Here is a 141765-nt window from a genome sequence, read left to right as displayed (position 1 = left end):
TACTTTTCAGTTTGTAAAGGATGTCAGTAGTCTGGGCTGTGAGCATGTAGCTGCAGGGTTTATAAAATAGGGGTGAAACAGTTGTAATATTATAAAATAGGGGCAAAACAGTTGTAATATCACCTTAGTGGATGAAAACAGAGGAGCTCTATAGAAAGGAAGTATGTCGGTAGCACACAATAATACACTCCCGACTATGATTTCTGCTTACAGTACATTACATGTATTTCGCAGACGCTCTTATCCAGAGCGACTTACACAACTTTTTACATAGCATAGCATCCATGTATACAGCTTGATACATACTGAAGCAATGCAGGTTAAGTACCTTGCTCAAGGGTACGGCAGTGTCCAACCCGCTTATCAAACCTGTGACCTTTAAGCTACAAGACCTTACCTATTATACTACACTGCCACCCACTGCCAGAAAGTATCCTCCAATCACCATCACTATTGTTCTATTTATTGTTAGCAACACGTTCTGTGATTGGTGGAGCTCTTCTCTATTTTCTAACATGAAGGTGAAGTCACAACTATTATATCCCTACTTCACGATCACTGGTTGATTGTCTCCTATCCAAACACGCCAGCGTCCAGGAGCCGGAGGGACTGCAGCAACTGTAGGAAGTCCTGCACCGTCCAGGGGGCTGCGATTACCACACCGTCCCCTGCTGCACTGCTGCTGAGAGGACTGGGAGAGACAGAGACCTCCATCACACACCCAACCCAGGGATGTGAACGGCTTCACAATTTTCCTGATTAAAATGAACCAACAAAAAAATTTGGAAAGCCCTCAATCCTGCCTGAAGAAGAGATTATGGCCTCGAAACGCGTTGTGGTGTCAGCACATACAGTGTACAGCAGTGCAGTTAGCCTTTCTTGCTCCTACGGCTATTTACTTGTTTCGTGCGGTTTAAGCCCAATAAATGTATTTCTTCAGCACTCAAGGGTTTTCCCAGTTTTTTTGTTGATTAGTTTTGATTGCCATTTAGGGAAATCTTGACTTTACTCCACTTCCTTATATAACTTTGATTAAACCAACAGCTGATTACAGGAAAGAGTGTTTGGCACTAAAACAAAATACTTGTGGGCCCAACCCATTTAGGGTTAGGGATTCAACCAATCACCTTATGCTCTTCAGTCAAAATACTGATTAGTTGAATTCGGTGTTGTAGTGCTGGGTAACAACAAAAGACTCCAGCCACACCAGCCCTTCTCAGATAAGATAGGAGACCCTTGACGTAGACCATTGGTTAAACTTACCTAATGCTTGAAGGGTCATTGAAGGTCACCAGAATGTCGGTAGAGAACTGTGGCAGGCGGAGAAGTCCCAGGTGGATATTTACTGTGTTTTTAGCCTGGGGGGGGGGGGGGGGGGGGTAAAATGGGAATACTGTAATAAAGCTGAGTAAACCATTCATTATTCAGACTGGCTAAAATGGTGTCCAGGAGACACAGGGGCAAAGAGAAGTACTTTTGGAAAGGAAGGATTGTGGTGAAAGGAATAAGATTTCAGGAAGTGGTGTCCTATCCAATAGGTTTGCCACAATAGGAGAATTAAATGAAGGAAATTTTGACCTCATTTGTCAAACTAAGGATACATTGTGCGGACTGAAAGGTAGCTGGGAAAACTAGTGACAAGGTAACTAGCTCGCTCCATCTTTTATTTGGTTACCTTTCTGTCCAAATGATTTATCCTTAGTTTGGCAAACATAAAAACTTTCCTCCTGGGAGGAGGAATATTTTAAAGGTGCAGTGCGTAGAATTGTGGCATCTAGCAGAATGGACTTGGCAGAAATGGAATATAATATTCATATGTATGTTTTAATTAGTGTATAATCCCATGAAAATAAAAATCGTTGTGTTTTTGTTAACTTAGAATGAGCTCTTTATATCTCCATAGGGAGTGGGTCCTCTTCCACAGAGGCCGCCATTGTTGTACCGCCATGTTTCTACAGTAGCCCAGAACGGACAAACGTCTCTAGAGAGGGCCTTTCGCGTTTTTTTTTTTCTTCACGTTTTTAATTTTGGTGGGTGACGCGAATGCACCGGTTGGAAGACAAAGAAGATGAAAGAAGAGACTGAGTGGTCATATATTGTCTTGGACAATCCGTTTGTGAAATATACGCGCATTTGTGATGCCTGGGTACCTTCCAAAATAGCTGTGCGTAATACCACACGTGTTGTTTACGGCTTTGTTGCCCTTTTAAGTACAGTCTGGCTTGATTGACAATCCATTTATTCAGTAGGTAAGTATAAGCTTTCTAACGATGTATAACATGTATAATTTTGCTTTTGGAATAGCATTTTATTGGTCAGCATAATCGAAAGTTTTATCATCATCACATTCACTTACGCATTCACTCTGGTAGCAGTAAAAGATGCTGCACCTAACGAAACACTGTCAACGATTTTTCATAATTTCTTGGAAAATACTATTATTATTGGGGACTTCTGGGCATAGCTAAGCCATATGTTTGCTAATAGACCTAGCTGACATTGTTTTCTGGTGTAAGACAGAAGCAGATAGAAATATATCATTGATTTACTGTCTCTGTCTCTATCTATTGAAAACAGATAAGATTTCATCATTGCTATGTAAGTATTACTACTCAAAATATTTCGGCTATATATGTTATTTTTGAAATTGAGTGTCTTTAAATAGGTTAGTGGTATTTTATAATGAGGATATGTCACACTGTAATGTAAGTGTTAGTTAGTACTGTAATAGTTTTTGTGACGCATCATGTCTTTCTATGATTTACCATGCAAAGCAGCTAATGTTAGCAATGAAACGCTACCACAATGCAGAACAATTAACATTCATAATCGCTATCTACTTGTAAGCTATGACCTATAGTTTTACAGACTAAATAACTAAATACAATTTCTAAATCTATCAAGGAACATCACTTGACACTTGGCTACTCAATGCTGTTGTAGACGATTACATAATTTTTGGAACTTACAGGCCACCGTAGCTTCTCCTACGTCGTTGGACAGGGAGGGGTGAGGGGAGGTGAGGGGGGGTATTCAGTTAGTTGCAATCTGCAACCTCACCGCTAGATGCCACTAAATCCTACACACTACATCTTTAATTCTTAAATTGTGGCAAACCTATTGGATAGGTCACCCCTTCCTGAAATCTATCCCATCTAGACACAGCCTGCTACGGGGCTGTACAGCGATGAGGTGAACAGGAAAATTAGATTGAAGTCTGTCCCCGCCTGATCAACTGTGATACAGCCACCCACATGATATCTGGATGGGCCAAGTGCAGACAGAGGAAGGTCTGCAAACTTGCAAACTGCTTGCGAACAGTCCACGCTGGGGGCTAGTACACACTGCGCTGTACAAACTCAAAACACTATGTCTTTTTGTTTGTCTCCGCTTCGTTTTGAGTATACTGGCACCTTTAGACAGACTGACCTCTTCGTTGAATTTGGATACGCGCTGTGTGCCGGTTAGGAGAAAAGCACAGCTGCACTCCTGCAGGGAAAGCTGAGATTTGCTGAGGGGCTCCACATGAACCACCTCTGAGGACCCTGGACTCGATGCCTCATTGCTGCCGGCCAAGTCTTCAAAGTGGTACCTGGGAGACAGAATGAGGGGTTGAACCACAAAACTTCCTCTGGGGTCTCTGGTGAGACCAACAAGTGAATACAGCAACAATATGTTTGTTATTAAATTCAATACTGTTTATAATCCCTTAACACCTTTCTTACCTTACAAATCTGGTTCATGAATTTTTTTTAGATTTTAGAAGTCTGGGTTTGGGCACATTTCATAAGCCAGGTCAAAATAAATCAGAATAAGGTGCTACCTTTTTGGTACAAGAAAGCCAAAAGAGAAATATTTCATAGCAGACAAATGGTAGATCTCCAATTAGCTTTTATAAATTTGTTTTATTTTACTCCTGCAAAGACACACCTATCCATCTCTGACTGTGACCTCAGCAGTACCACATACATACGCACACGCACCTCATATAAAGTACCATGATAATCTCTGTTGTTCCTATCCCATGTACCTGGCAGCTTCAATGTCCTGCACATGAGCCTGGTACTCCAGCAGATCCACCATGATGCTTTGATCTGTCTGCTTATGGACAAACACTTCCTGGTTGTCTGGGATCTCCCTCACCTCACTATTGCCTCACAGTGCAGTCAGAGAAACAGAGGAAAAGACAACTTTATTAAAATATGCACTTTTTGAATAAATTGCATATTCCGCCACATATTTTGATATCTCTGCTTTACAGTATTATCATCAAAGTTTCCATCCAAAGACCCTGTCTGAACATGTCCAATACCAAAATGTTTGTCAGAATATTTAATTTATTCTGAATATTTATGTTTACCATTGGGGATTTCAATCCCAGGACACACACACCACATAAAAGGAGACCTATACTAAATGTGGTGGGGACGGAAAATACAGAGATTGTAAAAATCACTCGTCAATATAACAGATTTTTTAATGTGATCTACTCCATAGTGAGGAGGACAAAGAGACAGCGTTTTGTACAAATTCAGTGCTTGCAATTTCGGCGCTTGAAAAAAAGAATCAATCACCTGATGTCGCTAGCACTGTGCGGAACGACAGCAGACAGTGCACCCCCGAATAGAGGTCGGGCTTCAGTTCCGTTATCGCTGATGCTCTGCATCTTGTGCGAACAGCAGGAATTACGACTTGCCCTGGCACAACATGGGAGAAATAAAACACTATATTAAATTATAAAAGCAATAAACGTTTTACTTTTAGTACTGCCGAGCCAGTCTTATTAATATGCCTATTAAGTTTTCCATATTACAGCACTGAGTGTCAACTTTAGGCCTCGGTGTGTCCTTATCATCAGCGCTCAGTCTCCACGCATGACTAGTGAGACCCTCGGAAATGGACACGTAGAAATTACATTAATTCTATTTAGCGCTTATTTTTGCGCCGTCATACCTATAGACATATATAGTCATACTGCGCAATATTCTCATAATGGTAGGGTGGTTATGACAGCAAGTTAGCCAGCCAATACAAATTTCTGAAGCGCATAGCAACATGGAGCCACTTGACTTCGTTTGCTAACTTGCGATGGCTAAAGCTAGCTAGCCAGCCCACGCAGTGGCATGCAATACTTTTTTTTCTTACACGTTTTTTATAAATAACGTATAAGAAAATATCCTTAGTGGCCGACGTCACTCACCTCTATCCTGTGACAATGTACACTTAAATCACGAATATTCACAAACTACCCGGCTATCTGAATTACTGTCACCTAGAAGAGCGCGCGTCCAACTTAATTCTTCTCTTAAGAATGAAACTAGGGGGTAGAGAATCGACTCACAAGGTTCGAATCAGTGTCAGTGTCGATGCAGGAATGCTTTCAATGTAGGGCTACGGTCCAGTACATTAATAGATGCAGGAATGATTTCAATGTAGGGCTACGGTCCAGTACATTAATAAATGCTCTCGTGCAGTTATTGACTTATATGTGCAATGGGGAGAACTACAACTGTGCTAGGCAGACGAGAATCTGCAAGCTCCCAACATGTAGCTTCCGACTTTAGTGCTGCAGTAACCGGAAGAATTCCGCCCCTAAAGGCTGGACCCAGTATGACTTCAGCACGATTTCCCCATGGGATTGAATCATAACTGGGCAGTTTTTGATGCCTAATATAAATATTTCCTCTCATATTCTGATACTCAGTCTGCAATCATAATTTTATTCGGATACCGTTTTAAATGTACTTTTTGGTATTTTCATTGCCAAGATAAAAAACATTCTTAATGTTCCATCTTTCAACACAAATGTCTGCTTAGCTGACATCACCTCTCAGTTTCACTGTGTGCATGATATAGGTGTTTGTGTACCAGAAAGTCTAAGTATGTGAGAAGCAAAAATACCTGCACCAGGAACTTGAAGCTATGTTCTGGCTTTGACTAATATTTTTATGGACATTTCCACAATGAAATTCCAGTGGATATAGAAATATACAAACGTTTTATGCCTATCAACCGTGTCAAAGAAATGTCAAATAACCTATGATGCTGATGTTGTTGATTACAGTGGTGAATACGGTAAAGAGAAACCTATTGTTGAAATGGTTCTTGTTAATGAAATAATTAAAAAAAATTTTTTTTTTTTTTTTTTTTTAATGGAGCACTTTTTAACAAGGAATACCCCATTGTGATCTACATTGTTTCACATATTAACAATATGCAGGGGTGCAAATAAAAGGTTAATCATACTTTTTAGTTAACTTTACACAGATACAAATTGAAGCCTGCTAAATGAAAATAAATAAATGCAAATCTGCATAAAATGCAAACAGGTATTCAACAACTATGTTTAACAGATTCTAATTTTTGAGTGGACACTAATCATAACTGCAGTGCTATGAACATTCCAGAATTGTACTGTGATGGTAATACTGAATTCTAAAATTCTTTTAATAATGTATTGGACTCTGTATTCAAAAGAGGTTAATCTCAATTCCAAGAAAGTGCTCTCTGACGCATGCTTTATGAATAGGGTTGAGCTGACCATGGTGCTAAAACAATCCCATGTTCATAGTGTCTTGAGGTAGTAGAGCTGATCTAGGATCAGTTCTGCATTCATAATCTGTTTGAGTTAGATCAGCACTCCAACTCTGAGACATATTTTGAATACCGGCAGTGATTTTGGATAAGTTTTGCCTTTTTATGACAATGACCCAGTGCGGATCAAAACATAGATGATGTTTCTTGTTGTGAATAATAAACCATTTATTTAGAAAGCAGCAATTGTGCTGTGATTCCCTTCTCAAGTATGATAGATAACAACATTATTATGTTTAACAATATTAAATTCCTGAGAAATGGGGACACTAATCTGACAAAGATTTCACCTGTTGTTGTCAATATTAAAAACATTCTGAACAGTCTTAGGTGATGATGGCAACTTCTGGTTATAATAATGATAATGATAATATTAATATGAAACACATTCATTAATTCAATACAGACCTATACAAACAAACAACAACTATATCTAAACATAGTGGGACAGCAAAACAGGATCAGAAAATGAAGAACTGAGACACCTCATAGGCCCATGCACGAAAGGTAGAAAGCAGGAACTGCAAGCTATATAGGGCACCAATAGACATGTTGTGCAGTGCCTGGTGATTATGAGATTGGTCACATGAACCGAGCTCTTTTTGTTCCAGTTGAGAAACACATTTATAGTGAATCACTCTCACAACAGTAAGCCTACTTCTGTTTGGATTACATTTTTTTTCAATTTTTCTTTTTTGACTGCTATGTGTAGATTGGGACAGCGATTGACTCGCATGCACAAGGCTACAAAACTGGAGATACCGTAAGTTGATCGCTGTAAGAGAGTTGCAAGCTTGGGTGCATAGTTTCTAACTTGGAGATACAAAAGTGACAATAGCATAATTAAACAATTGAACTAAGAGGGCAATGGATTAATCAGCTCACCAATGAAAATACCGAGTAAACACATAGGAATAAGTTAAACACTAAATGCACTGTCAACACTGAACTATGTTCATCTGACATTAAAACAGTTTTAGGTTGTAGATTTTCTCTTTCTAGTAAATTGTTTGAAGTAAAGTGTTATGAAGTTAAAGCTTCAGGTGTTATGCATGTACTATCTACAGGCATATGCAAATAATATTTCCAGGGGATAATTTGTATTTGTTACTGCATATTTTGTGTTTGTTACTATTATATTATTAGCATATCTGCAATAATATTGATTTCCACAGGAGATACACTTTTCTAGTGCTAAATATAGGGATTAACACTTACCTGTTCAAACCTAATTTAATGTGCTGTACAATTACAATTCCAAAACTAAAACTCTACACTGTGAGCTCCAAGTCAGACATGAAAGCAAAGGCAATTGCATGTTTGTCTGGTTTGATTGACATGACTGGTGCACAGAGTGAGCAGTAAACTGCCAGACTACATGTATTGTCCAAAAATAAAAATAAAAACCTCCCTGAAATAATTTCAAATTCACATTATCTTTAAAAAGTTCACCATTCACACACAAATGTTGTAATGATATTGATAAATAAAAGCAGAAAACTTCACTATAACATGCTCTTATGGCAGTGTGACACACTGAGAGACATGTAATGGGGCTTAGTGTAAATGAGAGTAAACTTTCTATAAAGCAAATGTGTAAGTCTAAACATCTGTACCACAGCCATGGATTTGTTACAGGTTTTACTCGTATATAACTGCCTATTGCAGTCACCTGATGTTTACTTTCATGTTGCCACTGTTGAAAGAGTGTATCACAAGGGGAAAGACAAAAACAGCCTTCATTGTGCAAAATTCAGTTGGGAACCGAGAGTGCTGTAATTTCCTGTCTCGTCTGAGAATACCAGGCAAGATCAGACTATTGTCTTTAATAAAAAATGTGAGAAATTTTTTAGAAAAAATGTACGCTCATTTAAATTTGTAACACACAATTAATTGTGAGCCAAATTTCATTGACTACGTTGACCATTAAAAAGAGCATGGCACTTCTAATGACAGCAGAACCAGGTGTGTCACAGCACAAGTTAAAAACGCGTGTGTTCCTCTTTGAAATTGAGGTCGAGAGCGATGCTGAGAGTTAACAAATGGCTGTGGTTATTTAATTATTCATATTTTGTTTGTCCTTACACTTTTTCATCTTTACAATGATAAATCTTCATGGTGGATATATAGTTCTTCTTTGTCTTTTGTACAGGTAGTGAAGCCCAGCTGTTTTACCGTACAATCTGATTTGAGGGCAGACAAATTGGGAATAGAATTAATTTTTAAAATCCCGTTAAATATGATGTCCACCGAACGCCTGTTTTCCCCCAAACCCCCAAAACCAAGAAAACCTCCACATCTCAAAAAATCGCACTGCCCCCTGCCAGTAGGGAGGGGTACTACTGCTGTCACATCAGGCAGCCAAGTGAAGAAGATTGTGGAACATTTAAACCAGCAGGACAGCATAGTGGTTAGCCCGAAGGCTGAAGAGAGAAGTCAACCCCTCAGGGAGCCAAAAACAACCCCTAACACCAAACACAGACCCCCACAGCTATCCCAGAAGAACAGTCTCTCACAGAGGGAGAGAGAACAGAAGGTCAAGCAGAAAGAAGATGGAAAAGGGCACAGCATCCCATCTATGAATAGGCAAGGGGGACGGTCAGGTAGCTCCATTAAATTTTCTTGCATCACTGTGTATATCTACATTATGTTTCTTATACTTGTGTGATTATTTCCCATGGTTCCTAAGAGGACATAATACTGAGGATGTTGGGCGTTGTTATATTTCACTTTCAGAATTAGTGATATAGAGAAGTGGAAATCTGACCTAGTCCATGCCCAGGAAAAGCATGCCAGTCGTCTATTTCACTTTTTCCTTTCAATTCCCAGGCCTGTCTCCCCATGTTCCCTTGCTTCACACACAAACATCCCTTCTGCATCTTTTCCTCCCTCTTTCTCTGGTCCCTTGCTACTTGCTGCTGCTTTCCACTACTTTCACTCTTCACCCCCCTTCTCTGTGCTGCCACAGTGTCAGGAGACAGTCTAGGTCAGAAAATCAGTTCGGAAAGAGGAAGTTTTAAGAAAAAGCAGAAAGCCTGAGTTATGTTTTCTAATGGTGGCAGACTAGCCATAGGGTCACTTCCACATGGCTAGTGGATTGTGGAAATTCAATGAGGAACAGAGAGAGGCTCAAGCACCACCAGAGTTCCAGTCATGAATAAAAGCATTTCCAGACCAGTAGTTTACAACTGGGCCGCTTGACTGATAATTCTATGGGGCCCTTGACAGAGGTTTAAAGTTTTAAAATCCTGAACTCGATTAAACATGAAAAACTAATTAACATCTGTAAAAAAATCCCTTTGTTCTTGGTCTCTCTTTTTCTGCAAGCTCCAGATGGCATGGAGGTGGAGGCAGAGGTGCAAACACAGAACAAAGATGAAACCGCTCAGGGCTCAGCAGCAACCCCTAGCCTGCTCTGTGAGAACAGCTGCACCTGCTTCTGCCACCAACAGCGACCCAGCATGCAGTTGGTGTGGGTCCCTAAGGAAGAGGAGGAGAAAGAGAAAGAAGAAAGAGACACAGGAAGTGAAGGAGGGAGGCAGAGAAAAATGGAGAGAGTACCCTTAAGTGGAGAGCACATGGAGCAGAGCAACCGGGTAGAGAGGATGAAGGTCCAGCAAGTTCCGGATGCGACCACGACGGATGATAAGTGTCAGTACTCCAAGGCATTCTCCCAGATAACCACCCTGTATCCCACTAAATTCTATCACCGGTCTCATTGGTCTACTCCCATCTCTGGCAAAAGCATATACGTCCAGCTGGGTCCCAAGGTTACACAGGACACTCCGCCTCCTGTCCCTCCGAGAACCCCCCACCAATCAGACAACCTGAATCAAGGCTCCTCCTCTACGTCTCCCACGGCCAAGTTGGACCCCCCCACTAAAGACAGCCTGTGTCACAGCCAGCTGCCGCCCCCGCCACCCAATCACCCCCAGCCCCAACACCACAGCGAGATCCTCAGTAGCCGCTGCAGTCCACAGTCAGGTAAGCACGGAGAAAGGTGCATTTTGTTATTCCCTATGTTTGTGCAATCATCAATTAATTCCATATACTTGTGCAATTCTAATTGCTTTCCCCATGCTTGTGGACACTCATTTCCTTTCCTGTGCTTATGCATAGCAAGTTCCTCTAGTGACCTTAATAGTCTTTGCTCATGTGGGTGTCAGAACAAAAAGCATTTTAAATAAAATAAATATATGTGCAGCTTATTTACAAGAACTTGATGGACATTTTATGTGCATCATTAACTCCGCTGTTATATTTACTCCAAAATATTACATATTACATTCCAGTTCATATTTCAGCTGTCTTCTTTCAACTTTCACTGCTATAAAGCTCTACAGTTCATTTAGTTAAAAAAAAAAATATGATTTTGGTTCACTGATTTCTCAGAACAACTTAGATTAGAGTACAGAATAGAGGGTGGGATCTGAAAATTTGCAGTTTTGGAGTATTGGAATGCAATATATTTAATGATAACTGTCCAAGAAGATAGTGATTATAATTAAAATGCAGTCATTCTGAATTTATTGGATGTGAGTGTATCATTACCAAACTCTTTTTCTCCAGAGAACGATGACAATGATTTGGATGGCTGGGAAAAAGTGGACCCAATCAGAGAAGAAGAGTAAGACTAGCTCTTTCTGTTGTCACTGTAAGGCACAAGGCACACACAAACACAAACATGCAGCACACACACAGAAGTACAAACAACATCCATCCCATTACAAACAAGTGGACACAACCAAAACAGACAAACAACCAGTGCAAGACACAGAAATAAGACCTATGCACACAGTTAAATATTGACACTTCCAAAAGTAAGACACATTGGCCCTACATTGTTTGACTTGAACAAAGCTGTCTCACTTTGAAATGCCGAACATTGTTCCTTTTTTTCTCTTTCCCAGGCCTCCCACATTGTTAGCTCAGAGTTTATCCACTGACTTGGAGTCTTGCCTCAATGATGGTAAAACTTGGTGTGATCATTCATTAGGAATCTAGTCATAGACAATTGTATCTGAATACATGAAAATTTTGTCTACAGATGCAGACTATGTGTCAATTACAGATGCATAGTTGACACATCCAGCACTTCTTCTTCCATCTCTTCACTCCTCCCACTTTCACTCCTATCTCAGAACCTCTGTATCAGGAGTACCGCGCCACTGTCATCAACAAGGAGATCCAACATCAGGCAAAATCTGCCAGCATCGGTAGCACAAGTTCGAGTGACCAGGAATGGGGGGCAGGGGACCTTGGAAACAGTTTGAAGCTCAAGAAGGGCCCCACACAGAGCATTCTGTGGCAGGAGCTGCCATCCGTGAGGAACAGCGGGGTTCTGCCGTCCCTCAGCCCGGCTGATCGCAAACGGCAGGAGGTAAGACCGTTATGTGAAAGAGAAGACCAGAGAAATAATAATATATTAAATTGCATTTATGTAGCGCATTTCTGTAATGCTTTACATTGAAGGCAGGAAATCACCTCACCCACCCAGGTGAGTGATGCACTGCAGCCTTTTTACAACAGAATGCCCACTCCATTTCAGATATGGTGGAGAGGTTTATTGGTGTTATTGAACCAATGAAAATCGTTTGGGTGGCAGGCTGAGGGAGAAGGTCTGTGAATTTTTCCAGGACACCAGTGATCTCCCTTATCTTTGCAAAAAGTGTCATGGGGGTATTGTTTAACATACTAATCAAAACATAGCAGCAGCTGCAGTGAAGTATTCTTGCCACTGCATTGGGGTTTTGGGGCTATATTAATTCTGAGGGAAGATTGCCCCATAATCCACTGACACAACTTCCTGCAGCAATTTAGTTTTCTCACATTTCCCATCCAAATAATAAGCCACCCCATACTTGCTTAGCTCCAGCCAATCAGCAGGAGCAGGGTACATGGAGACGTGGCTGAGAGGAGCAAGGGAAAGCTTCAGAACAATAATGCACTGTTGTGACGGTGTCTTAGGCCACACATTTGTGTTTGCTTTCTCTCTCTGACATCTCCCATCACCACCACCACCACCACCTCAGAGCATGTTTGAGGTGCTGACGTCAGAGGTGTCGTACCTACGCTCCCTCAGAGTGCTCACTGATCACTTCTTGGACTCACGTGACCTGGATGAGACACTCATCATTCGAGACAAGAAGACCCTCTTCTCCAACATCCTTAGCGTGCGTGAGGTCAGCGAGAGGTAAGAGACGGAGGAGAGTGAGGGAAGGGAGGAAGGGACAGAGGAGAGGAAGGGAGGAGGGCAAGGTGACCCAGGTAGGAAAGGTAGGCACAGGGCATTGCTGCCTTTACTGTTTCACCCGATTTCACTCACTTCAGTACGCAAAAATATACATGTGCACCAGTGGAAGAAAATATATTTGAAAAAGCAGCTGGAAATGCTCAGGTCAGTTCTGCGTTTCAGGTATGTCCTCTTCAGGCCTTCTGGACCACATATCTCACCGAACATTACTACATGACCAAAAAATGTGCACTATGCAAGGAGCGTGCTGTGAATAAAAAAATTTATGTACAAATGTACACAATTTAATCTTGAATCTTTATTGTGACCCTACTAAAACCAGAGTGCAGTTTCTGATTTTTCACAAACTGTTTCTCTGCTGCTGTCATTAACTGTAATAATTTTTCCTTCATCAAGAGAGAAGTGTGCCTTACAGTGAACATACATTCCTGGAGGAAGGGATGGAAATGGAAATAAGAAGTGAAAGGGAGAGTGTAGAGTGGTAGAGAGGAAATAAGCAGAAAGGGAGAAAATTGAAGGGAGACAGCGTGAAGTCAGTATTGCCAGTAACCTGTACCCGGCTCCTTCCCCTCTGTCCCACTCACAGGTTCCTGAAGGATCTGGAACAGCGTGTAAGCGAGGGCCCTGTGATCTCAGACATCTGTGACATCATCCACCACCATGCCCAGCACAGCTTCTCCCCTTACATCGAGTACATCCGCAACCAGGTCTATCAAGAGAAGACCTACAGCTCCCTCATGTGAGCACAATGGCTGAATAGTATAATGGAACAGGGCTGTATTGCAAAACAAACACCTGAATCAACTAATCAATTTACAGTCTTACATCAAGACTTGAGTGAGTAATTTACTCAAGTATTTTAATGCTGGTTGGAATAACTGCAAAAATATGGCCCTTCTTGGATGAGAGTGGAGACCTCTGGGTTGAAGGAATCACACCATTACATGCTATATTTTGTCTATTGTTTTTTTTTTTCAATGATGCCTGTAAAATCCTCAAGATGCAATGATTCATTGACATGACTGCGCTGTACCTCCGAATCCACTCCGCAGGCAGAAGAATGTGCAGTTTGTGACAGTGATTACTCGCCTGCAGGGGTCGCCAATGTGCCAGCGTCTGCCCTTCACCTCCTTCCTGCTGCTGCCCTTCCAGCGAATCACGCGCATAAAGATGCTCATCGAGGTGGGAGGGGCAAAGGGTTTTGATTAGGGAAAGGGACAAGGAAATCAAACGTGACTCTGGGCCATTACTGTGGCCCAAATAGCAAAAAATAAATTACACACCAGTAAAATATTTTAAACTTTTGATTGAGATCTTTAGCTTCATCCATGCATGTAAACAAGGTCCTCTAATGTGATGAATATTGTTACATGACATAGTGTGATAAGGTACCAACTGCATCATAATATCTTATTGTGATGATTTCAGATTTATCAAGATTCCTGTCAATTGATATGAGTCATTCTGGATGATGTTTGCTCATTAGCATTTACATTTAGGCACTTAACAGATGCTCTGGTCCGGAGTGTTTTATACAAGCACGTGCATATCGATTTAGGCAAGGAGCATAGCTGGTGTCACCAGTGTCTCAGCCAAAAGTATCCGTTAATACATAAACCTACAGCATAAAGTTACTATTAGTTACTAGTAGTTGCACATTTACTTTACTGTGCAACTACTGTGGCAGACTAAAGGGATTTTGCGAAAGTATCACTTTAAGCAGCAAAAAGATTGAGGGTATAGTGTTATATATAGCATAGGCTGGGATGGTAAACTGATAATAAATGCAGTTTAGTGCTTGATGCTTTCAATCTATGGTGGGACACAGAGTGGCTTCTGACAACAGTAGTGAGCATACAGTATAACATGAGCTCATAATGTAAGATGCAATCTCATTGTGTTACCAGAGCATCCTGAAGAAGACTCAGGAAGGGACCAAGGAAGAGCAGACTGCCTCCCAAGCGCTGGCCGCAGTATCTCAAGTGAGACCGTCTGCCTCACTGTTTCTGTGACTGCGGGGCTAAAGCACCAAATGAGACAGGCCACCTTGTTACCTCTGTGTCTTCTACACATGCAAATGTCCAGAGTTAATTCAACTTTAACAGTGTTCATTTGGCTAGTCCAGAGTGGGACCAAATGTTATCTGTTAGAGTTCAATTAACTCTGGACATTTTACTGTGTTGTACATACATAATTACACAAGTTAGTTTTAGCTTATGTAATTATGTACTGAAGGTCAGTGGTCTGAGTTGGCTTGAACGGTAGCCACCAATTTTAGCCTCAAATACATGAGACTGTGATTAATCAGAAGCAGTAACTGACCATGGGTTTATTAGCAAAGCATGTCCCTGGAATTTGAGCGTCATGTTGTCAACCTGGGCAGGCACATTTTACAAGGCTATGAGCCTGACAAGTGAGGCTACAAATACCTGAATACAGAATAAAAACCACCCTAAAAATCTCAAAGTGGAGTGCTCTCTGTTTGAGATCTGGTGTCCATACACATAATAAAAATGTCTGAAAAGAAACGTGAAAATTTGGTGTGGTAAGAAACATCCCTTGAGCTCATCAGAGCAATGTCCTTCCCAAAAGACATCAAAAGTAACTTGTCGGCATAGTTGGATGGCACATTAATACCATCATATCTGGGGGCTGTCTGAGTACCATTACGATACACTACCAAGAGATGTGACATGAAAATCTAGGGTTTCAGTGACTTCCAAACACCCCCACCCCCACCCTCCATCGCAGATCATCGAGGAGTGCAATGCTCAGGTGGGGAAGATGAAGCAGATGGAGGAGCTGCTACACATTGCTCAGATGCTGGAGTTCCACAAGCTCAAGGCAAGCACAGCTTCATCCTCCCTTGTAGACTATAGAAGTGATTTTTTTCATTATATTTATTATATTTTCAGAATGTCCATATATTTACACCAGCGGTGGGTGATTCTGGTCCTGGAGGGCTGGTGTTGTCTGTAGGTTTTTGTTTCCACAAATTACCCTGGCTAAATGAGCTAATTGGCTGTCGGTTGTCGCCAGTGGTTGTTCACTTGTATATTAGATCACAATAAAATGTTTCTTATAGGGACACAAGGACAGACTTTGGCTGTCACTCATGCACTTATCAAGAAATGTCAGATGGTGTAAATGCCAAGGCTAATTAAGCAATTAAAGGAAGAAGTTGTCACGAAAACCAGAAACAGATACCGCCTATCTCATTATTTTATTTTCTAATGTATAAACAAATGAAAATGAACAAAACCCCTCCTATCCCCAGGCCATACCCATTGTCTCTCAGAGGCGTTTCCTCGAGAAACGTGGCGAGCTACAGGAGATGACCAAAGGGGGTGCCCTGTTCAACCTCCGCCCCAAATTTACCCCCATCTACCTCTTCCTCTTCAACGATCTCCTCATCTTCACCTACAAAAAGAGGTTAGCCTGCCGTTATTTCGCTTGTGGTGTTTTGGACAATTATGAATTTGACAAGGAGTATGTTAGCAGTGGACTATGTTCCCTCATAGACAGAGATGACCCAAAAAACAATGTTGTTATGACCCCAAAGTGCTCTAGCAGGGATCAAGCTCATCACTTAAACTTTAAATGTGTGGACCAGAGATGCTTGTAGCCCTAAAGAACTGCATAGATTGTTTACACCAGTGGCCAGAACTGTTAATAGGCATTGGTGTTGAATGATTTCATAATGAAGGTTATATTTTGATCAGCAATGTTCATTTAATATTTCTCATTTCTAAAACCACTTTATGGAATTACTAATGCAGCTACCCGTTATGAAATAAGCTGACAGAACCTTCTCCCGCGCCAGTTCGGATCGTTACATCGTGACTGATCATGCCCACCGATCACTGGTCCACGTGCAGGCCATTAGTAAAGAAAAGCAGGGCTCGGGGTTCGATCGCTGCTTCTGTCTGATGCTGTTGGAGAACCACCAAGGCTGCACCTATGAGCGTCTGCTCAAGGCTCCCACAGAGTAAGAACAACCCTACAGTCTTAATAGCACCGTATGTAGAGACTGACATTCAGTGAGAGAACTGCCCTACAGTCTTCTCATGACTGTACACCGCACTTTATTCAGTCTCTCAGTTGTTTCTATTCCTGTGCATGCAGGTCTGATATGCACAGGTGGATGGCAGCATTTCATAATCTCACTGGCCCCGGGAGAGATGAGGATGAAGTAGTGTATGAAGACTGGGGTGAGTAAGGATCACAAACATCAATGTTGCATGTGTGGGAGTGGTGTTTATTGGCTTTGCCCATATGCATGTAACGCATATGCATGGGCAGCTCTATTGATGTGTAAGTGTAACATGCTTGTGAATGCTTATGTTATGTTAGTTTATAACATTCATGCATGCATATACATGTGTGCACTGTCCCAGACTGCCCACAGGTTCACTGTTTGGAGCAGTATGTGGCTCAGCAAACTGATGAACTTGACCTGGAACCGACTGACATCATCAACGTCTTGAGAAAGACCAATGAGGGTGAGCGGAGCAAGACAAAGGAAAAAAATCTTAATATGGTTATCACACTTCCCACCAATATCATCTGCATCTGCCCTCTTTTTCTTTATTCTGCCAATCACATCTCTATTTGCAACTACATTATTCTTCCAACTCCTTCCCCCCATACCACCACACAAACATGAACCACCCCCCTGACTCACTCACACTTCCTCTCTCTCTTTCAGGTTGGTACGAGGGAATCCGTCTCTCTGATGGAAAGAAAGGATGGTTCCCAGCTAGCAACGTGCAGGAGATCACCAATGAGCATGTGCGGAGACGCAACCTCCGTGAACAGTACCATATCATCCGGGTCGCAGCGCAGACGAGGCCTACACAGGCCCACAAGCCTGAACCGACCCCAGGAGCGCTGTTCTACGTGACAAATAGCGAGGTGGCGACGCAGAAGGGACAGTAACGCCCCCTGGTGGCTATGTTAAGCATGCACATCAAGGAACTTGCGGGCCTGAAAAATCATCCATTACGGTGTTCCTGGATTCCTGCGATGACAGCCAAATTAACATTCTCTCTAGCCGGGATGTAGAAGAATGTGACTATATCGCTACATGTAAAATTCAGTATTAACGGTATTAAGTATGAATGCGTGAATAGGTCCCCCCATCTGAAACAGTGCCGTTTGTAGTTATACTGATTTTATACCGAGTGATGTTGCTTGGTCTTTGACCATTATATGCAGTATGTCCTGAAAATCCACAGAAACTTCGGAGTTGTACACAGCTGAAAAGTTTTTGGCTCTGTTGTCGTGCTGCGGGGCCACAGTGATGTCGCATTGAGCTTATTACGGACAAACAGAGAAGGCACAAACATGCACATTTGTGAATTGAGGTAGGTTTATTATTCTCCGGAGGATCGCAGACGTCAGGCGGGGCGGAGCCAGGGCCCATGAGGGGCGGAGTCGGGACCTCCGCGTGTCACCATGGTCACCTCCGAGGACAGGAGGCCTTCTCTAACAGGCAGGACAAGGGGAGAGCTGTTATGTGCCAGCTCTGAGGCTTGTATTTGTGTCTAATAATCCCATTTTATTATTACTTTGTTGCATTACTCATACAATAAACATACCTTAACTATTCATCACTTTCAGTTGAGCATTATAACAATGCAGATAGAAATAATTTAAATCATTGTCATCATAATCATTTAGATATCCAATCACATTCAGTTGTGTTGTACTGATAATAATAATAATAATAATAATAATAATAATAATAATAATAAGCACATACTAGAAAATCTAAGAAAGTACCTTTTGCAGATCTGGCCTTCTGGTAGACCTTTCCTGGCCTTCTACCTTTAAGAAAGCAATGAAAAGATTAGACATACTGAAACCGTGTGGAGTAACAGCACCTTCCTTAAATTTGGACAGTGGAGCTAATGAAAGCACTGGCCACAGCCACGCCACCTCCTCTGCTAGCAGGGCGTCGCTGCGACCCCTCTCTGCGGGACCTGACGGTTCGTCTGTGGGATGAGGGGGCCACAGAGACAGCCGGCCTGAGATGGTAGACTGCCCGACTGCGTTCATCATTCACCGGGTAGCGGCAGCTAACGGGAAGCCTGAAAAAAGGGGACATTTTAGCAGTGAAGAAGAAAGTTAAATTGCAGTGTCGCAACAGCAAATGGTTCTGGTGCTTCTGTAATGGTGTGTGTATTTTCCTTGGCTTGGGTGCACTCAAACTCTTGGAAGTCAAGGTCAAAATCAATTATCAAAGCCAAACATCCTAATGAGTGACTTTACATTGGTGTTTTCATTGTTGTAGTTTAAGGAGTGTAGTGAACAGATAATTGTCGTTTCACAACATAATTCCCAAGGCTTTTTGAAAAACTCTGGCCAAAGCTGCTTTGTGGAAGGGATCCTTCTAATATCACAACCAAGAAAGCATTATCAGTCCCATCCCTACCTACAGTATCATTAATCATAAAAAAAAGAAGAAAAAGTTAATCAGTAGCATGAAGCTTGGATGAGTTTCACACCAAAAAGCCTTATTTTTTAATTGTAGGTGTGGGTGAAATGAAAAAGGTTGTAGCTCTCACCTGTAGTGAGGGTGGATGAGAGGGTTCCCTGTGGGGTACAGGGCTGGGCTGTATCTCACTTCGTTCACATACACCACGTGATTCCCTTCAAGCTGGGGTGCAGGGAGGACGGAAGGTTGAATGAACACATGGAAGAAAGGAGGAGTTGGATTCAAAGATCTGTGCTGTAGCTGAGTCAGCCATTCTTTTTTGCTCTTAATGACTGAATCAGCCCAATCATTTGCATGATCTGACTTTTCTAGCAAAGTCAGGAGGTACAGTTGAAATGTTTTACTGTGGTCTGAACCAACATTATGCATTCAACTCTTAATAAACTTAAGCAAGAACAATTGGTTGGAACAAATACCAGGGTACTCATGTGCCCCCCAAGACTGGGGCTGTGCACTCCAAAGTTATGGCCTTCAATTATGAATACAGCCCATCTTCTCAATTTCCAAAAGGCCCAGAGGGGCTTTGCTGACCCTGCTTAACACCAGCAAGTAGGAAATAGACAAAAGCTTCTAAATCTATATTCTACTTTCAAGCATAAATTCACTAACCCAGGGGTGGGGCACTATTCCTAGAAGGCTAATGTGCATGTAGGCTTTTATTTCCATCAATTACCCTGGCTCAATAAACTAATCATCTGTATACACCAATGCTGATGCACTAGACCAGGGGTGGCCAACCCAGGTCCTGGAGAGCCGCAGGGTCTTCTGGCTTTTGTTTCTACTCGCCACTTAATTGATCAATTAAAGCAGCTGATTACAGTTAACTCACCTCACCTGGTTTCATTTGTCTCAGTGGTTATTGTATTGCAGGTGAAAACAAAAACCAGCAGACCCTGCGGCTCCCCAGGACCGGGGTTGGCCACCCCAGTAACTAGACCATGGTAAAACATTCCTCCCGCCTGTTGTTCAAATTTCCTTCAGCTTAAAGGGGTCCACTCACGGTTCTGATGGTACCACAGGAGTCCAGAGGGAAGCTGAAGAGTACCCTGGTGTGGTCTGTCTCTCTGGGCCCACAGCTGGGGTCCAGCAAGGTGGTGTGTCTGGGTTCGACAGGCAGGGTGATGTGGGATGTGTCAACCACCAGAACCATCCACCTGTCTGGCAGGCACACTGTGGAGAGAGGATGGGGGTACAGCACTGAGCTAGATTACACCTGTGTACGGCTTTTGTTTGGTCAGTACCCCTTAATATCTTTACAGCCTAAAGAGACATACAGTTAAATAGATATTCAGACTAAGACAGAGACAGAGAGATCACATTAATAGCACAGCAATAGCAGTGATCACATGACACCTGCACTTATATGAATACATGGTAAGGTGGTGCAGTATGCAAACTAAGCACAAATGCATAAACATAACACATAAAAGAACAGTAAAACAAATACAAAGCAGTCATCTCTCTCAAGTCCCTAATAGCAGTGGGAAATGAAATGTCTACAGCTTTAGATCTGATATACTGACAGGATTTTTAATAATGTTTTTAATGTAATGCAACAATGTATATTACCCAGAAGCTCTCTGATGGGAAAGCAGCAGCGCTGGACAAAGGTGCTCTCCACGCTCCCCGTCTCCCTGTCCATGAGATTCACCTGCACACTGACTACCAGCCCACGCAGCGTAAGGTCCTGAGAGACAGAGAGAGAGAGAATGGGGAGAGAAAGAGGAATGAGCCTCCATATGGACTAGCTACAGCACTCGTCCAGAACTGTCATTAGACAAGTGGCTCCAAACAATAACATTAAAATATATACAGTATGTGCCCACACGCAAACAAGTTTAACCGAGCGCAAGTGTGCATGCGTCTATGAATAAACAGGGCTTACAAGATGCAAACTAAGAGAAGTCTAAAAATTTTCTTTGGAAAGACTGTCTGTTTGGTACGAGACAAAGTGGATGTCATATTCGTTATATACCATGGGTTCTTGTGCTCCATCACTTTAAAGGTCTGCTTGTCATTTCCCAATTCCAAGCAATTGGAGAGTGCAGCACTAATCATTGTTTATCACTGTGAAATGTTCCTAAGCTTGTAGCGTCGCCATTTGTAGCAGCGCTATGGCCCAACACTGATCTTAAGAACAGCCCCCCATTGCCAACAAATGACAACTCCAGAAGGCCAGTATAATAGCTGTCGATATGAGGAAAATATACTTTAGTTGGTCTGTTGGGACATGATTCTGCTCACCTCATAAACCATGCCTATGCTGTAGAGGGGCAGCTCTAGGCTGTAGTAATCTTTCCGGGTCTCCAGCACATAGCCGCCCTGTTCCACTAGCTCCCAGTCCAGCTTGTGACCTCCAAGGTACACTGCCCACTGGGAGTCCAGGTTCCCATGATGCACCAGGATCTGTACACCTCTGTTTGTGCAGTTACCCTCCAGCCTAGGAAAAACTGGCAAGTGCAGTGGGAGAGGGGTGGTGGAGGGGTACAGGACAAGAAAGGAGGATAGGCACAGAACCATAATTGCAGCCAGGCTCAAATTGTTCTCAATTGTCTTGTGTTTTTTTGGGGGAGCACTGCCCAGAGATAAGCAAATGTACACTATAAAGTGTCCTGTTAGAAAATACCGCTAAAATAAATGCGGCGTATAAACATGGCAAAAAAGATGGAGGTAAAGTTTTCTTTGCAGGTAGATATAAACCATACAGAAAAAGCCAGGAGCTCATATTACATGTAAAATACACATCACAAATACATGTGTATTACACACTGCCGTACTGCTTACCAACATCTTGCAGATCACACGCCACAGCAGCAGGGTGATTATAAATGTCTCCGTGTGGTGAGATGAGCAAAGTGAAGGTTACTGCGAGCATGTACCTTCGGTACCTCCCACCTACATACTGAATAACAGTGAGGAATGGCTCAGTAACTGGGCAGCCTGTTATGTAACCCCCTACACCAGGAGTGTCAAACTCCTGTCCTGAAGGGTTTAAATGCTGATTTTTGTGACATATTTTCAATTAGCAGCCAATATACACCTTGGGATCGAGTTGTACGGACAAACAGTGACCTAAATGAAGTGCCTATGTTCTGAAAACACACAAGAAACCAGCAGACATTGTGGCTCTCCAGGAGTTTGAGATCCCAGTCAAATACTGCAAGAGATGCTGAATTAAGTAAGGAGGGGGTCTAACCACAGAGAAAAGTATATCCTGGTGTGTTGCGAGTACTGGGATGTACTATGTGACAATTCATTGAAAAAAATCAAACATTCACAGTTGCTGAGCAGGAAATGTTTTCAAAAGCACATGTTTTAAGCACATGTTTTTAAAATTAAAATACCAAGGAAACATAGGTGTGTCTGCACGGTTGTGTCTTCACCTTTTTGGAGATGAGGGGGTGGGAGAACGGGGCCTCCAGTTGGTAGGCGTGGGTGCCGTTTGGGAAGGACATGAGGGAGACCTTGAGTCCCAACCGCTCGGCTTTTACCCAGGACACTGTCTCACCCCCCACAGTGATGTTATGCAAGGAAACATCAGGGGCAAACGCACCCAGGGTAACCGAAAATACCCTTTCTGATGGAACAGTGTCTGGGGAAGGGACATAAAATCCAGGTGTTTCTTATAAAACATACTACAGGCAAAATGAATCAATGAACATTCATTATTTAACCTTGCATCTGTTATAAACAAAAATACTCATCATCATAAAATGTATATTTAATAGACTCACTATTGAGCAGCATGGGGGTCCAGGGAATGGGCGGGGTCCACAGGGGCCTGAAGGAGCGATGTTGGGTCAGAACCCAGCGGCTGTCCTCCCACTGGTGCATATAGAGCAGGTCTATGGAGTAGGACTGGAAGTACTGTCCATCAACCACATGACTCTAGTGGGGGGGAAATGACAGCCAAATTAATTACCACTGTGCATTTAAAAGAGCCAGTGAAACATTTAGTTCTCATTTTTATGGATGCAAGTTAACATACAGTACCTTCAGTTACTATCGGCACTATGTGCTGACAGATCTATTTGAATGAAGATAACTGACATGCTCCTCTGAGCTTGTCCAGGGAAGTGGCATTAGGATTACTAGATTTTGGGAGTAGGGCCAGTATTTCAGATAACATCTCAGAGAAGGAGTGCTGATCTAGGATCAGCTTTGTCGTTTTGTTCATAACATATAAGGTCAGGCTATAGCCTGGGGAATACTTATCCAAGACCAGGACTCCTACTCTTAATGAATATGGGCCCTGATCTTTCAGAGGATGACCCAGTAGCTGCAGCACTGAGATGCAATAAACATTACCCTGTAAATATAAATAGCCTTTAACAAATGCCTGGTAATTCTATTGTTGTACCTTGACGTACCCCCCCTCAGCTCCGAATGGAATCCTGATCTCCACGATTCCGTCCCGTAGCCTGATCTCATAGCCTCTCCGCTGGATGACACAGTCACTCAGAAGGTGACCCTCTACCCCCACGCTTGCGCTCCAAGCGCTGTACCCAGCATGCACTAGAGGGGGCAGGATCTTTGGGAAAGTCCACAGAACATGCCCATCATCCATGACAGCTTGATCTTCAGAAACAGATAAACAGAAAAAAAATAAGACCGGGGAGGGTAGGCAAAATAATCTGAGGTTAATACCACAGCATGAGGTTGACAATCATTTGTCCTTATTTTACTAACACAGAAACCAAAATGTTTACTGAACATCAAGGTGGTGGGGAGGGGGGATGACTTGGGAAATTTTACAATTATTTTTGGTCTTTTGGTAAGGACTTGGCTTCAAGTCACACATTCTAAGTAGTTTGTGCCTTTTCTGTCTTTGTTCTCATTTAGTCGGTTCCACAAATAACTGCCTCCAATTTGTCTAAGCTTGTCAGATTCTTGAAATCAGCTACAGCATACGAAAAAAAAAACATACTTATAGGACAGGCCACTGAGATGTCCACCGTGTGAAGAGTCCAGAGATGGCTGTAGAATATGGTTGCACTGACAGCCTCCACCTCATCTCCCCTCTCCTGGGAATGGAGATATGGATTTTGAGGAGAGAGTGGATAAAGTTCAAAATTCTCCAAAGGAGGTGAACCAAGGTTTACACAGGGTAGACGAGACTGGATGCAGAGTTAGAGTATGAGCTGCTAGACATGGATGAGCATTAACTTTTAAACACACGGGTCTCACAGAAACACAGCACTCCAGTACGGGTGCTCATCTCATCTCTAGAGGCCTGCAGGATATGCTGGACCTTTCACCTCAAAAATCTTAGGTGAAATATTGTTGTCTCATTGGCTCAAACTAATCAAATCATAGTCATTAAGAGTATGATTGGTTGAAATGTACAGTATTGTACTAAATAGTAATGATTGCCATTCTCCTCTGAATGTTGTGTGTTTATGATATATACAATCCCTCTGCATCTGGCTGACATTCAGGATATAAAAAAATAAATCAGGATTTCATGATTAATCAGAGGGGAAAAACATGCATCCCCAAAGACTGGAACCCCCTGCTCTACAGTGACAGAGACACAGAGACAGTGAATCTCAGGTGGAGACTGGGGGCCGATTGTATCCTGACCTGCAGTGTGTAAGATAAGACAGAGGAGTAGGCACAGCGCAGCAGGATTCGGTTTTCGGTGGCACTGATGTGGTACCCTTGAAGGTTTGCCTCAGCCACTGTTAGCGCCTTCTCCCTAGAGGGGAGGTCCCCCTCCCCCTGGGCATGGCCTGGCATGCGGAACAGCACCCGCCCCTCCTTCAGCCCCTCCTCCTCTGACCCCTGGAGGAAGTGACATCAGTCCGCAAGAGCATGGGGTATGGATTGGGACAAGAGTGAAAAGGTTTTACTGTGGTCTGATGTTGCAGTGGATCTGCATTTGCGTATACAGCTGTTTATTAAATTAAGCCAGAATAATTTGTTTTAGGCTAGCAACAGGGGCATGTATATTGAATGATGTGTGCATAGGTTTACATGCAAATGTGAACAATCAGATGTTAGCAATAAGAACATTGTCCAACAATAGCTTGTCATTCGGTGGGGTGAGAGGACGGCACATACTGTAGAGGATGATGTCATCCCCTCCAGGCCCATTTGAGAATCAGGCAGTATCTGCTTCTCAACAGACACCTGCAAGACAAATTATGACACCAATACCCTGATTACTGATGTCAATAACAAGACAAAAAAAAAGTTAAACTCAGTTTAAACTCCTATTCAAATTCAAATACAGAATGTTTTTTTGGCGTTAAAAGTAATCTTGCTAAAGTATTAAAATATATTGGTAACAACCTACCAACTGCCCCCCCGCCCAACAGCCAAAAGGGTAAAGAGTAACCCTCTGTACCCCTTCTAACAAACACAAACATTCTAACCACATTGTGAACACGAAAAACAGAATTTAAACCAAACAAGACACCTGTGCTTCAGAATGCATGGGGACTGCAACTGATATAAATTTAAATGATTTATGATTGATTATGAATATGAATAAACGCATAACAGCAAGCATCTGTGGTACGAAGAAAATGTAAGGAAAAATTTATTATTAAATGCATATTAAAAGCAATGGGCCTGGAATCGATCAGAAAACAGGCTCATAAATGCTTACAGCATGGCCAAGTGTGACCTCACCTCCATGTAGTCCTCCTCACAGACAATCTCACGGGGGCTCCAGTGCTGCTGAAGGGGGCAGGTTAAAGCCAAAGGGTAGGAGGTCTCCTCGTCGTTGGCATTCTTGTTAACAAACCACACAAGCAGACGGAACTCCATGTCTTTCTGGAACCAGAGAGAAGAGCAACCCTCTTTCATCTGTACTTTTTGGGGGCAGTAGCCAATAGTTAAAATGAATAAAGCACCTCACACATTATAGCCAGGCTGGGGAACCCTGTACCTGGAGCACTGGATCTATTTCAGGTTTTATTTTCTGACAATTATCTTTGTTCAATTAGCCATTATACAGCACTATACAACTATGCTGAGTTTTGGAACCATTAAGTAAACCACAGTGAATTGGTGCATAAAGGGACACAAGAATAGGCTTCAGCTGTCATTCATGAGCAGCTCATCAGTAAATACAGCTCAAATGCCAGGACATGCAGTAGACTGGGTGAATTAAATGATCAAGAGCAGAAGTTGGCATGAAATCCACGAACTGATTTGGGCCTCCTTGCCCAACAGATATTTACAGAAGTGCCTGCAGGGGAAAAGAAAGTGTCTGCAGGGAAACATCAAATAAGCAGCACTATAAATATGACAGAATCATCGATTCCTACTCATGTTCTGACAACATCCCCACAGCATTGAGCACTCAAAGCTATTTAGATTTAAATTAGCGCGCATATCATAAAAGTGAAGTACGGAACCCTGCTCTTGGCGGGACCTCAGGGCTTCATAACAATGTTGTGCACTAATATGGAACAAAATGGCTGGTCATCCTAGAGCAACACTCACGTGAAGATCCACATAGCAGGCGAGGTATGACACTCGAAGCACCAGGTCTCCTTGCGAGTCCAACACCATGGAGTAACCGCACTCTGCGGCCTGCTGGCTGGTCAGGGAGTGCATGCCGCTACCATCTGAGGTGGAATGTGGATGGTAGAACATGCAAAAAATGCATTAGTTCAGGGGTGTCCAAACTCCAGTCCAGAGGTCTGCAGTGCCTGTTGGGTTTCAGAGTGTGTCAGCAAAAGGGATTAAGTGACTGATTGACTAAAACACATGTTGCCCACACGCATTGTTCTCAAGGCCTTAATTGGCTGCTGATTGAAACGAAACCACAAATACCTGCAGACACTTCTGTGTTAAATCATGAAGTACACAACTCCAGCCCTGAAGGGCTTGTGTGTATCCTGGCACAAATCAAGGTGCCCTGTTATGATAATTAAACCACACCCATCCCCTAAAGTAGTGAATGAGTATGCCTTGTCATGTGTCAACAGTTTTTACTGACCCCCTTAAAATGATTGAACATTTATAATGATTTCCCCCCAATTCAGGTCATTCTGTAGTATTCCAAAACACCAGATGTGCACTTCTGTAAGCGCACAAACACACACACAGTGTCTCACCTTCAATGTCAAATCGAAACACTTGTCCAAGAAAGCTGGATTTGACAGACAGTGAGAAATGGCGATCTTGGCACTCTGACCTGAACATCTCTTGCCAAAGGAAATAATTTAGAATTAACATTAACATTTACAATTGTTTAAAACTCAGAGTTCAATTGAACATAATTAGGGCCTGTATGTATAAAGTTTAAACAGGTGCTTTGTGTTTTACAGCTTGTACAGTTTTACCGCTCTCCCCCCACATGGCCATTGCCTGGGTTAACTTACCAGAGAAAACAGGGTCTGGTACAAAGGTAGATAAGACACACAGCAGGAGTATGCTGGGAGAAAGAATGAGTAATGAATTAAACAAAACAATAATAACTGTGCTTTATTTATTTCAGACCATTGATTGAAATTGATCTACAATGGCACAAATAATAATACAAAAGTAAAGAATTAAGATTTATCGATAAGATTTAAGTTTTAAGATTTGCAACAAAAAATAAATAAAGATATAAAATAAAACAAAGACAATTCTGAAAGACAGTAGGCCAGTTCGCCTATTTATTTAGAATTTCTACAGCAGTTGAGCAGCATTTCAGCCGCAGGGCATTTTTGAGCTTACAGTCAGAAAACATAATGCGACATTTAAACCAAATGTGACAACCAGTGTTTTATATAGATCATTTAATCATAACCATTAGCCTGAAGCTTTACGTTAGGTAGTATATTTTTGCGGTTTACTTACAAAAAAGCAAACTAAATAAATATGAATAAAATATTACAAAAATAAGATAAGTAACGACCAATTAGCGTTAATATTTCTGTTCTAAAGTTTTCTGAAAATATAATTAAAATATGAAATGAAAATGTAATTTGCACTAATAACTGTGCCTCAATTCTATCGATTACAATGAAAGCTAGGTAAGCCATGCGCTTAAAAAGTAGCTTACCTGATGAGCCTTTCGTGGACGTTTTCAGTGCATTGATACATAATTTCACTGTTGTCAAAGTATTTCGAAAAGTTTCTTAACTTTCTTGTTAATTTTCTTCTTTTTTGAAATTAAATTTCGAACATGTAAATTAAAACGTTCTGTCGTGGGCTTAATTTCGACTGAACAAAAACACCTGACACGCAGCCTAATTGATGGTAGTGATTGTGCACGTGGTCTTGATTTTTCTCTTTGCTGTATTCCGAAAAAACGTCTCAGAAACTTCTCTTCACCAAAAGATCGACTAAACGTAATGAACATATTTATTTAGCCTACTACCGTTGTCTCTGTACAAGTTTTTTGTTCAACACCTGCAGAAGCTCCAAAATGGACACGTTTCTGTAAATTCCGGTAATAACTAAAATTTTGGTCAAATTAAGTGGCCAGCTGGAAACCCTTTAGCATGCTGAAAAGTCTTGCGCGTAGTTACCTGTCATACTTTTTAGCTTATGATACATTTGTAATAGTTACAGCCTTCTCGAGATGGAAAGAAACCGAAACTATATGTGGTACTAGGACCTCCAGTGGAGGTAATGCCAAGCGATGTACTTCTGCCCTGTGGTCCAAAGAGGGCAGTGAAGGTTTCGATTGAAGCCATAATTACCAAATGCCAATATCTAAAATACATGCGCAGCGATAAGGCACGACTGTGGTTCCTTCAAATTTGAAGTTGCTAGATGGGTATAAGAACTCAATACACATGTTATCAACGATTACATTCACATTACTGCTTCAGTGTAGCCATATTGTATATACATATGTAATTGTGTCCACATTTACGTCAAATACAATCATTTTAAATTACTGCATGCAAATACAGCAACGCCAGAAATATTTAAGGTATCGTTTCGTATAGCTACTTCCGATCCTCTGTTCTGATATGATTCACGAGAATTCAACAAAAATTCATTCCTGAACCAGATTTAAACGAGAGCAAACGAGAGGAAAATAAGCCTATGCGCAAATACGCAACAGGCAAGACAAATTAGAGAGTAATGTGAAAGTCTGTGTTCTACACAGGCTAAAGCCATTTAACAACCGTGCGTGGCACTGCTCCTCGCCCTCTTCTGTGTATTTGTACATATTTAAGTGTCATTAATAGCGACAGAATTTTCCATTATGACAGTGCTGAGATTGTGCTTACATTGGAATGATATTTCCAGAGGTGGAAAATCCACGTTCAGATCTAAATGGATTTGCTAACTGACATAATTCTTTAGCCCGGAGGTAGAACTAATTGGTGATATCAGCTGGCGGAGTTGATGGGTGGAAAAAACCCAGTGAGCACAAGTCAGAATCTAGACGTCTAGAGGGGTTAAAATCTAGGCTGAGAGATGTTTTTACATATAAACGGGCCAGGCTAGCTCAGGTTTTACCCGGATATAGATTGGCTATGTCCTAGCAGGCTAGAAAACTTTCACTTTTCACAGGTCTAGCTTTTCACAGTTTTCTAGCCGACTAGGACATAGCCAGGCAATATATATAAATTGGCGCAAAACATGGTCCATTTATGTCAAAACATCTCTCTCCACCCCTCTAGAAGTCTATAGATTCCGTCTGTATTCAGGCTTGCGCTCACTGGGACATTGCCCTTCATACTTTCTGACTTCTGGTCTTTCCACCTTTGGATATTTATTTTTGAAGCCTGAGTGGCGTGTTATTCGCACCAGCTGTTAGAGCAGTTAAGCGCATTTATTTATTATTTTTTGTAGGGGGGTTGTAATTGTAATCCATTGTCCACATATTTCCTGCCCTCATTTATTTCACCGTTAAATGCAATATCATCACTTTAAATGGCGAGATGTGCCACTTAACATTTTTATAGATAATTAGTGCATGGTATCAGATTTATTTTTGGTGGACCTGCATGAGTTTTCATTTGAAGTCATGAGATTAGCTAAAAGTGTAATAGATTTAAGTCTCGTTAAATCTTGCTTTGCTCATGGTCTATGACAACGGAAAGGCACCTACTATGTATCAATGTGCGATAGATGTTTTTATTTTCTTCATTGTCATATGAGAAATACCTTGACACGTATTTAGTTATAGATCTTTGAATCACGTTAGCTAAACTTGCCTACAGAATACTCAAAATATTGTATGAAAAAAATCAATAGTGATTAAGACGTTGCGGGCTTTGGGATTAAGTTTTTATGCTCCACTGTGTTCTACTTAAAAACATTAGGGGGCTCAGCTGTCAAAGCTTCAGTGCGAAGTCTTTGATGGAACAGCGTACATTTTTTGTCTTTGCATTTGTTTTTGTTTTTTGTATTTTATTAATTTATTTACACACTTTAGCTCGCTTTTAATATGGAATATATTTAAAGGCCTGTAATACAAAATGAAGGATTTTTTGTTATAATTCAGTGAATTGGCAACATTTAGTGTGGAGTAAGTCACGCATAATTCTACGGTTGTTGATTACCCTATAGCCCCAATTGCTATCTGCTCAACAGGAAGTAATTTATGTTTCGTGCAGTTAATATTGAACTGTAACGACATATGAGCGAAGCTAAACCTTTACGAATGAATAATGATAAATCAACAAGCAATATCGATTATTTCATTACGGAAATAACCGATATTGTCAATGTGTTTCCGCGCTTGTAAGAGGATGTAACAAAATAAGGTTTGCGCATACTTCTTTTTTTCCCAAAATAAATTATCCGTAGCATTGACTTCTAAAGACGCTGTCTCGCTCCCGATCCTTAAATGAACTGGACTTGACAAGCGGATTTGTATTTTGAATGACCTTGAGGATGGATTCCGGATTTCCTTCCCGCTATTTCCACATCTTTAACAATCCCTTTAATGTATATGTGTATATATACGTGTGTGTGTGTGGTTTAACTTTGTTTTGTTAACCACCTTCTATAATTTTGGTTCACTTTAGGTCCATCGCCTTACAGCTGGGTGAAATGCTATTTACCTTGTGGAAACTTTGCAGCACCCCTTCTCCATGCTCCCTCGCTCTGTTACACGCACAGAAGCGCGCGCACACACACACGCGCACAGAACAGTATAATACCTTACAAAAGTTAAGCTACCCATGGGAAAATCCTGAGTAATAAAATCAGATTAGCCCCTCGATAACAATATAATTTCCCTATTTTAAAACTATGGCCTAATATGTTGGTATCAAAGGGGCCTGATCTTCTTTACAATCCGGAGGTAGGGTAGTCTAATCAGTGGTGCCCTCTTTGTCGCGTCGATCATAATGAAATTAATGAAACCTTCCATTTGAAAGCGTTCGACAGTAATTGAAGATGGAACTTGATTTGCCGCGAGAAGATCTCGCTGAACCAACGTCGGGGGACTGTAATGCGTAACAAGATAGTCCACTATTATTTTGTTACGGTGCGCAACGCTACGTTCACGTGTCCTGGGTGCTTACATTACACCTGTTCATGATGATACTTATCACCCGTCTTAACTGCAGCTTATCATCAGGCCTGTTTTGTAAAATGAATGTCATAGCCGTGCCTTACACCTCCGCTCACCCACAACGCTTTCGCTTGTCACATACCTAATGTTAAAGCCCGGTGGATAACCTGCGTAAACGATTGTAGTTGCTTAACTTTTCGTCATTTAAGCAATGTTTACTTTATCGATTGAAGCTGCTGCAGGTCACTCTGTTGGTGTTAACTGTTCTCAGTTGCCACTCTTGTCTGTGACACTCCTATGTGCCTGGATAGGTCTGTATCGACGAGTTTTTATCGATGTGTTCCTTTTTTTGTATCACTGACCTATTTTCTGAGTACAGACTGTGACTACTTCTACGTCTGAGCAATTTCCTATGGCTGTAAGAACAGGGGAGTGTTCATTGATTTGGAGGAAGGTTGTCAACAGTCCTATAATAGCCAAGGGATCCTGTATTTCAGCCAAACAATAGTTTGGGATGCCCGCGTGTCTTCTATATATAGCACATTTGTGAATGATCTATCAAGTATGCGGTTACCCTTTTTGGCTGAACTGAATGGGAATTACCAAGTACAGTGGATGCATGGATGAATGTCTCAAAGCCCATTCATTGTGAAAATGTAGATACACTGATGGCATAGAGCAGAGCTTCCCAGCCCTGTTCCTGGAGACCTACCCTCCGGTAGGTTCCTCACTCCAACCCTAACAAAGCACACCGTATTGAACAGCTAGAGATCTCACTGAGCTGCTAATTTGTGGAATCAGGTGGGCCAAATTATGGTTGAATAATTTGGGTGACAGGTCAGTAGATCTCTAAGAACGGGGATGGGTAGCCCCGGCATAGTAAAGACCTTCATGCTCGCATTAACACATTATATGTGTGCAGAAATGGCGATGTTTTCAGGATGGGGGATGCTCTTTTTATTTGAGCCCCTGCCCCAACAATGTCTGTGCATTGATGCATTAACACATGAAGTTAACAGATTAATTTTGACAGTCCTAGTATTTGTCATCTTAACCTTGTCAACCAGATTTGATAGTGTCATATGTAGCATGTTGCAGTATCAGGATGAAGGATATTCTCAACCGATGTGCAGTATCTGAGAAAAGGAACTGTTGCCTATGTTTCCTTTAAGATGTCTCACATTAAGCAGTTATGGTCAAGGTTCAAGGCTGCCATTGGATATGGAGTCATTGGCAACATAAAAATAAGCCAGACTTGCGTTCATGAGTCGAGCATGAAGGCTGGACGTTCTATATTTTATAATGAGATGAGCGAGGAAGAAAAGTAGTAGACTAGAAAGTTTGCCAAATTTTTTTTCTCATGGTAATTTTATTTGGTGCTCAACATTGTACGCACACATGAGGGAGGGAGAGAGAGGGAGAGCGAGGGAGAGAGAGGTGTAAAAGGAAGCTAGAACACGCCTCTTCTCACCACTGCCAGCAGAGCCAAATTCAACTCTAAGGGGCATCATTTGGACATTGCAGACTATGGCAATTGGCATACCCGGGGTCAAAAATACTCTCTTGAAAACAGCAGCAAAAATGTAATTTCAGTGGTTTTCACTGCTGTTGAACTCAGGGGAGGGTCATTTTTGACCCTGATGAAAACAGGAGGGTTAATCCGAGGTGTTCTTAAGTAGTTAATGTTAGCTAGTAGCATACTAACGTTGGTAATGTGGCAAACCTCAGCTAAATTCAGCAATATGTTATCTTCCACGATTTTTGTTGTGTTCCATTGATTGAAAATTGCAAGCACGTTTTTCTTTTGAGTGTGAAATATGATAATTCGCCCTACCCATCTCTCATCTCTCCCATTACATGACGTGCCTCCCAGCCAACACAAAATTTTCTCATAATGTTACTGGAATAACTGCTTTGTCAGTTTTGGTTATACATGCTCAAATGCCTGACTGACACTTCTGGGTGGGTGGGTGGGTGGGGTTTGGGCCGGTTTTATTGCCATGAAGATTATGGGTGTCATTAGCTTTGTGACTTTATCACTCTTCCTCGCTGTTACTTATTACCAGGTGGCACATGGAACGCTTGCTCTGTGGTGGTGACACCAGAGATAAAACAACTCATTTCAGTTGATGGAACACAAATAGTGTAAAGTTGCATATTTGCACAAACACATTTCACAGAGTTGCCCTCTGTGTGCATATCTGAAGTCTCGTGTGTGCACACTCTGATCAGTCATTATAATGACAGTTAGAATGAATTGCATGTAGTATTGCCATCCATTTTGACCAGTTCTAATACTGTTGTGATAAGAGAGCCCCACACCTACATTCTTTCTGGTTGTTTTTAGAACAGCCATTAAAGTGATTAAATTATTACTTTACTGATACCCACATCCATATCACTGGTATCAATGTTCTAGCACTAATATTACACAATGTATTCACAATACATATCCCTGTGTATTACTTTATGGACACCATCTTTATTGTTCTGGTATTACAAGCCAGTTTTATTTTAGCAGTCCATCCATTGCTCTTTGCTTGGCCTCACAGATTTACAACATTTGGATTTCATTACAAAAATTGCATTCCAAAAATGTTTTTTCTATTCTAGTAACTTAAAATATGTATAGGATTTTATTTTCTTTAGCTTATTGCATGTTATATGTGGCCTACACAGTTTTAAAAAAGAGATCTTAAACCAACTATAAAAATGTCAGTTTAGCTGTAACATTTTATTTTAGTCTAAAAGGGATGAAATGTACCCTTTTCAGAGTTTTACATTGGATTGCTGTGAAGCTGAATACACATGGCACTGTGTTGACATTCATTTGTTACGACCCTTGTGGAAAACAATTATCTTTTCTAAACCCAAGAAGTACAAACAGCCATTACTCTCTTGCACAAATTATATTGTTTCTTGGTAAATGGTCTTTATTGGGGTCCAAATTCCACCCAGACCACATTTGCTTCTGGTTTGCATGTGTTTTGTCTGTGTCTCTGTCACCATGTGCTTGTGCCTCAGTCTCCTTTTCATGCTGTGTGTGTGTGTGTGTGTGTGTGGGTGTGTGTGCGTGTGGGTGTGTGTGCGTGTGTGTGTGTGTGTGTGTCCAGGAGCTCGAGCCCTAACTGTAGTACTGATTGATTGGACCCTGATACAGAGACTCCATCGAAACTCTTGCACACAAAAACGCTTTGGCTATTCAAGGTTGCGTAAACCTTATATTTGATTAATAACTCACTGGCTTTTCGTGCTCAGTTTATACACACACATGCACGCACACACACACCAACAAATACAAAACAATGCATATAAATTTATAGAACAGCTGTAAGTTTACAAATAATTTATAAATTTACTTGCCAAGTTCAATAATCCTTTTGGCATTATGTCACAAGATCACAGGGGGACATCACTACATTTGCGTAGAGTGTTGGTCAGTGTTTGTCATCTGAGGATTACAATTTGAGGAACTGACATGTCCAGCAGTATTATACCATGTTTGATTTGGGCAGTCCAGAAATCTGTGATAACATTGAAGAGCTCTTCTCTACATAGACCTTCTGCTCAGGTTGAATTGTGTTCCAGATACACACAGGTTGACAATTGCCCCTCGACTGCGAAAATAGGGCCCTTAATGTTTTCTGAGCTAATAACCTACTGACTCAGTAAAGATGAGCATAAAAATATGTGAAATTAGCAGAGAGCACATGCAAAAATAAAGTACACATTTAGTTTTTTATTAGCCATTCATATAGCGGATGTAGTTTCCCAGCACATTTTGCTAAAACCTTTCTGAAGGAGTGCTTTATGATCTGCCCCTGCATTCAGCTGTATGTATTTTTTTTAATTGGTAAAACTTTTAATGGAGTATCTGTTGGATAAAAACAGACACACTTACAATTTCATTGTTTTTTTAAATTTTTTTATTTTACTAATAATGGTCATTCCCTGCATCACATGCTCCACTGAAACAACCACAGTAAGAGTGATTGATGACCTGGGGAAAGGAAGCAAGCCTGGACATTAGCTAGTCTTATTACAGATTAGATTCACCCCTGACTTAAGTGCACCACTGTTTGAATAAGGAGTTTATTCACCTCTTTATCAGTGGCTAATTAATAGACTCTTAACACTCACAGGAAAAGATCACCACCCAGAGAAGCTCCTGCTTACTTGGTGATAACAGGCAAGGCAAGATGGCTACTGTGCAATTTTGCCAGACCATCAGACCTGTTACCTGTTACCTTTTTCAGCATTCATCTCGAAGAATAATTTTTCCTTTGGTTGTTTAGCAGTGGTTGTGTTTTGGGAAACAGTGAATAAAATGCAATTTGTTGATGCTGCTCTTGCTGTTTGAGGAATTCAGAAATACCTTTGCAGAAAATTAAAAAAGTGAACTGCACCAGAAATGAATAGATTTCCTAAGAACTGCATGTGCTCTAAGAATAACATTAAACACTAACAAGACTGAGGTGCGCACCATTGGACACAGCCTAGCTTCTCAGCTAAGAGCTGTAAAACCAAGGCTCTGGTAAGCCGACAGCCATAAACCAAACCTTTACAAGGGGGAGGAAACCGTCTGACATTTTCCTGTTACTGCAACAGCGGGAAGGGGGGGGGGAGGGGGGGGGGGGGGGTTTGTAAGATTGTCCCCTGGTGAGAATTCTATGCGTCCCATGAACCCTGTCCATCTTGTGTCATGTTTCATGCATGGGCCAATGATGGATGTATCTGTGGCCTAACACTAATGAGAAAAGAAATGAGGGAGGCCTGCTGTGTTGAACTTTGACTCCCCTTGACATTTTTCCTGATTTATGTTTATAGTTTAGGAGATAAAGGTGGGTAAAACAACATTTATGAAAAACAACTCTACAGGCAATTCTGACCAGATCTTTTCTATCGAGCTTCATGCTTGTTTAAGGGGCTGGGGTTACACTTGCAAGCTGTGATCACCTTAGCTGGCCTGACAGTTATTTTCATCCCCTAGCCTCTCACAATATTTCATGCTGAGAAATTCAAATGAAGGCTTCCAAAGTTTTCCTTTTCCCCCATAATTAATCATTTCAAAATCACTCACAAACATAAGAATATGCATAATCATGAAGAAGGATGCATGATCATGAGAACGAGCCGCAGAGCCCAGCTAAGCCTGTCATTTACTTACTCAATAGATCAGTTTCAAACATTTACAAATGCTATAAGCTTTACTAATTTTACTAATTTGCTTAGCTGTCTGTCTTATCCCATATGCCCTATAATGTTTACTGTTTTAAATAATACGGTGGTGAAAATTTCATGCCAACTTCTGCTGTTGATTATTTCAATAGCTAAATCCATCATTTCATCTGACCTTTTTTTGATAATTTCACAGGCTACAGCTGCAGACTGAACATGTATCCTTGGTGAAAAATGTTTTACTATGGTACAATATAGAAGTGAACCAGCATTGGTACTTACACCTGCTTAGAGAAATCCAAAATAATTGATTGGAAGAAAAAGCAGGATACGCTCCGACCCTCCAGGATTGGAGTTGTGTTCCTCTGTTGTACTGGACTTCCCGTTGAACAACTGAAGCGAGCACCTCAAGGGTACAGTGACAGGGCTCTAGCCCACAGAACCACGGTCCAGTACATCAAACTCTACACCCATTTCGAGACTTAGTTCTGGGGACCCACTGTGTATGCTGATTTTCATTCTAAGCCCAGCTGCAACCCCTGAATTATAATGACGTGCTAATTGTTTTTAATTAGAACCCTAAACGGTGTATGAAGAATTTACCCTCTTAAGACCACATTGTGAATAAATGTCCTATATTCACATCCCAGAGCTTGTAATCAGTCAGATCAGCTTAATCTTTCAGTGCTACATAGAAAAAGGCAGAATTGTATTGCTGTGGAGGCCAGTGTCTGATGTATGTGCCTTTCTGCCCTGAGCCTTGTCATGCAATGTGAGCCCTGTTAATTTTATGGGACAGATGCCAGCTTGGAGACAGGAATGGTCTGTCTCTCTCTTTTTCCAGCCTATTCAGGGACGGCCTTCTTGTGTGTCTACATTTCCTAATTTAAAGTGGGAGGGGTTCCCCACACAGTTTCCTAGTGTCCTGCTGTTTGATGGACGATCCCACCTCCCCCCAATAAGCTCCCAAAGGGACCCAAACACATACAGCCATTCCTGCTTTCTGCACACGCACCCCAGCCAATGATCAGTCTCTCAGACCTCCGTAAACATCCCCAACATCCGAAAACATTAGTCCTATGGGGGAGGGGGTAAGTGGGGAAGTAGCCCGAATGATACGAGAAGAGAAAATGAAACCTGCAAAAGCACGAAGATGGTCGCCCGGGAAACTTGTGGCACTTCACAAGCTTGTGCTAAAAACATCCGCTTGTGTTCAGCCCTGTGACGGAAAGTAATGCGTTTCTGCCAAGTTTGACATCAGCCTTGGCTTTGGCTCAATGGGCAGGATTTACTGGCAGCCATAATGTCACCACAAGTCCATCTCTGTCCATCTCTGACACAACAGAAATACACTGGAGGAACTACCATGCAGACCTTCGGCTTTATGAAAAACTAACTTACAGCTATTTACATTACAAAGACATGGAAACACATGTTTCAGTCATCTTCTATTCAGATTCTTTCATACCTACATGTGTATTCTTAGTTAAAAAAACCAAGTTTATGATTTTTGAAAGCTCATTAGCAAGTTTAGAAAGGTAAATATTATAGGCCTACTTAGCCTTATATCACCCACTGCTGTATGTCAGTGAACACTAAAATTTGTTATGTTTAGGTTTTACTATGGTACATTTTTATTGCTTTTTCAGATTAATGCATGTCCCTTGTAGCCTACTAATGCTAATATTCCAAAATAAGAATTTTGACAATAGATGCCTCATCAATTCAATCTTACATTAATTAAATAAATAAAATCTTTTGGATATTGTAAATCCATTGTTCCATTGTTTTATCCATTACTAAGCATAAGATTTGGCAAGACCACCATGTGACAAATGGGAGAGCTACAGTAGTCCTACTGAAGGTAAAGTCTAAGTAGGATATGGTTACTATTGTATCCTTATTTTAATCCAACAGCAGACCACAACTAAACTGAATTGTAATGTAATGTGGCATTAATATTTTTTGTTATTTTTGTTTCATAAACATTTTGTGGGTTTAAATTCAACAATGTCAGAACTTACATTAAAAAAATGTCAAATTGCTGATTTTAATAGCTCAGATTTGAGGCATTTTGGATATACTACTGATCCTTGGTCTTAGTGAAGCAAACTAAGAAAATGTTTTTTTTTTCTTTTTAAAAATAATTAAATCATCACTCACTTTGAATTCTGAGGGTACTTTGGGTGAGTCACAGAAATATATAGAGCACTGAAACGTATTAATAGACTCTTGCTTAAAATAATTAACAGTGAAGTCAAGTTCAGGGCAGACCTTAAAGAAATCGCTTAGTCAAATAAAAATGGGGTCAGCGCGGGCACCCTTCAAATGAAATCCCACTTAGCTAAAGGACTGGCTGTCAAACAAAATTTAGACAAAAAGGGCCGTCAGGAGAAATGATCAATGTCCACCTTGCCTTCTTATTAACTGTTCTTGGCGAGGCACTGAAGTGTTTGCATAAATATATTAATTAACTTAACTTGTATCAACTTGTATTAGGCACTTGGACACGCCAGTAACCTTGTTGAACCCATTTAAGAATTTTCTCTGATATTATGTTTTTACATTCTATCCATTTCACAAAAAATTACAGAAGACATAGAGTTATATTTTCAAAACATAAAAAATCACTTTACAAATGATGCCTAATACTAAACACTATGATAATACCTACAGTTAATACTAGAAATAGTTTATTATATGTTTTCATATTTAAAATAGCAGGATTGTATCACAGCAAAATGTTCAGTGTTAAATCAAATCCAACAGTACATTTCACTCTGTTAGAGTACATGATGGATATTGAATTCATGTTAACTTCTAGAACGCAATAAACACTGAACATCTTGGATCTGTGAAGAGATGAAAAAGATTAATTCAGTAACACGCACCCCAGTCAGGTCATAGGAAATGACCACAATGTCTCAGAGGAGAATATGATTCAGATATGATAGACAGAAAGTGTACCATCAAATCCTAACCAAGGTCCTTTCTGTGTAAAGTTTACCTGTTCTCTCTGTCCATGTGGGTTTCCACCGGGTACTCTGGTTTCCTCGCACACACAGTCCAAAGACATGCAGTAGGTATGAATGTGTGCGTGAATGGTGTATGGGCCCTGCAATGGGGGTCTGTTGTCACCCACTGCATGCTGGGATAGTCTCCAGCATATACCACTACACCCCCCACCCCCACCCTCCCGGTCAGAAATAAGAAGTTTTGAGAATGGATGGATGGAAAATAGTGTACCATGGGTACAAAGTTGGGTAAGATGGACCAATGGACAATATTGTGAATAACAGAGGATTCTAAACTGGAATTGCCCCTAGGAATACCAAGGGATATAATTTCTGTCATGTTTGCTGGTGAGGCTCACAGAAATGGAATGAGTATAATATATACATATATAACAGAAATATAATTAGTACCAATTAGGAGCAGCACAGGTATTCTCTGCATGCTTCAAAACAGAGACTGAAGCTCTCGATACAACTGCGGCACCCTTGAAAAACAACCTTATCAAACCAGAGACAAAAAACATAATTTTCAGATGCCCCTGCATTGCTTTATGCCCTCAATGAGGCCATAAAGAGAGATTTGGACGAACTTGTCACTCCCTGATAGAGCTGAGCTAACAAGGATATCTATAATATGCCCTGACATCCATACCAATATGATAACAGAAATACTATGGGGTGGGGGCTGGGGGCTGGGGAATGGGTGATGGGGGCAGGGGAGGTAGAGCCAAAATCTCTTAGTTGCAGCCTAAAATATTAACCTCAATGCAAGCACAGAGCTGGCACTAGTAACATCCTTACCATCACAGGACTGATGGCTGCTACTGCTTTGCCTGAGCATGGTTGAGCCAGTGTCAGGTCAGATCAGATCACAAGAACGAATGCACACATTAATAAATAACACAGAACAGACATTTCAGGGAGCTTCTGCCAGGTTGAAACCATTCCAATGACCAGTGAATAAACTTCACACTGCTGACTCAATGGGGCCCTTAGACAGAAAATGTGGCCAATAGGCAAGTCCTCAACCATATTGGGACCAAAGAACTCAAAAAGAAAATCCTTAATAAAATTAGAGATGCAGATGCATTTTTCTTGTAGTAATATATGCAGAAAAAAGAGCACTGATAAACCCTTAATGGATTTATGATTAACTTCATCAAGGCCGTGTTTGACATTCTGTTCAATTCAAATCAAAATTCACACTTATTGAGTCATACAAGTTGACTAACTGAGCTAAAAGTTAGTTGAAAGGACTGTGGGTGAAAAACGAACGAGTCCCCCTTCTTTCTTGAGATGGGGTTTACTGTATTATGTGAATAAAGCATTTCAAAAGGAAAGATGGATTGATACACACATTCCTGGCAAAGCAAACAGCTTATGTTCGCAAAGGGCAGTTGTTTGAAAAATCTTTTGTCTCCCCTGAGACTTGTTAATGGCTAACCATTGTAAATATTAAGATTTCTTGCCATCAATTGATCACCTGTACTGAGTTCCTGGTGAAGTGAACATTTAGATGTTTGTTCTTCATTCTTTTCATTGGACGTATTCACTTGTGACACTTCACAAGGCACTATAGTAAATCAGAGACCCCCAAGCTACCATGTAATCAATTTCCTGATTTTTTAAGGAAGAACGACTGGCAGACAGCTTAGAAAACATTTTCAGTGGAGGATTAGGCGGGGTGTCGGGGCTAAAGTATCTCATTGAACTGTTTGTACCTCTTTTTCATCATAGAAAGTATGAGTACCTGATAAATTGAACAAAGGCCCCTCTAGCACCACAACCTTATCTCTAAAATTTCCTAACTGAGTATAAGTGAGTGGCAATTCTCACTATAAACACTTTTTAATGAGTCCTGACATGGTGTGAATTTAAATGGGTACATTTTAGGCATATTTTGATGACTTCTGTTTAATAAAGGCTATGCATCATGTAATTTTTGGTTTAGAATTTTTATCAGTTGTGTGTTTTATTATCTTAAGATGTTCAATTTGTATATTCAGTAATGTTCTCAATATTTCTTGAATCTGAAAAAAACCTCCTTTTGTTCATTAATTTACATGTATCATAGCATATTAATTAATACACAAATATAGTCTTTATTTATTGAACCTGTCTACACCATTAATGATTTTCCCCTTGGCAAACATTCAGACAAGCTTAAAATAACAAAAGAAGTATATAATTTTACAACATAAGAACTGAAAAAGCCTTTGCCCTTAGGCCTCTTTTTTCTTTTACCTTATATGTGAGGGCAAATTGTTTAACGTGTGAAGAGGCATCACTTTGGGCGGGAATAGCTTGTAGATAATAGCTGAGGCCTACTAAGGATACTACTATGGTTCATAGACTTCCATTTTGAATGCATGAAGTAAAAAAAAAAAAAAACCAGTAAGTCATGTCATTATACCAAATGTGTAGTCCAGAGTGCAATATAAAGACAGAACAGGTTCTATTTCATGCGGGATTGATGTCTGATTCCATGTCGAGGTCAGTACCCCATTCTCAAATACTTCAGTCAATTCCTTTTGCAGTCAATACATTTTGAGTGGTCCAAAAAAAGAGAGAATGAATAGAAGATGAATGCCATTGCAGAAGTGGTTGCTCTTTTTCTGGGGTTTGTGAGCTGGGTGATGGTTTGGATATCATTGCAAGATCAGTACTGGAAGGAATCTACCACGGATGGCAGCGTCATTACAACTTCCACCATCTATGAGAACCTCTGGATGTCTTGTGCCAGCGATTCCACGGGCATCTACAACTGCCGAGACTTCCCATCCCTGTTTGCTCTGTCTGGTAGGTCACTGTGTTATTTTAATGGCGTTAATAGTAATCTTAGTCGTGATAATACCAATGAATCATATTTATGTACATTATTATGATTATTTTTATTATTGTTATAATTATTTCATTTAATATTGCAGAATATGTTATTATTTTCATTATCGTGAAAAATAAAATTTCAAGTAATATTAAATGATTTGTCGTTTTGGTATAATTATTATTATTAGTAGTAGGAGTAGTAGTAGCTGTAGAAGTATTAGACACTAAATATATCTAAATATGTAAGGTTTGCTAAGTCTAATCACCTGATCATTTTTTAAATTTTAGATGTTTTTTCAGTACAAAATCCAACATGTACACACACTTTTTGTTGTAAAAAGATGTACAACCAGATTTATTGTTTTTATTCACTTTGTATTATACTAAAAGTACTGTTGCATATTATTTGATCAGTACATGCACTTGTAATGCAAAGCATGAATGCAATCAAAAATGTAACCATACTTTTATGGAGCCAATTTCACCTGACACCTCAGGACTCAGGTGATACCAGTAGTTTTATTATACATTTTGGCAATGTTACTTATGCATAAATTAACCTGAATAATGATGTTCTGAAATTGTTTGTGTAGGTTCAGAGATTGCTACCCAAATTATATTTCAGCTTGGTGATTTTGTGTATTATTATTATTATTATTATTATTATTATTATTATTATTGTCGTTGTTGTTGCTGTTGTTGTTGTTATTGTTTCTAATAAAATAAAAAAGTTATCATCATAATGACCGCATACGTATGCTATTCAGTTCAGTAGTTCAGTTTAGATGGCATGATGAGGTCACCAGAAAACGTGACTTCGCATTCTGTCAATTTTGTTAGTATACTATGATTAATAAATTATGGTCCCTTCAAAAGGAAATGTGCACAATGCACTATAATGCACAAGTGCAAATACAGTATGGGAATGTATAAGCTTTCAAGGACAACCCTGTGTTTGGTGGTCTGAACATTGGACTTTTGTGACGTTCTGTCCTTTGATAAACACCTGTTCAGTTTCGACCAAATGTACTGTGGAATAAGAGCAATTGAAAGAAAACGGGAGGGGTGAGGGGTGGGGTAAAGAGGAGAATTAATCATTGATTGCTAACTCCCAAACTAGCATCACATAGGGAATTGTGTGCAACAGTTCCACACAGGATTTTAAACTGTGACCGAACTCGAGCTCAGAAGGAGAGCGCGTGAACACCAACCGGGAGGAGATCGGAGAAAGTTGAGGCTGGCCAGCGAAGGGTATTTACTAGTGGGTTCTAAAAAAAAAAGGGGGGGGGGGGCAAAGACAAACTATTGTTTAATAGAGTAGCCTGTATTTTAACTACCCAAAATAAATAAAGCACATTTAGGAAAGAAAGAAAAAATATGAATTCCATTGTAGAAGTTGTAGCTTTTCTACTTGGTTTTTTGGGCTGGGTTATGGTCGGCGTCGCTTTACCGAATCGTTACTGGAAGGTATCCACAGTGGATGGCAATGTTATTACTACTTCAACCATCTACGAGAATTTGTGGATGTCCTGCGCTACCGATTCAACGGGTGTCCATAATTGCCGTGATTTTCCATCACTGCTTGCACTGTCTGGTACGTGTAGCTACATTCACTAAGACTTATGATATCATTTTCATATTTCGTATTTTTTTCCTCTCTTGTTAAGTTGAATGGGGGTTCCAGTTGGTATAGGCTACATGCTGTAGGCTAATATTGCTTTTTTATTGGATTCATATGACGCTTCTGCTCGTTTACTGCCATTTGTACCACGTAGGTATTCGAGAAATAAAGCCTTGTAAAAGACAGATTACCCCTGTAGTTAAGATGTGTAAGCTATTACAGTCTACCCTCGTGTCTCTGCGTACTATTGTAACATGGTTTTCAATGAAATTCACCAGAAACTGTGTGTGTGCGTGCGTGCGTGCGTGATTCTACCTATCTATCTGTCTATCTCCACGGTAACCAGAGCACTGTTCCTGGAGATCTACCATCCTGTAGGTTTTCATTTCAACCTGAATTTGGCACACTTGACACTACTAATTAGCAGCTCAACAACATCTCTAGCTGTTGAATGAGCTGTGCTTTGTTTGTTAGGGTTGTAAATAAAACTTTCAGGACGGTAGATATCCAGCAACATAGTTGGTTGCCACTGATCTATATGTATGTCCGTGTGTGCCTGTTTTATATGTAATGACTTGTCTGATAATATCTTCATTCTCACACAGGGTATATTCAGGCGTCTCGCGCTCTGATGATTGCTGCTGTAGTGGTAGGGAGTTTCGGGATCGTCGCGACTCTTGTGGGGATGCAGTGCTCTAAAGCTGGAGGAGAAAATTACGTTTTGAAAGGCAGAATTGCAGGAATGGGAGGCGTATGCTTCCTTCTCCAAGGTAACAGCACACCCTTGGTTAGAAAAAGTGTTGCAGAAGCTATCATTTAGATGAAGCTTCTTAAAGTTTCATAACTTTTTCCTTCTCTATCAATGCCTCAGGTCTGTGCACTATGATTTCTGTATCTTGGTACGCATTCAACATCACCCAGGAGTTCTTTGATCCATTCTATCCAGGGACGAAGTAAGTTGAGCCGAACTTCCTTGGAGTCAGCAGGGTTTAACTATTTTTAGATGTAGCAGTGCTGCCCCCTGCAGTATGTGAAGCTTGACCAATTTTCCTTGACCAAAGTGACCGTTTTCTCTGGATGTTAGACATTATTTATGCATTAATAATGATATTATTTATACAGGAGATATATTGTGTTTGGAATGTTTGGAATGTTTTTCTTTTATGTGCCTTTCACATTGCTATACCAAGATACATGTATATTGTTTATAGTACAAGTTCAAATGTTCAGTGCTCATTTAGCGTTCAAGAGGGGTCAAATGTAATCAAATATAAAATAATATGGCTTTTTTCAGACTGAAACTTTGTGTGTGTGGTGTATATCTGTACTATAGCTAGTGCATGTAATAAAGGCTGGCCACATTGGCCTGGCTGACCAAACAGGTCGATGTTGAACTTTGCATAAAATTGGCTATCAGCTGGTATATTATAGCATTTTTTTCACAAGCCAACCTTTTAATGGTCATATGCATATCCTCTGGAGGCATAATATTACTACGCAAGCTGCTTTGGTGTTACAAAAATGGTATTTTTCTGTTTTAAACCACAAACCTGTAATTTCCACAATACCAGCCATTCTAAAAACTGGCAGGTTGTCAGAAACTTAGGTAAATATCTAAAACATAATTAATTGGAAACAAAAAACTGTCTTTGTCCACACAGGCCATATTTAGAACTGAAATCTAGACAGTATGTCACAACCACTTCTTTCACAACACTGTCAAGTTCTGTCTAATGAAGCAAAGCTATTTTTTTTTTAAAAACCAGGCCATTTTAATCTTTTTTCACTAGGGAAAGAAATCCCACTAAAATATCAGGTGATCAGTCCTCCTGTCCCATAATTGCATTGGTACAGGCCTTGGAACATCCATATTAGTCAAACTCCAGTGTGTAATGATTACAGGCCTTTCATTAGATTCCTGTATGGGCACATTTTAAATGTTCTCTGTGTTTTGTGGCAGGTATGAGATTGGGGAAGGCCTGTATATCGGCTGGTGCTCAGCCACTCTGGCCATCTGTGGGGGATGCTGTCTGGTGTGTGCCTGCAAAATGGAAACGACAGAGAAAGTGTAAGACCAGCGCCACACCTGCCTTCCTTTGTATGTGATGTCACTGTGTGCTGTATGCAGTTCTCTTTCTTCTTCTTGCTTTTGCCCACTTTTGCTCTCTCTCTCCTCTCCCTCTTTTCTCAGTCAGTCAGTAACATTCTGTAAATGTGGTATTTGTGTGTATGTCATCCATCTTATGTGGAAAATACTGATATTGAACCAGACCCCTTTCATGTGTTCTCTTTCTCCCTTTTCCTCCCAGGCCTTACCCGTACCAGCCCTCCAGGGGCACAGTGTATTCAGGAGTTGCCCCATCACAAGTTCCCCCCAGCCAATATGGCAGGAACGCTTACGTCTAACGGAAGAGGTAGTACTTTGAACTTAAAGGGTCAAACCAAACTCCTCATCAGCAGAACAAAAGCAGACTGATCTGCAAACACCAAAGAGCTGCCATGTCACTGGATAGCTCAGAATCCTTTATGAGAATACTTCCGTCCCACATGAAATTGTCACACTTTCATGTAACCTCATAGTTATCATAAGCGATTGAAACAAGTAACAAGCCTTTAACACGTCCAGTGTAGTATCCTTCCAATGTCTAGCTCCAAAATATAGTGTATCAACGGCTTAAGTAGGCTAGTTGTTGTTTTTTTTTTTTTTAATTCACATAACATTTAGATGAAAACAAAATCCCTCATAAAAAAAGAAATCTTGTAAATATAAAAGAGGACCTCAATGCTCTTTTAGCCAGAATTCCTAGTTTTAGAACAAGACAATGATGCTTGAAGGTCTTGGTTTTTATATGGGTTGTAATGCATCAGCAACAGTGCGGTTAGATGTGTATGGAGATTAACAGTACAGTACAGGTGGCTGCAGCCCTTGAATGAAAGTTTATTAATTGGAGGCTTCTTGGAATATTCCTTTGAAATAGAGAGGCCTTCTGCACTATCCAGGTAACTAACATTCTCAAAATACTGCCGAAACAGCAGCTTCCCACAGCGACAACATTGTGACATCACAATGTCTTAGCCAAGAAGGATTCTCCATAATGGTTAACAATACAGCTCTTGTTCAAGGAGAGATTCAGGGATGTTTAAAAAATGTCTGTTAGATTTTTGTTTTAAATTTGATGTTCAAACTTACGTTTATACATTATGCTACCCTCAATATGTTATGAAGTAAGGAACCATATTTTGATTTTGAAATAGCCTGAAGAATTAATTTGACTTCTACATGAAATTTTTATTGCACATAATTTTCTGTCATACTGAACAAAATCTTGTTTTTAATATATGTATGTCAGTGTAATTTGTTCAATGTACACAGTTTTTAAGTATCTAGGCAATGAATAGATTAAGGTCAAAACACTCACTCAAACTGTAAAGATTTTTAAATATTTGAAATAGATATTTGTATTTTTCTTTTTATACATGTTTATATGGATCTGAAATAAATATATTTGACTGACTACATTTCATGTGATTATATGAACACCCTAATGTGCATTAAAACAGGTTGCTGTCGATTTTAGCTTACATTAAAGCAAGTCTGGACTACATTACTGTACATTATTTAGTTGTTTTTCAGACCCTCCAGTCCTTAATAAGTTTGGTACATTTTAACAGGATTGTATCTGAAAAGAGAGTAAGCCGGCTAGTTTATTTGGCAACATGATTAAACACATCAAATAATAAAATAATATCTGTTTTCAAATGAAAAATCTCAAATGAGAAAGTGGATTGACAGTGCGTTGGGATTATAAATCAGGAAATAAAATGAAAATAAAATGTGGCATTTTCTAAAAAGCTAAATACAAAAATTAAGATGTGATGTAGTTGCAATGAAGTAGATCTTTGTTGGATCTGACAACCAATGTTTACAGAAATGAATGTAATGAACTATGAAATTTCATGGTTCTGAAGGATATTTAGCTCAATAAAGTTAAACATAAATGGGTAACGCTTTACAACATGAGTACACAAGCTTAAATAATGCTGAACTAATGCATGACTCATCATGATTTAATGCATGAATTGATGCATGGTGTATCATGAGCTCTCCTGGCTCAATGTTAATATATGACTTATTAGTTCATGGGAGTACTAAACACTTAATGGATCATCAATTTATGAGAGGTAACTCAGTTAAAAAATATATTAATTAACATGTCATTAAATTATCTGTAAACCAAGTAAGTGGCCTTCTCAGACCAATGCATTTGATCAGCCTTTCCTAAAGCAAAACAGTTCTGGATTCTTTTTTTGGGCACAAAGTATGGAGCTAGCTGCATGAGACTGGTTGGGGAAAAAAACTTAATAGTTCATTCTATCAATCAACCAAACTTTATTTATATAGCACCTTTCATACAAGAAATGCAGTTCAAAGAGCTTTCCAAAGAAATGTATTAATCATTAATCATTTAAATCATTTTTATGAGTTTAAAAACCTCAGTGAAATCCCCCCTTAACCTCCTGTGTTGTGATTGCTTTGCATCGTCAGCTGTGTGGGGATACTCACCACAGGGGGGCTGAGTCACGGCTTCTGAGGGGGGAGGAGCTGAAGGGGGGGGGGGGGGGGGGGGGCGAAGAAGGGGGGTTGCTGAAGAAAGGGGGTGGGGGGGAGCAAAATAAGGAGGGGGGGAGAGCAGAAGAAGCGGGGGAGGGACTGAAGAAGCTGCCGTCAGAAACACTCAGCACCCACCATGGCTCCATCTCCGTGCTGGAGTCACAGAGTAGCCATGGAACTATAGGCCTGTACCACAGGAGGGATTCTCTGATCTGGCCCTTGAGGCTCATACTAATTCCCATTTTCTTTCTTACCCTCTAATTTGAGACTGATGTAGACCATGGACACCAGGCAAGTGGAGTTTCTGGCCAATTGGTGAAATTAATCCATCAAATAAATATCAGGTAGAAAAGTAAACCAGCAGTTTTGTCTATCCTTGGCCCCTGTTGCACAAATCACGGTCTTCGTGGGCCAAGAACTGCTGATTTTCTACCCTCCTTTTATGTGGGAGTCAGGAGTGAAGACAGTCTGACCAATCAATAGCACTAATTGTTCAAATAATTACATAGGAATAGATTAGAAAACCAGAGCCAGATTTGTGTATCTATGCTGTAGACCAAGTGTCTCCATCTCTGGTCCTAGAGAGCCACAGTGTCTGCTGGTTTACATTGTTACACAGTGCTTAAGTGATCGGCTAAAGCAGATAATTACTGTTAGCCTATTTAACCTCATCTCTTGGGTCTCAACAGGTTGCAGATCTTAAGATGAAAACAAAACCAACAGACCCTGTGGCGCTGCAGGACTATTCATTGCAGACCCTGCTGTAGCATCTCAAACTGCAGTCCTGGAGTGCTGCAATGTATGCATTGTGTTGACTCTTTAGTCAGCCAGTGACTTACGTTAAAAAAGACACAAAAACCCGCTGATGCTGAGGCCCTCCTGGACTGCATATCCCTGCTATAGACAGTGATGCAGACTAGTGTTTAGTGCGCTGGACTTTGGAAATGAAGGCTGTGGAGATGGGTACAGGGTAGGATGCAGGCAGTGTAGCAATCAGTTCAGCTCCTTACTTCTATAGCCCCAGGGAACAAAACAGAGCCCAGCTGTGTAATGCGGTACAGAAAAGACTGAGAAAATAAGCCTTAAGTAAATCATTTTTTTTTTAAATTCGGTGGAGAGGAAGACCTGATGCAGTGAGATATACAGTTACCTGACCCGGGGAGATAAACAGATTTTGCACTGTACTCCACAATTTTTTTGATTTTTTTGATTTGCAATCAAGCAATTTGTGTGGTTAAAGTGCACATTGTCAGTATTTATTAAAGAGTATTTTATGCATTTTGGTTTCACCATGTAGAAATTACAGCAGTTTTTATACATTTGGAATGTCTATTCCTTAATTTCCCTTTTACAATTTTTTTCCCTCCCTATTTGGAGTGCCGATTTGTATGTGTGTCCTCTAAGCCAATGGCTAATTACATGCTGTACAGTGGGGTTGCTGGCCACAGTTGTTGGTGCAGACAGAAGTTAGGTTCAGCCCATGAAGTGGATCACTGCATTGGGACCTACTCTTTAAATCAAATATACTACTGACAGTGCCTGCATCCCTTCAAGAAGATATTCCTAAAACAAGAACAAATGCTCCTTTCTAGAAAGTTCTTTAAAATGACATCTCTGTGCACGAAAGTGAACCAGAGAATTTCTAGGTTTGAAACTTTCCTAACAATGTTAATGAACAAAGAACATCCATTGGACAGGCTTTTTGAACTAATGTATTTACATTCAACAGAATTCCTTCAGTTCAACAAAACAACAACCCAAAAAAGAGGAATTCAAAAGTGAGTCTTTGGAGCCAGTGTGTTAGCAATCATATACTGCAGTATTCCATCATGTTTGTAAACAAAGGCCTGTGCTTTTGTAAATGTGAAAAATAATCAATTTTGAAATGGGAACCAAACAAGAAATATTCTTAATTTACTATCATCTGCAGCTTGTGTTAATGCTTTTTTCCAGTGGTAAAAATCAACAACATAATCAGACCCAAAAAAAAACCTGGTTCATATTATCTGCATAATCAGCTGATTTAGTTGTTCAATTTAGTGTTGAGTAACTAGGAATACCAGCAGAACTTGACCAGGACCAGAGTTACAGACTTCTGCATTCATGAATGATGAAAAGGTGGTGGTAACCTTGCCGAAAGCAACAGTAGAGGGTGCTCTTGCACAACACACTGATAAATTATTGTTCTTCCCATGAAAACATGCAACAGAAACAATAGAATTTGAGAGAGAGCTAGGAACTGCCTGCAAAAAAATGTATACCTTATGCTTTCATAAATAAAATATTAAATATTTGGATATCTAATCATAAAATGCTTAATCTGAAAATGTTACACTATTACAGGCTATAAGCTGCATCACTAGAATAATTGCTGAAGGATAAAATACCTTTGCAGTTTGACATCTGTGTTGCAATAACAACAGTCCAAGTAATCTCTTTTGGTCTTGTGTTATTTTTATTCTCCATATTTTCCTATGCCTTTCTGTGGTTAATAGTGGTACACCATGTGTTGCAGCACATAGAAAGTGGTACCCATTCTATCACCAAGATCAAAATTAGACCATGCCATTGGCAGTGTATTCAAGAGTCTTGCAAGACAATGCATAGTTGACAATGATTGTATAATATTTGTTGAAAAATACAGAGTGAATGTGCATGTAGTTGAGTGTTAATTACTTCTTTTTTCTAGTTACTGTAGGTGCATTCCATCCCAATTGGCTTGCTTATAATCTACTTGTGGATGATCACCTACAAGAGCCAAGGGTCATATAATCCTTCTGAAATTATATATCAGTTACTAGCAAAGTGGCCACATTGCTGGACAATCCACCTACTGTCTCGGTCAAGGAATAGGCTATGGCATTTGTTCCAATCACAAACTGGGAAATATGTTTTGAAACTTTGAGATGAAATTATTATTGAAGATTATGTTTTTCTCGATGCCAGTGCCAATTATTTTAATCGTTAATAGGCAGATACTTTAAAATACGATAGTTTGATTTTTGCATTCTACTTATTTACTTGTTCATAGCCGTCGTGTACACTCTAATCACCTTGATACTTTTCACTTGGGGAGGCTGCATTAAAAATTGACTCCAAAATGTCGTTTATATGGAGGAGGCATCCGAGTGGTTTCTCGAGGTTTTTCTAAGGAAAATGTTTTTCCTACTTTTTAAATCCAGAAATCCCTTTAACATTCCTCTGCTTTACCAATGACATCAAAAGTTATATTTATTTTAAATGTTGGATTTTTACAGTTCGTAATCCCTAGGTAGATAAAACAGCATAAACGTTTCTTTTTTAATCCTCGTTATTAAAAAGTTAATTTATGCGCGTCAGTAGACTGTCTGATCATGGCGGGTTTATATTCCGCCTCTGACCAACCCGCTGTCTCCGACGCACAATCTCTCCACTCCCTGCTCCTAAATAATTTTACACTGCGGTGGGGGCCTTTAAGAATACAGTATTAAGGCAGCCATATTTGTTAGATTTACATTTGACTCTGTCTGCAGTGCGGAGCGACGAGTTATTATGAGAACTTTTAAAAGAAAGACAATGTAACCAGGCGTGCCTGGCGTAAACAAATTGAATGAAGAAAATAAACGTGAAACAATGAAATACACACCGAGATATGCGTCACTTTGCTTGAAACAATGCGATTTTGGAAGGGAGGAGAAAGAGAAGAGCGATAGAAAGGAGGAGGGGGGGGGCGTTCTGAAATAATATAGTCAGCCATTTTTTATGTAAGGGATTTTTCTTATGGGGGGGTTGTTAAAAAATAAATATAAGGGCGGCCATCTTTATTCCTCTCCCTTGTAGTGTAAAATATGCCAGACCGCCCCCCACATTTTGTGTGTCGATTTGAATATTAAATTTTTTTTTTTAATTCTAGAAAGACACTTTATGTTTCTGAGCAAGAAGCGGGTGACAGGATTATAATGTGCTCTCCTCTTCGCTTGTGTGAGGAAGACGAGCGCATGGCGGTTAATTCCGAGGGAGGAGATTTCGACGAAGACGACGAGGACAACGGAGACATAGACGAGAACGCAAGCGACATAAACTCGCCGGCGGCACCTAGAGAAACTACACTAGCCACACCAGGTACAGTAAGGTCTCTGGCTAGACACGGGCTGCGCATGCAAAATAGTAACGTAACCCACAGACGCATGCAAAATTAAAAACAGCATCGGAAGCTTATTTTAAAGTGATATAAATTAGTGTGTTACGATGGACATCAGATATCAGTAGATTTTCTGTCACCTAGTGTTTTAAAAGTTAAAAGACAACTTAAAGCCAAACTTGACCTCGCCCCACATTTTAAGCGGGCTTTACTCGAAATACCATCCCCCTGTGCCTTAATCCAAAATTAACAGCGCCGATGCACGATTTCTATAGTTTGCACTTCGTGTGCAACAGCCCAGGTTTTAAACCAACGTTAGCGTATTCTGTCCCTAAATATTGTTTTCGACTCGTCCATACTTTACATTAACCGCACAGGAAGAGCGCGAGAGCGAGAGTGACAGTAGATCTGATCGGAATGTAGGCTACGTGAAACAGAAGTGGGGCTGTGACCCCACCTTGACCCAGACCACCACTGTCGCAGCACCAGCACAGTGACGGTTCAGGACTGAATGCAAAAGTTTACCGCTGCTCGGTCTTCCCACACTTAAGTCTATACGATGAGGAATAGTGTAAAATCAAAATTTCAATGCAGATCGCTGGTCTGTGTCAAAGAAAGAAAAGTTGTAAATATATTTTTCTAACTACGATAAATTGGCCAATCCTTTAGATTTAATAGTTTCATTATGCAGCAATGTTACATTTGACATCCATAAATATTTATCGCAGATTATGGCATGCATATGCTGAAATGGCTAAAATGGCAGAATCAAATAGCCTAATCTAATTACTGGGAAACAAAAATGGTCAGTTTTTGGTTTATCCTAATGTAATTGCTACTTGGTTACTTGATTTCATATGCTATACGATTGATCCGCTATACGATTCATAAACACATAAACCTAGCCTAAGGCGAATGAAATTGTTTTCAATTGTCTTGAAAAGAACGGAGGCTGGCATTTACTTAATCACATGATCAGCGATTTATAGCACATTCAGACAAGTCAACAAGGGTTTCGACCTGTCCCCCGATAACCCACATGCGAAAGTTGTGGTCAGTCTGCCGGTCGGACCGCAGGTGTGGGAACAGCGGGTGGGAGACGCAAAGGTTCACCGCTCTCCCTTGCGCGCGGCCTCAATCACCGAGCCCAGAGTGCGTGTTGCTGCCGCCTCTGGCTGTGCTTCGCGGCTTAACGGAGGAAGGCAGGCACCTTCAACGGCGGCCAGTGCGTGTGTAGTTTACCAACACTTGTAATAAAATTAAAAAATCATATTTTTTGGCGTCTGTGTGTCTACAAATGTGTACTCGGGGGAAAAATGGGTGTTCGTGAATCTGTGTGCGTGCGTGTAGCTATGCAGCTGCCTGCGGGAAAATAAAAGAGGATAACAATAGCAGTAAAACAGAATGTCAAAGCTTCATTGGGCTAGAAAAATGAAGAGAATCTCACGTTTTGCGATTTGTTTAGAAACTGCAGGGTATTCTGTAATAGCGCTATTAACAGGTTTGCCCGCCAAAAACGAAATAAAAAAAATAGGTTAGCCAGAACGTGTATAAGTGTACTTAGTCATCTGTCTCCAGTGGTCTTCGTATTTTGCCACTGAAAAGAGGCATAAATGCAATGTTGTTCGTTTGTCTGGCAACAACCATTTTGTATGGTTATTGCCAGTATGTATACTCGGTCTCGGGGAACCAGTACTAGTTTTCCTTTCACCTATAATTGCAATCTCTGAATTTTAACGAGCGGTTAATTGTTCTTGTTCTTAATAATTGTACTGTCCAAAGACTAAGGACCACAATGGGAATACGTCTTGTGACATTATTGTGTTATCCCAATGATTAATATGCTGTATATACCTTGTGATATATTGTATTTTGATTTACAAATAAATGAAATCAATAAGTAAACCCCGTTAGCCACATTATGCCAGAAATAGCTATACAACTATGAAGAATAAATGCCCCTTATTCACATCCCATTTGGTTAATCAGATCCACTAATGGGTGCTATATGGAAGATGATTACAATAGAAAGAGGACATATATTATATTGATTCAATTGTAGAATGACAGTTAAAATTCTGTGGGGTCTTAATTGCTGGTCTGGCAACCTGACTACTGAAACTAGACGATTTGTGGAAAATGGCAGAGAGCAAATGATGAGGTATCCCTAAATTGTGTTAAAATACACAAGGGAAAAAAGCACATACAGTACTGTGTTTTCAATCACCCTAACCGATCAACAGATTGGCTGTAACAAAAGCCTGCATACATGTTGAGGTTCCAGGATGGGGTTTAAAAATCTGTGATCTTGTCCACCAAATTTCTGCACCCCTGCTCTCAGCCTTGGTCTTGGGGGACCTGTGTGGCTTAAATTAAGAATTTTAACAAGATGTTAAATTTTCTTAACTGTGCTTTTCATGTTTTGAGGGATTATTTATCCTCTTAAGCCACATTATGTCAAAAATAGATATCTAGGTCATAACGAATAAAAGTCTCATCTCCAAACTGCTATTTTGCAAGCAATTACATAAAGAGTGGTAAAAACATTTTTAACTGACCAAATTAAAGCCTGAGGTGAATCAATATGATTCTAATTGGTGGAGAATTAGACATGCAGCCTCTAAAACTAACCATTTGGGAGATGAAGAATTCAAAGACAAAGAAAATAATATCGAGCCAAACCTGCTTTGTAGCTTCAAGGAAAAAATTATGAAGAAGCTAAACACTTGTGTTCAACGACCTTAATTGAGAAAGAGATTGGTTGGAATAAAAACCAGCAAACACAGGAGACCCCAGAGCTGAGAACCACTGCTCTAGAGCAATGGTACAGACTCTGTCTTGGGGACTCCGTGTCCATTCCAACCACAATCGCAACCCCAGAATTTTAACAAGATGTAATTTTTTCTCAATTAGGTGCCTTTCATGTTTTTCAAAGGGATTATTTGCCATTTTAACCCACATTATATCAGAAATAGCTGTACATTCCGTGAAGAATAAAATTCCCATGTTCATATAATGCTTATTGTGCTACATTGCAAACAATTACATAAAGCAGGTATACTTATGGTTCAAATGAAAGACTGAGGTAAATCAATAGACTCCTAATTTGGTTGTTAAACTCATGTGTTTCTTACGTAAATCTTGTTCAGCTTATTAACTATGGTGCAGGTTTGGCATGTCATCTTGTTATAATTTGCTTTGTCTTTCAATAATTCATTGTCTTCCAGAGGGTTAGTTTTGGTGGTCAGGTGAGCCTATTGATTCACTTCAGTCTTTAATTTGATCAGTTAAGAATAATTTACCTCTTTTTTATGTAATGTAGCACAATAAGCACAATGTAAACAAGGCAATTTTATTTTTCGTGGCATGCATAGCTATTTCTGACATAATGTAGCCTAAGAGGGTATATATAGCTAAACATGAAAAGCACCTAATTAAGAAAAATTAAATTGCTTGTTAAAATTTAGCTTGTTAAAATTCTGGGATTGAAATTGCAGTTGAAATGAAAACCAGCATACACAGGGGGGCCCCAGGACTGAGTTTGGGAACCACTGCTCAACAGAGTACTGTAGGTTATGAGTCTTAACCAATGAGGCTAGTGGGCAAATGAAACAATTCTTTGAGTCAGCCTGGCATCCCACATAAAAATATTGCAACACTTCACAAAATTTGTACAAATGTACAAATAGTGGTCATTTTCAGATATTACAATGTGTCTTTCTTAAATACACTGTAGTAAAATATATTTATCATTATGTTTTCAAAAAAGTCACATATTTCCTATATAATGCAGTGTATTCCATTTCCATAAAGGACTTGTTTGTAAATAATAGAATGCAATTTTCAGAATTTGTTGTGTTTGAAAAGGTTATGTGTGCAATATGTGTCTGAGGGAGTTCTGTCAGTTAGACAGGATGTGACGTAGCTCCCTCCTCTGCTCCCCACCTCCTCTGTTTCAGATGAAGCTGATGAAGGGGGAGAGCCCTCGGACAGGGATGGAGGGACAAAAAAGAAGAAGCGCGGCCCTAAGAAAAAGAAGGAGACAAAAGAGAAAGATGGGAAGCCGGCAAAAGGTCGCAAAAGAAAAAAGATTGTGAGTCGCACAATTTTGACCACTGGTTTCAGTCACTAGCTATTCATGTTGTTATCGTATTATCTTTCTAATATTAAGGACATTTAGACTAATTTCTTCATTGCTTGTTTAGATCACTTGGCTTTCTCCTAACTTCTGTACATCCTGTCCTTCCATATCTTTCTCTCTGTCTCTCCTCCCAATCATTCTTTCTCACTCTCCCTACCTTACTCTTTATCTCCCTCCCTCTCTCCTCCTCTCTCTCACTCACAGGACAGTGATGTAGACAGAGACTCTGAGCGGGATTATGGAGAGAACTCAGACAGTGGGGCAAGCGGCTTCACAGCTGATGGGAAAAAGAAAAGAAAAAAACACAAAGAAAAAAAGGAGAAGAAAGTCAGGCATAAGAAAACTGAGGACGGTGACAGCAACCAGGAGGATGTGGTCAAGGTGAGGGAGGCCCAGAATCAGGAGAGCAGGCAAAGTTTTCAATTAATTGTTTTTCGCAACTGTTTGAAAAACAGTTGTAGGGTTCAATTATAATAATTGATTTATATTTAGATCATGTTTATTCAACCAAAGGCATAATTGGAAAGATTTTTAGATAGCTATTCATATTAGTTAATGGTGGTCCCTTTTATTTCACTGCTTGTTTATTTTTGCTGGTGCTTGTTTAATTAAGGTGTAAGACCACAAATATGTGATTAGAATGCTCTTAACTGAACGTTGTAATGCTGATGTAACAATTACTACGGGCAATTGAAAGCAATGGAGTTCTAGAACAGTGACTTAAAATTTTGAAAAAAAAAACATTCCAAAAACCTACTCCTGAAAGGGCTTGAAAGGCTCTTTCCCTGATTGTCTGACCCTTTCCAGCCAGTGGAACAGAAGTCATCAGGGCAGCTAGCACGAGACTGGGGATTGGAGGATGTGGATCACACATTCACAGAGGAGGATTATCACACACTAACCAACTACAAAGCCTTCAGTCAGTTCATGAGGTAGGGGCTCAACCTTAAGAAAATGGATGACACTGCAATATTCTGTAAATATGCTGTCTTTTTCATAAGTATAGTGGAAATGCTTTTACAGTAGTGTAATATATTACAACAAATTAAAGTGGCAATACTTTGTATATTTGGCAATATATTATGAAATTTGCAGTATATTCAATAATATATTTGGTATAATGTATTTATTTCAAATGTATTCCATTTCCACAAGCCCAGTGACCTAACCACGACATTACATTGTTTCCATGCAATTATAAAAAATTGGGGTATAATCTGTGTCTGCTCTCCTTCTTCCCTACACACAGGCCCATGATAGCTAAGAAAAACCCCAAGATCCCCATGTCGAAGATGATGACCATCCTTGGGGCCAAATGGCGAGAGTTCAGTTCCAACAACCCCTTCAAGGGTTCTGCTGCTGCCGTGGCAGCCGTTGCTGCAGCAGCAGCGGCCGCCGTTGCTGAACAAGTTTCGGCAGCAACTGCCTTCCCTGAGCCACCACCCCAACCCCCTCCGGTCCGCAAGGCCAAGACCAAAGAGGGCAAAGGTCAGCACAGGGAGAGACGTGGCACCAGTTCACTTAAGTCAATGCATTTGGAAAATGGAATTAAATATTTTGTCAGTTTTACAACGTGCCTGAAGTGTTTTCTCATGAATCTTGCACATCTTTGTTTGTGTTTATCGAACCCCCCCCCCCCCCCCCCCGTCCCCCCGTCCCCCCCACACACACACACACACACAGGCCCAGGGTATAAGAAACGCAGTAAAAGCCCACGCGTAATGGAGAAGAAGAAGGCCAAGGTCAAGAAGATGGCCCCTCTGCGCATCAAACTGGGAGTGCTGGGTGGCAAGAGGAAGAGAAGCAGCTCTGTAAGAAAGCATGCGCCTCAATGTGCGTGTGTGTGTGTGTGTGTGCATCTGCATATGTGTGTGTGTGTGCGCATGTGTGCGCATCTGCTTTGTGTGTGTGTGCATGTGCGTATGTGAGCATGTGCATCTGTGTGTGTGTGTGTGTGTGTCCATTTGTGTGTGTATTTGCATTTGTGTGTGTGTGAGAGAGAGAAAGCGAGAGAGAGGGATTGCGTGTGAGAAGGACATAGGCCCCCATTTTCACTGCAAGATGCGACTTGTTAACTCAATTTCAGTAATTTCATGACTAACACACATCATGTGCAGCGTTGTACGAAAGCTTGAGTCTGTTTGAAGTGGCTAATGTCTGTCTCTTACTCAGAGTGAGGAAGTGGATGGTGAAGACTCAGAACAGGAAGACTCCAGTGTTCTCAGCTCCCCTGTTCGCCCGGACAGCGGTGGCCGGCCCACCAAGAACAAAAGAGGCCGACCAGCCAAGAAGAAGAAGAAGAAGAAGAAGAAAGGTACAGTGAGTTCCCTTGTATTTAATATGTTTATTAAAGAGTCACATAGTTATAGTTTATTAGTTCCGAACAACTAAATGAACAACTACCCATCCAACTATCCATTTATTTTCTAAACCGCTTATTCCTGGTCAAGGTTGCAGGGGTGGGCTGAAGCCTATCCCTGCATGCATTGGGCGAGAGGCAGGAATACATCCTGGACAGGTTGCCAATTTATGGCAGGACAACACACCATTCACTCACACATTCATAGCAAAGGGGAATTTAGAGTCTCCAATTAGCCAGCTGCATGTCTTTGGACTGTGGGAGGAAACTTGAGTACCTGGCAGAAGCCCACACGGGCATGGGGAGAACAACAAACACCATGAGCAACCATTGCTACTATTATATAAAAAGTATATTTCTTACTATTATATGAATAATATTTGTATGTATTAAAAAATGTACTTAAAAAAGTTGGCAATGTATCGGTTATGTCATGTAACTAAGTATATTTATGTGTCCATTTCAATCTCTCTCTCTCTCTCTCGCTCTCTCTCTCTCCCCCCCCCTTCTATCTCTCTATAGGTGCAGTTGTGGGAGAGGAGGGTGATGGCTATGAGACTGATCATCAGGACTATTGTGAGGTCTGCCAGCAGGGTGGCGAGATCATCCTGTGTGACACGTGCCCCCGTGCCTACCACCTGGTGTGCCTGGAGCCTGAGCTGGAGAAGGCCCCGGAGGGCAAGTGGAGTTGCCCCCACTGTGTGAGTAACTGCCCCAAACCACCCCCAAGTGCATCACAAACCTCCCAAACTGCCTCTGCACCTACTTCAGCTCCCTGCTATGCCTGCACCTACCCCCACTGTGTGAGTAACTTACTGCCCCATGTGCCCCCTGAACTTGCCCTCACTGTGAATCTATGCTGCAATTCTAGTTGCTATCGGGTTAGCTCACGGTCCTATAACCCTGAAGAACCACAGGATCTGTTGGTTTCTATTTTCACAGCAATGGCACAGCAACCATTTCAGACCCAAGTAACCGTGTGAGGCAAGTTAAGTACTGTATGTGATCGCCTGACTCAACTGATCAATTTAGTGGCCTTAAGTACTCCTGGAACAGTTTAGGGTACTTGTTTTTGTAAACAGAACTATGGAGTTACACTACTGTTCTACGTTATCAATGATTGAAGATCCTGAATTATTATTTCATAGATGTTTAAGTTTGTCATTAGTTCAGTCATAGTATGAATAAAGAATCAGTGGTACTGAATGGAATCCTTTGTGTTTCCGCTTTGAGCGAATTCTCTAGCTGTGTATAGGGTGCTCTCTTTTGTGTGATGCATTATTGATATGCATACAGTATATGTAAGTGTATATTGATACTGAAATCAATATGTAACCACCTCCACCTCCACCCCCCAGGAGAAGGAGGGCATCCAGTGGGAGGCAAAGGATGAGGACTTTGAGGAGTTTGAGGAAGAGGCTGAGGAAGTGGGGGCTGGGGCAGGTGCTGGTGCTGGTGCTGCTGCTGCTGCTGGGGAGGAAGAGGAGGACGATCACATGGAGTTCTGCAGAGTGTGCAAGGATGGAGGGGAGCTGCTGTGCTGTGACTCCTGCACCTCGTCCTATCACATCCACTGCCTCAACCCTCCCCTGCCGGAGATACCCAATGGAGAGTGGCTCTGCCCACGCTGTCTGGTGAGTGACATCTGTTCTGGGCCAATCAGGATTGAGCATGGGTGGGGCAGCAGTAGGGAGTTTTTTCAGTCAGCTAATGAGTATGTGGAACTCATAGGGTGTTAACATTATAGGTATGTCATAGGAAGGACTTGCATATGCAAATGGATCCTGTTGCATTCAAGCATACATAGACTTGGCAAGATGATGTGTTGTCCAAAAGAGTATTTGTAGATGCTTAGGTCAAAGTTGATAAAACTGTAGGCTACTGTTAATCACATTAATCTGTTTAAAGCTTCATTCTGTGGTATTGTGCGAGTTGCACTCCATAGTATAACTTTGTTAGACTGGTAACACAGTATGTGCACTGCACTAGTTACTGTGGACATGCAGTTGTGCTGACTTAATTCTGCATGTGTATATACATTACACTTATTTTTAATAAGGGGGGATACAGAAAATGTGCTTGTTCATTAAACAGACATTATCTGACCATAACTTTCTCTTGTATCCCCCCTCTGTCAGTGCCCCGCAATCAATGGCAGGGTTCAGAGGATCCTCCACTGGCGCTGGGGTGAACCCCCTCCCCCGGTGCCCGTGCCCCCAGCCCCTGACGCCGACCCCCAACAGCCCCCTCCCCCTCCGATGAAGGGGCGCGCAGAGAGGGAATTTTTCGTCAAGTTGACAGGACAGTCCTACTGGCACTGCACTTGGGTCACTGAGCTCCAGGTGAAAGAGGAAGGTCGCTCTGTCTCTCTCTCTCTCTTTCTGTCTTATTCTCACTCTTTGACTCTCTGTCACTCTCTCTATTTGGCTCTGCCTCACTATCTCTCAATGTCTTTATCAAAAAAAAAAAGGAACTTTAGTGTGCTTGATTGGCAATATTTGCCAAAAACATTTGAAAAACTCATGAAACACAATTTATACTTCTGTTATCAAAGACTTACCTTATGTATGTGCACACATAGATGCATACATACATGCGTACATATATACCTACATAGATGCGTACATACATACATACTTGGGGTCTGCAGAGACAACACTGTCTATGTCTGTATCTGTTCAACCACCAAAATGATCTGTACCTGTATTTGGATAGAAAACTGAAAGTGGGTGTAGCTTAAACTGGAAGTTGTGTAAATGAGATAAATTACCAGTTTTCTAGCCTAATGTAGGCTACATTGGCATTATAGCTTTTGTGTTTCAAAACACCATAGTCATGATTTAACACCCACATACTGTAGCATTAATCATTAAATAATTTATTTCTAATTTGTTTGTGAATTTGTATTTTATAAACAACACCCACCTAGGTGTTTTAAATACCATTATATGCTACTACATTTGATAATATTCTCTGTCTATTATCTGAGCAACACTAGTTCTAGCTCAAGCCCCCACCGACACTGCAGAAAACAGTACAAACTGTAGACTTAGTCAATGTCATAAAGAATAGGTTAGAAAGAACTCCGTGCACCTAACATACAGACATAGAACAAAATGTATTTATTTATTTATTTATTTATTTAGGATCCCCATTAGCAATACACAGTGTGCAGCTAATCTTCCTGGGGTCCGAACATAAAATACATACAATAACACATACAGTATGTGTTTATCAATGGAAAATGTGATTCTTTTCTGTATGCAGCACATTATCCAAGCATGTTCACATAGGGTATTTGGGTTTAGATACACACCTAATACGTTCACACTTACATGCTCCTCTCTTTACCATGTGTCCTACCTCTTCATCTTCCACTCCTCTCTTCCTTTACCCAGCTGGAGATCTACCACTCGGTCATGTTCCGGAACTATCAGCGAAAGACAGACATGGACGACCCCCCCACCCTGGAGTACAACTCAGGGGGGGAGGAGGAAGGGGGGAAGTGTGAAAAGAGACGGGCCAAAGACCCACAGTACGCCGCCATGGAGGAGAAGTTCTATCGCTATGGCATCAAGCCTGAGTGGATGATGGTGCACCGTATCATTAACCACAGGTGTGTGTGTGTGTGTGTGTGCGGGTGTGCGTGCCTGCATGCGTGTGTGTGTGCGTGCGTGCCTGCGTGTGTGTGTGTGTGTGTGCATGCGTGCCTGCATGCGTGTGTGTGTGTGCATGCGTGTGTGGATGTGTTATTTGACAGCATGTATTGTTATGAAATTAACATAAATTAGGATTAGGTTCAGGCTAAACTAAAATAAAATATTTGGCGGGTGGGGGATTGTTACATTGATGCTTATGTTTTAGCTGTAGCTTGACTGAACCATATTCCACTATGTTTTCTTTTGTACCTTTTTTGTATCATATGTGTATGTGTGTGTGTGCGTGCGTGCGTGCGTGTGTGCTTTGGGCAGTGTGGATAAGAAGGGGAATTGCCTGTATCTGGTGAAGTGGAGAGACCTGACCTATGACCAGTGCACCTGGGAACAGGAGGACCTGGATATTCCTGGCTTTGCCATTCACAAGGCCAATTACTGGAAACACAGGTACCACCGTATGCTGGAATCCCCCCATGCAAAGGGGAATACTCAGGCATGTGTGTGTCTGTAGAAATAACCCAGCGTGTGTGTGTGTGTGTTTAGAAATATGCCTGTATGTTGTGTGGATAGCTGCACTCCTGTGTGTGTGTGTGTGTGTATGTATGTGTATCTGTGTAAATAGCCATGTGTGTGTATTTCTAAGGGAGGAGGTGCTGAAGGAGGACCCAGACAAACCTAAGAGGATGAGGAGCGAAAGGAAGGAGGAGGAGGATGAGGATGATGATGAGTCATCAGGCACTCCTGTCACTGATGTGAGTCCACTACTCCTTAGCCAATATGCTGGCCCATTTTACGTCAGAAAAGAAATCCCATTTTAGTACGGAAAGGAAAGATGAGTATTAAACAGAAATGAGTCACACTTTCCAATGTAAAAAGAAAAGTCAAATTGAAATACATGTTTCACTCTTACTGCCTTTGGGTCCATTTGAATTCAGCTTGTTCCAAAGCGGCCTGACAGTGACTTCAGTTTACTCTAATGGCCCGCACAGTCCCCAGATCTCAATCCATCAGAGGACCTTTGGGATGAGGTGGAACTGGGGTTCGCAGCATGAATTTGTGGCCTAAAAATCTGCAGGAACTGTGTCATGCTATGGAGTCAGTATGGACCAAAATCCTTAAGGAATGTTTCATGCACCTTGTTGAATCCATGCCGCAAATAATTCAGGAGGACCGGGGTTCCCCGGTGTCCTGGCTAAAATCCCAGATCTGGCTCTCGCAAAAACATGCCGCCTTATCATCCCCTGATTTAATTGGCTAAAAAATGTTCTCTCCCTCCAGTGGAGCTGCTTAGTGGCCAATAATAGAGGATTGTGGTTGTACTGGGCAGCTCCCAGGTGTGAATGTGTATGAGTGCGAAGCAGGGCGTTCCTGCAAAAGAGCATCTGTGCTCAGTGAACCTACCCTGGGTAAATAAAGGTTAAATAAATAAAATAAAATATGAAATCACATCACTCTACACCCATCTATGGCGTACAGAGGGCAACTGTAGATCGGCCCCTGCCTTCACAGCGCTCTCCCTGACTGTCCCTCCTCTTCCTCCCCCAGCCGACGGTGAAGTATGAGGAGCAGCCCGACTTTGTGACGGTGACGGGAGGCACCCTGCACCTGTACCAGCTGGAGGGGCTGAACTGGCTGCGCTTCTCCTGGGCACAGGGCACCGACACCATCCTGGCCGATGAGATGGGCCTGGGCAAGACCATACAGACCATCACCTTCCTTTACTCCCTCTTCAAGGAGGTATGAGATGCACCATATGTACATTTACCGCACTGAGCATGCTCAGAGAAAGCCCCTAAATGGGTGGAACACTAACCCTCTTTGTGATCATTTCTGATAGTCTTTCAGTCTTAGTATGTTTTTGATTGGTCCAGACAATTATTTCAAGTGTACATTTGAGCTCTAAGAATTTGGCCGGCCTATCTGTGATGCACTGGTATCCACCACCTCCAAAATCCCAGGGTCACACCAAGGGCCCTTTTCTGGTGAGCGCCCCACTCTCCACCATCATAAACTGGGAGAGGGAGTTTGAGATGTGGGCCCCCAACTTCTACGTTGTGACCTACACTGGGGACAAGGAGAGCAGGTCCATCATCCGTGAACACGAGCTGACCTGCAACGACTTGTCCGCCAAGGGAGGGAAGAAGGCCTTCAAATTGCGGGTGAGGACCAAGGACCAAAATAAGCTTCTCCTCTCTTTCATGTATAACTCTTGACAGTTAGAGTTAGGGATAGGCAATAATACTCTAAAATGTATCTTACAAAATAAATCCATTATAAATGTATATCAGCAAAGTCTATTGTTGCATTTCCTAAGTATACCATTAAGTGTGCCATATAAATGCCACTATAGTAGGTGTAAATCATTGAAGTATATTGTTGCATTTCGTAAGGTGATACAAAATACAGTTTAACGTCTTTCCCATTTTGTGACATATTAGTACAATATAGTTGTGTATATATTACTGAGGAATTTGGGCAGATGTCCTGCAGAATTATTTTAGAACTGCAGCTCAATACATTAAGCTGGAAGCAATTTTTATTCATTTTTATGATTTACGTCTAGAGTTTAAGTATTCATTTCTGGTTAAAATAGTCAGTGTTGGGATATGTACTGAAGGCTTTACACGTTGTTATCCATATTATCTTTTTCATATTTCTTGTTTCAGTTTATATAAAATGATGTGTTCTGTCCGGATCAGCAGTCAGTATGTTTTATAGGAAAGGGGATGACTGAGTGACCCTACGATCCAGATACAAATATCATACAGGCCATTTCCTATGGGCCTTGTGCAAGAAAACATTACAAAAGGGAGGATGAGAACAACCTTTACTTTCTTATCGAATGAGGTGGTCATCCTTGAAACTGGCGTACACATCTTTGCACAGTCCCTCTCCAGAGGCTATAAAGGCTCGCAGTAAATAATGGTTTTTTAGTACAGTGTTGACTCTGTCAGTAGGTGTGCTCTTTCTGCAGAAGTTAAGTTACTTATAATTGGATCTAGTGTGCACTGTTCTCCTGACTGGATTGCATCTTTATTACAAGACAAGTGTGGCTTTTCCCTTCTCCACCCAACAGTACTATATTTGCACACCTGCAGAGTGTTAATGACTAAATATATTTTCGTCCAACTAGTTTACTGATTTCCCACTGCGACACTCCCCTTTTCTGGCCAGCAGGAGGCGCCCATTAAATTCCATGTGCTCCTGACCTCTTATGAGCTGGTGACCATAGATCAGACCGCGCTGAAGTCCATCGACTGGGCGTGCCTGGTGGTGGACGAAGCCCACCGCCTCAAGAACAATCAGTCTAAGGTACTTTTGGAATTGTGTGTGTGTCTGCATGTGAGTGTGTGTGTATTTGTGTGTTTCAGATAAAAACAGTATAATTTCTCCCTGTCCCTCTCTGTCCCTCTCTGTATTATCAGTTCTTCAGGAAGCTGAATGACTATAAGATTGATCACAAGCTGCTATTGACCGGCACTCCCCTTCAGAACAACCTGGAGGAGCTTTTCCACCTGCTCAACTTCCTCACGCCTAACCGCTTCAAGTAATGACCGTTTCTCTCACACACGTGCATACACATGCATGCACGCACACACACACACACACACACACAAACACACACACACACATGCACGCACGCACACACACACACACGCACATTTTTCAGTATCTAAAAAGAATGTGTTTAGCCTTTCCTTAATCTGCTTTTTTTCATCCTATCCTTCATCCTGTTTTTGCTCAACACCCCCCCCCCACCCCCCATTGGTACACTCCTTCACTCTTCCCGTCTCCTACCACCCCCTTCAGCAACCTAGAGGGGTTTCTGGAGGAGTTTGCAGACATCTCCAAGGAGGACCAGATCAAGAAGCTGCACGACATGCTGGGGCCGCACATGCTCAGGAGACTGAAGGCCGACGTCTTCAAGACCATGCCAGCCAAGACCGAGCTCATTGTGCGCGTGGAACTCAGTCCCATGCAAAAGTAAGGGGAGGGGGAGGAGCCACGCTCTATGCAGAAGTGAGTGGGAGGGGCTTAGGACCATCCACCTGTAAACCTGTACTCACAATGAGAACTCCTTTGTCTGAACAGGAAATACTACAAGTTCATCCTGACGCGTAACTTCGAAGCCCTGAACTCCAAGGGTGGGGGGAACCAGGTGTCCCTCTTGAACATCATGATGGATCTGAAGAAGTGCTGCAACCACCCCTACCTGTTTCCTGCAGCTGCCATGGTAACGATCCATATTTCGCTGCATCTACCATAGCAGCCACCTCTGTTTCCTGTATCTGCCATAGCAGTGCTCCAAACCTGTTTCTAGTAGCTGGCATATGATTGGGTCATATTGGGATGGTAATGTCCTCTAGCTGTTGCAGTAATAACACATCTCTGTTTCCTGTAGCTCCCAAGATAAATACCTTCATCTATTGCATGTACCTGGTCTAATACTGATGTATGTATCTTTCCTGTATCTGGCACTGTAGTGGTCCATACCTGTTCCTGTACCTGCCATAGTATTGTCCCATATTTGCTAGCATTTGCTCTAGTGGGCGAAACAGCCCTATCTTTGCCTGGTCCCTATGGTTACAGTGTTGTGGGAGGACAGTAGGACAAATGGGAGAAAGTGAAGAAAATAGCGTAATGATGACAGATGTGGAAGGGAGGAATTGTAATAACATTTGGATGGAAACCCAGTCTCCAGAAGGTTGTGTAAGAAATTATTTCCTTTACATAACAAACAATGAAAGTTATATAATAGGAAATTACAGTGGAATATCAGGTTATCTGCTTGTCTCTTTATAACAGTTTAGAGTATTTTCCTGTTAACTAGGAGAAATATATGTTTGACTGCCACCTCCTTCCATTGATGTGGTCAATTATCAACTGTATTTGTCCGTGAGAACGAAAGAAAAAAACAGAGAGAAACAGATAGCAGAAGAAAGAATGGGCTAAGAAAGTAAATAATGAGAGGGTGACGGAAGGGTGGAAATGGTTGGATGAAAAAACCTACTAACAATATACGAATTGTGTGTGTGTGTGGGTGTGTGTGTGTGTGTGCATATGTGCGTACATGTGTGTGTGTGTGTGTGTGTGTATGTGTGTGTACGCGTGCGAGCATGTGTGTGTGTGTGTGTGTGCATATGTGCGTACATGTGTGTGTGTGTACGCGTGCGAGCGTGTGTGTGTGTGTGTGTGCATATGTGCGTGCATATGTGCTTGTGTGTGTGTGTGTGTGCGTGTGTATGTGTGTGTGTGTGTCCACATGTGAATGACATCGTCTTTACTCCCTGTGTTTTATGGGGGTGTAGGAGTCTCCAAAGACAGTGAGCGGGGCGTATGAGGGATCCGCTCTCATCAAGGCTTCAGGGAAACTGCTGCTGATGCAGAAGATGCTGAGGAAGCTGAAGGAACAGGGCCACCGTGTGCTCATCTTCTCCCAGGTAACCTCCAAATCCCCAAGAAATGCTCTGTCACTAGCTATGTTCCAGAGGTGAGAAAAACCCATTTTAGTTCAGCAGTTCAGCATTCGACTTTAAAAATGTCAAAATGAATTTGCAGTTTAATCTTTCTCAGCTTGCAGCAGTGTATTTTCATCAGAATCCATGATGAGAAAGTCCAAAGAATGAACAAAGTTTTCAACTCTTGTAGTGCTGCCTGTGTTCATCCACATTTTTGTGAGAAACTTGTAAGTAATTTTAACAGGTTCGTCACAGGACAGTGAATTTTCGGCAGCTTGAAATAGTAGTGCTCTGCATGTTTTTGTCTTTATTTGACATGTTCACCTTAAAAAATACAGAAATGATCTGATCAAGAAAAATGCATAACAGCTAATACACTGAAGCCCTTGAGAAATGACCCGGTCTATGTGTTGCTGATTTACTGTTAGCCTTAAGAGTCTAAAAGATTTGTAAAATCCATTGCCTTTGAATTCTGTCTTGTTGTCAACATGTAAATGAAAATTAAGAGGACCATGTCTAGTCAGGTAAAATAATTGGTAAAAATTCTGCTATGTCATTAAGAAAAAACTGAGTTCTCTTTAGGAGGGCGATAGATTGTTGCTAGGAGCACATTCAGATGGTTATCGAGGCAAGGTATTCAAGAGATTTAAAAAAACTAAACAATTATCTGCATATATAGTGGCTACTCCACCTCCTCTTTTGCCTTGTTTTGCATTATGATGAAAAATATGATTTTATGGGGAGCCCTCAACAGTACTGCCTCTTGATAACCTAAGCAGGTCCCTGTTTAACGTAAGAAATTAAGTTTGTGCTCAGTACAAATATCATTTACACGGTTTTATGTGTAAGCGGTCTGACATTTAAAATTGCCATGCTGCATAAGCCAGGCATACGATATAGATGATTTGAAATGAACTTTATTAGTATCATAGTCATGCTACATTGTCAGCCCACAAAGAATTATGTTTTCTATTTATTTAAATGACGAAATAAAGAGATAGAATTTTTATTTTATAACACCAATGATTTTACCAAATCATTGCCATAGAGCATAGAAGCAATAACTGTGACTCACCCATAATTCTCTTTACCATTCCATTTCACTTCCTTTAGATGACGAAGATGCTGGACTTGCTGGAGGACTTCCTGGACTATGAAGGCTACAAGTATGAGCGCATCGATGGTGGCATCACTGGGGCCCTGAGACAGGAGGCCATTGACCGGTTCAATGGTGAGGGACTCAATCTCACCGCCTCTGCTGTTGTCTGAGTCTTTCTCTTTGCTCAGCCACCATTCTTACATTAGGCCTTTATAACATTACATTGCGTTCATTTAGCAGATGCTCTTACCCAGAGCGACTCACAATGAAAGAGACCATAAGTGTATCCTCCGGAGTTATGTGGGTAATCATTTTCAGACATGGCCATTTACATTCTCGCACCAGTGAGCGTAAGTGGAACATCAACAAAGCAAAAAATTCTGGTTATCATACAGTGTGTCAACTTATAACCACACTACAAATCATCGATTGATGTAGCTAACAACACATAAAACATGCTATTGCAATCCTAAATTCATTCTGTTCACCTAGTCTTGCCTTTCTTGCTACCTATGTTTGCTACATGTGTTTCTTCATATGTTCTGTCTTAATTTTTTTGATTGTGTGCTATATTTGTGATATATGCAGTGGACTTCACAGCACTGTGTGACCTTAGGATTTCTCTCTCTCTCTCTCTCTCTCTTTCTCTCTCACACATACACAGCTCCTGGGGCGCAGCAGTTCTGCTTCCTGTTGTCCACCAGGGCAGGGGGTCTTGGCATCAATCTGGCCACCGCAGACACCGTCGTCATCTTTGACTCAGACTGGAACCCCCACAATGACATACAGGTACTTACACTGACCACTGGTCTAACAGCTTCATTACCAAGGAAACCATTTGCACACTGTACTTCCCCAAACCAATATTAACCGCACTGAAGTGGTTTATTTTCATATGTTGCTAGTTTCAGTTGCAAATAGAACGACTTGGCTGTACATTATACTGTTTTTTTCCAGTACAGGTTATAGTCACATAATCAACACCCTCTTAACCAATCAGAATTGAGTATTTAACAAAACAATAGTGAAATAAATTTGACTCTCACCCCCCTCCTTCCCAGGCCTTTAGTCGTGCCCATCGCATTGGCCAGGCCAAAAAGGTGATGATCTACCGCTTTGTGACCCGGGCTTCGGTGGAAGAACGGATCACACAGGTGGCCAAGCATAAGATGATGCTGACCCATCTGGTGGTGCGGCCCGGACTGGGCTCTAAGGCTGGGTCCATGTCCAAGCAGGAGCTGGATGACATCCTCAAGTTTGGCACTGAAGAACTTTTCAAGGATGAGATTGAGGGTGAGGAAACGGCAAAAGTTGGATAGAGGAGGGGGGATAGAGAGATAGAGAGTGAAATGGGTTTTGGAAGTGAAGGAGAGAAGGGTTTATAGGGGTAGACAGAGTTGGCAGTTTATTTGGGGATATTTGAGACTAATATTTGGCTTTTGTACTACACCTCATTCTGTCCCACTGTCTTCCTCCCTCTGCCCTATCCCCTCCCCCCTTCCCCCTACACACTGCCTGCTTCTCGCTGGGCTCCTCCCCTAATCCCTCCTTTGGCTCCTCCCCCTGTCTCCCTGCGTCCAGCTGGGGACAACAAGGATGAGGACAGCAGTGTGATACACTACGACAGCGTTGCCATCGAGAGGCTACTGGACCGAAATCAGGACGCCACCGACGACACTGACGTGCAGAACATGAACGAATACTTGAGCTCCTTCAAGGTGGCCCAGTACATGGTGCGGGAGGAGGACAAGGTATGTGTGTGTGTGTATACATATGGGTGTGACAGCGCTGACCACTGTGTATGTGTATGTGTGTGTCAGTACTGACCTATGCCTGCTTATCTGTGTCATTCTTGTATTCGCTCCCTCTGTATCAAAGCTGTGACTGTGTCTGTGTTGACCTGCCTTTCTCTGCACGTATATCCGTCAGTACTGACCCATGACCCCTGTCTCTCTCTGCCCTGGGGTCTGTAGATGGAAGACATTGAGAGGGAGATCATTAAGCAGGAGGAGAACGTGGACCCAGATTACTGGGAGAAGCTGCTGAGGCACCACTACGAGCAGCAGCAGGAGGACCTGGCCAGGAACCTGGGCAAGGGCAAGAGGGTCCGCAAACAGGTCAACTACAATGACGCGGCGCAGGAGGACCAAGGTACACACCCCTGAGGGAGGGACGGGAAAGGAGAGGAGAGGAGAGACACTGTGCTGTGTTATGTGACTGCCTCCCACCCTTACATAAATTAAACATACTGCAATATATAGAAATTTTGATTACGATATTGTGACATTTATAATATGTGAGTAAATATATGTTATTGGTGCTTTCTGATATTGTCCTGTATTCTTTAAAAAACATTGAAACATACAGTACAGTTGCCTCCAAAGTCATTCACACTCTTAATAAAGATAAGCAAAAACAGCTTACTTTTATTATTTCACCAATTAGTTCTACTTCCTGGTTGAAGAATTGTGCTAATTAGCAAATCCAGGCGATTGGAACAAAATACAGGAGAGGACTTTTACTTTCAACAAGAGAACAAGACAAGAATGACGTAAAATAGCATAGATGCATTTTATACACATGGGAATAGACACAGACCATTAACTGACTCTGGGAATGCCTTGGAAGATCAGAGGTTCACATTTCTGGTCAAGGAAACTTGAGAATGGTCAGTGTGTGATATGTGCTGTTTCAGCCAGCAGGGGGAGGTGTGGCTCAGCATAGCCTATTGACTGTGCACCACTGTATGTGCTGTTTCAGACTGGCATGCTGGTGTTTCAGATAACCAATCAGAGTATTCTGTGGGCTCAGAAGAGGAAGATGAGGACTTTGATGACAGAACAGAGGGTAAGAAGGCCCAGTTTGTATGGCACCTTAAATGAACTGAAGTGAATTACTCCTATGCATGTCTTTGTGATAATTAACACTGACTGTATATTATGTATACATGTAATAATGTTTTGTAAATACCCAAGGCTTATTTGAGCTTCTGGTTTATTTTGATATTTTGTTTGTTTAGTTAATTTATCAATGTAGTTGATTTTTGATTTTATATATTTTAATATATATTTAAAAATATGAATTTCACAAAACACAAATTGGAGTTGAAAGGATGAGGAAGCCTTCTTGTTGTGATGAATCTGCTGGCTAACTCAATCTCTGTCCCCTTTTACAGGCCGTAGACAGTCTCGGCGTCAACTTAGAAATGACAGGGACAAGCCACTGCCCCCCCTGCTGGCCAGAGTTGGGGGAAACATTGAGGTAAGGCTCCTTGGCAGTGTGGTACCAAGAATAAGCTCACATACCTAAAAAGGACCACCAAAAGGTTTTGGGAAAATGCAGTGTTCAAAAATTGCAAAACAGAATTGTAAAATTAATATGCTGGTAAACATATTTTGTGTAAGATCCAAGGCATTAGAGAGGGGAAAATTTACAAGCCTTTATTCTGTGGCCAAGAACACCCAGAACTTCCTCAGAACCAGCTGCTGATGACCAGTGCATTGCAGCAAGAATTCCTTAGTCATGGTCACCCACTGGAAATTGTTTTGTCCGACACTTTTTTTAATGTTGCAATTTGCAAGTCACTCATTACCGAAGAGCATCAGTAGTGGATCATTACCTCTGAGAGTTCTAAGTGCATTTCTCCTCTCAAAGAGCCTACAATTTTGGTTACTAATTTGGTCAGTTCTTTATTTATTATAATCTGGAATGAGCACTATTTCAAATACATGTATTTGAAATATGTGTTTGCATGTACTGCATATGTAATACAAGTTGATTGCCTTTTGTTTTGTATGGTTTACACGTCTGCGTCAATGACAAAGAAAATTACACCGCCACCATTTTGATTGTAGTATATAGATACATTTGTGTGGAAGGTATTTTGTTTTTTACACAGAAACACCAAAAACATATAAAATTGTTCACAACAACATAATATAGTTCTATCTCTGCATTTCAGCGGTTTTGTGTAATATGTACTATAGATGTTTTAGAAATTCCTTGTTTGATGTGATATGAAAACTAATCAAATTTCCCCATGTATAGTAAAGGTATACTAGTTTTGTTGCAAACATTTTAGTGTATTTTTCCTATCTCTGCTTATTCCCTCTCTCTCCCTCCACCTTTTCTCTCTCTCTCTCTCTGTCTCTTCCTCTCCCTCTCTCCCTTCCCCCTCATTCTCTCTCTCTCTCTCTCTTTCTCTCCCAGGTGCTGGGTTTTAACACTCGCCAGCGGAAGGCATTCCTAAACGCTGTGATGCGATGGGGGATGCCAGCTCAAGATGGCTTCTCTTGTCAGTGGCTCGTTCGGGACCTCCGGGGCAAGAGCGAGAAGGAGTTCAAGTGAGAGCGGATGGGAAGAGTCAAAAAGTCATCAGCCAGGAGTTTTAGAATGTTTGCAGAGGGAATTTTGTTCAGTGTGATCTAAAGAGTATTAAAATGGTGACTTTGGTCTCCAAGATTCAGCTTGTCAAATATTGAGTCCAGAGTACAAGACTGATCTGCTTAGCCATTCCATAACTTGTTATGGAAAGAGTAATATAATCTGTTAATCATTGTTTTGATGTGGGCTGTAGTTTTTACTCAGTAACATTCTCAGATTGAGACTCGCCTGTCTTGTGATGTCTGCTGTCCCCTTTTTCTCCCAATTTGGAATTTCAAATCACATTGATCAGTACTCATCATTGCAACCTCCACTGTCGATTTTAGGCAGTGCAGATAAGCATGTGCTTTCCTCTGAGGCATGTGATGTCAGCTCACACCACAGTTCACAAGTGGGGTTTGCACAGTTAGAAGACATCTCTTCACTTATTTTCCTCCCTCTGTCTCCTCTCATCCGTCCGCCCCACCCGCACCAGGGCCTACGTCTCCCTGTTCATGCGGCATCTGTGTGAGCCGGTGGGGGAGGGCTCGGAGACGTTTGCCGACGGCGTGCCGAGGGAGGGCCTTTGCCGCCAGCCTGTCCTCACCAGGATCGGAGTCATGTCCCTGGTCAAGAAGAAGGTCAGATACACTATGGGGGATGTAATGGGGGGGAGCGTAGCACAGAAAAAATACACACACAAACACACTCACACTGGTCCAGAAGGTCTGGAATAAGGGACTGAAATATTGGAATTATTTATGAATGTTCTAGAGCAGGGATTCTGAACTCAAATCCTGGAGGTATTCGGGGTGGAAGGGACAGAATTGATGAACTCGGGGATAAAGCTTTTCAGCTTTAAGCTTTCAGTCTCTCTCACTCTTGTGGTATGCTGTTTTTGGTCTCAGATGCCTTCTGTGAAAAGAAGTATTAGCTGAATCTGTCTTGGTACTGGGCTAAAACACAAACCCTGTTGAAAGAATCCACACAGCTCTTTTGCACCTTGTTTGTTGTGGAGCTGAGCCTGCAGATACTGTGGCCCTCCCAGGCTGTAGTTTGAGAGCTCTTTGCTGTAGCTGTGGCATGGCAGTGATGCTGTGCTGGGGTTCTGTGCAGGTGCAGGAGTTTGAGCACATCAATGGGAAATGGAGCCTTCCTGAACTGAAACCGCTGGTCAGCATGGAGTCCTCTCGAGGGTCCTCCCCCGGCCTCAAAACCACCACCTCCACCCCCGAACCCAGCGCCAACACGACCCCCTGCACCTCTACACCAGGTAACACACACACACACAAACACCTCTACACCAGGTAACACACACACACACCTCTACACCAGGTAACACACACACACACAAACACCTCTACACCAGGTAACACACACACACACCTCTACACCAGGTAACACACACATGCACCTCTACACCAGGTAACACACACACGCACCTCTACACCAGGTAACACACACACACACACACACACATCCTGCACCTCTAAACCATGTAACACACACACACACCTCTACCCCAGGTAACACACACACGCACCTCTACACCAGGTAACACACACACACCTCTACACCAGGTAACACACACACACACACACACACACACACACACACACACACACATCCTGCACCTCTACACCATGTAACACACACACACACACCTCTACTCCAGGTAACACACACACAGCCACATGCACACACACTCACACATCCTGCAACTCTATACCAAGTAACATACTGTCATACACATATGAAATGATATGATGACACTTCATTGTCTGATTGCTCAGAAAAGCATAGCACTACAAAATACTTTAAATATTAAACATATGCACACATATCCAGCACAGCTACTGCAGGTAAACATATACAGATTGATCGGGCTCTGAGATAGATCAGAATCTGACCTGTTTGGCCTCCTCCAGCTACCCCCTCCCCACCTGACAAATCGGAGAAAAACGGAAAGGAGCCCGTAAAGGAGGGAGAGAGCCAGCCAGAGCGAGAGGCTGAGAAGGAGAAGGAGGAGAGCGAGAAGGACAGCAGTGAAAGCAAAGATCCCGTGGAGGTACAAGATCAGTGACATCAGCCTAACATTGCCATAAAGCTGGAATGGTGGCTATGGACATGAATCTTTATCTATAATAATAATATTAAACTACCACTTTTATTACTTCTACAAATACGATTAATCTATTATTATTAATACATTTGTAATAATAATATAGCACGAGTTAAATTAATTAGAAGTTCCTAAATTTCAGCCTTGCACTTTGTATCGCCTGTGCCTCTGCTCTAATTCTTAGTACTTAACCCCAAACTCCAGTCCCTGGAAACTAACATGTCTGTCACAACTCTCCATAAAGCCTCCGATCACCATGAAGGACGCAACACAAGCTTCGTCCCCCGGCCAAAAACCTGACACAGAGGAAGGGGCTGCGGTGACAGAGGAGGAGGGGAAGGATACTCCCCCAGCCCCCCCACAGGAGGAGAGGAAGGCAGAGGAGAACAAAGAGAAAGGGGGACCCGCTGACGCCGAGAAGCCGGTCTCCGATACAGCGCCCCCTGCTGTAGAAGAAGAGAATCAAGGTACTGCTGCGGATAGCTGTCAGTTTAGTGCCTTCTGTTGTTCATACGACCATAAGAGCTACTCCTGTATTCCTCCGGGAAAGCGTGACTGGGATTTTCACAGTACTTTCAAGTGGTATCTGACCACTGATTTGTATTTGTGGTTGGAGACCACGTCTCCTGGTAGGAGAAACAGGAAAAGTATTTCAGCCCTTTTTAGATAATTTGTCATTCAAAGCTAAAAAATAAATCAAGGAGTTTTCTGTTTCCATGGCTCACAGGGCATTATGGAAGATAAATATTTAATCCTGACATACCTATCCGTAATGCATTTAATCCTTGTACGAAGATTATTACTTATAGGATCCAATTAGCAAGTCTGAGGGGGAGATTCTAATTCTATCCTCAACCCTCATATAAAATTCAGGTCAGTCCCATGCAAATTCAAAGTTGGGCCAAAGAAAGTCCAAAAGAAACGATACACACTGCATCCCGTTGAGTGCTCAGTAGTGCAGGGATGGCTCATCCCTTATTCTGTTTCATTGAATTTCTATGGTACCTACCTGTGCTGTGTCAGTCATTGCAGCTTGGATGTAGAAACAGAACATTTGGGCATTTAGCTGAGACTCTTATCTGTGTTACAAGCTCACTTTTTACAACTTCCACCGGAGGAATTCAGAAAAATCACAATTGGTAAAACCTTTAAGTTAAAAAAATAGTCAGGTGAACCTATGATGCTTTGACTGTTACTGCAGAGGTGGAAAAGGTGGAAGAGGAGGAGGAAAAGACAACAGATGAAAATGGCGACGAGTCAGCCGGAGTCTCAGAAACAACAGGTGGAAAAAACAAGGAGGATAGCCTGCCCTCTGATGTCAAGAAAGGTGAGCGACCATCCCCTTCTCTCCCTCCTCACTGGCCATTCATCATCTGTCATGTGTTTCTCATTCAGCCTGTAGACACTGTTGCATTATGGGTACAAGAGTTTTCATTATTATTCTGATATAAAGAGGTTGAATCTTATGTTATATGAAAATAAATTTGAGCCCATAGTGCAAGGGTCTGCAACCATGGTCCTGGAGAGCCGCAGGGTCTGCTAATTTTCAGCATTCTCAGCACTTATTTTATGAATTAAAGGAGCTGATTGTATGGCAGACTCACCCGACCTGTTTTCTTGGCCCTCAACTGGTTGCTGATTTTTAGGTGAATACCAAAACAAGTTGGCCATGTAGGTTTCCAGGACCACAGTTGCAGTTTCCTATCATAGTACTATGTAAGGTTGTAATGCTAAAAGAATTAGGAAAACTACTTAAAATGTGCCAAACACAGCTGTAGATGTATGGGGCTTGGCTTGCCAAGTTGGCCCATCCAAATGTCTACTTTTACAGAGGAAGTGAAAGGTGAAAAGGATGCTGGGAAGGATGTCAAAGGGACAAAGGAGGAAATTCCCAGAGGGACCAATGGGAAGACAGAACGGCCACGCTTCATGTTCAACATCGCTGATGGCGGCTTCACTGGTAACTTTGCAGCAGCCATAAACGATAACAGTCTGGCGCAGCGTGTGGTTTGAGATTTTATTTTTCAATGTTCATTTTCCTGTTATTGACTTCTCGGTATCCGCATTGCCCACAGAGCTGCATGCACTTTGGCAGAATGAGGAACGGGCAGCTATATCCTCGGGGAAGGTGAACGAGATCTGGCACCGAAGACATGACTATTGGCTCCTGGCAGGCATCGTGCTGTATCCTTATTAAATGGCACTACAGACAGCTTCTACTCTAAAGCTAACATCATTAGCTTACTTAGCTTAGCCTATCTTAGCTTTACTAATTCGCATGATAGCTGTACACACAGTAAAATTTTAGTGTTAACTCAGCTCACATGTACACATGTATCAGAGTTCATTTAACATATTAACAACACTGTAGACAGCCTATGAACGTGCTGGCGGGTCATCAAATATGTACAGTTTTCAAAAATATGCATTGCGCACAATACTGTCTGGGCCAATTGAAAACACACCAAAACTGATATAATATTTTTAAAAAACACTTTTGAGGGAAAGTGAACTATCCCTTGAATATAAACATTATCTGTTAGGGACCAGTATAACTGAACACTGATAAAATGCCCTATGTATCGCGCATGTGTTTACATCCACAGCTAATTTCCCACACAAGATCAGAGGAAAGTTATTCAAGTATTTTTACCTGTGGTCTTTGTCCCTCCTGATGTCCCCCAGCTGTGCCCCCCCCACCCCCTTCCCCTTACTGGCCCCCATGTTGGTGGTTTTTGCCCTTGAGTCCCCATAGTCATGGATACGCACGTTGGCAGGACATACAAAACGACGTGCAGTTTGCCATTGTCAATGAGCCATTCAAGACGCAAGCAAACAAGGGCAACTTCCTGGAGATGAAGAACAAGTTCCTGGCTCGCCGTTTCAAGGTGAAATGAGACTCAAGAGTAAACCTATGTCACAAGATTGAGAATGTAGTGCTTTAAGTCGTGAATGGGCTTAGCTATGATTAGCTACCAAGCTAAAATTACATGTAAGGTAGTTGTAATTACCAGCAATTGGTGGTATAAAACAGTATCAACGGAGTGGTAAATGTAATTCTCTCTCTCCAGCTGTTGGAGCAGGCGTTGGTGATCGAGGAGCAGCTTCGCCGGGCAGCGTACCTGAACATGACCCAGGACCCCACCCACCCCGCCATGGCCCTGAACGCGCGATTCGCCGAGGTGGAGTGCCTGGCGGAGTCACACCAACACCTGAGCAAGGAGTCACTGGCCGGGAACAAGCCTGCCAACGCTGTCCTACACAAGGGTGAGAGAACAAAGGAGAGAGAGAGAGACGAGGGAAAATGTTTTTTTAAACATGGTTGCAGCACAAAAGAATGTTATGACATTGGGCTTGATTTCTATATAAATTCTGTAGCTTGATTTCTTCGAACTGCGTGATCTGTGGATAGAGCCCTGTAACTCTCAGCTCAGCGTTTTAAGTGTGGTGCGATTGGGTGTTGTTGTAATTGCAGTGTTGAACCAGCTGGAGGAGCTGCTGAGCGACATGAAGGCAGATGTGACACGGCTACCTGCCACACTGTCCCGCATCCCACCCATCGCTGCCCGCCTTCAGATGTCTGAAAGGAGCATCCTTAGCAGGCTGGCCAACAAGGGGAACGAGGCCCACATACCGCCGGTACTTATATATACGTACACACACATACACATACACACACACGCGCACACCCACACAACCACAGTAAATACACTCAAACACACACGTCCACACAGGCGTGCACACATGCAGTTCCAAACACACACACACACATTCACACACACCAAAACGCACAGTAAATTCTCTCAAATGCACACACTCACACGGACGCACACACATACAATTCCAAACACACACACATGCAGAAACCAGTAAACACACCCAAGCACACCCACACACTCTCACCCCCATTGTATGCACACATATGCTCATACTGTACACACACACACCTGGTAAATACTGCATGCTGCATATCAGTTTCATACTGAATTATCCTGATATCACAGGCTGAAATTGTATTTGACTGTTGTACTTACCCCCATCTCTCTCTCTGTGCAGCCTATCCCCCTGGGACCATATGCAACACCACATAATTTTGGGGCACCCTTTACCCCTGCCCCACCGGGAGCCATGTCTCTGGGGGGAACAAACTACAGCCACATGCCCCCTGGGTCATTCATATCAGGTCAGTGTGCTGAATCTCACATATGAGAATCACACTTGCTGACATGTGAGGTCAATTTTCAGATCTTAATCATGTGGAGGACAGTGTTCAGATATGAATTACATACAAGACCGGTGTGCAGAACTGCGTCTTGTGACATCAGCGCTCAGCTATGTTGACTTTGAAGCTGATTGTCCCTTTAGTAAAAAATATTTTTGGGTCAATGTGAAAGTGAGCATTGCCAAGGAACCCTGAAACTGTGGCAGCTGGTTATGTTGTAAGTTGCTCCTGATAAGAGCATCTGAATGAATGGAATGTAATGGGGTCTGTACAGTAGGATCAGGAATGACTTCAGAGGGAAAAGAAAACAGTTGTGCAGAGAAATGCAGTGGCTCAAGACCTGAAAGACTGTGCATGTGCAAGAAAATAAGAGCAAGGTGGGGGTGATACTTCCCTGGTAGTTGATATTTACTGATATTCAGTCCCTTGTACCAATACCCAGGCTAGAGGGGTTTATATCAAACTGAAGTAAGGAGTTAGCTGGTTTTCTCATTAATCCTGCTTTGAGAGATACCCCTCATTCTATATGTGGTGATGTATTTAGATAATATCATAAATAGAACTTTACCATTGTATTTTAGTCAGATTGTGAATATTCAGCATCTTTGGAACTTTAGGAATGGAACACTGCTCAAATTATGGCAAAATGTCTGTGGAACATAATTGTTTGGGGACTGGGCTCATAATTAATAAGATGTGTTTCAATCCCCAGCTGGGATGTTGCAGTTATACCGTTGAGCGAGGTACTTAACCTAAATCCAGCTGCATTTGTTTTGAATAGAGGAATGTAATTTGTTCAGGTCGCTCTGGATAAGAGAATCTGCTACTTGCCAGATTGTGATGGATATGGTTATGTGTGTGGTGGGAAAGACACACATTTTTCACACATGCTGTGAGCATTTACTTATTTCACTTTTGACCCACCACATATTATTTGTACAATTGTCATGATTGAATTGATCATGTTAGGAATTTCTATCCCACTGATGCTCCTTTAGTTCATCACATTGTTGTGCATATGTATTCAAATGGGAGTTAACTGTACTTATTTTTAGTTGTTTGCATATTTGGAAGTATTATTGCTGTTGTGTGGCTATGGTTGTGATTATACAGAAACTTCTCTAGTTAAGCTTCAGGCAGTGCATAAATAATGTGTGGATATAATGCTGCCTACAGCTGTTCTATGCATACCAATTACATTGGTGGAATTTTACCATAAGAGAAAAATGTTTTTTCATTGAGGGTATGGATTTGAAACTGAAGAAATGGCTGTGAATCCCTTAATTCAACCAGAGGGATATATGCAGAAAAACAGTCTACTTGTTTGAAATGGGCTCTGAAAAAGGCTTTGCTTTCAGAGAAGGGAAGGGTATTTCTGTGCCCTGCTTCAGGTATTAGAATGCCACTCTGTTGTGCATGCACTGACTGGCGAGATTTGGAAAAAAAAAATACAGAGTTGGAACTAAGCAGCAAGCTGTTTAATACTATGCTGTGAAATTATGATGTAAATCAACTTGGGGTCCAACAGAAATCACACATGTTCCTATTAGATTTAAAAGTACTGTGTTATAATTCATTTTTCAGTGAATATTTTACTGTGCGCTACTGTATACTGATTTATCAAAGGGAACAAGTCACACATTGGTACCACATTTGTACAGCATGTGTGGTCCCTATTGATTGAACACAGAAACAAGAAAATAATATTTTCACTTCTCAGTTCAATGAGAAACACCAAAATAGTTTTTTTTTCTGAAAGCCTGATCTCAGTTTTTGATCTTTCATGATTGTTGATGACATGTTTATTTGTGAGATGCTAAATATTTCCTATGGCAGGCTCTCAGAGAACATGGTTTGCAGTAAAATGCTAAAGTTAGTAAAGAGAGTTTTACACTATGTATCTAGAATAATATATGTCATGTTATGTTTGGGGGAAAAGTGAGCTATTGATATATAAATACTGTAAAATCTGCTCATGTTTTTCAAAAACTTTAAAAGTAATGTTTTTAGTTTTTGAAGGAGAATGCAACCATTTAAGTACAGTTATGTGTGTATGTGGCACAAACTGGTGCCTGATAAATGGACTGTGTGTATGTTTGTGTGTTTCCGTGTGCACATATGCATATGTGAGGGATGTGTGTATAAGAAGATCCCCTGTTTAACCAGTCCCTGTGGATTTTGGTTGGGAGGTAGTATGGAAATGTGGTTAAATGGCAAGTAGGCGAGGGGGGGGGGGGGTTGAGTTCGGGGGTTGATCCAGGGGTTGCATCCTGGGTTGTAACAGAGCATTTTTTGCCAGTCATGGAATTATAACGTCAATTCAGAGACTGCTCCCCTCCAGACTCCCAGGAGTGTTTTGCAACTAAAACGATCACTACTCTCAATCTAACACTGTCCTTTGACTGGTCAGTTTTCTTTCCCTAACATTGACCTTGTCTGAAATAATGACCATTTTTTCCTCACTGAAGTGATGCTCTCATTATATTTCTCCCTATTTACAGTTTTAGGGAGTTACAGTTTTTCTATATCTTGGCAAGTTTTTGTTCTTCTTTTTTTGGGGAAAAATACCTTTTGTCGCGAATTTTACCTTTAATCTTGGCAGTTTTCCTGCGGCTCTTGTGAGGAAACGATGCCACATATCTCGATCGCTTTTTTTGGGGGAACATTTTTCTTTTTCTCGTTTTTTTGGTCCTCCGTTCCCTTTTCCCAGTCTCTACAGTGTGCCGCTTGTCTGCCCCCCACAGAGGCTGGCACCTTCCTGAAGACCAAGGAGCACGACGTCCTGCAGCGCCAACGTGTGGTGGACCTGTGGAAGGACGGCAGGTCGGAAGGGGCCATCGGGCTGGAGCTGAGGATGCCCAAGTCTACGGTGCACAGCATCATCGTCAAGTACCGCCTCAGCAACACCGTGGAAAACCTGCCCCGCAACGGGAGACCCAAGAAACCCTAAGATATGGAGATGGAGACAAAGAGAGGGGGAGAGAGAGAGGAAGGGAGGGAAGAGAGGGCTGGTGTGAGAGAGCACAGGAGTAGGGAGTCCCAGAAACCTCTTTTACATGGATAGTGAGAGGGAGGGAGGGCCGATGTGAAAGGGAAAAAGGGGAAAAAAGAACTGGGAGAGAAAGAGGTGATAGAGGAAGAGACAGAAGGAGAGTAAGAGCCCTCTGGATGGACGTATTTGGTCTCTTCACTGATCCACATCTTCACCCAAATGCAGCTCTGCTCTTCTTCACCGAGGACCACCCCATTCCCCTCCTCTTTCTCCCCCCTATCTCAAATAACACCCACAGAGTGAAAGAACGGGACAGTGGGACATAAATATCTTTTTCTCTTTTTTGCTCAAGAATGATAAAAACAAAAATGGTTTGCAATCACTCAGATGGAGAACACCTAAGGCATGAAGACAGCAGGATGATCTTGCTGGATCTCCAAGCACCTGAAATGTGCCCGTCCTTTACCAAAGCTTTACATCCTCAGAATTTCCTCAAACAAACACAAACAACAGAAACTCTTCCTGACTTCAGGACCATGCTAAGGAATCTCTGGATGACCCAGTTACACGGAAGCTCAGGAATCAGGGATTTAACATTTAAGACTGACCCTGCTGACCCTTTCATCACATCTTTTCCCCTTGTTGGAAATGCTTATTCATACCTGTCCCTGGAAGGATCAAAAAGCTCTCATAGTCTGGAGAGGCATGCTGGGAGTCGGGAGCTTTGAGTCGGGAGAAGACTTGTGATATCTAGAAGGAAAGGATTAAGAGGAAACAGATTTTCTCCTGCTTCTGCAAAAGAGCCAATCAAACTGTTTGATAAAAAACAAAAACATCTCTGTCCCTGGGCCACTTAGGTGGGTCTGCGGGGGGCAGGAGGGTTGTCTGGGGTGGAAAGGATGACTCCGTCTGTCAGACCTCACTTTCCTTGTTAGATTACAGCCAGACACTCGGGAACATGATGAGAGAGTTTATGCCGAAGGAATGAAAGTTCAGATAAAAAAGTCATCAGCCAAAATGGATGTTTTCAAGAGCAGTTTTGTTCAGTGCAGCCAATGGCTGCTGTGCTCTCTGAGATTCAACATGTCAAATCTTGAGTCTGGAGTTTAAAGATGAAATGGATCCTCTCAACCAACTCATAACTCATGGTTATGGGAACAGTCATTTAATTTGTTAATGGTTGTTTTAATGTGGACTGTGTAGTTTTTACTTAGTAACATTCTAAAATATTTTTAGAATTGAAAACTCAGCATTCTTGTCTCAGCCACTGTTGCAATCTTGATCTGAACCAGGCTTAACACCCACACACTCACACGTGCGCATGCACACACACACACACACACACTCACACTCACGTGCGCACACACGCACTCACGCACACACACACACACACACTCACACTCACGTGCGCACACACGCACTCACGCACACACACACAAACACACGTGCATGCACACACACACACATGCACACACACTCACACACACACAAACAGAGGGAACATTGGTCAGATCATACAAGTACAATAACTCCCATTAGTGCTTCCCTACAGGAAGTTGTGTCTTACACTGTGTCTGCGCAGTGTGTATGTGTATTTATGTAAACTGTAGTATGTCATTCACTATTTTATACAATATGCAACATTTTCACAAGCAAGAAGTAGAATTCCTGCGCTAAACCTTTATGGAAAACCCTTTGAAAAGAGATATATACACACAGTATATGTTTTACCAAAGAAACTGTGGCAAAACTCTGTTCACATTGCCCTCGATATACCTGGTGGTATGCACACTTTTCTGTAGGACTCTGTTACATCAAGCCAAGTTACCCAAATGCTGTAGCCATCAGGGTATAACCAGTCAATGTCATATGACTGTAATCTTGTTTATTTTCCTAGTGTTTGAAGCAAGCATGAGACAATGGGGTTTATCCTAATATGATTCTACATTTTGAAGTCTGAACATTCGTTGGGTATCCTTGCCAATCGGAACGTGTTAGAGACACATGAGCTATGAGTGATGTGTATATAGGGGTTGGTGGGAACCATGTGTATGTATGTTTATTAAAGTGCTGTGACTCTTCAGTTAATGCATATGAATGCATATAACAGTTTTTATAAATGCTATATAACTCCCATCCATAGTAAAGTATTACTAAAATGTTGTCGCTGGGAAGTAAATAGCAGAAGAACAAACAACAGTACTGTATTTAGAAGTATGACAAGGAAGAATTTGTGGATCGGATTAAAACCTTCTTGTGAAACAACAGCATTAGACATTGTGAAGCTTATTCTCAAATGGAATCATCTGTTCTAGTAACTTGGTGAGACTGAAGTATGTCTTGGAATTTGTGGTAGCTACATACAGAAAATGAAAAGGAGCAACCCTGAGCCTGAACCCTGAACCCTGAACAGTCATACTGTTCTGGAACTGTTCATTTAGTATGTTTTTAATCTACTACTACTACTCAGAGTATCAGGACCTATTGAGCATGGGTGGGGAGATGTCCATCATGAATTATGCTGATGTATGAATCTGTCTTGACAGGCTGATACACTGTATGACCAAAAGTATTTTGACACCCCTTGGTCTTGGGCTGATTTCATGGTTTGGGCTAGGCCCCTTAATTCCAGTGAAGGAAAATCTTAATGCAGTGAAATTCTAGGCGATTCTGTGCTTCCAAATTTGTGGCAATAGTTTGGGGAAGGCCCTTCCCTTTTTCTGCATGACAATGCCCCTGGGCACCCAGTGAGGTCCAAATAGAGATGGTTTTGTCAAGATCGGTGTGGAGGAACTTGTCTGGCCAACTGCGAGCCAGGCCTAATTGCCTGATCAGTGCCCGACCTCAGTAATGCTCTTCTGGCTGAATGGAAGTCAATCCCTGCAGCAATGCACCAACATCTAGTATAAAGCCTTCTCAGAAGAGTGGAGGTTGTTATAGCAGCAAAGGGTGGACCAACTCCATATTAATTCCCATAATTTTTGGATGAGATTTTGGATGTCAGGTGTCCACTTACTTTTGACGATGTTGTCCAGTTCCAACCAGTTTCCCCTTGCCTACTTGATGTAATGGAGCCTTAGTGTATGAGGACCACTTGTGCTGCTTAGGGCTGTTGGAATTTATCACTTGTTTTCCTGGTGTTTCACTAAGACTCATCAAGATGTATTTAAAATGGCCCCATTATTTATGTGGTCAAATTTGTGTTTGCTAGGACTATGAAAGACAAGTTAAAGTGTTTTGTAGGGTGGAAACAAGCTGGATTTGGAGGATTGTCGATCACTCTACTGCAGAAGTCTGCAACCCTAGTCCTGGAGATCATCAGGATCTTCTGTTTTTCTGTTGTTACTCAGTTGGTGAATTCAATTATAGCAACTGATTGCACAGTTAACTTACCTCACTTGGTTTCTTGGGTCTGAACAAGTTGCTGATTTTAATGTGAAAACAAAAACTGGCTGACCCTGCCACTCTCCAGGACAAGGGTTGCAGAGTCAGACTATTGCACATCTCAGAATCTGCCAGTCAAAGTAGTGGATTGGTATCTCTGTAATCACGACTGACAAACTCATGTTCAGGGTACAAGAATTCAGCACAAACCCTTGGTTGCCCCTTTTGTTGGAACGTCCCTGAATTTGAATTGTGTGAAAAGGGCGGCCCTCTTGTGACACCCATTCCTTGTCTACCTTGCTATCATACAGTATCTATAAATCTGAATTTGTGTGTTGATTTTCACATATTATCAGATCTATTGAATTTAGGATCATATCCATGCATACATAAATGAGGCCCCTTGTGAATGACTAGATGTCATAGTTTATTATGGTACAATGTACTGTTTTGTTGTTAGAATATTGCTTGTCATTTGAAATAGACCAAAGGCTCAATCATTTCTGATGAGTTTCTGTATTCCAACAAAAGCCAAAAGTATATTAGACACCAAGCAATAATAACTAAATGATGATACTAGTCAAATGCCTGTAATGTTAAAACAAAAATATCAGAATCAATAACAATGTGTAATCTGTGACTTTGAACCAGTCTCTTGGTTTTCAATTCATACTGTATCTGTCCACAAAAGCTGCTGCAGTTTTTATGTCATCTTGGTGTCACATACCTCAGTGTCTATAATGCTGATATGACCTGATACACAATCATGCACTGCCATTTAGATTTTAACATGTATTCTATTGTGACCCACAAGTCCATCTCAACTCCAGTTGGCACAGCCATTTGATTTGGCTGATGTTGGAGCACCTGTATGTGTGTTGTGCACCCATCTGTGAACACTGCCCCAGTCTCTGTACTATATGAGTCTCCGTGTCCTCCCCAACAGCATTCAAAAAACTTAACAGTTTATTTTTTACATTATTATTTTTTCCTATATGTTATTATTAATGTATAATGTAAGCTTGCACATTAAAGGAAGTATCACGGCTGTTCCACAGCACACATCATTGGTATCATTCCTGCTGTCTTTATTCTTGGGAGTTGCTTTTGTTGATGTTGTTATGAGGTAAAAACAACAATTACAATGAGCACCATAATTCATTGGACAGCGATACATTTTTTGTTATTTTGGTTCTGTACTCTAGCACTTTGAGTTTTAAAGGATACAATGACAATGAAGTTGAAGTGCAGACTGTCAGCTTTCATTTGAGGGTATTTTCATCCATATCGGACGAACCGTTTAGAAATGATAGCACCTTTTGTACATGGTCCCCCCATTTTAAGGTACTACAAGTATTTGTTGAATTGGCTTCACAGATGTGTTTCGTTAGGCAGGTGTATTCATTTGTGTCGTTAGTGAATGCAGAAGAGAGCTGTTGATGTCTAGTCTTGATTCTAGACTTTGCAATTGCCTTTGGAGATTGTTATTGGGGTGTGACAACATGAGGAAGACAGCAGTGTCGATGCAAATTAAGCTGGCTGTCATAAGGCTCAGAAATGAAAATCAATTAATCAGGAGCATTGCAAAAACCCTGGGCATGCCCAAGTCAACAGTTTGGTTCATCATTAACAAGAAAAAAACAACTGGTGAACTCAATTATGTCAAAAGACCCGGTAGACCGAGGAAGACCACTGTAGTGGATGACCGGAGAATACTCTCTATGGTGAAGAAAACCCCCCTGACAACAACCCAACAGATCAAAAACACTCTCCTAAATGCAGGTGTAGATGTGTCAAAGTCTACCATACGTAGAAGTCTACACCAGCAGGACTACAGAGGGTACACTACAAGATGCAAACCACTGATAAGCCTGAAGAACAGAAAGGCGAGATTACAGTTAGCTAAAAAGCACCTAAAAGAGCCCCAAGAGTTTTGGAACAAAGTCTTGTGGACAGATGAGACAAAGATTAATATGTACCAGAGTGATGGAAAGAGTGTGGAGAAAAAAAGGAAATGCCCATGATCCAAAGCATACCACCTCATCCGTGAAACATGGTGGAGGGGGTGTTATGACTTGGGTCTGTATGGCTGCCAGTGGAACGGGCTCACTTGTCTTCATCGATGATGTGGCTGCAGACGGAAGTAGAACAATGAATTCTGAAGTCTACAGAAATATTTTATCTGCTCAGATAAAACCAAATGCCTCCAAACTCATTGGACGGCACTTCATCATGCAACAAGACAATGACCCAAAAAATACTTATAGATCAACGAAGGGCCAAAAAGTGGAAAATCCTTGACTGGCCGAGTCAATCACCGGATCTGAATCCAATTGAACATGCATTTTACATGCTGAAAAGGAGACTGAAGGCGAAAAGTCCCCGAAACAAGCAGGAACTGAAGATGGCTGCAGTACAGGCCTGGCAGAGCATCACCAGGGGAGATACCCAGTGTCTGGTGATGTCTATGCATTGCAGACTTCAAGCAGTCATTGCATGCAAAGGATATGCTACCACATATTAAAAATGATTACTTTATTCTACATTATGTTAAACTGTCCAATATTTTTTGATGCCCGAAAATGGGGGGACTATGTACAAAATGTTCTATAATTTCTAAACGGTTCAACCGATATGTATGAAAATACCCTCAAATTAAAGCTGACAGTCTGCACTTCAACTCCATTGTCATTGTATCCTTTCAAACTCAAAGTGCTAGAGTACAGAACCAAAATAACAAAAAATGTATCACTGTCCAATGAATTATGGTGCTCACTGTAGTTTGGATTTGATCGCATTCCAATATTGAGATTTAGTCTGCCATTCTGCGTGTTATTCTGTCTCTCTTATTGTGTCACTCTCTCTTGCAGTGCTGAATGGTACCCCCATGGGGATGAAGAAGGAGAGGGAGGGAGAATTTCTGCTGGAAAGGAGGGAGCAGCGGAGTGGGGAGGTGATCTGCATCGATGACTGAGTCCAGTTCCCTGACACAAACCCTCGTTCACACACGCAAAGACGCACACACACAAACACACACGCACACACACACAACCTGCCGCCACCGTCGTTGTCACGTGATGCACTCCTGACGTGCAGTACAGGAAGAAAGCCTCTTCACTGAGGTACTGTAGATCTTGGCAGCAGCAGGAAGGCCTCAGCTTTAAACAAAACCCGGGTCTCCCTGGAGCAGCCCAGCCCTGGTACTCAAATCAAGCAGAGATCTCAGTGTAGGCTCCACACAAACAAGAGGATCGATCACTGTCCTTGCATAAACAAAGCTAGCAGCCTAGTTGGTTTGCTTCACCACTCACAACATTTGGGGGAAGATGCACCAGTCAGAAACACCCCCATATACACAGTAATATGTTAAAAAATGGTTTACATAAATAATGTCAGCATGCATTGATGTAGTCCTTCAAAACTTGGTTTCATTCTTAATTCTGACATGAAGTCTTTCACTGTTTCATAGTTAATCCTAAATACAATCTTGCAACCAATGGTACACTCTGGTACTCCCACCCCCTCCCCACCAGACCTTAACTGGATTGGAAGTAAAATCTCTTATATTTAGGTTTATAGGAGTTCTCTATTTAATGGTACATGTAAAAAAAAATATTTAAAAAAACAGAACCATTCCTGGACTTGCCTATACCTGTAAAATATTTTGTATCGTTAACTGTTTCCCTAAACAGCTACAAAAAACTCAGTAAATGTACATTTCCTGGATCACAAACGCACACATTCACCTTTTGAGTACACTGCTTCAATATTGCACGGGTAGTGTACCTTATTCCCACTCCTGGCACCCCTAAAATTCCACAACAGATGTTTCATCAGCTGGTGCAAGCCAGGAAACTAGCCCTCCCAAAACAAATACAATTTGGGATTGTATCCTTTTAAGACTGATTTTTTCTAGCGTGCTGCTTGCTTTTGAGAAACACATTAGGACATGTTTCTGTTCAGATTCTCTGCATGCTGGAAGTAAAGAGCAACTTTTGTGAAAAAACAATAAATACGATACATATTTGCATTCTGTAGGAACTGGCCATTAATGATCACTGCCTTTTTCCATATCCTAAGACCCGACAATTAATTTTGGAGTCTGTGGTCTTAATATCAAGAACCACATATTCTACTATGCTGAAATTGCATAGGGACATTCAATAAAAATAAAATAAAAATATGAAAATATTTTCACTGCAACATGTTTTTGCCATCCAATACTCTTGTATTATGTCAGAAAAGAAAAATACTTCAACTGTTTTCTGCTGGGTCTCAGGGGGATATGTGATTAGGCAAGGAGTGTTATGGGTGGGTGGAGTGGATCCAGAACCTTGTTTTCCAGATTCTGGGTACACGTGCATCTGTGCAACATTTCAAGGCTTGACTGTTCTTCCCTCAGACGCAAGTCATTGCAGACAAGCACAACCCACTTTACACTAGTGCTACTCAAAAAATAGTAAAAGGGGGGTGATCAAAATTCTCCAGCAAATTTGCCCTTTAAATGAGCTATGATTGCTATTAAGGTTGGGATAGCCGTTGAGGTTTTCTGTCCCCCTGCTGAGAGGACTTCAAATGCCTTCTCCTATTTCTGAGGCTGCTCAACGATACCATCTTGTGGCAGTGGGGAGATTACCTGCCTACACTGGCCTGTTGGCGCTGGTTATTTTTCAACAGCAGGCTGCACCGTAGCCAGCCGTGGAAACAAGGTATCGCTTTATAGAGGACACACCCACATGGTCAACACTGAAGACACCTTCCTCTCATCCCTCCTCGCTGCAGTTCTCTTCTGAAGCATGTACAATAAATCGCTTGTGAGCTTCGCTGGGGAAATATGTTGTGTATACACCTGTGCATCCTTCATTAAGTACTGGTGTTTTTTTGTTTTTTTTTTTGTCCTGAGGCTCCCTAAAGATTCATCCTTAGTTCCTGTAAAGATTTCATGTTTGGTTTAAGGTTTGTGACAGAGTTGCTCTGGTCTGATTTATGATGTGCGTACTGGTACCTCCAAGTCATTTCAGTCAAGTGGAATCATTTTTTACTGTAGGCCAGTATATGTGCACAATAGTCTAGAACAGGGGTCTGCATCTGTGATTCTGGTCTGAAGGTTTTTGTTTTTACTCAGCACTCAATGAATGCAACTGATTTTAGTTAACTCACCTCATTTGGTTTCATGGGTCTGAATTGGTTTCTGATTTTAAAAGTGAAGACAAGAAAACCAGCAGAGCCTGTGCCCCTCCAGAATTAGGGTTGAAGACCCTGGACTAGAAAATACATGGATGTATGAAAATTAGGGCTGTCAAAGCTTACGTGTTTATTTAAAATGTTCTATCTTTTCATGCAATCAATACCCCTTAATTCAGATTCAAACCAAGCATGCATTTTGTGTATGTTGTCAGTGTTTCCACAGGAAGATATCTACAGAGTTTCTGTGGGACATTTTAGAGGCATTTATAAAGTGAATTGCTTTGCATTTCCTTATAATACTTTTGAGCTTCTTTGCAAAAATGTTGAGTTCCCTTGATGCATGCACGTTTAACTATAGTAGAGCATCATGCCAATGCTCAACACCTGACATGGGTACAATTTCAACAAAAGGCAGCTGAAATAGATGCTTTGGTCAAGGGGACTTTCTCAAAGGAAAGAGTATTCCAGCTTGGAGGAACTAACCCTACCCTGGTGACATTTTAATGGTATATTATTAACAGTAAAAATAGCTTTTATTCTGCACAACTTATATGGCTTGATGTTTGCCCCTTATTATTACATACCATATGCCGCAAATATTAAACAAGAAAGTGGGAAATTATTCCACTATTTCTTTATTCCTAAAATGTAGCATACATCAAGAAAGATGATATTCCCCAATTCCATTAATTATTTTTCAACTTTTCTTTGTTATATTTATTCAATGAATTGCATAAAAATGAGGACAAACAAACTTTAAAATTCTTTGCATGTTCACCTGTTCTAAAAATAACTCCCACGTCCAGTCTGGAGGTTACTTCCCTTGAACTACACTTCTTTTTGTTTTATTTGTCATATTTAAATTGAATGCTCACTAATATGGGTTTAACTTGAGGAAATCTTTTTAATAAAATCAAATACATTTAATCACAGCAAACTGCCATTAACTGGTCAATTGTTTTTCATTGTTTGACAGCCCTAATGAAAATACAGTGACACACAAGAGGAACAGTGCACACTAGCTGGAGGCAGCGAATTGGTTTGATTCAAAATGTTTTTCATTTGGAGGTTCAACCCCTGTGGCAGGCACTGTGCTTGTCATTAAAAACTGTGGTATCCTGGTTCTGGGCAGTTCAAAAAAACTCTGCAGTTTTACTTCAAATGCTGCTTTAGAACACTCTGACATTTGCTTTAAGACACTGTTGGTTTTTTGAAAAATCCTCTATTGTTCTTTACCCTCCAACCGTCCGTTTTCTAAAAAGCTCATTCCACCACACTGCTTCTTCACCCCCTGGACCTTCTCTTTAATGTCATCAGCGTAGATTATTAATCATTTAAGATTTCTATGACATTCTTTGCTTATTTAAGCCTGGTTTACTGTGCTTTCTTGTGTTTTCTATATTTTTATTACAACGATTGCACTTATTGCTGACGCTGTTGACTTTGTCCTTGTTAGTTAAAAAAGAAATTTCGGCCAAAACATAATAGTTAAACAATAGTAATATAATTGGCATGGATTTATTACTATTACTCCAAGTAAATTAACAATTCACTTTAATACATTTTCTCTTTGGGGCTTGTGAGTCAATATCTTGGAGAGTTAGATGGTATTTTCCCCATTGCTACCAAACAGTGATCAACTGTACACTCCATGCTAGAAGCATCTACTGCAAATTTATTTTTAGATTAAATCTGTTTCTGTGTTGGGGCATGTACATTTATCCATTGGAAAGATTGTGACAATAATGTAATTAAGGGTGAATGAGTATAAATGTCAGTTTGATTTTAAACCCGATGCCAGTATTTCATAGTGGAATGTACTAAATCCTTGATTCCCTATGAGAATTATACTCAACCAAGATGGTATTGATGAATAAGGACTTAACTTCCATTTTGCTCACAAAGCATGTAAAAGCTATCATTTCAAGTTAACTGTCTGAAATAATTTGGCAGCACTTTCCATGTTTTACGAACCCCACACTAGATTACTTTGTCAAATGAAGCACTTTTTAAAAAATGTTCTCAATTGTGTCCTCTTCCCTCTTCATTTTTTATTTCTTGATATCAGTCACTGTGAGCGTTGTGGTGTAGAACAATCAAGTGGCAGTGAAACGTCTATAATGAGTCTCTTTTTCTGTTTGTAATAAAATCAAGATAAATGAACAAATCGCTGTGATGGCTGTGTTGTCTGTACACAGATGACAATAAGAAAGTGTATTTCCCATTGTTTTTTAAGAATTAAAGCAAGCATTGTATTGTGCAGTGTAGGTGTCAATTCCATTTGATTCCAGCCAATTCAGGAAATTAACTAAAACGAAGTACATTAATGAAAAATACTCAAAGCATAATAATAGCCATTTTTCAACTCATAAATGGAATTGCAATTCCTTTCCTAAATGATTCCATTGAAATGTTGACTGCTACAATGCAGTGCACTGGCAGTTGATTTCAAAAGTAAAGCACAATTTTGGCACTGTAGGCAATGACAAAAACGCAAAGACAATTTTCATTGCAGTCAGTTGGCAATTTGACCACTAGGTGCCACTTGTGATATCACAGACCTTTCAGACCTTTACAGGTCAGGGTAAACATTTTCTATTTGAAAGTCCACATTGACAAACTTTATGGTACATACAATTCAGTTCTGAAACCCAGAAGTGTTTCAGTGGCAATGAGTAGGGAGTGGGGCTTGTTACCATAAGGTTGCATGTTTGACTCCTAGCTGGGACTTCATTGTTGTACTTAACCTGAATTGCTTCAGTATACATACAGCTGTGTAAACGGACACTATATAAAAGATGGGGAAAATGGTAGTTTTGTAAGCCACACCTGATAAGAGTGTTGGCAAATTGCCAGTAATATAATGTACTTACACCGAGTAAGTGACCTGCAGTGTTGTTTTTGTCAAAGAAAATGACAAATTATTGTCAACGACCTGTTTTTTGATGACGAAGATGACGTGACAAAAATGCCTTTATAGGACGACAACGGTGACTAATTCATTTCGCATTTAAAATGACGAAAATATGACGAGATGGAAATAAAATAAAACGAAAACGACCAAGACAGAATGAGCGTTTCGCCTAGAAATACAATAGGCTATATTAGAAGAACTGTGTTGATACCATCTATGTTTGATACATTTCACCGATGAAACTCCTGCCGGCTGCCCTAACTCTAGGGGGGCGTGGCAAATTGTTTGATTTGTGTTGATCCAATAATAAGCATGCATTATAAGGTGCAGAAAACCAACTAGTCAATGCTGGTGGCAAAAACAACACTAGTGGCCTGACACTGAAGAGTGAGTTTTCTTGCTTGTGTGCTCAGCCGATTCAAATTAGAGTGGCTAACTTCAAATCAAACAAACAATTAACCTGCAGGTGGTACAAGGTCTTGTAGATATCCATTTGACCTCTGCAGAACGTGTTTGCCATGGTTGGTCTCTACAAATAGTGATATGAAAACTATACACCACCTTTAAATTCAGTGCATGTAGATATTAAGACATAACCCTCATTTAGACATCACTAACCATGTGTGACAAATAACACACAAATCTAATGCCGAAGTAAAATCTTTTATCAAAGCTAAGAGAGTATTACTTTTTCACATTACTGTAGATCAGGGCTGCCCAACCGGTTCCTGGAGATATATCGTCTAGCAAGTTTTCACTCCAACCAAACCACAGTCATTGAGCTGCTGATTAGTATAATCAGGTGTGCCTAATTATGGTTGAAACGAAAACCTACAGGATGGCAAATCTCCAGGAACAGAGATAATATGCTGTAGATAATATGAACACTTAAAAGTATAAACTGAATCACTGAGCCTTTTGTGATGAAAGGAATCGAGGTGGGCACAGGGGGGCTTAAAAGTTAATTTCTGGGTGCTTCTTTCGCCAGTTTGTCAAGCGCTTCCCCATCAAAGCGGAGGAAGTGCCAGCCCTCAGTGGCGGTCAAGTCCTGGGCCCCCTTGGTGAAGTAGAAGTCCAGGGACGGAGTGTTCCAGTCCAGCGCTGACAGCTGCAGCCGCACGCACTGCTGTTCCTTAGCCGCCTGAACAAACACATGAGCTCCGTTATACGGCACATATTTCCTCCTAGAATCCTGATAAGGCTGAGGTACAAGGTACAGCGTAGCAGTGCAGTGTAATGGTTGAGAAACTGGGCCAGCAACTCAGATGTTGTTGGTTTCATTCCCAGGTGGGACTACTTTTGACCGTTGCACTTAACCCAAATTGCTTCAGTAAAATATACAGCCACACAATATATGGATCGTATGCAAACATTAAGCCGTTCAGTGCTCAGGGGGGGTTTTCACGAAACAGGATTACCGTTAGCTGGATAACTGCGCTGATAAAAAGAGCTGCTTCGGCTTATAATCTCAGTCCATGTTCCAGATGTTGGAAGGTTCCTGGTTATCATAACCATTACCTAACCATTACACTACGTTGCCACCCCACATACATTCTGATTCTACACAGGCCATGCAGTAAACCAAGTGTCAAACAGGTCCTCAAGGCTCACAGGGTCAACTGCAGTGTGTTTAGTGGGAGTTTAAACTTCAGGTTTAAACCTGTAGACCACAGAATTGCATTACAACTGGAACAGCTATCCAAATTTGTGATAAGGATTAGCTGTATCAGTTATAATGGAGTTATGTGGCTTAGAGATTTGAACCTGAGGTTTAAACTCCAGCAAGGCACATTGCAACCAACCTACAGTGTCAGCAGGTGTTTATGGTTTCCTTTCCATTTGCAGCCAGTTTAGGCCTTGGAAACATGGTGTGTGTTATTGCCTTAAAAAAAACTACTTACACTTCTAGTCAAAAAAATGGGCCAAGCATATGCAGTAGATACTACAAGCATTGTTTCTCCTGATTAATTTTCCTGTTGAACTCAATGGAAAAAAATATTCAGGAGAAACAATGCTTGTAGTATCTACTGCAATCTGGCAGCAGCACGGTGGTTTGAGGCTCATTTGATACCTTGGACCCTTGATGACTTAAAGCCATTTAGCCAACAAATGTGTTCCATACTGTATCAGCATAATTTACAGCTGAATCTAGTCCCACCCCCCAATTCACATAGAGATCCATTCAAATGCAAAGAGTTTTTGTATCGCTTGTAGGACAACCTGAAAATAAGATATCCAGACTCTGATGATGTTGATAGGTCACAGACATCAGGAAATCATGGCATGCAAATGATATGCAACCATATACAAAACATGACTCTTGTCTGACGTGTTAATTTGTCTACTGTATAAGTGAATTTCCCTGTTTCTAGCTTTTCCCCAAACAGTTCACTGCAGCAAAAGTAAACGAGCAAATGGTGGCACAGGAGGTCTCAGGAGTACATTTGTTTAATTCTTGCTAATTTTCTGACCAATGATTTGTTGTTAAGACTATTAAAAGCTTAATTTTTTGCCATTTTTTTTGCCCAGGAATGTACATGCCGAAAAAGCCCCCCCCCCAGAATTTAAATACATATGGGGTCTTTAGTAGTTTTCAGAGCATAGTAACATTCTTGAAGTTCTGACAACACAACAAACAAGCTGGTTAAATGTACAGAATCACAACATATTGTACCAAAAGCTTGACAAAGATAGTTAATGGTATGCTCATTAAAGATGGGAAATTGGTTCAAAATATGGAATTTATGAGTAAATCAGCCAATACTCATGAAAACCTGGATTTATATACATTTTCTTTACATTTTTAATGTACAGCAGGCTACTTGCAAGGTGTGTGCTACAGAGCCAATCATATGTCTTATGATGATATACATGTATGTGCATATGCGTGCGTGGTATCACCCCAGCAGATGTACAAATATGTATACGTACAGAGTACAATCATTTTTTCAAAATAGCTCTCTAGATGCGCATTTATTTATTCATTCACTGTGTTGTCTGCTATTAAAAAAAGAACTATTTGTGCTACATCGTATGCTACTTTTTATTCATTTCTGACTATATGAGACAACATATTTTTATTTATTTGAAAAACAGTCGATACCCCTGCAGTAAACAGTAAAACGGCAAAAGAGATACACACCACAGCCACGTTGCTTAGTAGCGCCTTTCCAATACCTTTCCCTGCAGACACAGAAGAGAGATGAACGTGAGCTTCCAAAAGTACTCGAAATTACCTGTGCGCTCCAAGACACACCTTTACTTCATAAGTAATCTGAGCAGTGGGCACATGAAGACACAAGCATTCTTTCATCCTTTTAAAGCATCAACACATGCACGCACACACTTACCTCTGAATTCTGGCATGACATAAATGTCCTCCAAATACACTGATCGTCCTTTCCATGTGCTGTACGTGTAAAAGTATAAGGCATATCCCACCGTTGTATGTCCTGAACAAAAACAAAAGCATTACTTGATCATTGCGTTACTGCAATCCCAGGGATCTCTTTCAGAATCTAAATGGCAATTTCACTGACAGGCTTTACTTTACATACTGCCTTTAAATGATTTTCAGAAGTAAAGGACGTGCTCTGTGCACAAAAAATACATCTTCCAATTTTTAAAATAATTTAGTGGCCTTCCAGAGAAATTGAGAACCACTGTAAATGTCTTGTTGTACATCAATAATTAAATACTTTCTTTGTTAGAATATAACTTTAAAAAAATACAATTTAAAAAAACCTTCTTTGCTCTTGTGTTCCTCAGAAACCTCTGCAACAAAGCAGTGAAAGAAGGGGACTGCTGAAAACCCATCTTGCTCCAGCTCTGAAAGGAGACAAATGGAGTCATGGAATCATTAGATGGTTCTATTCCCTGATACTCCACCCAGGGAACTCAATAATCCAAGCCAAATCAGTCATTAGGTTTCATATCAATCAATCATTCAACATTTCCCTTCAAAACAGTTCACCTTCTTCATATTGTACCTTTATGTGAAATTTTCACCTGGTCTGGCATTTTCTCATATACAGCCAACTCCTGTGACAATAAATAATGCAAGTTTAGAAATCCTTCAAATAAATCTAAAGCAGCATAAATCAACTACACCATACCTGTTAATAAATTCTTGGTTCAATATAGAACTCTTATTTATACAGAATTCATTTTAAAATAATTTGTAAAGTATTATTAATTATTTATATTTATGATAGTTTGTCCTTTCAATACGAATGCAATAGTACACACTTCTCTGCTTCTCTGAAACCCTACTGAAACGAGTTACTCGCATAACGCATTCATTTCTCTAGTAGCCTACTTGCAACTCGCATTGTAGCCAGGGAGAAATTGTGGATGGTCGTAATGATACCTAAAAGTCAAAGAAATAGACTACAGGGTTGCAAACTGTTGTCAACTGAGTTGTGAGATTTCCCATTTGATGAAACGGCCTCGTTATTTATTTAATTTTAACCTTTATTTAATAAAAGAAAAACATTGAACCTTTTGCAACATTTCAAATTTATTGATGGGAAAATTGTAAGGATTTCAGTGAATCCACAAAAATACTCAAAGAAAATCGTGCAGATAGAACAGAGATACGACTTCGATATTTGGGAAATCAGGTTTGCTGTTTTAAAAAAAAATCTTTTGAGTAGAGTTGTGATGTAACCTAAATGCACCCAGAAAACCTCAACTGCGTGCAACCCAAGAGACCCGGTGTCGATACGAAAAATAACTAATTCGGTTCAATTAACCTTATTCGTTTATCACAATATGAAATTCCGCATGGTAAAAAAAAAAAAAGTAGTCACATTGAACAGAATACCTAAATGGTCAATGCAAGAAGACGCAACTAAACGTTTAGTCTAATGTTTCTTCTTTTCGTTTGTACATAGGCTACGTTGAGAGAAAGCATTTTCGCCTTTTCAATTCTGTGTGGCTCGCTCACCATAATCATTCTAGACACAGCTTTGCAATCTTCTGGTTTGGCAGCACGAACTGCAAAATCCATCTTCAAATTCCAGCTTATCACAGCAGGAAGCACTAGAGTTTACAAGCTAGCGATTTTAACCGATAAGTAGCACCGAGGGCACACTAGCAGTACAGCCTTTTTTCCCTTTTTTGCAGCAGCTAGCACTCGAACTACTTCACACCTGCCGCAACCATCCTTCTTCTTTGGTTTTTATTGGCGGTATGTAAACTTAAATTAGTGCATTACCGCCACCTACTGTAGGCCTATGCATTACTATCTGGTTTAGTTCTATATATAAATAATATATAAAACAACAGCCCAACCCTCCCATATCTGACTCGCGATTCTTTATTTCCCTATATCCCTGACGTCTGACTCCCTCCAAATCCTTTCGCTAAAATTCCCTGTATTTCGTCCCCCTTCACATCCGTTATTCCCAAAACCTCCACCACCATTTTGATCCTCTCTGATTTCGTTTCTATTTCACTAGCACAATTGATCACCATCGCTATAAATGCTAAGAACCTTCTTCTATCCATATGCATCATTTCTCCGTTACATCTCACTTGATCTTTTCCTTCTGTTGCAGTTCTATTCTGTTCCTTCCTCACAGCTCCCGTCTCTGCCCTCACTCTCTTCGTTGCTTCTGCATGTTATTTTATTCTGCACTCTTGTTCTTTCCACCTCGCTTTCCATCTTCCTTCTTTTGCACTGCTTTGCTCCCGCCTCATGATTTCCCACACAGTGAAAACATATTGCCTGGTCTTTAGACATTGTGCAATCCTCATCCGAACATCCATCTTTCCCACACCTTCTACAAACTGCTGCCACGTGTCCATAATCCTGACACCAGTAACACCTCAGTGGAACCCTTTCATATGCCCTCACCCTGTAACTAGCATAGTCTAAATAAATCCTCAACGGTAGTTCGCCTTCAAATTCTAACAATATTGAGCCACTTTCCTGTTCTTTACCCTACCGATAACTTTTCATTCGCCTCGCCCCGAATACTCCCCCCACCTCCAAGAAACAGTCAGCATCTACTGATACCGGGACCCCACTGATCACCCCTTTCCGCAGCGCTCTTTTCCTCATTAAAAAAGACAACTTTTGTCGAACCAAATATTTTAGATTTAAGCGCTTTATCCCTCAATCTTTTTGACGGGCACTCAATTATTATAATTCCCCCCCTGGTTACCCTCACTGCCCAAACTTTCCCAACCTCCTTCTTCACTAATCTCCTTATTTCATGGACGTCATTAAAAACGCCATTTGCTTCCCATCCAGACCCGGGCTTAACATCCACCTTCATCCCTACTTTAACCTTATTTTCATTTTCTATTCCTTTTTTATTTCCACCTTATACCACTTCACATTCCATTTCGACCTCCAACAAGGAGCGACCGAGTCGCCTGCAACTCTTAAAAATGACCGTTCTAGCAAACTTCTACAGCAAGTACAGAAACTCTCGTCTGCGCGACTTCCTAGCGCGCCACTTCGCCATAACTATCCTCATGCCTGAGCCATTATTAATAGCGGTTCTGTAACCCGGAAGTTCCTCGCCAGATTTCAAATGCTTTTTCCCCCACTGACTCTATTTTTTCCCAATTCCCGTAGTGTTTTCGACCTATTTTTTTTACAGTATATGTTTTCGACTTATGCCGAAAATAAGGTCAGTGGTTAATGTAAACCTAAGAAAGATTCTCGTTTTGTTCCACGATATAAATTATTATCTAAACTGTTCATTCTGAAGTTATTCTGTTCTGTAAATTGCTGTTTTAAAACCGTAAGCTCCGTGAAACTGCCCGGTTGGAGTTTTTCAAAATAAAAGTTAGGTAAATAAAATAATTTCTGAAATGCTCCACTCTGTGCAGCTCCAGGCTCTCTGCAAACACGCCGTATGTAGTGTTGTCGTTTTTCTTCTTGTTACTAATACAGTTGGATATAATTTCATACAGTATACTCATAATTACAAGATTATACTGCCATTGCTGCTGGCGTTTAAGTGTGTCCCTCCCAGGCACGCATTGCTATACACAGTCAGTTCACATTTACATACCTGATTACTGCAAAGACTAAAAATAGTTACCAAATGAAAGGGGGGTAACAATTTCTGTACAGTTACATAAAATGTGCTGTGGAAATGGTATATGGTAACACAGTGTTAGAATATGGGTGTCTGTATGCAGCCATACAAATGACAAATAAAACCTAAGTATTAAAGGTTATTGTAGCTATCTAAGAAAGGTCACCCACCGCAATGGCTGGTAAGAGTGATGCAGTTACACACCACTACCAAAATCTATCTGTATTTGGCTGGTAATGTTAAGCCCTGGGCAGGAGGCAGGAATACACCCTGGACAGGTCGTCAACCCATTGCAGGGCACACACACCATTCACTAACACACTAATGCCTATGGGCATTTTAGAGTCTCCAATTAGCCTATCCTGGAGGAAACCCACTGGAATACGGGGAGAACATGCAAATTCCACGCAGAAAGATTAACCCAAGATGTTCTTGCGGTGAGGTGACAGGGCTACCCACTGCACCATGCCGCCCTGGGAAAGGATGTATAGAACTCATAGTCTGAAATGTCATCTTAATCCCTGGGGGTTTGAACAAGTGTTGCGCGATTGTCCCATGGCGATCTCAAGGTTGTGGGACAACTGTCTTTGCAGCTGCCTTTACAGCCTTCTGATCTTTATGACTCCACCAGAGTGCAGGCAATTGAATGATCAAAGTCCAGGGACTGTCAAGGTTGAACCTTACACATGTATACCATGAACACACCGATTAAAACATATATTAAATAAAATATATTTAGATTTAACTATACATGATAAAAAAGGACAAACAGATCATGCCCCCCCCCCCCCCCCACCCACCCCCCCCCCCCCCCTTCCCAACACACATTTTCTCCAACCAGCCTATTCAGTGCCCACCCCCAGACCTCGAGCTGCAGAGAATCAGTTCTATGTGTGGGAAATTAATGTTAAGTGCCAAAACACTAAATAAAAATAAATAAATAAATAGGTCTAGGATATGATTACGTTCACATACTTAAATAATGGATTTTGCGTCTGCTTTCTGTAAGGAAGCTCTTGGTGGTTAGGAGTTTGTCAACAATATGGGGTGTCTGGTCAGGACACGGAGGCAGGAAATTCTTTTGGGGGTTTATTATAAATGGAATGCAAATACACAGGCACAGGCAATCTCTGTTCTCCTCTTAGGTTTAAACCAGGTGGGTGTGCATGTGTGTATGTGTGGTTCTAAATAAGGAAAAGAAATACAGTTAGCCTACTTCAGTTCTATACCCATCATCAGCTGTACATTAAAAGGAAATAAACGGTGCTAATCACGTAGCCTACTAAATACAACGGAATATTCTACCATATGTAGATGCACTGTCGCGAGGAATGACACTCTAATGTACCTAGCATAAATCGCCAATATGTGGTAAATATTAAGGAATACTGCTACTAAAACTTAAACATTCTGCTATACAAATTACTATCAGACAATGGATTAACTAATAATCTAAACTAAATATCCTTGACGATAGAGAAAGATGTACTTACTGCCGTTTATTGACGCACACAAAGGAAACTTAACTCGCTAGAAAATGACCGTTAAACTGATTAACTTTGCACAAAATTTAACCGCGGCAAGCGCCAGCTGTAAACAAAAGGGCGTTGCCTAGCAACAGGTTCGGTCTTCACTGTCCATACTCTGAGCCTTTTGCACAGCCGCCCCCTGATTCGCTGTGCGAATCAGCTCCTTGAAGGCTCAGTGTCCGCTGGGGACATTGTCGGAGTATCCTCTGGGATAGCTGGTAGCTCAATGAGTTTGGCCACCGGTCTTGTGTAGGTCCTGTCGTCCACTTGAACCTCAGCAGTTCTCACCTTCCCGTCTGCGCTCATGATAGTCTTCTTGACCCTTCCCACGGGCCACAGTGCTCGAGGTAACCGCTGATCGATCACCATCACCACTGTGCCAATGGTAAGATTTCTCGTCTCTTTCACCCATTTCTGCCTTGATTGCAAGGAGGGTAAGTAATGCTGCAGGAAGTGGGTCCAGAACTGGTCCGCAAGTACTTGACTGTGCCGCCATCTCCTCCGACTGAGGATCTCGGACTCCGGATAAACCACTTGAGGGAGCGAGGAGTCGGGCCGCCCCATGAGGAGGTAGTTGGGGGTTACTGGGTCCACGTCGGCTATGTCCGTCGAAACATAACCTAGCGGCTTGGAATTTAAAATTCCCTCTACCTCAATGAGGACCGTCCGCAAAACTTCTTCGGTCACCGTCTGTGCTCCCATGGTCACATATAGCGCGGCCTTGATGGACCTGACTTCCCGCTCCCAAGTCCCACCGAAGTGTGGCGCATTTGGAGGGTTGAACTGGAAGCGGATCTGGCGCTTAGCCAGCTGGGTCTTTAACTCTTCACTCATAACCTGGAAACTTACTCGAAGCTCGGACTCCCCTCCCCGGAAGTTGGTTCCCTGGTCGGAGAGAAGCTCAAAGGGGGTTCCTCGTCGAGCCACGAACCTTCTGAGCGACATGAGGAATGAGTCAGTGTCCATGTTATGCAGCACATCCAGGTGGACACATCTCGTTGTCATGCACTTAAACAGAATTCCCCATCTCTTTTCCGTAACCCGACCTCGCTTAATCTGGAATGGTCCAAAGCAATCCACTCCCGTTGAATAGAATGGGGGCTTCATGAGGCGGAGACGGCAGGGGGGCAAATCTGCCATCTTTGGTATGATTGGCTTCGCTCTCCATTTCTGGCACTCCGGGCAGGATCTCTGATGGCGACGCACGGCTTCGCGGCCCCGAAGGATCCAAAACTTGCGTCGGAGTTCCGCAAAGACTCTCTCGGCTCCGGAATGGAGCAGCTTGTCATCATACTGCCGTATGATGAGCCTGGTGACAGGGTGTTTCGGTTCTAGCACGATTGGGTGCACAACGTCGTCTTCCAGGCTGGAAGAACGGCGTAACCTACCGCCTACACGGACGAGGCCCTTGGAGATGTCGTACTCTGCGGCAAGTGTTATGAGCCGACTGCTGGATGGAACAGCTTTCCCTGTCTGTAGGCACTTGATCTCTTCTGGAAAGCTATCACTTTGCGCTCTCTGTAGGATTCGGAGTTCGGCTTCTGCGTAGTCATCAGCACTGAGGGTGCTTGGCTGGGAGTCCGCTCCGTGCAGTGACCTACTAGTCGCCTCAAGGAGGTCTTCGAAGGTGGAATATTCATCGACAGGCGGAATCTCTGGAGCGGAGATAGTCGATGTGAGGCCACAGAATGAAGACTTCTTCATCTCTGTCTCGTCTGGAACCTCCTCGAAAGACGGCGGGGTTGGCCAGCTGTCATGTGGCTGCTGAAGGAAGGCTGGACCATGACTGAACTGGTTCGGCTTGGCGAGGTCAGACAGAGTCATCCCTCTGGTGATGGTATCTGCGGGATTATTCTGCGTGTCCACATACCTCCATGACCGGTGGTCGGTCAGTTCCTGGATCTCAGATACACGGGTCCCCACAAACACCTTATATCTGCAGGACTCAGACTGTATCCAGGTTAGCACAGTGGTGGAGTCAGACCACAGCACCGTCTCTCTTAACTGAAGGGTGAGCTCTCTCTGGATCACCTGGGCGAGCTGAGCTCCAGTCAGGGCAGCACAAAGTTCCAAACGGGGCATCGACTGCTGTTTCTTTGGTGCCACTCGCGAGCGAGCTAGCACAAAGGCCACATGGACATTGCCTTGAGGATCTTCACCACGTAGGTATGCGACTGACCCGTAGGCGGACTCTGATGCATCACAAAATACGTGAAGCTCGAGGGTGATGACACTTATATCAATGCCAGATGGGAAGTAGCTCCGGGAGAGGCTGACTGATAGGAGCTGAGGGAGCTCTTCTTCCCATGTGTTCCAGGCTTGCAGGAGATCAGGGGGTAAGTGCGGGTCGTCCCAGTCGCGGTCATTGGCCCACAGTCTCTGGACCAGAACTTTGGCTCTTGTGGTGAAGGGCAGAATATAACCTAGGGGGTCATACTGGCTTGCTAATATCTTGTAGATATTTCGCATTGTCGTCTGGCTTGGAGCAACTGGGCGGTGCCTGTAGTGGAGTGTGTCCTCCTGGGGGTGCCAACTGAGACCTAGCGTCATCTCTTGAGCTTCCCCATGGGTCTGGGAAACTAACCTTTCGCTGCTGTCAGACTTGGCCTCCTTGGGCAAGTGGCGGATCACTTCTGGCTGGTTACTGGCCCACTGGCGGATCTCAAAGCCACCACTGATTAGGAGGGCTCTCAGCTTTGTCACAAGGCTCCTTGCTTCGTCTTCAGTAGGTAGACTCTGCAGACAGTTATCGACGTAAAAGCACTGTTCCACACTGTGACGTACATCTTCTCCTGGTTGGCTGGACTCGGTGACGTGTTTCTGGAGAGCAAAGATCGCACAACAAGGGCTGCACGTAGTTCCGAATGGCAGGACTTCCCACTGGTATACTGAGGGTGGCTTGTCGGTCTTCAGGTCCCTCCAAAGGAACCTCAGCAAGGGCTTGTCTTTGTCCAACAGGCGAACCTGATGAAACATCCCTTTGATGTCTCCACTCATCGCGACTCGATGTTCCCTGAAGCGTAGGAGGACTCCAAGGAGTGAGGGTCCTAAGGTCGGGCCAGGGAGTAGGTAGTTGTTTAGACTCTGTCCGCCTATCTGGAAGCTGCAGTTGAACACAATCCGGTCTTTGCCATTATGTCTGACTATGTGGTGTGGCAGGAACCACGATTCTTCGGATGTGTCAGCTTCATGGTTGTCAATCTTCGTGGCATACCCAGCGACCTCTAGTTTCTTGATCTCCTCCTGGTAAGTAGATGCACGCTGTGAGTCTTGAGCTAACCTCTTCTCTGTGTTCCGCAGGTTTTTCATCACAACTTCCTTTGGAACTTGCAGCTTAGGCATGGTTTGGACTCGCAGGAGGGGAGTAGCATAACGATGCACTCCGTCGACCTCTACACGGGTGGTCTCGGCCTCTAACAGGTCCACTGCGTATTTGTCCTGTCTGGATCTAGTCACTAACCTCTCACTCTTGAAAGGCAGCGTGTCCAACTGCCACAGTCGTTCAACTTGACGAAACAGCTCAGCAGAAGGAGAGGAAATTGCCGTGAACAAGCACTGTGCGGGCGGAAGCTGTTGCTGAAGGTACTTAGCTGGACCCTGGAGTGTCCAACCGAGATTAGTCTTGACTGCTGCAGGGCCACCAGGGGGGCCCAGGTGCACTGGCTCAATCGGAACGATTAGACTGGCTTGATCAGATCCGATCAGGAGGGTTGGCTGAGCTCCATCAATGGGTGGAATCGGCAAGCCTGTCAGGTGACGATACTTCTTCTGGAGCTGGGAAACCGGGTAGGTGTACTGAGACAGGCCTAGGTGGTCACCTGTGAAAGCACCTTGGATGCGGAACCTCTTTCTGGGCTGTGTTACAGACGCGATGGCGAAGGAGACACGTGAGCCTGGCAATGTCTTGATATCCTGGCGGATGGTACGAAGAGTCAGATCTTCTGCTTGACCCCGTATTCCCAGGCGGCGTGCTGCAGATGAGAGCAGGATAGTTCTCTCCGAACCATCGTCAAGCACTGCATATGTGTTGAACACTCTGTCCTGGTAGTACAGGTTGACTCTGACAATCTTCAGCAGCACTCGGCTATATCCATTTGGCTGATCTAGGTAGTGAGTCTCTGCTGTCGATGTGATGGCCGCTGTGTTGGTGGGCTCGTTCTCACTTCTCTGGTTGACCTCGTGCAGAATGGAGAGGTGTTTAGACTTACAAAGTCGACACGGCTTCTTCAGGTCACAGACGGAGGCTAGGTGAGAACGACCGCATCTCCAGCACCTTCTCTTGGTTTTGATCCAGTCCACCATCTCCCCTTTGGTTAGCTTAGCGAAGCTCTCGCATTGGCTGAGATAGTGTTCAGAGTTGCAGTAAGGACAGTATATCTTAGCCTTACCTCGGGTCTGGATGGGAGGAGCTGCTTTGGAGGTTACATCTGACTGTGGATTTTTGGAGCTGTCTGTCCCATGCATTACCGTAGTGACCTTCACCTTGGACTTGTACTTGGAGTCTTTCTTGTCCTTCTCGCTGTGGGCTTGAAGGGAGGGTTCAATGTCCAGGCATCTGACTTCAGCTTTCAGCCAATCCGAGAAGTCAATGAGTGACAGCTTCAACTGATCAGGATCCTTCCTGTACTGTTGTCGACGGAACCTCTCTTGCTGGTGCTTGGGGAGTCTACTGAGGAGGCGCTTCACGTTTGAGCCGCAGTGGAGTTCCTCACGACCTTCTCCTTTAAGCGACTTCAGCATCCCGACTAGTGACTGCACTCTGGTGGCGAACTCGTCAAAAGCCCTATCGTCTCGGATGGGGGGTAAGCGTTCCATGTCCTCTATCTCCTTCAATGCGAACTGATATGGGCGTCCGTAACGCTCATCTAGTGCCTTCAGAGCTTCAGAGTAGGGCGTACTAGACTCTGCATGAGCTAGCACAAGGCGATGGGCTTGAGGTACTTTCACATGCTTCAGCAGGATGGCATACTTGTAATGCTCAGATTGCGTGGGGTGCAGGAGGGTGCTGAGGGAAAGGCGAAGCTCCACATACTGGGCTCTATCTTCTTTCGTGAAGTCTGGAAACGTGGGGCCTTCTATATTGGGGGCTGCTTGCACGTACATCATGGGGGGATAAGGTGTTGGCATGACCGGGTTCCCTGGGTAGGAGGGGTAGGGCACATAAGGAGGTTGATGTGCTGACTGATGCTCAAGATGATGCGCGGGCGGATGCCTGGGTGGAGGCAGATACTGTGTCTGAGGATGGGAAGCTGGGTCATGTTTGTTCTCTTGCTTGATAGCCTGAAGGCTATGGCGTGAATCAAGCACGTGTTGAGGGGGTTGAATGTCTCGGCTGAGAGGTGGAGGCAATGGCCACTGTTGGTGGTGGATAGTTAAATCTTCTAGCTGATGAGCCAGTTCTGCAGCTACGCTTGATTGATCGTCAGCTCGGGAATGGTGAGGGGCACTGGCAGGGGGATGCTGCTCACCTACTCTTTCTGGGTGATGTGGGCGAGCTGGTGTCTGATGCCGTGATGACCTCCTTGATGACTGAGCTGAGGATCGAGGGGAATGGCGCTGCAGGACAAACTCCAAAAGCTTTGTCTGCCTCTTAGCCGTCTCACTCTGTTGCCGCGCTGTCTCCATAGCTTGCTGCACGATGGCTTCATGCGCACTCCACGCCGGTGGCATGGAGGATGTGCTCCTAGCAGGACTAGGCTGTTCTCCCTCCTCTTCGTGCCTGTGTATCTGCTCTACATTCCGTTGGTCTGTATACTGCCCTAAATAATCTTCCAAATATCTTGGTCGCTGAACTGCGCGCACAGGACGCATAGATGGTGAAGCAGGGAGACTGGTTCCCTCACTACTGGCTGCCATATTGGTGACTCTATCCGGCTCGAAGGACCATAAATTGTAAGGAAGCTCTTGGTGGTTAGGAGTTTGTCAACAATATGGGGTGTCTGGTCAGGACACGGAGGCAGGAAATTCTTTTGGGGGTTTATTATAAATGGAATGCAAATACACAGGCACAGGCAATCTCTGTTCTCCTCTTAGGTTTAAACCAGGTGGGTGTGCATGTGTGTATGTGTGGTTCTAAATAAGGAAAAGAAATACAGTTAGCCTACTTCAGTTCTATACCCATCATCAGCTGTACATTAAAAGGAAATAAACGGTGCTAATCACGTAGCCTACTAAATACAACGGAATATTCTACCATATGTAGATGCACTGTCGCGAGGAATGACACTCTAATGTACCTAGCATAAATCGCCAATATGTGGTAAATATTAAGGAATACTGCTACTAAAACTTAAACATTCTGCTATACAAATTACTATCAGACAATGGATTAACTAATAATCTAAACTAAATATCCTTGACGATAGAGAAAGATGTACTTACTGCCGTTTATTGACGCACACAAAGGAAACTTAACTCGCTAGAAAATGACCGTTAAACTGATTAACTTTGCACAAAATTTAACCGCGGCAAGCGCCAGCTGTAAACAAAAGGGCGTTGCCTAGCAACAGGTTCGGTCTTCACTGTCCATACTCTGAGCCTTTTGCACACTTTCAATTTAACATATTTTCCCAAAACCTCTGGACCAACAAATAAATAAATAAAACTGCTACACATAATGACATTCTTGGTAGAAAAAAAGACGATATTTTCTTTGGTTGCCAAATCAGCTTGGTTTTCTACATTGAGTTCAATGGGCTACAAGCTCTTTTCACTGCAGTGGCCCCTCCCACTTTCTTCGGTGAGTTTGTTAAATTTGAGGGCGTTATTCTCCAACCTGTCCGAGTCCAGATATGTACATATGCCTTATTTGCAAACAGGCAAACTTCTGTTTAATCGAAAAAGTACTACCTCGGTCTTGTGGTCTGTAATAAACTTGATCTTGAAAATGGACTTCACAGTTCGTGCTGCCAAGCCAGAAGATTGCAAAGATGTGCATAGAATGATTAAGGTGAGCGAGCCACACAGAACTGTAAAGACAAAAATTATCTTTATCGTACTGCAGTTTAAGAGCAAACGTAGGCTATAGCACAAGCGAGAGAAAAAACACCACTAAACTTTTTTGTGCAAATCAAACGCTTTATAACTGTTCTCATTTTTAATGTGGACATTGCCCACTGCTTCTATCAAAACATATGATCCTGTGTATGCCAAAACATTTAAAAATACCGTTGAATGCCCATGGTAGTAACTGAGCTGAGCAATATATCGCGACGAGATTTATCGAATGCAATGACGACCGTCACCACCACATGGTGTATTGCCTTTCTTTTCGTCTGTTTCTCTCTAATTGTACCTAACGTGGCAGTAAACAACCTTAGCCTACTTCAGAGGCCGCGTGAAGTGCTTCTGGAAAAAATACGTCACCACTGTTATCTGTTAGGTAACCTTAAGACATAACATGATCAAATGGAAGTTTGTATATGATTGACTGTCTCGTATAGCAGTCGTTAAGTTTTTTTCTCCTGAACCAATTCATGTGGCCTCTGAAGCGTGGTTTCATGGTAGCATCAGCTATAATTAAACAGAATGGTATTACACCATATTGTGGCGAAGCCTGTTATTGCATTCGATAATAATCATTGCGGTATATCGCCCAGCCCTAATTTATTAATCAAACTGAATTTAACGTGTACTGCTTTTAAACACCACTGTCAATCATCATCTGTGCTTAATTGGTGTCAATTATTTTATCAAAGTAGATGATTGAGATGATGCAAATGGGATAATTGTTGGAGAAGGGGCTTGACAGAGAGGCCATAGCGACCTCTAGCTGGCAGTACAAAGTGAGAAAATTAGGGGAGAGAAAATATTGGCCCAAGCTATGCTTCAGATTCATTTTAAATATTTCTGAACTTGCATTATTTGTCTTCACAGGAGTTGGCCGCATATGATAAAATGCCAGACCATGTTCAGACTTCACATGAAGGTACAGTATAAATCATATGAAATACTCTGAAGGGGCAAAACAATTGGGCCGCAGGGGTGCAGTGTAGAAACATGCTCATGTGAATGACTGATCTGAAACCCAGTGGCTAATTTGGCTTGGGGTGAGTGTAGTGTAGTGTAAGAAGGAACGGAACCTTCTAATGATTCCATTTCTTTGTTGACCATTTCAGATCTGGAAAAATATGGGTTTTCTGCAAACCCCGCGTTTCAGTGCCTTGTTGCAGAGGTCCCTGGGGAACACAAGAGCAAAGAAGGTTAAAAAGATTTCAATGTATATTTTAACAAGGAAATTATTTAATAATAAATGTATTTTTAAAAAACAGTGGTTTTCACAGTATGTGCAAAGTCCTTCATAGACAGTCCCAACGCATCTAAATAGCGAGATAAAGTGATTAAATGCAGTATTAATATTTAAAGGCTCGATATAAACAATAACCAACAGCAGGTTCCTATAAAATGAACATTAAGAGCTTCACTATTTGTATTTAATCATCTGGCAGGCCAATACTTTTGAAAATTATTTAAAAGCCAATGGGTAAAGCATGTGGGCGAAATAGATGATTTGACTCTTCCTTGAGAATCAAAGTATTTTTACCATTTTACCAAAATTCAAGGAAATAACAGACTTCAAAACAATAGAGTGTATTACTTTTATGGTCTTAATGTTGATGCCAGCCTGTGTTTTCACACCCTCTATTATGGGTTTGTGAGGAATATGAACTGACATAGTGAGTCTATTTGCTTTTGTTCAGGACATACAACAGTGGGATATATCGTATACTTTTACACCTTCAGCACGTGGAAAGGACGATCAATGTATTTGGAGGACATTTATGTAATGCCAGAATTCAGAGGTAAGTGTGTGTGCGCACACGTGTGTTGTCATGCATACACACGAGTGCATACAGTATATGTGTATGTACAATCAGTGTGTGGTGATGAATGAGTAATTGTGTCTATGCATGTGTTCACTGCTCAGATTACTTATGAAGTCATAAAGGTGCACCATAAATCCACAGATAATTTCGGAAGGTTAAAACGATTGGACGTTCACATTTATCTCTGTTCTGCATCTGCAGGGAAGGGTATTGGAAAAGCACTCCTAAGCAAAGTGGCTGCGGTTTGTATCTCTTCTACACTGCTTTACTATTTACTGCGGGGCGGGGGGGGGGGCGTAGCATGGTACAGTAATTTTCATATATCTACATAGACCCACATTCACTGCTGGTAATTAGAGTGCGTATGTAGCACACACAATATATCATGGTTGCATAAATGCCTAAATTTCACAGGTTTTTGTGAGTACAGGGTGGTTTATGTCATTTGTACACTCCATAATTGGAGCCAATTTTTAATCTTTAATGAGGAACCCATCAACTATCTTTGTCAAGCTCAGTACAATATGCAGTGATCCTGCACATTCAACTAGCCTGATTGGTGTGTTGTTAGAATTTCAAGCTAAAGATCCCCGCATGTCTTCAAATTCTCCTAGGGGTTTTTTTTTTCCTTTCAGCATGTAAGTGGTTCATTTAAATTGCTGATGGGCTAAAGGGTCCACACACCTTGTTTCCAAAGCCTTCCAAGGCCAATCTGCCAATCCGTCCAAAACCTGAATGGCCTGCAGTCGCTGTGAATCTTCAGAACCTGTCTGACACTTGGTTTACTGCATGGCCTGTGTAGAATCAGAATGATATGTGGGATGACAATGTAGTATACAGGTTAGGGACCAGCACTTGCAATTCAGAGGTCGTAGGTTTTATTCGTAGGTGGGGCACTGCCATTTTACTTGTGAGCAATGACCTGAATTTCTTCAGTAAATTTGCAGCTGTATAAGTGGATTGTATGTAAAGAATGTACATTGTGTAAGTCACTCTGGATAAGAGTGTTGACTAAATTCCTAAAGTGTGACAATGAGGTGCTTGGAAACATTCTGGAAATACTGTCTACATTTATAAAACTTTCTGAAATACTCGTATTGCAAAAGAAACTGACACTGTCTCCAGTAATATTTATTTTTGTGTTAATTAAGAAATCAACATTTTCTAACTTGACTAATATGATGTGCACCAAAGTTCCTTGGTTGTTATTTCACTTGATCGCTTTGTAGATATTTTTACATGTTATATAGCACTAGATTTTACAGAATGAGAAGTATGGATAAATTAGGCACCAGTGTATCCCATTATTTCTGTCCTGAATGAGAGCACATCTGGGGAATTGCTGAGCGTACTCATTCAAGTCAAATCAGCTTTATTGTCATTCCAGCCATATACCATGCAGTTTACAGTGGAACGAAATTGCGTTTCACCTGGTAAGGCTTCACCTTTTTAAATGGCTCATTTACATTTAGCAGATGCTCTTTTCCAGAGCACTCCGCAAAGCTTAATTTTTACATGTAGTCCATATATTGTAGTTGGATATTTGAATTGAAGCAATTCTGGTTCATAAGTACCTTGCCTAAGAGTCTAACAGCAATGCCCCACCAAGGAATATGACCTGCAACCGCTGCATTACAAGCACAGTTCCTTAACAGTTGATCAGAGTTGTAGATGGTGTGCAAAGGCTGTGCGTGTTGTATAAAAGGGCTCGTGTCTCTTTGTTCAGGTGGCAAGGGAAAACCAGTGTGTGCACTTGCAGCTGACAGTGCTGGACTGGAACACTCCATCCCAGGGATTCTACTTCAGCAACGGGGCCCAGGACCTGACTACCATTGTGGGCTGGCGCGTGCTCCGATTTAATGGTGACGCACTTGACAAACTAGCAAAAAAAGACCCCAAAAATTAACCTTCAAGTCCCCGTGTCCATTCCATTTCATCCCAAATGGCTCAGTGATCAGTGATTTATGTTCTGCTTTCCCCTCTTTCTACTTTTTAATGTTTAGTGTTCATATGATCTTCAGCAGGGTGTCCTGGTTATTAGTTTTCTGTAAACATGCCGTTTCGCTACTGTACTTAAGCACAGTAAAATCCTTAATAGACACTTGCAGTCTGCAGTGGTAGCAGGTGCTTTTATTAATGTCAGATCAAGATATGATCGAGCTAATGAAATAATTAAGAGCAGAAGTTGGCACACAATCGTGAAACAGATTAGCCCTTGTGCATCCCAGATCTACAATGATGTGAAAAACACTCCCTTTTAATTCTATGGTTTTCCATATTAGGACATGACTGAACCTAATCTAGTCCTCACCAAGTCCTAACAGTAGATAAATCTGACCTCATGTGACCCATAACATGCAGATTTTAATTTGTTGTTAGTTATTCAACCAAAAATAAGCCAACATGCAGAAACCATATGTGCCCCCTTACCATTTCCATATCCATGAAGAAGGCAGTTAGAACCAGGTGCTGTAAATAAAATGTGCACGATTGTTGACCATCAGGAAGTGCTGCCACCTGTATACAAAAGCAGAATCTTTGACAGTGTGGTCTGTGGCATTCAGGTTTGTGTTAACACAGCTTGCCAAGTCACATATGTCACATAAATGTAACATTATCAATAAAATGTTTTAAAATAATTGAGTGAATTGAGGAATATCATTATTTTTTATTTATGCAATATTTTAGGAATAAAGAAATTCAATAATATCAATGCTGGCTGTTTGTGAATTTTAGGCGCAATCCTGTTCATGTGATTTGCATAAGGGAACAGCCATGAACAAGTGCAGATAAGAAACAAATGATGAATGTGGAAATGTTCTTACACACAGTTTACGATCAAATGTGATCGTGCACATTTCGTTGAGGCGCATTATGTTGGAATGCAGAAGAGTGAGCTTATTTCTGAGCAATGTCCCCCTGGGGGTCTGAAGTACAGCCCGACCGATGCCAGATTTTTGGGTCCGATGCCGATCCCAATTTTGGAGAGTCCTAGCCCACCGATTACCGATGTTTTGACCGATTTTTGTCAAAAAGTGCAACATTTTCAAATCAATTTGAAAAACTTATATTTTATTAAAGTTTCTATATTTAAGAACATTTAACTTATAAGCAAACAAATAAAAATAGAAATAAACACACAAAGAACTTTTTAGATTAAAAAAAAGTAAAAAATGATATTAAATTAAATATATATTAACACCATCTTTAAGTGTGTGAAATCAAAATAACTCCACACCTTGCTTTTACTCCTTTCTTTTCCAGCCATCTATAAAAAATTAATTTTAAAAAGTCAGTTTTCCAGTTTCAAACATTCAAACATATTTTTATGAATGTTATTATTATTGTTGTTTTTGTTATTAATTTGTTATTATTTCTTAGTATCTATTCTCAGTACATTAATTATATTTTCTTATTTTATTCCTACTACGTGATCTCAAAGAGTAAGACTATCTAGCGAGCTTCCCTGTCCGTAAGAATTCGGTGGTGAAAATAACTACAATGCGCTCTGACGCGTGACTAGATGACACACTCGCTCGCAATAACGCATTAGCTATTGACACAGCCTCATTATTTCGTATTATATATTCTCAGTAAGTTAAATGAATTATATTTTCTTATTTTATTTCTACTACATGATCTCAAAGAGTAAGACATTATCTAGCGGAGCCAAAGAGTGAATCAAGTGTAACGTTAGATGAAATTAAATTGACTGGATGAAATACGTGAAAAAAACTACAATGCGCTTTCGTGCAGGTCACCCGCGCTAACTGTTGGTTGATTCACTTCTCCAACAGCAATCCTTCTCTCATGTTATCACGACAAAGCTAGATAACATGGCTTAAAATGATCCACGTTAAAAGTGTTTTATCGGCGTTTTTACTGTCTGGTTAGCTTGCTACGATGACGCGTGATAGATGACACACTCGCTTTCAATAACGCGTTGGCTATTAACACAGCATCATATAGTAGCTAATATCATTATCTCAGATAAAAAAAACAAATGTGTGATGCATTCAATCACCATTTTATTTTGGCTGGTTATTTCTTTGAGAATACAGCGATGTCCTCTGGAAATGTAGATCCTATGCTGCTTATGTGCTCACTGCCACTTCATAAAGGCTTGCTAGCCAGCTAGCTTGCTAAAGTGAACCAAATATGTTAGCTTGCTCGCTCGCTTGATAATGAGGATTGATAAACATAGTGGTCGTATAAACGCATTTAATAAAAAAACTTTCACTAAATATACATTCCTTTATTGCGGCAATCGAATCTGTGCAGACAAGTCTTGCAGTGGAGAATATTGGATGAGGCACGAGTGACGAACGTCTTATTAGAGAAGTAGCGCGTCAGCTGCTGCAGTTCACACTTGTATTAGAGCTCCCTCTACTGGATAATTCTAGTAAATAGCAACCACAACGTTCGAACAGACAAGTACAGATAAATAATCATTGTTTTTTTGTTTATTATACTTACTAAAATATCGGGACACATCGGCGGCATAACTGCCGATCCCGATCGGCCTGGCCGATATATCGTTCGGGCTCTAGTCTGAACATACAGTATCTTCCTGTTCTACAAAAAACACTGATAATATACGCCCTTGGTGGATATTGGAATTGAGGGGTGTAAATTGAATTGAATAATGTTACAATCCTAATTGGGATTGGTTAGTATTAGCTGGGAGACCATGTGGGAAATTGCTGCTGGAAGTGGTGTTTGTGGGCCAGCAGGGGGCAATCTTTCCTCTGGTTAAATACACCCCAATTTTCCAGAGCAGTGATGGGCACATTGTACGGTAGGAGACAGTGTCTTTGAGATGAGACGTTACGGCGACGCCCTGACCCACTTTGTTCATTGAAGATCCTGTGACACTTGCCACAAAATGTAGGGGGTCCCCAGGGGCCTTATTTTATTTGTTCTTTGTCTCCGAGGTCCTTGATTGATCCGGAAATCAATCGAGGTACGCCATCTTTAAGAACAAGCAAGGAAAGGAAGCAAGAAGATTAAATAAGCGACTGGAATGAACCCACGTTGACAATACATGATTTCAGATGTCAATGCCACATATTTTTTACCCTGTTTGGCCTTCCATATGAGAAAATGAGGCAAGGAAAGGAAGCAAGGAAGTGAAAAAATAAATAAGCTGCTGGAAAGCACCCCTTGTTTCCACTGCGTGGCCACGACTGGCTATGGTGCAGTCTACTGTTAAAAATGATCAACGCCAACAGGCCAATGCAGGCGGGTAATCTGCTCCACTGCCACAAGATGGTGCCGTTGAGCATCCTCAGAAGTTGGAGAAGGCATTTGAAGTCCTCTCAGCAGGGTGACAGAGAACCTCATCAATAACCCTAGCTCATTTAAAGGGTGACTTGAGTTAATTTCTGATTTGCCCCCCTTTGGATATTTTAAAAAAAAAACAAAAGTGTGAAGCAGATTGTGATTGTCTGCGATGACTCGTGTCTCAGGGTGGAACAAACAACAAGCCTTGAAAAGTCACACACGTGCGGGTGTACCCAGAACCTGTAAAACAAGGTTTTAGATACACTCCACCCACCCCCCAACACTCCCTGCCTAATTACATATGGAAAACAGCATCAATGGCCAGTTCCTACAGAATGAAAATGATGCATATTTTAGGTCCAAAATCAGGTTGTCCAAAATTATTTGTTGCCCTACCAGTGTGGTTGTATTTGTTGTTTTTTTATACAGTTGCCAGCTGTGAACTAAACAGGAAATCTGAACAGAGGTGTGTCCTAATGTGTTTCTCAAAAGCAAGAACCACACTAGGAAATAAGTAAACAAAGTTTCTGTTCATAATCTTACTTCAAATTATACAATTGTTGCATGGAGATATTCCTGGACAATATTAAAATGTATTTGTTTGAGAGCTAGGTTTCTGGTTTGCAACAGTTTGTGAAACATGTATCATGGAATAGGAATAAGGTACACTATGGAATATGGAAGTTGTGTTCTCACAAAGTGTACAGTATGTGTTCTGATTCAGAAAATGTACATTTAATAGGTTTGTTTTATAGTTTTATAGTTGCGTAAGAAGAACTAGTTAATGAAACAAAAAAAAATGTACAGGTGTAGGCATGTCCAGGAATGCTAGACTCATCAATGCAGATCACTGCTCCACACCTCTGTACCTCCCTTTCCAGCAGAACAGCAGGGCATGACTGAGTATCAGGTTATATCAGCATTAGAGACATCGAGGTATGGGGCACCAAGATGACATAAAAACTACAGCAGCATTTGTGGATATGGATACATGCAGAATAAAATGGCATCGTTCTCATTTGAGTAATAATACTAATAATAATAGATTTTATTTATATAGCGCCTTTCCAGAGCCCAAGCTCACTTAACAAAGGTACAAGGTTAAAAACAGCGAGTACAATAAATACAGAAGGCGAAACGTATACATAGAACAGTAATACAGAACGGAAGGCAGTACAAGATAACTTAAAAACAACAAACATACGAAGCGAGGCAATAGAGAAGCTAGGGGTAAATTATGCTGAAGAGGTGGGTCTTGAGTAGGGATTTAAAAATATCAACACTCTCTGCTTCCCTGATATTCATTGGATGTGCATTCCACAGAGAGGGAGCAGCCACAGAGAAAGCCCTGTCACCAAACGTACGTAGATAGGTCTTAGGGATGGTGAGGAGAGTGCCTGAATTAGAGGAACAGAGGGTGCGTGGGGGAGTGTACACAGTTAGCAGATGAGTGAGCTAGGGAGGGGCCAGGTCATTGAGAGCTTTGTTGGTGAGCAAAAGAATTTTGTAATTGATACGTGCCTTGATGAGAAGCCAGTGTAGGTTTTTTAGAGTGGGTGTGATGTGTTGCCAGGTTCTAGTGTAAGTTAGCATTCTCGTAGCAGAGTTTTGGACGTGTTACAGTTGAGTCAGTAAGGTATTAGAGAGAATTAGAGAATTACAGAAGTCAGGACGGGAGGTAATAAAAGCATGAATTAAGCAAATAATAATTCAGAGTAATTCTGGTGTAACTGTCAAATCACAAATTACCACAAATTACTCATTATTCTTGATTAAGTTTTTTGTTTTAACATTTGATTGGTTAACAGCCTTAGTTTTAATGCCTCTGCAATGGATGGTGACTGACAGACTCTCATTAAAAACATATGTCAAAGGTTATGGATACATATGGTAGGAATCTAACGGTGTGACCTATGGAGAACTATAATTTCCTACAACCAAGGCCTTTTCCTTCTTTTCCCATGCTCACCAATTACACTCATGCATAGACTTCTTCCTGTTAGACAGAAGACTCATCTACAAAATAATTTCCTGTGAGTACCTTAACTGCGCTCCCACTTCAGTCTATATTAATCTCAACAAAAGTACATGCAAACTTTCTGTGGTTCGAGGGGTCATGTGTTTCAATCACCCCTAGAGCTATGCTGGTGGAAGCATAAGCTCCTGATAAGCTTGTCCAGGTCAGACAAGTCAAAGGGTAGATGCCTGACTAAGTGCGATCCACTGGTCCTCCAGACTGGGGGTTGAACAAGGGTCTACAAAAACCCTGTCATGTAAATCCCTAGGTCACAGAAGCAGGAACAAAGGAAATAACTGCAAATATGTGTGCCTTCCTTCCTGTCAATTCAAGAGACTTGTATGACTGGCAGTGGTGAAAGCCAAAAGGAAGCTATTGACAAATATGATGGAAGTCCTGAATTGGTTCTGGAATGTGCATACTATGTAAGAAACTGGTACATTAACACAGGTTACATCTGAAACGAGACACTGTGGCCTACACATTCTGGGGGTTAGTGAAAGCAGGTCAACTGGATCCAGAAGAATGAGAACTAGCAGGAGAGACAGTGTTGTGCATGTCCATTCTGCATTTCTTTTTTTTTTTAGATCAATAAAGTATATTTATTCTGGATACTCACAGGATTTTCCTGAAAAGAGCATACAAGTGACATGACATTCTTTTAGCAAACAGAGTAAATGTGAGAGAACATACATATATGTAACCGAGTTACATGAGTAATAGTGACAGACTTCACTATGCAAACATTCCCAGACTAGCACCTGGCCTTCCAAAAGTCAGCTTTACAGAGGTTCACTTTAGGCCAGATGACTGCATAGGGGCCAAGTGCTCCCCAATGTTTGTTGACACAACAGGATAACATGGTGTCAGCAAGGCTTCAAGTGGAATAACCTGCAACTGAGCCACACCCTCTTTAGCAATCAACCAAGGATTTGTACAGCTCACCCTGAGGGTTTCAGAAAGTATTTACATCAATCAGAAAAGAGTATGCACTATATCTGTAAGAGAAACAAAATGGCAAACAAACCTTTCTGATTGCTTCACCGTGTATTTTTGTTTTTTAGTTCACAATGACACCATATTTACACTGAAGTTGCTTCCAGAAAAACTTGCCTGCATTTTTCCAGAAATGTCCTGCCATCACTTTGATGCAGACAGCTTGAAAACATTTTGCTGACATTATTAATAATTACAACAATCTTATAATAATTCTGCTGTTTGTGCCATTTGTGTGAACACATTTGTATTCTATACTGGTGTAATTATGTGAAAATCACATTCAGCTTTTTAAATTAGACAGCTGACTAATAATAGATGTACGCACACAATATTTATATTTATCAAAATACATGAAACCTAACACAGCTTTGCTTATCTGGCATCTTGTCTGTCAGAGATGCCTAATACCAGTTAGGCATTTCCTTTTGTTCAAATGTATAATGCACAACATGTACCTGGTATCTACAGTTAAGTTTTGAATGAGGGCAAGAGGGTTATACATTATACAATTGAAAAACAGTTCTTCAATCTCCATTAACCACAAACAAATGTTTCTTGCATCTATTGGGTCAGGGTACTGACGCACATATGGAATGTAAAGCTTGTAACTGCTTTGCATGCATGCGTCACACATTGCTGCTGGGTGGCAAAGGTGCAAGACCTTTTTAAATAATATGGAAGTTTGTTTCAGTTAAGCACATGTTGCCCAAGGTGTTGCTCTGCACGGTATGGAACAGGGCCTTTATTACATCCTAAGGATTCAGTGCAATCATGATGTAGTCTTCACCTTTATGCAGTCATTGATACTCTTGAGGCTGCAGGTAAGAGATGAGCCTAAACGGGCTGAATGGGCTGTTCTCTTCATTATGTGTTCTTATGTTCTTATTCCCTGATTTGTATGCCCAGACTAATGGAAACACCCACAGCTGCTGTTTGCTCAAGCTGCCTAAGCATACCCTCTGTTAAAGAGAGTAAACATTTTGGCGTAAAAATTAGTCCATATGTAAAGTATCTGTGAGGGGCAGTTCCGCATAGTTCGTTTTTGCTGTAGTTACAAATTTGTGATAGCAATGTTCTCCCAGCACCAAGAGTTATTCATTGATCAGTTAAAGAAAAATGATCTCTTTTCGGTTTTGTCAGTACCATCATTTGGCAGTCTGTAACTTTTTCCATCCTTTAGAAATTGTATAGATATAATTTGCGACTAGGGTGGTATTATAAATGTATGTTGTTGTATATAAGAAATTCCTCATAAAGCTGATAGGTGTTTGGAGGCTTACTAAAAAAATGTTTTTTCTTTTTTATTAACAATGTGCAAAGGCAGTGGGCTTACACAGATCACCTTTCTTACTAAGCACTCTTGTGGTAAGACCTGTATGGTAAGAATGGGATTGTTACCTCAGTGACTTCCTTGATGTGTTTGCCACGCTCGTTTAGCCGTCGTGACTGGCCTTAAGCTGCCTCACACTGATCCTATCTGATATTTTGGCTTTTCAAATCCTGCTTTCCCAAAATAAAGAGTCACAAAAAATAGCTGCATTCCAAAACACAACATTCCAAACACAACTCATTCAACCTGTTTGAAAACAGAACAGGTGTGCATGGTTACTTTTCCTATAAATGATAATTATGATAGGTAAAATGCAATTATGATACTGAAAATAAATTAAATTATGACATTATTAATATATTCTAGGCCAGCATATAATACATGCTGTCTTTTTTAGTTAAACATACCAAAAAAAGGAGGTGCTCATGGAGGTTTTGCACAAGATTATAAGTTATTCTTCCCGTGACTCAAACTAAAACAGAAGCTAACAGCAACGTGACAAGAGTAATCTTTTACTACAGTTCAATCAATGTCCCTCCCTCTCTCACCATTATGGACCAAGACTAAAGTCCAGTTTCTCTGTTCTCCTTTTTTGGAAGTCTGTGTAAAAAAAGTCACTGCGTCACTTAGGAGTGAGGTTATGAGATGCCATGTCACCAACTTGTTTCTGACGTAGGCAGGATGGCGGTCATGTGAATTGGAGAGTGTTCGTGAGCAGAATTCAATGCACTGGCAAAGGACAACACTGAATGTCCATATGACTGATGAGTTCTTGAAGGAAAAGTAGAAGATCTTGGTCTACGTTAAAGCATAAAAACACTGAATTGCTTTGACTTGACCAGTTTGGAGCACGGCCTAGGAGGCTATTGCCCGACTTACCAGTCATACCAGGCTTCAGAGTTCATATAGATATATATTTCACAAATTCAGAGTACCTGTGCCCAATACAATGTCCAGTATATATAGACAGGAGACAAATTAAAGGAAAAACCTACATAAAGAGTCTTAGTAAGGTATTGGGCCACCGCAAGCCACCAGAACAGCATCAATGCGCCTTGGCATAGATTCTACAAGTCTCTAGAACTCTACTGGAGAGATGGAGCACCTTTTTTCCCAAAAGATATTTCCTCATTTGGTGTTTTAATGATGGTGGTGGAGAGCACTGTCTAACACGTCAGTCCTATATATATATATATATATATATATATATATATATATATATAATATGTATATGGACACCCCTTGGTCTGCGGGTGTTTTTAATGGTTTGGGCTAGGCCCCTTAGTTTCAGTGAAGTAAAATTCGAATGCTGTGCAAACAATCACATTCTAGACAATTCTGTGTTTCCCTAACATTTGGGGAAGGCTTTTTTCTGTTTTCATGACAATGCCCCTGGGCACACAGCAAGGCCCTGTTCATGTACACTCAAATAATGCATTTAAATTGATCATTTTCAGTTACAGCTATTGGCCCTTATTACCAGGTTTAATGCTGTTCCAGCTTCAAAAAGGCTCTCTTTTATCACTGGTGTATCACCATGCTCAAGTGCTGCAGTGATAGCTTGGAGTCAGTAAATTATGAATCATTCAAATATGAGCAGAAGTTATTGAGATTTCATACTTGTGTTCCATCAGGATATAAACAAAAAACACAATTCATCTGGTTATTCTGTCACTAGTTAAAGTTTTTAACAGCTACATACTTTTAGCTAATTTGGGTCCATCAAGATGAAAATAGGTTATTTCTGAGTTTCCCTATAATTTGAGTAGGTGCACTGTAAAATGTCCAGTGTTACCTGAACTCTTAATAGATAACATTTGGTCCTACATTCTAGAGTGGGACAAAATGTTATCTGTTAAGAGTTGAATTAAAACTAAACATTTTACTGTTGTAGAGGGTCACAGAACAGAGAAGTTACATTTCAATTAATTACCTGTCTGTTCTCTACCCTCCCCTTATAATTACACGGTGGTTACTAATATTTGATTTCTCGTCTCTCATCTCATTTTAAAACACCTCAAATGATACATACATGGAAAATGCTCACATGCTCAGCTTTCTCAGCGTACACGCCTCCGTGCACAACGTCCATGCGACAGACAGTCAGGGTTCACTGTTGACAAGGATATCCTGCAAATGAAACCACACAGGAGACTCCAGAGAGCAGGCTACAGTACAACCCGTTGTGTTTTGTAAGTCGATTTTCCTGAAAGCGTCAGGTAAATTACGAAATTGGAATTTGTCTAACTACATTGCGGTAAGGCTTGCAATCAATCTATCGTTTAATTGTATTATATAGACAGTATTTAGAATATTTGTTTATAAACATTTGTCCTTAGTTTACGCGCAGTCGCGCTCTTCGTTCACGAAATTTGGCTACTCAAAAGGAGATTGAGGATACTCCAGAAAGTCACTCACTAGATGTTGATGTATACAAGAGTAGCTCGACCTGTTCAACAGCTTTGAAAAGGTGAGTACGGTGCTACTGAAGAAACTGCAGCGGACCTTCAACCACAGGTAGCCTACACGGTAAGAACAGATACAAAGTTTTAAGTTATCAGAAGAATTGTTCGATCGTGCGCGACAGCGGGGATTGACCTGACTGAGGCGCAGCGGGGTTCGTTATTTTAGTGGGAGAGTCTTGATCAAATTGTGGCTCTTCTATTTCAACCGTTGTAAACTGGACTGATTTTCCAAGTGGTTAATATGGCGATGGATTGACGAGACTCTTTCTGGTAACTTGCCATCATAGCCTACATGATTTAATAAACAATCAATTAATGCAAGAATGTACGGTTGCAGCAGGTAGGAGTACTACTGTCTTAATTAATATCAATCATTCACTTATAAAGTTATTAACGTGGAATTGTGTGGTTTTATCTCAAGGGTCTACATGGTGGTTTTTGACTTACGCGTTTATTTTTTTTACTGCATTTGTTTTTTCTTTTCCAATTTTGGAATATCGGTTTTGTCCATTTTATTGAAATGTGCCTCATTGAAATTGAATGCTTGTACTTTGAAATTTGGAATATCATTTCACTGTACTCATTGTTTTATTTGTCGTTGCTTCTTTGTTGCTTCTAGTATCATATTATATACTATAATTATTCTGAGCCTGTGTGGCGTGTCTCAGAATGGGGGCAGTCCCGCCTGTTTCTAATCTTACCAAGACAGCAACAAACTTCCCTGATACGGTGTAGTCTCAACCCGGGAAGAGTGTTTATCGTAGTTCAGTTACGTCGTCGTAAACACGCTTGATCCCCGTTTGCTATTCTGCACTGTGTTGTGTTAAGACAAGAACCTCGTTACAACATACACATTAGCCCACATCCGTTTAAATCTACGCTACACATTGGAGTTTCACAAAAGATTTTCACTGAGAGCATGCCATAAAAGCAATCTCCAATAAGTTTGAACAACAAACTTTCTTCTGTGCCACTTTGGCATTCAGCAAGTGGAAATAAACGTGAAACCATTTTTAAAAGAACATAAAGGGACATCTAGTGCTTTACACTTAAAATACCTTGTAAGTTTAACGGTAAGCAGATAATAGTGGGACTCATCCAATTCAATTGGCCTGTTTGTGTACTGTATTTCAAATGTCAATTTACTAGTGTATACAGCAATCGAAGATATAATTTTACTGGATGTTATTTAAATTATGTTTTGAAAATTAATTGAAATATGCTTGATTTTCACTTTTTAACATTCATTTTATACATTAAATGAACTTGTCTCCATCTGGTGGATCAATAAAGCTACTTCTTTCTCTTGGACTGAAACAAACCTACCCACTAGACACATGTGCATGCGCACTGAACTGTGCGCCATATTTCTGTCATGTCAAGACTGTAGTCTAATAGACATAAGTCTATAAAAAACTAATGTGATGTAAATTCAAAATGTGATTCTGAAATTGGCATAATCCCACTGGATTGAGGTTCTGTGAACCTGATTGCCAACGTGTACATTTGTATTTGGTAATGTGTTGCGTCACGTCATAATGTTGCACTGTATATAGCTTCATACAGGCCCTCGGGTTAATCAAGGTTTCATCTTTTTATTCCAGATCTGACCCGCGAATGAAAATCGTCTGGGAGCGCCTGTCCGCGCATCGTCACAGCCATGTCACTGGGCACATTTCACCTGATGCAGACTCTAAAGAAGTCCCCGGCCGCATTACGGCGTCGGTTTCAGCGCGATCGTACTGAGAGCTTGTCGCACGGTGACCCTCTCTTCAAAGTGTACTACTTGGGGACTGAGAAAATATACTCTCTGGATATGGAGCAGGCCCGAGAAGCTATAGGTCGACTGCTGGGCGGAGTCCCAGCACCGGGGCTGGGGAAGCTGGCTAAGGACCATGCCCTGGTGGTGCGTCCGCGATACGTGGAGGTGAAGGAGATAGCCACGGGCCGCCAGTTAACGAAGACCTACCTGAAGGACATTGCCTACTGCGCGGCCGATGCCGACCACCCAAACGTTTTCCTCTACATCTGCAGGCAGCAGGGCCAGCAACTGCAATGCCGAGTGTTCTGGTGCAGCCGTGCCGAACGGGCCAAAAAATTGACCGCCTGCTTGGCTCATTCATTCCAGAGGGCACTGAGCGACTGGCAGGACACAGCAGCCAATCACGCGCAGGCAGAAGGGTCCGAGGAGGAGGGTTCCGGAAGCACCATGTTTTCCGTTCACCTTGCGAAAGGTAGGGAAAATAAATCTGATCTAATCAAAGGTACATCAATGCTTAGATTATAATAATTTAAATGATATTACTCTATAATAAATATATGTACTGAATGAGATTTGCCTGCTTCTAACACATTTAATGAACAAATTAAATTCTAACAATAAACATGAATCAAAAATAAACTAGAACACGGTTAGCTTTATATCAACAGCCTCTATTAGGTTATATTTAATATTAAATGTACCTTTTAACGTATAAAACAAATTAATTTTATTTATCATATTGTTAGTTTTTGGAAGGCTCCTTCCTGTCAGGGCCCTTGCAGTTGTCCTAACGTCCCTAGCATACAATCCCCTGTCTACAAAGCTTCAATGCTGTATCATCTCATTAAGCATACATTTGGGGAGTTATTCGTTTTGGTTCTGCACTAAACAGTGGTAAAAATAAAAAATAAAATAAAAATTAATAATAATCATAAACTTCAACCAACCTCAAACCCTTTTGCTGTTTGGAACACTACATTCTCAGTTTCCCTCTTGCGCCAACTATGGCCTTAAATATATAGTAAGTTTATGTATGTGCTACTTGTAAGTTATGTATTAACAGCCACTATTGGAAGTGACCTTAATGAGTTGGCACCAGCTCTCTGTTGCCTTAACCTTTTTCATGCACTTATGTAGCAGGTCTGGAATAAGCCTAAATGTAAATTTCATGGTGTCTTCTGAATCTGTTAATAATATATATTTAAATTTGAGTGTGAGGGAACAGGGAACTGTCCTGTTTAAAAACCACCTCCCCCCTTTTTTTTAGGTGGGTCTCTAGAGGACGAGGGGCCAGGCACCTGGCAGTCCTCTGAGAGCGATCATGAGGATAGTGAGCAGCAATAAGGGCCCTAGGACCGAAGACCAGGCTGGCTCTGATTGGCTGTAGCTTATCCAACCGGCCCAACAAGATCCCCTGGGACTCCTGTGCTGTGGGAAATGTCGGGAAGGACTATAGTGAGACCGGGCAGGCTGATGCCTGCTTCCCACATTTTTTATTAAAGCACTGTGAGAGCAGTCTGTGGGATCCTGTGGGATTTCTTTTTTTATTTTTGTGTTGGGTGAAGAGGTTGAAGGTGAAGTGCAGAAAGATACCCCAGACAGAGTCAGACCAAGGTTCAGAGTACATACAGATTCAGACGAAGCCTCAAACTTAAGGACTGTGTACATCTCCTTATATGGTATCGATGCCACTGTTACAAATGGAGAGTAAGGCTGTGCTCCTGCTGATGACTTGCAACACACATCAGGGTAAAATATTCCAGTTGTAGTCAGGAAGTTCTACCTGTGCTGAGGCTGTCATCATCATGGACGGACACTACAGAGATTACCTGAAAACTGCATTCAAACATAAAGGCAAGGCCAGGGGTGGGCATTTATGGCCCTGAAGGGCCTCTGTGTTTATAGGTTTTTGTTTCCACAAATTACCCTAGCCAAATTAACTAAATGGCTGCATACACCAAAACCTGTTCACTCGGGTTATACCACAGTTACACTTTTCATATTGAGACTTACGTATTCATGAGGAAATTTAGATAAATTTTCTAGTTAAATCATTGCCATGAAATCCCAAAACAGATACAGGCTACCTTGCCCATCCCAGGGTTAGACTCAATATGACATTGCCCATTGCAGCTTAAAATTAATAATAATAGTTTTTAAAAAAAGCAAACATAATTTTGACAGGATCCTAAAAGCGACTGGTTACCAGCCTTTGTAAGTTTGTATTTATTCCACAACCAAATGACATTTGACTATAAATTGAATTTTAGTAGGTTTAGCAGATGAAAAAGTCTGGCTACATTATTTCCCATTAACTCTGTTGTGAAACTGACCACGGATTTATTTGATTATGTTCTCGTATTAAGCTATATGTCATGTTGAGAATCTGAAACACATAATGCAATTAAAATGATTATATTATGATCACTATAGTTGTGTTCAGTAGAGCGTGGAGGACAGATAGTATGGTAAGGACACAATGAGATTACACACAATTCAGATCTCGCATCCATTTAATTTCTGTTCTAACCCACTGTATGACTGAGAAGGTCTCCCACACAAATTCCATTTTTTTCCAGTGTCAGTTTCTCGAAGATTCTGGCCAGTTACAGAATCACGACCACAGGCAGTGATGAAACCTGAATTACTACTGTATGCCAGTCTCTTCCTTTAAATGTGACAGGCAAATGTATGCAAAGACCGGCTGAATTAGATCAAACTGGAATCTTTGTTTCCTGTTCTTTGATAGAATTTTGTATCTCTAGTTGCAGTGTAATTCTAGAATACCAAGCAGTTTTTGTGTCCAATCCTGTTGTCAGATTTTTACTGTCAGTCATAATTCTATTATCCATTCAATACCTGTTTACAAGGAATCAGGCTGAAAACACTGCCAGGAGCCTTCACATTTCAACAGGGTTTACACTCTCCAGTGTTTGTACAGTACTGCAATATATTTCAATGTAAATTGATCAGCAGAAATCTAGAGTATTAATGTCTTTGAGAAATCATAAAAGGTGTTTCTCTTCACCTGTGTAAATTAACAAGACAAATTATTGGATAGTGTGATTTTTAGGTTTTTTTTAATGAACTGCTGTAGCTTAAAATGAGTAGTGTAATTTTTATTATTTGGGGGTCCTCATAGATTCAAGGGCATTTAGAGTGGTACATTGGTAACTGCCTTTACACAACAATTTTTCCCCTCATATATGGAGATCCAATATATTATGATTCTAGATTTGTCTTTTTGTGACAATGGAAGCCTGTTCTGATAACATTTTCAGCGTTGAATGTAAATATCAAGACATAACACTGACTGATTGTGAAATAAGGAACTGTTACTTGAAATGTACAATATAGTGTAATTTGCAATTATGCATTGAATAACAAAATGACATTACAAAATATGCAAATTGTAGTTTCTTTAGTCTCACTGGAATTGGAATGTGAATATAACCAACAGAATATATGAAGCAAAAGGGACAATATATTGATATGTATTGAAAATTTGTTTTGAGTGCTTCAAACTATTTTAATCTGTTATTCAGTTTATTACAGTAACTTTAAAAAAAAATGTATGGCAATATATTTTTGTTGAACAAGAGCGTAGCAGCAGAAAACTTATCAGACTGTTAGGGCTGAAATACTATAAAAATTATTTTATTAGTGCTGTTTATTAGTTCATGGTTTTGAACCATAAAGCTCATCTGCTGATGCTCATCATCTACCAGTCAGTTAAGTAAGCTAGTTCTGGTAGATGTGGGGCATTTTATTTCTTATGCCATTTTTTGAGACTTGGTCTCATCCATGTATAATAGCTGGAACAATACTTGTACGGTCTGTAAGTCTTCCATTGTATTCCGTTCAGTTGCACGTCATGCACTCAATGTGGGTAAAGCTTGTTTGTCCCGAGATGTTTTACACATTATCAATCTGGCGTCTCAAGTCATCTAGTCAATGAGGCTTCATTAATAATAGGAGCTACCATGTTATCAGTGACTGACTGATTTGGATCAATCACTGTGTTCTCTGGTGAAAAACAGTCATAACTCATTAAAGCAAATCAGATATTGCCAGCTTCCTGCAGTTCCACTCATTACAGGGCCCATGAAACTTCACTTTGCCAGCACTAGTGGATGTTATTTAATGCAGACAGATTCAGAACAACTTGTTTGTCTTTGTTATTAACCACTCCTGCTTCCAAATGCATTAGAGCAGCATATTGTTACAGGATTTCAAAATCTTTGTCTGTTACCCTGCACCTTATATGTGTGTTTTCTATTATATGTTAATACCAATACATCAATGATTAAAAAAAAAAAAAGAAATTCCATCATTGATAATGGTATTCCATATTAGTGGCTCAAATGCTTTGTACTGAGGACTGCAGCTGTCAGTATCAGATTTTAAGTTTAAGCACAATTTTAGATGTGTCCACACACTGAATTATATGTTTTATGGATTAAACCTGTGGAACTAATACTAATATGATTGTGTCCATGTCCTTTTGTTTCCAGAGTTGTGTGCTTATAAATCTGACTTAATGTTTCATTGGGACTTTTAAGAGGACACCAATTTTCAGCAGAGAATTTATTTCACATTCATCGTAACAGGCAGGATTACTCTCATCAGTAGTACTAGTAACACTGGACAGAAAGCATGTAGCTTCACACTAACACTGGACTAACACTGAACCAATCCACCCTTAACTCAGAGCATGCAAACAACTGCAGCCGATTATAAATCTCATCAGCTGAGCTGCGAGGTTGTGCTAAAGGACTGTCCATGACCGTACGAAACCTGTCTTGGTTGCCTCTGCAAGAGCTGCTCATTTAATCAGAAATAATGGAGTACACACGTGTACACACATGCATGCACGCATATGTACACATGCATGAGGGCACAAACACACAAATGCTGATGTTTATTCTGTGATCATTGCAACACACAACCAAATCTTGTGAAAAAGCCAGGAGCATAAGTGTGGCATTTACATAAGCAGGGCACATGGAGTTAAATCAATGTTGTTATCTGTGGTGGCCATATTCTCATATACAAATGAACTACGAATCAACAACATTCACACAGTCACAATCATATTAAAATAAGTTCTTTTTCAGGGTCATAGATTCAATTCATTTCATCCATCCATTATACATTTCACCATAAAGAACACTCCTTTTCAAAGCTTAAGTAAACATTTCTTGCAGTAATATAATGAAACATTTGTTATTCTTGTGGTCTCTAGTGTAGTCTATTGTGGGGTGTGAGGGAGTGAGGTGTTCCACCTTGAACGATTTGGGATAAAGCAATACAATGGAGCTGGCAGCTCAAAAGTGTAGAAAAAAAGTCACAAGTGGAAAGGTGAGGAAGCAAAGTGCTCTCTGTTATGTAGACCAATGATAGGCAGACTGAGCAAAGGTGTAAATGTTGTTTCAGGGGCATCCAATCCCATTCCCGAATGTAAATTATCAAGGTTTTTTTCCCATCCACCAAGCAAAATCAACCTTCACTACCCCCGGGCACTGCTGGTTTTTGTTTCCCAATAAAATCCACAAATGGCTGAGACCCACAAAACAAGAAAAATGATTTAACTGTAAGCAACTGATTTAGCGGATACATTAAGTGCTGAGAAACAGCAAAAACCAGCAGATCCTGTGGCTCTCCAGGACCAACTCTGGCAGATAATTGAGTAAGAAAGACTCTTAATTTCTGGATTCAGAAATAATTTAGAGAGAGACGACTGTGATCATTCAGGCTCAGGACTCCAGATTTACAAGGCAAATAATGGAACCCATGAGTCATGACCCCTGACCTATGACCCCTTGCCTCAGATATCATCATTGAATCCACTCCCAAAGCCACTCCTCCCACACACAGCCATACAAATGAGGGCACAGCAGCCTCCAACCAGCAGAACTCCCACCAGGATGTAGACCAGCGTAGTCATCCAGAACGCAAACAGATACAGGGTCTTGTGGCAGTACTTGTCAAGTTCCAATGGACTATAGCTGGGGGCATATATGGAGTAGATCCATACGTTGCCTGCATTTAAGGGCAATAAGGAAGAAATGCAACATTGGAAAAGGTTTTTTTTTTTTTTTTTTGAACATGAAACTTTTTTCTGTAAATTCTAAAAGCATTTTCCGTTTGTAAAAAAAATAGCATATGATGCATACTTGATATAAACTTTAATTATAATTCAAGTATTCTTAAGTATAAAAATAGTACACTTCAGCATACTATTTTTTCACTTGGGCTTCCTCATCAGCCAACTTCCCCCCCCCCCTCCCCCATTACCCCGCATGAAAATGTAATACAGTGAAATATGATAAATTATGATAATTTAAATTAAAATGTTTTAAATAAAATTTTCTGAATGTACTCTATTGTATATTGCAACATCGGAAAGTGGAAATATTTTGTGTAGCAATGTATTGATAATACATTTTATATAAAGATACTGATAATATATTTTATTTCAATATATTCTCAGCACATTTCATTTGTGTTAGGGCTCACCCCTGCCCCCCTTCCTCACCAGCGATGAACCAGCAGAAGAGGAAGACAGTCAACAGGGAGTTCCAAGCGGTGCAGATGCTGCTGAGGGTGTTCTGCTCCCCTCCCTCGCTCTCCCTGGCACAGGGCAGGCAGGACAGCAGTGACAGGCACATGGTGAACACCCCCGAAACCAACACATAGATGGGAATGTAGGGCTGGGCAGGGCAATCCTTCAGATAAATTGTACCTGCGGTGGGGATAATGAAGTCTTAATGCGGGCCTATGGTCAGTATGAAATATTTATGAAGGGAACCGGGACACTCACCCAGAACAATTTGGACGATGGGTAAGCAAAGCATGATGAGTTTGGAAACCACTGGAAGGCGAATGAGAGGAAGGCAGTGGGTCATTTGCAACCCTTCTTTAGCATAGCAGTTTTTTTTTTCATACCTTAATATTCACACGCAGAGGGCAAATGTAAACACATGTAAAACAACATGTAAAACACAATGAAGGCAGGAGAGCATGCCGCAGAGGGAATACCTAACACAGGTGTGCTGGGCTTCGGGGTCTGCCGAATGTTCCGCAGAAGCATCCTGTCCTCCATTTTAACTTATGCAGACTGACCTGTAGGGGGCAACAGTGAGTCAAAAAGGGGCAGCAGGACACTTACCAGCTCAAGACTGCTGTATTAACCCACAGTTCCCGTATGGCACAGCTGATGTTCCTCATTCAATAGATTTGTTTTATATATACATTTACATATATATACATTTACAAATATAAGTAAAATGTAGACTACAATCCACATAAAAACTAATGATTATGTTAGTAATCAAGCTATTTATATTACTGAAACAGTGACAGACTGTGCGATGTGCATAGTTATGCATAAATGTACAGTTATGATGGTAACACTTCACTTGAACCCTTTGACTTAAGTCTAAAAAAACACTGTCATACACAACATAACAGCTGTCACAAGGCATAACAGTCAACTTTTATGTCATTTTAATCCTTTTGATACTTTTATCAGGAAATGTCATGACAGATGTTACTGTCAGGTGTTATGGTTCAAGTGACGCATTACTATTATGACATACACTAGATTTTTCTAAGAATTTTCAGAGAGGCTGATTGACCTACAGTGAGCCTGGCACGCGCACACACACACACAACCGTGCAGGCTCAATGGGGGACATTGTGCTGCAGCAGAGAACACGTTTAAAAATGCTGTTTGAGAAATACAATGCAACTGGAATGAGTGAATACTTAACGATTTACACAAAAACCTTGTTTTTAAAGTTAAATTAGGTATCTACAATGAACACGAAGGGTGCCCATGTTATCACTCCACATGGAATGATAACATGATGATTATCATAACGTCGGAGAGTGACAATTTCAGTAGTCACGTGTACAGTACATTGAATGAATGACGCATGCACTGTATGTGAGAGGTATGAGTCTATGCATGACAGTAAAATCATTTTTTTATTTGTCGTAATGCGAGATTTGTGTCCTAGTGTGGTGAAAATGAATTCAAACATATTAACAGACTGAATCATCAAATGTAAAAATATAATGGAGTTAATACTTTTCCTTTTCCAGTAAACATTTGTCACCAATTTAACCTGATAATCTAGCTAACTCCAGCTACCTAGTTGGTACATGGTAACATTAGCTAGTAGCTAGTTATTGAACACAAAATAAAATAAAAATGAATAAAAATACAACTTACAACAGCGAGTAGAAAATATAGCCGTGGTGAAGCAAATGGCCGTGTTAACAGCTACATCACAATCACAATGAGGAAGGCACTTTGACAGCATATAACACTTCCTAAATGAGCTTACTCCAGAATGAATGCCACATTGACGGCTAGGAAACCCAGTGACAGAGCTTGAACTGCTGGAGTACAGTACTATACATTGTGAACTGGAAATGACCTATTGTCTGTTCTGCAGAAAGACATTTTCTGCAGAAAGACATTTCTGCAGATAGCCTACTTCCTCATCTCAGGCTACCAGCACTGCTGATCTCATGACTGCCTAGTTGTGATCACGAGATTAAACACCACAATAAGATCTAAATGCCTCCTAAATGTGAAACTGCATCCTCTAAATCTTTTTTTCATTTAGAAGGGAACTAGAGGAAAAAATCACTAATTGATCAACTGGTACTGGCTCTGTCAATCTTTTAAATATTACAGTACCCGTCATGGGCTTGAAAACTCCAACTTTTTTGCTTGCCATCTGACATTAGCCAACTGTTACCCAGTTAATGTTAACTCTGGACATGATGGTGAGGTTAATGTAGCCAATATGATTAGTAGGGTAAAACAAGAAAATGAATTGTATGCATATACTAACTCTATATGATGATATCCTTAATTCACTTGAATTCATTGTAGCTAGGATGGACTGAGAGAGGTGCTGAGATTAAACAGTGGGCCAGCAGACAGAACCACAGCTGAGAAAGTGTTACAGCAGGGAGGGGGGGTCCACATATGACTCCAGAATATACTACGCCACACATCTCACAACCAAATTTTTCTCAAAAATACGACATGCCCAATTCCCTCCTAATTTGGAGGGACTAGCTACTTAGCCATGTTCATGCAATGACCTCTGCAGCTAATTCAGGAGTGTAAGCATCTTTGCTTCATCTCCGAAACACATGGTTTCACCAAACACTTCTTCTCACACAGTCTCCACAGCTAAAGCTTGCAGAGACCTGAGATGGAAGAAGACACTTCATGGAGAGCTTTGGCAAGCAGACCCCAGACTCCTGATCAACCAGTGGGGGTCACTAGAGAGACAGAGATGAAGCACAGACCCCATGCCGGTGATGTAATCACCAACTGTGTATCACCCTGGCAAATGAAATTCAATATAACTAAATGTAAAGTTCTACATGTGGGGAATAAAAACATAGGGCAGGATTACTTTATGGGTGGTACAAAATTAGAATGTGCACATGTAGAAAAAGACTTGGGAGTAATAGTTGATCAAAGCCTATCAGGGTCTGGTCAATGTGCTGTAGCAGTAAAAAAAAAAAAAAAGGCAACAGGATGCTGGGATACATAGCCAGGAGTATTGAGTATAAATCTAAGGCGATCATACTCACCCTATACAATACCGTTGTCAGACCACACTTAAAGTATTGTGTGCAGTTCTGGGCACCATAATACAAGAAAGATATAGACGCGCTGGAAAAGGTCCAAAGACGAGCAACCAGATTGCAATCTGTGCAATATGGGATCATTCTAGTCCTAAAATGGATGTCTTTAAAAGAGAAGCCTATATGCTTTTGGTTTTAATTATCAACTTCATGCTGATTCATATTTGTCACTTGTGCTACAGATTCAGTATTATCCAACTGGGGGTAAGGGTGTGAGAATGAAAAATGACTTTCAAGCTTTCACTCTGATGCAGGGAGAGACAGTGTATGCTGAAGACTAGCAGAGCTGAATAGGTAGACTAGAGGCTTGATCCCTTCATCGTTTCTTAGGCTTTTGCTGTTGTTGAGGCTAGACTGTTTTCTAAATGGCTTGTAAAGGCATTTCTTTCTGTCACATTTTCTATACAAGCACAGCCTGACTGTTTTCCGTACTCAAGTTTAATAATCCATTTAGTCATGTAATAAAGTTGCCTAACGCTACACTAGCATAAATGAACAATTTCTGTGAAATCTCCAGTTTTCCTAAATATTCCACTAAATTATAATATACATATATATTTAAATAAAATGTAATTATTGATTAAATATATAACATTTTAGATTTGATAAACCCTTTAACATTGGTGTAAATGGCACTATCTACTCAATGTAAATACACAAACCCAGGTGCCAATAGCCTCTGCCTCTATTTACACCCAGTAGTAAAGTTATCATGTACATGCAGGTACAAGCAAGAATTATTCACTATGTAGACCTGGTTGCAAAAAGCAAACATTACTATGTACACCCAGGTGCAAATAGCATACATCATTATATAGCTATACCTGGATGCAAACAGTCTCTACCATAACTTTTACTTTTTACTTTACTTAATTATACTTAAATACAGCCTTTGTGTTCCCTTCTATTTGTTTCAACTTGGTTTCATCTGTTTGTGTTTTGTAATCTAGACATCTGATTTGCTTATCCACTTGTCATTTAGCCTATTATTAACCCATAAGAAATGAGGCACAACTTTTGTACTTGTTGGATATGATAATGTGGATTTGTTAGTTTCGTATTCATTTCCCCAGACATGTAATTGCAAGCAAGGCTGAAGTAAACTCAAGGTGTATACCAAAGCCAGCCAACAAGCTCAGCTAAATTTATTACAACATCACTGTAAAAAAAAACACTGGTATCTTCTGTGAAGATTAATGAATTAAAAATTTGACATCCATCATTTTTCTTGCTCTGGTGTTTTGGATGCAATGTAAATGCTATGTAAAAGTTGTCTAAGTCACCCTGGATAAGAGTGTCTGCTAAATGCCTGTAATAAAATAAAAATGTTATGTTTTATTCTGGTGACATTTTCACATAGATAGAAAAATGAAGTCATGCCTGCATTGTAAGCTAAACATTTCAGTTTAAAACAATGTTAATTAGCTGGCTAGATACTGTTGCAAAATAGGTAAAAGGACTAGCTTGCTGACTAAAAAGCTGAAGAAGTGTGATCTTGGTTTTATCACTAGTCCGATCAAACTAAAGCTTGGGCCAATGCACTGAGCATAAAGTCCATTCATCCATTTTCTAAAGCACTTACTCCTGGGCAAGGATGCAGGGGGCTGGAGCCTATCCCAGCAGACACTGGCTGAAAGGCAGGAATACACCCTGAACAGGTCACCAATCCGTAATTCACAATGTTCACTCACACAATCATACCTCAAGGACTATGCAGACTCTCCAATTAACCTAGCCTTCATGTCTTTAGGGACTTTGGGAGGAAACTCGAGTACTCAGAGGAAACCCAGGCACACACAGGGAGAACATGCACACACACAGAACAGCCATTGGTCATGTTCACACTCAGTACCTTCTTGCTGTGAAGGGACAGTGCTACTCACTGCACTATCATGCTGTGACCACTTCAATATTCAATATTTAAACTTGCGTCTTTTGATTATTTTGATGCTTGTTTTATTTTGCTTTTTAATTTTTTGCATTATAATTGTGTGTTGGTATCAATAAACGTTTATTGAAGTCATTGTGTTTGCATCATTGTCAATTACAGCCTAGCTTCCCCAAAACTCTAGTAAGAAATATTTTGGGACAATTGTCTTAGATGGCTCTAAAATTATCTAATACTGCAATGGTTATGGGAAGCCAGGCCTCAATCAATAGTATTTCTCTTCCAAGTTATAGAATCTTGTTTCATTACAGCTAGGAGATTTGTTGTTGTAAATCATTGTACATCCAAGCTTTTAAATAATTGGCAGGACATAAGGGATTTAAGGATCATTTACTGCAAAACTTCGCTGTTTAAAAAAGCCTCCCATTTAACTGGAATGGAAAAATATTTATGCACAAAACAATTCAGAAATGTTTACATTAAACAAGTGGTCCTACGTGTTTTACAGATAAGCATAAATTTTCTCAATAAATGAGAAATAATACACTTATCGCCATTACACGGTCAAGTTTAAAAGACTAATTCAATGAAATGATAAGAAGAGTGAATGAATTACTGTAACGCAACACCGCAAGAGTTACGCCGTCATTTCAAAACGGTCTTTTGCAAATTTTTTGCAATGACTGGCTCCGAAACATGAAAAACAGGTTGCACTAATCATTCCTGAGGTTAAAACGTTCAACATAACGTGCAAATTAGCTGTATACCGGTTATATTGTACTTATAAGTAATCTAACTCAATCCAGTTTTGAAAATGACATGCATCAAAGTTAGGTTACCGAGGTAAAGTTGGTTTCATATTGGACATTCAACGGACATTCACATTCGGCATTTTGTGCCTTAGTTAGGGACCAAGGTAAAAGTACAATCATAATCAGGGACCTGTGTGTTTCTTGACTTTTAATAAATTGGCAATCTATTACTTGTGAAAACCAAAGGTTGTGGAAGAAGACCAGGCATTAATAAAATAAGCTGCAATTCGTTTGAGGTGTTTTTGTCAAATATTGGCAAAGTTATTGATCTAAGCATATTAAATGTATTTTTAATTGATTTCTGGAATTTTAATACATTTTTAATCAATTACTTGTGAAAACCAAAGGTTGTGGAAGAAGGTCAAAAATTAATAGAATAATCTGCAATTGGTTTGAGGAGTTTTTGTCAAATATTGGCAAAGTCATTGATCTAAGCAGAATTACATGTATTTTTAATTGATTTCTTGAATTTTAATAAATTGTGAAAAAACGTTGTGGAAGTAGGACAGATATTAAACAGTCTGAATGTTATTATAAACAACCAGCAATTTTAGTATTTATTAAATAAATAAAAAAGAATGGGAGGAGAAACACACAGGTTCCTGATTATGATGGTACTTTTACCTCAGTCCCTAACTCAGGCACAAAATGCAACGGACATTCACATTTCAAGGTCTTCCACAACCTTTGGTGTTCACAAGTAATAGATGGCCAATTTATTAAAATTCAAGAAACACACAGGTTCCTGATTATGATTGTACTTTTACCTCGGTCCCTAACTAAGGCACAAAATGCCGAATGTGAATGTCTGTTGAATGTCCAATATGAAACCAACTTTACCTCGGTAGTAAGGTTTCCAATCTTCTCCAGCACCGCCCGTATGTTCTGTAATTTTGTTTTAAGCATTGCGAAACGGTCCTCTTGAAGAAGTGCGAATGGCTTAATTTCCGCCAACTACTTAAGCTGTTGTCGTTATCTCGTCGGAAATATTACGATGTTGAACAGTCTTATAAAGCTCAATTGAGAAACAACTTTAGTAGTGGATCTGCAGGCAGCTGCAACAGATCTGCTATCAAAAATAAAACGTCTACTTGATTATATTAATTGGTGATATAAAGCCTTACTTTCAGTCTTCCACAAAAGTATTCCACTTATCTGACAGAAGTCCTGTGGGGGTTCAAGGAATCGAAGAAACACATTCGAATCAAAAACTGTTATTTTTCCGGTATGACTCACAACAATGCGTCAGCTTCAACAAGTCAATATTAGGTGTACCCAACAACGAGACAAACTTCGAGGACTATTGCCCATTATTTTTAGTAACTGCATATTTCAAAAGTACAAATCAATCTGTTTAGACCAACATCAACTCATACCCTAAACCGGTGAAAATACAAACAAAACAAAAGCAAGTCATGAAAAATAACTGAGTGACAATGTCGTAATCGCCAAAAAAGTCTTACCAGTTGTAGCTCGTCGAAGCCTAAGTGATTCCACCTCAAAAACCACAAGTAAACACTATGCAAAGAAAACGACAGCAATGCCGAACTGGAACCGAGTTCCAACTCTACAGGTTAGGAGCTCCAGCCAGCCTATCGCTTAACACAGGAGCACACAGCCCTACTTCCTCTTCCTTGATCTAACACGTTAGAGGAGAAGGGAATCTGAAATTTGCGTGTTGCTATCAGAATAGGTCAATATCCATACTTTGACAGATCATTTGCTTGTATCAAATTTTGTGTAGCCTATGCAACATTTCTTTACGAAACAAACAAATAAATAAATAAAAACTCACTGATCGTCAAGTCGAGCTGTAAAATCAAGTTCAACTACTTGGAATTTAGAAACGAATGTCCGAACGTGGCGATGCAGGCAACGAAAACAATAGCACCGAAATCGCAGACCACAGGTCTTTGAATATAGACTCACTCCTGCCTGTTGCGATAGAAGTGGTTCAACTGCCCCCTCGATAATTCGCAAATTTTAATTAAAAAAAAAAAAACCAAACAAACAAGACAAAAAAAAAGACAAAACAATATGCATTACAAAACACATGGATTACGAAACACCTAGGATGTGATGGTTCTGGAATGCTCGGGGTTTCTCTCCTGCTCTGAAATCTTAACAGTTGACATTTTTCACACGCTTTTTGCGAGTCACGCGCACGCAAATGTTTCGGTTTGGTGGGGGCAAATTTACAATAGGCTATTATACAAGCAGTTTACAGCAAGCAGCCCGCATCTGAAATTTCGCCTGCTGCCTTTTATCCACCGTATCACACCTACGAATATATAACCATAAAACTTCAAAGAATTAACACACCACTGTACGGTGCTAAAACAGACTAAACATCTGGCAGGTCGACCATCTCTATAATCCCTAGGGCGCCAAAGGGCTCGAGGAGCTGACCGAAAACTGAATTATAATTGGCAGCGGAATGCGTCGTTAGTTGTTGTGACTTACTGTAAATAGTTTTTGTTTTTGTACTTTCCTTTCGTACCCTGTGAGATACTTTCTGTTTCACTCCTCCCCCATTATCGTGACTGCCTTCAACTCCCGGTTAGTCTACATGCCTGCCAGCTGACAAATCCCAGCATACAGTGCAGTGATCGGAATGAGTCGGCCAGAGCATAAAGTGTGGGCCAGAGCATAAAGTGTGGGCCAGAGGCCTTGTTGCTGAAAGTACAGAAAGGAAGAAAACAATACTCGAAGTGCATAGCACTTATGGACATTCCAGGTTTTTCCTGATCCAGATCAGCATTTTAAGTATGAGCTGGACAGATTCGAATCCGTAAGGTGACACTTCTCTGACACGCTAGACTACATGTGAAATTGTTAAGAACTCTCAGCCCAAACACTGACAAAGAAAACACTGAACTATTAAAAAATTGGTTTTTATTTCTGAATATAAAAATGGATGATGACAATCAGGATAATGTAAACCATACAAACATCTGGGCAGTTTTTGACAATGAAAGTAGGCACACAAAACAAAAAAAGAAAGAAAATTACTTTAGGACCCTTGTTGCCCAATGTTTGCCAGTTGCCAAATGTCAATGAATTATTACCAGT

The 141765-nt window shown here is 41.1% G+C and overlaps 9 protein-coding genes and 1 long non-coding RNA gene across 25 annotated transcripts in view; 5 read left to right on the top strand and 5 right to left on the bottom strand.

Moving 5' to 3' along the window:
• Nucleotides 1-5543, bottom strand: part of rangrf (RAN guanine nucleotide release factor) — a 6136-nt gene extending 593 nt beyond the window's left edge. Inside the window, exons 1-6 of one of the 2 annotated variants that reach the window (XM_035435372.1) lie at nucleotides 5342-5543; nucleotides 4575-4697; nucleotides 4031-4147; nucleotides 3430-3592; nucleotides 1264-1358; nucleotides 1-691 (exon numbers count right to left, since the gene is read on the bottom strand). The exon at nucleotides 1-691 is cut by the window's left edge and continues 593 nt beyond it. In XM_035435372.1, the coding sequence (XP_035291263.1) occupies nucleotides 574-691; nucleotides 1264-1358; nucleotides 3430-3592; nucleotides 4031-4147; nucleotides 4575-4666 (585 nt within the window). In that variant the 5' untranslated portion in view covers nucleotides 4667-4697; nucleotides 5342-5543 and the 3' untranslated portion in view covers nucleotides 1-573. The other variant, XM_035435371.1, reaches the window with a different exon arrangement.
• A 1586-nt stretch (nucleotides 5544-7129) lies between these two features.
• Nucleotides 7130-18457, top strand: LOC118236140 (ephexin-1-like). 2 transcript variants are annotated; one of them, XM_035434240.1, is made up of 16 exons: nucleotides 7130-7357; nucleotides 8747-9197; nucleotides 9928-10578; nucleotides 11164-11221; nucleotides 11505-11563; nucleotides 11736-11974; nucleotides 12627-12787; nucleotides 13434-13586; nucleotides 13900-14029; nucleotides 14755-14829; nucleotides 15599-15691; nucleotides 16125-16279; nucleotides 16671-16835; nucleotides 16973-17058; nucleotides 17245-17349; nucleotides 17556-18457. In XM_035434240.1, exons 2-16 carry the CDS (start codon nucleotides 8834-8836, stop codon nucleotides 17783-17785), a joined length of 2724 nt encoding a protein of 907 aa, XP_035290131.1. In that variant the 5' UTR covers nucleotides 7130-7357; nucleotides 8747-8833; the 3' UTR covers nucleotides 17786-18457. The 2 variants fall into 2 exon arrangements, with proteins under 2 accessions (XP_035290131.1, XP_035290130.1); XM_035434239.1 differs by having other exon boundaries at nucleotides 9922-10578.
• LOC118236141 lies at nucleotides 18129-28849 on the bottom strand. 2 transcript variants are annotated; one of them, XM_035434241.1, is made up of 19 exons: nucleotides 28354-28849; nucleotides 27686-27738; nucleotides 27419-27508; nucleotides 26802-26926; nucleotides 25983-26126; nucleotides 25410-25478; nucleotides 24930-25130; nucleotides 24274-24370; nucleotides 23707-23924; nucleotides 23081-23234; nucleotides 22730-22938; nucleotides 22131-22248; nucleotides 21591-21796; nucleotides 20916-21033; nucleotides 20347-20516; nucleotides 19417-19508; nucleotides 18788-18939; nucleotides 18632-18672; nucleotides 18129-18334 (listed from the first exon to the last, which is right to left on the bottom strand). In XM_035434241.1, the coding sequence occupies exons 1-19, from the start codon at nucleotides 28392-28394 to the stop codon at nucleotides 18167-18169; spliced, it is 2466 nt and encodes an 821-aa protein (XP_035290132.1). In that variant the 5' UTR covers nucleotides 28395-28849; the 3' UTR covers nucleotides 18129-18166. The 2 variants fall into 2 exon arrangements, with proteins under 2 accessions (XP_035290132.1, XP_035290133.1); XM_035434242.1 differs by having other exon boundaries at nucleotides 18212-18334; nucleotides 18632-18676; nucleotides 28354-28846.
• A 13701-nt stretch (nucleotides 28850-42550) lies between these two features.
• Nucleotides 42551-47927, top strand: LOC118235287 (claudin-15-like). Of its 2 annotated transcripts, none has more exons than XM_035432483.1 (5): nucleotides 42551-42767; nucleotides 45021-45185; nucleotides 45287-45368; nucleotides 46376-46483; nucleotides 46725-47927. In XM_035432483.1, the coding sequence occupies exons 1-5, from the start codon at nucleotides 42551-42553 to the stop codon at nucleotides 46819-46821; spliced, it is 669 nt and encodes a 222-aa protein (XP_035288374.1). In that variant the 3' UTR covers nucleotides 46822-47927. The 2 variants fall into 2 exon arrangements, with proteins under 2 accessions (XP_035288374.1, XP_035288373.1); XM_035432482.1 differs by lacking the exon at nucleotides 42551-42767 and adding an exon at nucleotides 43930-44388.
• Nucleotides 47928-52519: 4592 nt separating this feature from the next.
• LOC118236630 (chromodomain-helicase-DNA-binding protein 3-like) lies at nucleotides 52520-94297 on the top strand. Of its 4 annotated transcripts, none has more exons than XM_035435150.1 (40): nucleotides 52520-53128; nucleotides 57107-57240; nucleotides 57493-57669; nucleotides 58096-58220; nucleotides 58538-58776; nucleotides 58972-59099; nucleotides 59461-59602; nucleotides 60170-60348; nucleotides 61006-61281; nucleotides 61786-61989; nucleotides 63046-63263; nucleotides 63619-63750; nucleotides 63947-64055; nucleotides 64849-65040; nucleotides 65262-65462; nucleotides 66478-66615; nucleotides 66729-66850; nucleotides 67114-67287; nucleotides 67396-67537; nucleotides 68613-68744; nucleotides 69876-69993; nucleotides 70526-70650; nucleotides 70923-71154; nucleotides 71443-71612; nucleotides 71835-72012; nucleotides 72643-72708; nucleotides 73037-73122; nucleotides 74071-74204; nucleotides 74720-74864; nucleotides 75340-75496; nucleotides 76152-76291; nucleotides 76590-76812; nucleotides 77547-77672; nucleotides 78177-78305; nucleotides 78421-78529; nucleotides 79101-79233; nucleotides 79417-79612; nucleotides 79821-79984; nucleotides 80402-80528; nucleotides 83312-88007. In XM_035435150.1, the coding sequence occupies exons 1-40, from the start codon at nucleotides 52966-52968 to the stop codon at nucleotides 83515-83517; spliced, it is 6291 nt and encodes a 2096-aa protein (XP_035291041.1). In that variant the 5' UTR covers nucleotides 52520-52965; the 3' UTR covers nucleotides 83518-88007. The 4 variants fall into 4 exon arrangements, with proteins under 4 accessions (XP_035291041.1, XP_035291039.1, XP_035291042.1 ...); XM_035435148.1 differs by having other exon boundaries at nucleotides 72622-72708; XM_035435151.1 differs by lacking the exon at nucleotides 83312-88007 and adding an exon at nucleotides 89814-94297 and having other exon boundaries at nucleotides 52521-53128; nucleotides 72622-72708.
• A 1391-nt stretch (nucleotides 94298-95688) lies between these two features.
• LOC118236631 (diamine acetyltransferase 2-like) lies at nucleotides 95689-101542 on the bottom strand. Of its 2 annotated transcripts, XM_035435153.1 has the most exons (7): nucleotides 100887-101542; nucleotides 99993-100799; nucleotides 99034-99085; nucleotides 98789-98872; nucleotides 98395-98496; nucleotides 98187-98227; nucleotides 95689-96185 (listed from the first exon to the last, which is right to left on the bottom strand). In XM_035435153.1, the coding sequence occupies exons 2-7, from the start codon at nucleotides 100053-100055 to the stop codon at nucleotides 96006-96008; spliced, it is 522 nt and encodes a 173-aa protein (XP_035291044.1). In that variant the 5' UTR covers nucleotides 100056-100799; nucleotides 100887-101542; the 3' UTR covers nucleotides 95689-96005. The 2 variants fall into 2 exon arrangements, with proteins under 2 accessions (XP_035291044.1, XP_035291043.1); XM_035435152.1 differs by having other exon boundaries at nucleotides 99993-101542.
• Nucleotides 101543-109595: 8053 nt separating this feature from the next.
• LOC118234917 lies at nucleotides 109596-110107 on the bottom strand. The gene is made up of 2 exons (XR_004766759.1): nucleotides 110013-110107; nucleotides 109596-109703 (listed from the first exon to the last, which is right to left on the bottom strand). It is a non-coding gene; the product is annotated as an uncharacterized LOC118234917 (long non-coding RNA).
• Nucleotides 110108-110355: 248 nt separating this feature from the next.
• Nucleotides 110356-115099, top strand: LOC118234916 (diamine acetyltransferase 2-like). Of its 2 annotated transcripts, XM_035431780.1 has the most exons (6): nucleotides 110358-110580; nucleotides 111507-111558; nucleotides 111749-111832; nucleotides 112331-112432; nucleotides 112658-112698; nucleotides 114183-115099. In XM_035431780.1, the coding sequence occupies exons 1-6, from the start codon at nucleotides 110431-110433 to the stop codon at nucleotides 114360-114362; spliced, it is 609 nt and encodes a 202-aa protein (XP_035287671.1). In that variant the 5' UTR covers nucleotides 110358-110430; the 3' UTR covers nucleotides 114363-115099. The 2 variants fall into 2 exon arrangements, with proteins under 2 accessions (XP_035287673.1, XP_035287671.1); XM_035431782.1 differs by lacking the exon at nucleotides 112658-112698 and having other exon boundaries at nucleotides 110356-110580.
• Nucleotides 115100-124185: 9086 nt separating this feature from the next.
• LOC118235716 (protein FAM43B-like) lies at nucleotides 124186-130795 on the top strand. Of its 3 annotated transcripts, none has more exons than XM_035433383.1 (3): nucleotides 124186-124614; nucleotides 126155-126784; nucleotides 127580-130795. In XM_035433383.1, the coding sequence occupies exons 2-3, from the start codon at nucleotides 126211-126213 to the stop codon at nucleotides 127654-127656; spliced, it is 651 nt and encodes a 216-aa protein (XP_035289274.1). In that variant the 5' UTR covers nucleotides 124186-124614; nucleotides 126155-126210; the 3' UTR covers nucleotides 127657-130795. The 3 variants fall into 3 exon arrangements, with proteins under 3 accessions (XP_035289274.1, XP_035289275.1, XP_035289276.1); XM_035433384.1 differs by having other exon boundaries at nucleotides 124195-124277; XM_035433385.1 differs by lacking the exon at nucleotides 124186-124614 and adding an exon at nucleotides 124654-124890.
• Nucleotides 130796-130884: 89 nt separating this feature from the next.
• On the bottom strand, nucleotides 130885-141305 carry LOC118235717 (transmembrane protein 272-like). 5 transcript variants are annotated; one of them, XM_035433389.1, is made up of 6 exons: nucleotides 140157-140331; nucleotides 139818-139860; nucleotides 133354-133437; nucleotides 133136-133186; nucleotides 132851-133057; nucleotides 130885-132354 (listed from the first exon to the last, which is right to left on the bottom strand). In XM_035433389.1, exons 3-6 carry the CDS (start codon nucleotides 133415-133417, stop codon nucleotides 132140-132142), a joined length of 537 nt encoding a protein of 178 aa, XP_035289280.1. In that variant the 5' UTR covers nucleotides 133418-133437; nucleotides 139818-139860; nucleotides 140157-140331; the 3' UTR covers nucleotides 130885-132139. The 5 variants fall into 5 exon arrangements, with proteins under 5 accessions (XP_035289280.1, XP_035289278.1, XP_035289282.1 ...); XM_035433387.1 differs by lacking the exons at nucleotides 139818-139860; nucleotides 140157-140331 and adding an exon at nucleotides 141157-141305; XM_035433391.1 differs by lacking the exons at nucleotides 139818-139860; nucleotides 140157-140331 and adding an exon at nucleotides 140629-140693.
• Between the last annotated feature and the right edge of the window lie 460 nt (nucleotides 141306-141765).

This window comes from Anguilla anguilla, chromosome 9, assembly GCF_013347855.1.
Source record: "Anguilla anguilla isolate fAngAng1 chromosome 9, fAngAng1.pri, whole genome shotgun sequence".
NCBI lineage: Eukaryota > Metazoa > Chordata > Actinopteri > Anguilliformes > Anguillidae > Anguilla > Anguilla anguilla.
Note: the sequence above shows the minus strand (reverse complement) of the source record. Positions and strands in the feature narration are given on the sequence as shown.

Coding starts and splice junctions, on each gene's coding strand:
- LOC118234916 (XM_035431780.1), top strand. CDS start 110,431: ATGCCTTATTTGCAAACAGGCAAACTTCTGTTTAATCGAAAAAGTACT. Junction 111,559..111,748: donor TGTTCAGACTTCACATGAAG/GTACAGTATAAA, acceptor TGACCATTTCAG/ATCTGGAAAAATATGGGTTT. Junction 112,699..114,182: donor TCCTAAGCAAAGTGGCTGCG/GTTTGTATCTCT, acceptor CTCTTTGTTCAG/GTGGCAAGGGAAAACCAGTG.
- LOC118236140 (XM_035434239.1), top strand. CDS start 8,834: ATGATGTCCACCGAACGCCTGTTTTCCCCCAAACCCCCAAAACCAAGA. Junction 9,198..9,921: donor TAGGCAAGGGGGACGGTCAG/GTAGCTCCATTA, acceptor TTTTTCTGCAAG/CTCCAGATGGCATGGAGGTG. Junction 11,222..11,504: donor GACCCAATCAGAGAAGAAGA/GTAAGACTAGCT, acceptor TCTCTTTCCCAG/GCCTCCCACATTGTTAGCTC.
- LOC118236631 (XM_035435152.1), bottom strand. CDS start 100,055: ATGGATTTTGCAGTTCGTGCTGCCAAACCAGAAGATTGCAAAGCTGTG. Junction 98,873..99,033: donor GGTGAAAATTTCACATAAAG/GTACAATATGAA, acceptor GTCTCCTTTCAG/AGCTGGAGCAAGATGGGTTT. Junction 98,228..98,394: donor TGTCATGCCAGAATTCAGAG/GTAAGTGTGTGC, acceptor CTGTGTCTGCAG/GGAAAGGTATTGGAAAGGCG.
- LOC118235717 (XM_035433387.1), bottom strand. CDS start 133,417: ATGGAGGACAGGATGCTTCTGCGGAACATTCGGCAGACCCCGAAGCCC. Junction 133,058..133,135: donor CATCGTCCAAATTGTTCTGG/GTGAGTGTCCCG, acceptor TCCCCACCGCAG/GTACAATTTATCTGAAGGAT. Junction 132,355..132,850: donor CTTCTGCTGGTTCATCGCTG/GTGAGGAAGGGG, acceptor CCTTAAATGCAG/GCAACGTATGGATCTACTCC.
- LOC118235287 (XM_035432483.1), top strand. CDS start 42,551: ATGAATGCCATTGCAGAAGTGGTTGCTCTTTTTCTGGGGTTTGTGAGC. Junction 45,369..46,375: donor CCATTCTATCCAGGGACGAA/GTAAGTTGAGCC, acceptor GTTTTGTGGCAG/GTATGAGATTGGGGAAGGCC. Junction 46,484..46,724: donor ATGGAAACGACAGAGAAAGT/GTAAGACCAGCG, acceptor TTTTCCTCCCAG/GCCTTACCCGTACCAGCCCT.
- LOC118235716 (XM_035433383.1), top strand. CDS start 126,211: ATGTCACTGGGCACATTTCACCTGATGCAGACTCTAAAGAAGTCCCCG. Junction 126,785..127,579: donor TTCCGTTCACCTTGCGAAAG/GTAGGGAAAATA, acceptor CCTTTTTTTTAG/GTGGGTCTCTAGAGGACGAG.
- LOC118236630 (XM_035435148.1), top strand. CDS start 52,966: ATGTGCTCTCCTCTTCGCTTGTGTGAGGAAGACGAGCGCATGGCGGTT. Junction 58,777..58,971: donor CAAGACCAAAGAGGGCAAAG/GTCAGCACAGGG, acceptor ACACACACACAG/GCCCAGGGTATAAGAAACGC. Junction 72,709..73,036: donor CTTTGATGACAGAACAGAGG/GTAAGAAGGCCC, acceptor CCCCTTTTACAG/GCCGTAGACAGTCTCGGCGT.
- LOC118236141 (XM_035434241.1), bottom strand. CDS start 28,394: ATGTATCAATGCACTGAAAACGTCCACGAAAGGCTCATCAG. Junction 26,127..26,801: donor CCTGCTATGTGGATCTTCAC/GTGAGTGTTGCT, acceptor CTCTGGTTCCAG/AAAGACATGGAGTTCCGTCT. Junction 23,235..23,706: donor CTGAGGGGGGGTACGTCAAG/GTACAACAATAG, acceptor CCCCCCCACTAG/AGTCATGTGGTTGATGGACA.